The following is a 135,130-nucleotide window of genomic DNA, read 5'->3' as shown; positions in this document are numbered from 1 at the left end:
GGTCCAGAAGCACTGCTTCAGGATTGGTTCAAAGCAGAAAAGAATTTAGTCTTGTTTCCAATTGCATGTACCCCTCAGATTATGGTTTGCAAACTCAGGTTTGATGTACTGGTTTCCAAACATGCACAATGGACTCAGCAAACTGGTTTGAAAATACAAACAGCTTAAGATATCTGTTAGTGGACCTTACATTTTAAGACTTGTATGATGACACTGAATATACTGCAACAGTCACTACAGAGAGGCCGAGACAGAGTCCATCATGCCAGCTTCCGGCTTAAAATTACCATAAACAAAGAGCTAATAGCACAGATCTTTACCAGCAGTTCTGAGAGTGAAGTCTGGACCCTAAAATAGAGGGACTCTAACCCACTCTCATGACGACTGAAACCTGATCTTGGCCTCATCAACCTTTTACAATAACTCCTAGAAAAACAATCTCTTTAAAGAACCCTCAGTGAGGATCCATAGAACCCACCTGGCATTTCCTTCTGCTTGTAAAAATAGATAAGAGGTGAATGATGGGGGGTCAAATATTAAGGATGGTGGGACTTCCCTGGTGGCGCAGTGGTTAAGAATCCACCTGCCAGTGCAGGGGACACGGATTTGAGCCCTGGTCCGGGAAGATCCCACATGCTGCGGAGCAACTAAGCCCGTGTGCCACAACTACTGAGCCCACACGCCACAACTACTGAAGCCCACGCACCTAAGCCCGTGCTCTGCAAGGAGAGAAACCACTGCAATGAGAAGCCCATGCACCGCAACGAAGAGTAGCCCCCGCTTGCCACAAGTAGAGAAAACACAGCAACAAAGACCTAACACAGACAAAAATAAATAAATAAATATATATATATTTCTTTTAAAAATTAAGGATGGTAATATCAAACTTGTCCTATATATGGTAAGAGCAGCCAACAGTTGACTGCCACCAGAGCTGTAGGTTTGTTTTTTTAAAGTTTACATAAAATGACCACATTGCCTGATTTACCCTGTATAATCCAGCCTGTTGTCCCAGTGCAATTATTGACGGTGCCTTTTTTTTTTTTTAATTTTACTGTTTTCTTTTTTGTTGTTTTTTTTAAAAGAAGATGTTGGGGGCAGGAGTTTATTAATTAATTTATTTATTTTTGCTGTGTTGCGTCTTCATTTCTGTGCGAGGGCTTTCTCTAGTTGCGGCAAGCAGGGGCCACTCTTCATCGCGGTGCGCGGGCCTCTCACTGTCGCGGCCTCTCTTGCTGCGGAGCACAGGCTCCAGACGCGCAGGCTCAGTAGTTGTGGCTCACGGGCCTAGTTGCTCCGCGGTACGTGGGATCCTCCCGGACCGGGGTACGAACCCAGGTCCCCTGCATCGGCAGGTGGACCCTCAACCACTGCGCCACCAGGGAAGCCCCCGTTTTCACTCTTGAAAATGTTCTGGGTTTTACTCTATCTGGTCACCCTATCTGGCACCGTCCCATATTATTTTATGCCCCAGCTCCCTCTCTGAACACGTCTTCTCCCTCATCCCCAAGGAATCCCCTATCTTCATTTTTGTCCATTGGCTATCTTTCCCTGTTTTCCAATTGTTCATTGCCCCAAAGTTAGCCCTGTCTTCAACATTCACTCCCATGTAACCCCATTCATTCAGCTCAGATGATCTTGGTAAATGATTAGGAAGCAAAAGAGCAATCTGATTATTTCTTTTAAAGTAGTTTGTACTGGGACTTCCCTGGTGGTCCAGTGGGTGAGACTCCATGCTCCCAATGCAGGGGGCCTGGGTTCCATCCCTGGTGGGGAATTAGATCCCACATGTATGCTGCAACTAAGAGTCCGCATGCTTGCAACTATAGATCCTACGTGCTGCAACTAAGACCCAGAGCAGCCAAAATGGACAAATAAATAAACATTAAAAAAAAAAAGTAGTTTATACTTGAGATTCTACAAATGATTTAGAACCATAGAAGGGACAGTTCTTGCAAAATCTCTGCCCTTTATCAAGGCAGGGTGCAACTGTGTTAATTATGTAATCATTTCTGTCTGAGTTATTTTTGTGACTGCTGTTATATATACTTGTTCAATTATATAATAGGGATCTCTGATTTGGCACCCTTTATTCTGAAAGTTTGCCAACACAAAAAGAAGTACAAGGAAAGACACTGGAAGGAGACCCAGAGAAGCAGGACTGCAAATGGTTAGTATGGTCTTCATTACACATTTCCACCTTTTCCAAATGGCTGGTAATGAGTTTATATTACTTTCACCATCTGGGAAAGAAAATAAATACAATGGAAGAGAATAATATGCAAAAAAGAGTAAAGGTCACTTAGACTATTGCTTATTTTTATCAATAAGAAAATCTGAAAGCTAGATTTGAGATTGGATAATAGTCTGTTGAATATAAATATATTTATTTATTTACTTATTTATCTCACATATGTGTCAAATAATGATTCTTTCAATGGTCAAAAGATTGAAATGAATTATCCCACTAGCAATCCAGGTTTGCAAAAACTGTTTCTCTTTTACTAATTACACTTAATTAGCAAAATCAAGGCCCCTGCTTTCCAGTGTAAGGCCCCATAAGGTGTTAACCCAGCCAGACAGGAATAAGCTTTGTAAAAGCACATTTTCTGTAAGAGGTGCTGGTCTCTTCACCACCTACTCTGAGCACCAGAATTTTGATTGCAGTTGTCAGTTGAGAGTTCTTCAGTCCCCAAATCTAACTTATGATGGTGCCTATCATGTTCTCTTAATGCTATACAATATAGACAGTAGGATCCATTAAGAATAACTGACCAAATATTAATATACAATAAACCCCCTGTGTAGATTCTGTCGTTAACATCCACCCTACTCCCTCCGCAGGAAGGACTCATAAGAATTCTTAGCTAGATAGAGCTAGGGAAATAATTTACAACTTGATCCTATTAAATTGCTCTTCCTTTGTCATCCTAGGCCTGAATTATTTGCTGACGCTTTTTTTATTCCAATAAATGATTCATGTTCCATGACAGTGAATGGTCTTTCTTGTATGGAAGCTGTAGTGATCTCTTACAGAAAATTCTCGTCTCTCTCTCTATGATTGTCCAGGTTCATACTTTAATCCAGAGGCTTTACCAACTGTGTTTCTATTGCTACAGCTATTCCAGTCCCTTTTTGACCTCATAAATCCATGCAATGCTGAAATATTTTTAGTAAGTAAGGCATTTTTTTGAAGAGTAGTTGATTTACAATATTATATTCGTTTCAGGTGTACAACATAGTGATTTGACATTTTTATAGATTGTACTCAATTTAAAGTTATTACAAAATAATGGCTATATTTCCCTGTGCTGTACAATATATCCTTGTTGCTTATTTATTTTATACACAGTAGTTTGTGTCTCTTAATCCCTTACCTTTATCTTGCCCCTCCTCCCTTCCCTCTCTCCACGGTAACCACTAGTTTGTTCTCTATATCTGTGAGTACGTTTCTGTTTTGTTATATTCATTCATTAAAAAAAATTTTTTTAGATTCCACATATGAGTGATATCATACAGTATTTGTCTTACTCTGATTTATTTCATTAAGCATAATACCCTCTAGGTCCATCCACCTTGCTGCAAATGACAGATGTCTTTTTTTTATGGCTGAATAATATTCCATTGTGTGTATATCGCATCTTCTTTATCCATTCATCTATTTTTGGACACTTAGGTTGCTTCCATATGTTGGCTATTGTAAATAGTGCTGCCATGAACATTGGGGTGCATGGGTCTTTTCAAAATACTGTTTTAATTTTCTATGGCTATATACCCAGGAGTGGAATTGCTGGACCATATGGTAGTTCTATCTTTTAATTTTTGAAAAACCTCCATACTGTTCTCCATAGTGGCTGCACCAATTTACATTCCCACCAACAGTGCACAAAGGTTCCCTTTTCTCCACACCCTGGCCAACATTTGTTGTTTGTAGACTTTTTGATGATAGCAATTCTGACGTGTGTGAGGTGATATCTCACTGTGGTTTTGATTTGCATTTCTCTGATGATAAGCAATGCTGAAGTTTTAAGCAGTATGGTCTCTGTCAATGTATGATTTTTTTTTCTCATCAGTAACCTGCAGTCCAGGGTGGGGTGGGGCAGTCAGGGAGGGAGTTCTAGACAGTCCAGTTTTTTAACAGCAAAAAGAATAACTTTCATATTGAATACTAGATGAAAAATTCCTTTGCCGTGTTTGTACTGTGATACTTCCAATACCATATACTACAAAAAAACTCCAACCTGGGGTTTTGCTGTTTAACCACTTCACTAGGTCCACAATAGGTCAGTTACCACAGAGCCTAGAATTCTGATAAGCCATACAGGAATAAGAAATCTGAGTGGCCCAAGACTTAGGGTTCATAAAATGAAGATGACTGCTGCTGATGGAGACATGTGCGTTGCTCTCAAAGAAGCATATAAGAAAAGGAATATTCAGAGAGGGAGTAGTGATGGAATATGTGGCTCTAGGACACTGTGTCAGCAACGTGGTCACAGGGAAACAAGTAGAAATGTAAGCTAACCATTTTTTTAAATTAATTAATTAATTTTTTTGCCTGCGTCGGGGTCTTAGTTGTGGCACGTGGGATCTTCGTTGCGGCATGTGGGATCTTTTTGTTGTGGCGCAGGGGCTTCTCTCTAGTTGTGGCACATGGGATCCAGAGCGCATGGGCGTTGTAGTTTGTGGCACGTGGGCTCTCTAGTTGAGGTGCACGGGCTCAGCAGTTGTGGCATGTGGGCTTAGTTTCCCCAAAGCGTGTGGGATCTTACTTCCCCGACCAGGGATCGAACTCTCATCCCCTGTAATGGAAGGCGGATTCTTAACCACTGGACCACCAGGGAAATCCCAAGAGAACCATCTTTTTTTTTTTTTTTTGAGAACCATCTTTAAATGAGAGAAATGGGTACTTGTCTTAGGCACTTGGATCAAAGAGATTATTGAATATTTTTTAAAAGAATTGTATCTGTCCAGCTCTTTTACAGTGTCTATATTCAAATTATCAGATCCCACTGAGACAGGAGGGAAGGGGGTAGGGCACAACCCTTAAAGAATGACACAGCCATTGAGAAAAATTGGATACAACAAAAAGTGGTCTGAACAAATTAGGCCCAAGATGGCGGAAGTTTCGATTTCCTGCGGAACTTAAGCCTCATTATACGCTCATTGCAACACATCAGCACCTAAATGACACACCACAGGCACCATGATGGTTCCAAGGCTGATGATAAAAGGCCAAAAAGTGGGCAGTGGCCCAATTCCTGGAAATCCCCGCCCCTTCTCCAGAATAGTTGGAATACTCCTCCCACGCATTAGCCTGTGGAATTACAAAGCGCATAAAAACTAACGATCCCATATTTCAGGGCCGGTCTCACCTTCTGAGACAGGCTGCACTCTGTCTATGGAGTGTGTTTCTCTCTCAGTAAACCTGCTTTCACTTTGCTATGGCTCTCGCCCTTGAACTCTTTCCTGCACGAAGCGGAGGGCCCTCACTTGGCGGCCCACCCCAGGGGCTCACGTGAGACCTGGGACAGGACCATCCTCTCGTGCCCCATTATCCTGCAAACTCTTTGCAAATGATACTAATAAATCCACTTCTTACCTATCAATCACTTTGCCTCTTGCTGAATTCCTTCTTCACCAAGACATAAAGGACCTAAGCTTCAGTTAAGTCCTGACGCCAGGCGAGTGATTTTAATTAAAAGACGGTGGGTGGGTTCGAGTCCCAGCCCATGGGTTCAAGTCGGAAACAGTTTTGGCTGGTTTCAAATCCCATCTGAGGCGTTCGGTTTCAGTTTCACCTTCACTCTGTTACACATTAAAATGGCTTTCTTTAATTAAGGGAGAACATACAATAAAACACATTCAGTGCACACATCAACGTACAGCTCAATCATTTTTACATATATGATATACGTGTACATATATGACACATACATGGACATAGATAAATTCATATCTCATAACTATGTAATCACAACCCAGATTAAGACAGATTTCTTGCATTCCCTAAAGTCCCCTCATTCTCCTTCTCAGCCTGGTACTACAAAGCATTTAAAAAGTAGATGAATATAGGGACTTGCCTGGTGGTCCAGTGGTTAAGGCTCCACACTTCCACTGCAGGGGGTATGGGTTCGATCCCTGGTTGGGGAACTAAGATCCCACGTGCTGTGCAGCACGGCCAAAAAATGGAAAAAAAAAAAAGTAGATGAATTTAACAGAGAAGATACTTTGAAGATTACTCACACTAATTGTACTAGGAATAGCATTTAGTTATGAGGAAGATACCCCACAAAGCAGTGCTTTAAACAAATTGGTGGTTTTCTTTTTTTTTCTCTCTCATGTAAAAAAAGATGCAGATCGTAGGAAGGCTCCAGAGAGCCTAGCTTCCTTCTTTCTGTTCAGCTACCCTTGGCCTTGAGCTCTCCTCCCGGTTGTCAAATTAGAGCTCCTGACTTCACCCAGGTGTGGTGACCACACTCCCAGCAGGAAGAGGGCGAAGGTGATGAGCAAAAGGCACCTCCCGCTGAGTCAGCCCCCTTCACAGGCTTTCTCAGAAGCTCAACCAATGGACCTCTGATTAAACCCCGCTGTTTAAACCTGTGTGGGAAACACAGGTCTGGGTGGCAAATCCAATATAAAATCCAATTTTAGGGGCTTCCCTGGTGGCGCAGTGGTTGAGAGTCCACCTGCCGATGCAGGGAACACGGGTTCATGCCCCGGTCCGGGAAGATCCCACTATGCCGCGGAGCGGCTGGGCCCGTGAGCCATGGCCGCTGAGCCTGCGCGTCCGGAGCCTGTGCTCCACAACGGAAGAGGCCACAGCGGTGAGAGGCCTGCGTACCGCAAAAAAAAAACAAAACCCAATTTTATTAGGAAGAAAGAAAGGGAGGATGGATATTGGTTAGTCAGTGAGCAGTCTCGGCCATACTGATGGTCTACAAACTGCTCCCGGGAATGACCCTTCTAGAAAATGCCACTTGGCTTGCAGTGGATGAATGCGATCTAAAGTCATCCCACAATGGGCAAAGAGATTTAAAGTAAACACTCTTAGCCTCTCTGCCAGAGACATATTCAAACATTTGGGAAAGAAAAGGTCTGGTGAGGTGCTGCTTTAAAATACTTTGCCAAAAAGGCATAACTTTCACTATTCCTTTTTTTTTTTCTAAATTGAAGTATAGTTGATTTACAATATTGCGTTAGCTTCTTCTGTACAGCAAAGTGAATCTCACTATTCTTAAGGAAAATATGGGGAAAATCATAGGGGGTAAAATTTAGAGGATTTGTCCAAGACCGAACAAATAACTAAAGTAATTTGTTAGTACAGAGTACATTCATTTATTAGGGCCCACAAATGGAAATCTGACCATTTCCAAACTGTAATTTTGTTTATTTATTTCTTTTTATTGGATATGTTTCCCTGTGCTATACAGTACGACCTTGTTGTTTTGTAACTCTGTTTATAATCATTAGGATTATGAGCTTTGATTTAAGCTAAGAATATCTTTTTTTGTCATTCTATTTATTTATTTATATTTTTTCTTCCAGTTTTATTGAGATATAATTGACACACAGCACTGTATAAGTTTAAGGTGTATAGCAAAATGACTTGACTTACATGCATCATGAAATGAATACACAGTAATTTTAGTGAACGAACATCTATCTTCTATAAATACAAAATAAATAATAGAAAATATTTTTTCCCTTGTGATGAGAACTCAGGATTTACTCTCTTAATTTGCCTGCCACATGGGTCTGTATTAAGCAATCTGGCAGGTAGTATTCTCATGTTTAGCTTCCCCTTCCAGATATTTTTTCCCTTCTCTGAAATCATAGTCCTTTATAGCATTATTTCAGATAGACAGAATTACTTTTGAACTCTTTTTTTTTTTTTTTTTTTTTTTTTGCGGTACGCGGGCCTCTCACTGTTGTGGCCTCTCCCGTTGCGGAGCACAGGCTCCGGACGCGCAGGCTCAGCGGCCATGGCTCACGGGTCCAGCCGCTCCGCGGCATGTGGGATCTTCCCGGACCGGGGCACGAACCCGTGTCCCCTGCATCGGCAGGCGGACTCTCAACCACTGCGCCACCGGGGAGGCCCTGAACTCTTTTTCTTTTAACATAATTTTTTTCAAAGCTCTTACTGAGAGAGCCAACTTTTGGTTTGGCTCAACCCTCCTGAAAATAATAAAATTTAATATTCCACCTATAAATATCTACCACACATGAAAATATTCACTGTTCTAGGCCAGACTCAGGTAGGAAACATACAATTTGATTCTTAAAATATGGAAACCCTTGACAAAAGTTTTAAAGGGTCATAAGAATATTTTTTTAAGAAACAACTGGAATGGGATTAAAGTCCACGGTTGCACAATCCCTTATCCACAGTCAAAGATTCTCCAAATCTTTGAAAACTGCAAGCTTCCTCAAAAGTTGTAGTATCTGTTTGGTGACAGAAGCTGACCTGATCTAATATAGGGCTTCCTATGGTCTGCCTTTACCCCATTTAGTGTGACCGATCACATATTTCATTACAATCTATTATTTTATTTGATTATGGGGTGATTATGATAATGCATCTATTACTATTTTTTAATTATTTAAAAAATCTGAGTTCCAAAACAAATCTTGCTTCCCCACACAGTTCTGAGAGGTAGAGATCTTAAAAACTGCGTTACCTAATTGGTTCACAATTTGATTTGTTTAGAGATTCCTATTACTATCAAAGCTCATTCAAGGGATTACATATCATTGATTTGACCTACTTTTAAAGTCTAAGAACCTGCTGTTCTAAGTCTTGGAATCTGAGAAATTGAACACATTGTTTCTGCCCATGTGTGCATAGGATTCTGTTTGCTAACAACCAGTTAGTAAATTCAAAAACAATAACTGTTTTTATTCCAACTATATGAGTTAAATTCTAGCTTTAATAATGCTTTGCCTCATTTGTTTAAAAAGAAGTGTTAATTGAGCTTCGTTCAACTGATATGAAATGTGAGGTTTTTTGAATAAAAAATACCAGAATTGACACTATTAAAGAGAAGCACAAAACTGAGGCACACAGTTGCCTTAATTCCTCCTTTCGGTTTTACTAGTAATGTGTATGGTCTTAGATATTTGTTTCTTGCTCATGTTCCTTTATGAACATAGTCATAATCAATGTCTATAACAATGCAAATGAAGTGTGGGTTTTTAAAAATATAATACCAAAACACCGTGATACAGCTATGTAAATTCAAAATTAGCGTGGAGGTTTTTTTTGTCACTTCACCACAGCTTCGCTGGATCTTACCCACACTGAAGCCTTCAAACTCTCAAATTCCAACATTTTACTCTCTAAATAAGATTCACTTTCTTCAATGTGGAACTCCTCTCTGTAACTTAAAAACTTCGGCAGGATGTCACTCCATTTCTGACCTCCTCCGATGTCATTTTCCCTTTCTCTCAACATGCTGCAGGGCCATTGAGCTCATTTTACTTCCTGGAATACTCCAAGCTCCACTCTGCCTCAGAGCCTTTGCACACGCTGTAACCACTTCCGGGTCTGCTATTTCTCATGCATTTTTCTTCTCACCCTTTGGCTCCTTCTCTTCCTTCAAGTCTATCATCAATGCCATGTTCTTAGAAATAACTTTCCTTATCCTCTTATCTATGTCTTTCCCTCCCTGTTATTCTGGAAGATTGCACTCTGTTTATTTCTTAGTAGCAATTATAATTTGCAATTATGTATTTGTTTACTTGCTTGCTTCTCTGTGTTCCCATGAGACTGTGAGCTTCATGAAGGAGAGGAACTTTCTGCTTGTCCATTAATGTGTATGTAGCACCAAGCATCACACCTGGCACACCCTAAGCTCTCAAGAACTATTTGAATAAACAACATGAGAATAATTTATCCTATGTCTTTCAGCGATAATTTTTCCAAAACATCTCACTCTACAGTTGACTTTTACCAAAACAAAAGATGCTCAGATCACGTCTATAATGAATATTGTCTCAAAAACTCTGAAGAAAATTCTGCCTTTGGGAAGTGCATAACTTGAAATATGCGTATTGTGGAAAATGCATAGAATATTCTAATCTACAGGTAATAAAAGTATATATGGACATGCACATCCATATACTTATATATAGATGTACATACATACTTACATGTATAACTGTATATATATATATACATATATGAATCTCGTGCATATGTAAGGGTGGGGGAAGGGATGGGAGAGAAAAGGACAGAGCCGGGGAGGTGGATAGACAAAATAGTATATAGTGAAAATGGCCCCTAGCAATTTTTTTTTTCTGTTGGAAGGACAACTGCGTAAAAATTTCTCAAGAATTGTAATCTACTCTCTTCACTAGATGACTTCTTAACGATGTTTTCCTGACTGATCACATAAATGTCGTTGAAATCGACTCTAGTCAGGTAACTACTGATGAGATTACAGAATAAAACGTTCGAAAAATGTCCTGGTTTAGACAATAAATTGTATAGTCACCCTAGCTATTGCTCTCTAAGAATGTTACCTATTTTTTTTAACATCTTTATTGGAGTATAATTGCTTTACAATGGTGTGTTAGTTTCTGCTTTATAACAAAGTGAATCAGTTATACATATACGTATGTTCCCATATCTCTTCCCTCTTGCATCTCCCTCCCTCCCACCTTCCCTATCCCACCCCTCTAGTTGGTCACAAAGCACTGAGCTGATTTCCCTGTGCTATGCAGCTGCTTCCCACTAGCTATCTAATTTTACATTTGGTAGTGTATATATGTCCATGCCACTCTCTCACTTTGTCACAGCTTACCCTTCCCCCTCCCCATATCCTCAAGTGCATGCTATAGTAGGTCTGTGTCTTTATTCCCACCTTGCCCCTAGGTTCTTCATGACCTTTTTTTTTTTCCCTTAGATTCCATATATATGTGTTAGCATACAGTATTTTTCTCTTTCTGACTTACTTCACTCTGTATGACAGACTCTAGGTCCATCCATCTCACTACAAATAACTCAATTTCGTTTCTTTTTATGGCTGGGTAATATTCCACTGTATATATGTGCCACATCTTCTTTAGCCATTCATCTGTTGATGGACACTTAGGTTGCTTCCATGTCCTGGTTATTGTAAATAGAGCGGCAATGAACATTTTGGTACATGACTCTTTTTGAATTATGGTTTTCTCAGCGTATATGCCCAGTAGTGGGATTGCTGGGTCGTATGGTAGAAAAATGGAGCTGGAGGAATCAGGCTCCCTGACTTCAGACTATACTACAAAGCTACAGTAATCCAGACAGTATGGTACTGGCACAAAAGCAGAAATATAGCTCAATAAAACAGGATAGAAAGCCCAGAGATAAACCCATGCACGTATGGTCACCTTATCTTTGATAAAGGAGGCAAGAATATACAGTGGAGAAAAGACAGCCTCTTCAATAAGCGGTGCTGGGAAAACTGGACAGGTACATGTAAAAGTATGAAATTAGAACACTCCCTAATACCATACACAAAAATAAACTCAAAATGGATTAAAGACCTAAATGTAAGGCCAGACACTATCAAACTCTTAGAGGAAAACATAGGCAGAACACTCTATGACATAAATCACAGCAAGATCCTTTTTGACCCACCTCCTAGAGAAATGGAAATAAAAACAAAAATAAACAAATGGGACCTAATGAAACTTCAAAGCTTTTGCACGGCAAAGGAAACCATAAACAAGATGAAAAGACAACCCTCAGAATGGGAGAAAATATTTGCAAATGAAGCAACTGACAAAGGATTAATCTCCAAAATTTACAAGCCGCTCATGCAGCTCAATAACAAAAAAACAAACAGCCCAATCCGAAAATGGGCAGAAGACCTAAATAGACATTTCTCCAAAGAAGATATACAGATTGCCAACAGACACATGAAAGGATGCTCAACATCATTAATCATTAGAGAAATGCAAATCAAAACTACAATGAGATATCATGTCACACCAGTCAGAATGGGCATCATCAGAAAATCTACAAGCAACAAATGCTGGAGAGGGTGTGGAGAAAAGGGAACCCTCTTGCACTGTGGTGGGAATGTAAACTGATACAGCCACTATGGAGAACAGTATGGAGGTGCCTTAAAAAACTACAAATAGAAGAATGTTACCTATTAAATGCCAGGTGAGAATAGGGATACCAGACCGAGGGTGCGTGTGTGTGTGTGTGTGTGTGTGTGTATGGGGTTGGGGGAGGGATATGTAGAATGCAGGCACTTGCCCACTCCTTTCTTCAGCCGATTTCTTTAAACCCGGTTCTACCCTTGGCTCACTAGAAATTTAGTTGGCAAAGAATTTTATACCGAATGTGTTCAATTAACACATGTATGCAGTATTTGACATATTTCCATATTTGCTGACTTTTGTGGCTTTACATTTGCAATCAATCATAGCCTAACGTTCATTTAATGTTAATCCTTTTTTAAAGTTTTCAACTTCGTTTTTATTTAAAAGCCCAGTTGCAACCACCAAATACCTGACTCAGCTCACTGCTAGACACAGAGCGTCAAATTTCCCAGCCCACTTAATTTGAAAGCCTGCCAAGATAGGTGAAAGGCCTTATAAATATGTAAAACAGGAAGTTCAAATTACAGTCAAGTAAATCTCTAGTGATTGATGTTCTTTTCAAAACAGTTTTTTAAAGGAACTAATGAAAAGCAGCACATTTCTAAGACACCCCCCATCCCCCCGCCCCAGACCCCCAAGGCTTCACCGGAGTTCAGCCTGGACAATGTACTTTTAGTACTGTATTTATTTTGGATTTTTACCACTTCCTGGAGGCCTGGAGGAGCCACAGTGGGAGGATCCAAAAAAACTCAGTACCACAGCCATTTTGTTTGCAAGGCAGACTGGTAGAATTCTATCAGCCGGCAGACGTTTCTGAAACAATTTTTAAGAAGGAAAAAAAAAAAAAGTATGCCTATTGTTTGTAATGTAGCCGCTAAAAAACATTATTTTATTTTTATTTTCTTTACAAATGGAAGTTGTTGTGGCTAAGCAATTTTATTTTATTTTATTTTTTCCAAGGAGTTAAAGCTGCAGACGACATGAATTTTGTGCAAGACTTCTTTAGGTACCTTCAGGACGTCCAATGGAAAAAAAAAAAAATGTTTGACGGGAATCATTTTTCACTGGCTACATTGGTATCCAAATTAGACATCGATGTCGGTGAATGACCATCTGCTTAAGAAAAGCATGCTATTCCCTAAAAACCCACATGCAAGAAATAAGAGCGTTGCCGGATCGTCAAAGGGACATTTTCCTGAGCTCACGGGCGGTCGTGGGCGCTATTGTTTTGCAGTGTCACTTCGTAGCGAGCTCAGACTTTGTCATTTGGGGGGCTGTGTGTTTAAAAGCCCAGTGTAAAATGGCACTCACACTGCATTTTTTTCCGAGCTGCAGGAGGCGGGAGGAGAGGGGGACACTGGCCTCCCAGCCAATCAGGGCCTGCCTGCTTGCCATCGCAAAGTTGTTAACCCCAGAGTCTTCTAAGGCTGCCTCGGCCTCCTCTGCTTTTAATCTTCCGCGGATATTTCTCCGATTTCTCCCAAACGCCCACAGATCCTTGAGAAGCCACCGCGAGCAGCCACCGATCAGGGAAGAAAGTATGACTTTATATTTACCCAATATTGTGAAGATGTTGGAAGATCCGTGTGCCGCCTGGAGGCTGTTGTTTCTAGGGACACAAGTGTCCAGCCTATATTGTTACAATTCTTTTTCCAGAACTGGCTTCTTCTTCGCCTCCGCTGATGGTAAGTTTGTAATTTTAAACATTTATGTCATTACATCTTTGAACGAGCCGCCAGCTAAGAAGGATTTTCATTGTGTTTCTTCTAACAAAACCAATCTTTGTATTTTTCTTTAGCTTTGATCTCTGCACATTTCCAGCTAATCTTGTCTGGCTAATTTTTACCAGAAGAAAAGAAAAATTAGTGTTTTTTTTTTTTAACCCCATGACTAAAGCTAAATATTTATGATATAAATTATACTTTAATTACTGTGAGCTAAGGGAAACTCAGCTATTTCAAGATGGACTTGTTTTGTGCCAGCATGTTGGTAATGCCAAATATGTGCATATCCTCCTTATAAAAATGATGTATTACCTAATTAGTCCAGGACTAAATGATTAGCAGGCAAACTATGGATGTAGTTTGGTTTGAAATAGGCCTATTGTGGTTTGCTTGATGGATTACTTGGATACAAACTACAGAAAAGCTGCCCTTGGTATAATGAAGGTGGAGATTGACATAACCGGGTTTATATTAAGTTATGGCTGTTACTAAATAGTGGATCTTTTATTTGCTGATCAGATCTAAACTTGTGTTCCATGATAGTAATTCTCTGAGGCTCCTCATTAGATAATCTTTGCAGATCTATCTTGTTTTTTCTCCAAAAATGTATATTTGGGAGACATTTTGTAATTTGGGGCATTTTTCTAATTTTTTTTTTCTCTTTTTGCACACGGTGGGCGATCTTTTTTGTTTTGCATGGATCTGTGCTGGTGGCGCTGTATAGCTCTCAACAATTTACGTCAGTTTCACTAAAAGAAAAAAGGAGGAAAAAAAAAAGAGGTGGGGCAAGATTTGATCTATTATCCTCTCCCTTTATTTCCTAAAAGAAAGTTCAATTTGGTCAGAGGAAATTATTCAGTTGTATTAGTTTAATGTTTTCTGTGAACTGTGAAGGGTGAGAACAGACACGTCGTCACAGCCCGTCCGGGGAGCAGCAGGGCCGAGCATGCAGTTTGCAGTTGTGTTTTTTCTGATCTGATTATCTCTAGATCAGAAAATTTTCAATAGTAAGCTGTCAGCTTACCCTCTCTTTCCTCAGTAACATTTTGCATTTTCCTTCTATTACAATATCATCCATTGCTAATGTCTTCAATTGAACAAAACGTTTTGCGTTTTAGCTCACTGAACGTTGTAAAAGTTGAATTTCATTTTGAACCTAGGAATTTCTTAAATAACTATTCTAAGTTTCTCCTGGGAATTTTCTAGGAGTTTGACATATAAGAATGCCTACATTGTTGTTTGTTTTATTTTGAAGTGATACTTCAGTTGGATTTATGTACATCCTTGCTTTAAAAAGAGCAAATATTTTGGAATAGGATAATTTTTTTAAGAATGTGGATACAACTGCTTTTAACTTTAAAAATATTGGTATTTGTATATTTAAATGCAGGGTAAATCTTTTCCATCTTTGTTCTTATTGGGAGTTATCTGATTAGAGAATATGGGATTTAGGCCCAAAGCCTCCCAAGAACAAAAATGTATATTATGATATGACATAGTTTTTACTGGTCTCTGTGAACATTTTAGTTGTTTATGAAGACAGTAAGTATGTCCTTAATTGAAAAAGAAAGTGGGAGAAATCAGTCATTGTACCTAAAAACACATCATTTTGCCAAATAAAACAAACAAAAAAACTGAAATAGTATCCTAAACCACCTTTTCATGATTGTAGAGATGATTTCTTGAGTAAAAATTTCTGGAGTTATTATTAAGTGTTGTTATTCACTTTGAAATATGTAAATACTCATTTCACTAATCATTAAAATTTTGAAGTAAAAGAATGTGTGAAAATGACTAGGAATAGTATTTCCAATTTTTGTGTCCCTATAATTTACTTATCTGTGTAGGACCCTTTCCTTGAACTTCAAAAATAATTATATATTATGCCTATATTTTGTTTATACTCTGCTATAAAAATTTGAAAATGTTCACTGTAACATTTTATCTCTTCATAAAATTTAAATGCCGCCATCAAGACTGGTTTTGACATTATAGATTATTTATAGAATGAAATACTGCAGGTGTAAATATATTATCTAACCCCCTGATTGTGCTGGAGTTTAGTTCCCCGAAGTTAATCTACTGAATAAAATATACTGCCCAATATGTTTATTGCTAAAATATTCTGTTATTCATCTGGTGACGTTTTTCATTTTAATTTGTGAAAACTAAAAATGTTTATATAATGTAGCCCCTCTTTTAAAAACAGACTGATGCTGTGAAGTCCATATGTAGCTATGTATGCAATGTTCTTTGTTCTCCTATATCATTGACTATTACATCATTGATTATGAGTAACCATTATAGTTACATCTTCACTTTTTAAAATCACCCATAGATATTTATGTTAAAGATATTCTTCTATCTGTGACTCTTGCATCACTAAATAAGGAGGTTTAAACCTATGAGGCAAAAACAACTCATTGTTTTATATTATTCTCCATTTTTAAATCCACCTTGGGCTTCATTTTAGCTCTTGATTCTTTGGACGTTAATTTTTTTTTTTTAATTGACAACATTTTGTAGGCATTTAGTTTGAGTTTGGTGATATTATGATTAGAATGATTATAATAAACTATGTTTTATCAGAAAAAAATCTTTATTTATTAAATTTGGTGTACAGGGAACTAACTCAGTTTTTCATAGTAACAGTTGCTAGATCATGAACAATAAAGAATTATTTTTTTAATCTTGAAATGTCATTTCAGTCAACAATTACACACTTATTTTTTTCTTGCACACCTTTTTATCAGAGATAGTAGCAAGTAGCAAAATTGACTATGTTAAAATATCGTTATCATTTTTTTCACCCTGCCCATCCCTCTGAGGGAGGGGGAGGGGTCAATGAGTAGTGAAATGGCCAAAAAACAGTTTGCAGAAAGAAGAAATAAATAATGCCAAAGACACGGAAAATCTGTAAATCAAATTCCAAACAATAAACCTCAGAAATATGAACTTGAAATTATGAGCTTGGTCAATAATGGAAATAAACTGAAAATTTTATTAAGACTTCATTTAATGAACCAACATAATTTCCTAATTTATTAATTTGTATGCATTAGTATTGCTAAAGATTGGGGAAATTTTCAGGTTAGCAAACCTATTAGGAAAGATGAAGTAACAAAGGGAAGAAACATTTGCAGTGATATCAAGATGACATCATAAAATGCTGAAAATATCAATATTAGCCAGAACCAATCTAATACACCTTGGAATAAACTTTTTTAAAAGAAGGAAAGATAGCTAAAAATTTTGCCCTCTGAAAACCAAGTTCAATAGAGACCTGAAACTGTATATATTTCTAATTCCACCCTCTTTTTGTGCGTACTTACCTGTGCTATTTCTTGGACATATCATTACATGTTTTGCAAAGGAAGAGACGGGGAAAGAAAATAAGAGACCAAATGGGTGTTTGTGTTATGACTTTGTTTTTTTATCTTTCCCAAAAGATTCTCAAATGGAGACTCTGAAGGGAAAGTAAAGCAAAGATAATGATTTCTTGAAGAAAAAGATGAAAGGAGTATCCTTTATACTTGATTTATTCAGCATTTTTTTCTTTTGGGGGTTTGCTTGTTCTAGTTTTTCCTCCTATTATGTGCTATGATGCTAAAGGGCTGAGATACAATATTAAGACAAAGAGGCAAGGATCCCTGCTCTCAGGGAGTTTACAGTCCAATGTGGTTCAACATTTTAAAGATACTTAAATCTAAGGTCTTGGATGTGGGAGGTTCCCATCTGAGAATAAAGGCAAAATAAGATTTCTGGGGTAAAAACTTTAAAAAAAATTTTTGATCTATTTATATAGGATTTAACAAGTGTCCTTCTGTCCTTCTACTAAAGGACCATTATTTGGGACACAGTGAGGGGAAGATAGCCCTCAGATTTTAGATATAGACCAAACAGATGCTATATAAATAGCTGGTTAGCTAATGCAAATTCCTATTGCAAAGTGAGAAATAAAATATTAACTTATTCACTTGAGAAGAAAGGAGATGGGGATCACTCTCGTTGTAGGAATTTTGGATGTGTCCTTGTGAGGTCCATTTAATGAAAACTTTTTTTTAACGTGGTGAAGCCTCATTTTGTACATTTTGCTCTCCTTGTCATGAAATAAATGTCAGTGTCAATAAAAATTGTGAGATGAAGCAGGGAAATACAATTATAGTGTTGAAGGATTACATCAGAATTAAGATATTTATTTTTATTTTGAAACCTGAAAATTTTAATGATATTTATGTAACAGAAATTTTTATAATAACCTTTTGTATTTTAATTTATGAAGGTAATATAATTAGACATTTAGCTAATGGGTAATTAGTTAAGTATATCAGATATGGAGCAGGAAAGTAAGACTGCTGTTATATACAGATGAATTGGAAGGGAAGGAACTCTTCATTAAATCTCTACGTGTGGTTTAAGATCACCTCCAGAATAAAGTCACCAAATTAGTTTGTCATACAGCCAATTAAGATACTAAATGTATTATATCATATAGTTTGCTTTTGTACTAATGTAGGATCCTACTGATAATGGTGTGAAAAAATGAGGAGATTTATTATTTCAACTAAATTAATAATCAGGAGGCAAGCCAGTTCTAGGTTTGGTTCAATAGCTCAACAAAGTTATCAAGTTCCTTGGTAGGTTCTATTCTTTTACATTGCCGTAATGTCAGCAGTGTCTTTCCTCATAGTCACAATATGGCTGCTGCAGCTCCAAGCATCATATCCTGATATTACAATTTCCAGAGGGAGGAGAGTTTCTCTTATGTATCTTTTTAGAAGGGAAGAAATTCTTTCCCAGAGGCCCGCAGCACACTGCTTCTTACAGTTCTTTGGCCAGGTTTGTAGGAAATGCTCATACCTAAACCCTTCACTGACCGGGAGATTGAAGTTACCTTAATCGGTTTAGCTAGGGAGGATCTTTTGGAAAGGTGAACACCTGCTGAGTAGCCAGTGCTCAATGTGGCTAGCTCCCATTTGCTTTGTATAAACTTTAATGGCTTTGTAAAAACATTCTTCAACGATAAAACATGAATATCTGTTTTCATAGAGAGCAGACTGCTCATGGATGCAGCTAATTTAGAAAAAAATAAACATTTAATTAGAGCTTACTATGTCCCAGCCTCTAGGTTAAATGCTACCTTTATTAAATATCTCCTTAAATCCTCACACAAACTTTGGGGGTAGGATAATTATTACACCCATTTTACAAATGAGGAAACTGAGGCTTAGAGAGGTTTGGCCCAGGTTACACAGTAAGTGAAAAAGGTGGAGTCTGAACCTGGAAAGTCTGAAATCATAGCCTGTATAACTACCTATTCTTCTATACTGTCACACTGGATATTTGTGAATTTATGTTCTGTAAATTGGCATATTTTAAATGCACTGTATGATACCCCTGTTTAAATGAATCCTCTAGTGACTAATTTTATAAATCTAATAATCTTTTCTTAAGATGAGTAGTGCTTACCTAATTTATCAGTTGTACATATCTGAATTTTTGTATTGAATTTGCAGAAGGCACATGTACTGCATCTCATCTCTTCAGGAACATCTCATGAAATTCTTTTAGAAGTTGCATTTCTATAGGGAAAAAAAGATCAGAGAGTAGAGAGTCAGTGAGGCTTTGTTGAAGTGGGTAAATTCATGATTCATAACACTAGGTTGAAAGAGAATACTGGCTCCTATTTCACAACCTACAAGGTCAATTTTATGTACAAAATGTTTCCATCTTTGGGATGTATGGAAGTTTTCCCCTCTGGGATATTTTTGGGGGATTCAGTGTACTCTGGATCAGTGGATCTCAAACTTGAGTGTGCACCGGAATCACCTAAAACACAGGTGTCTGGGCCCACACCTGGGGTTCCTGGATCAGTGGGTCTGGGGTGGGGCCTGAGAAGTTGCCAGCCCCCAGGTGCTGCCTATGCTTTCAGTCCAGAGACCACCCGTCGAGACACTGCTCTAGAGGATCAGATGGTACCTGCCATGGTAAATATTCTGGCTTGAAATATGCCAAACTGTAAAGGATGTCATTTCATAAATGGCGAATATATGAATAAATACATATGCAGGATGAATAGGTGGTCAGGATAGCCTCCTTGAGAGCTGAGCGATGACTTGAAGGAGGATTCCTCTTATCCTCGCATGAACAACACATTTGAGACTTATTTTTCCATCAATTCATATATGTGTGTGTTTTTAACTTCAAAAAAAATTAGTCCATAATTTACCAATTATTTTTAAAACCAAGTAAAAATAACTTAGTTGTACTCGGTAGCAAGTTACATCTGAAAAAGACTTGTGTATCTGTGGCATTTTGATGGTTTTTCTCAAGATTTTATCCCACTAGCCACTAAAGCCCCACTTTCATTAAAAGGACACAGTTTCGATGAGACTGAGAAAGAGAGGCCGTCATGCCAATGACCTATATTTAGCTCTGAAACTCAGGCCGCTGCCCCAATGCACTGGAAACCCTCCATCCTCCCAAGACAGAGGTCACAACCTCCAGCTGAAAAACACTCTCACGTGCCAAGGAGCCAAGAGGGCCTCTCCAAGAGTTTAATTGCTTCACTGCTTAGAGACATAAGAAACAAGTTAGGGACTTCCCTGGTGGCCCAGTGTTTAAGAATCCACCTGCTAATGCAGGGGACATGGGTTCAATCCCTGGTCCAGGAAGATCCCACATGCTGCGGAGCAACTTGCGGAGCCCGTGCGCCACAACTACTGAGCCTGCGTGCTCTAACTACTGAAGCCCACATGCCTAGAACCCGTGCTCCGCAAGGAGAGAAGCCACCGCAATGAGAAGCCCGCGCACCACAACACAGCCAAAAATAAATAAATAATTTTAAAAAAAGAAATAATTTAGTTCTGAAGGCTTTTGCTCATTTTTCATTAAAGTATAAAGTCCAAGAAACAAACCTCCCACATAAATGAGTAAAAAACAGTCAGCCGATTCAATGTCCTTAACATTTCCAGAAGCCTGTGTAAGCGTTGAGTTATCCTTGTATCCACTGGAGGCCTTGTCAAGAAGCTGGGATGAAGTACCCCGAGGAGGCAGCTTTGTACTGGTTTTGTCCAGTATCAAAAAGCGTCACTTAGCACCTGTGTAATAACAGACACACATCATTTAAAATGGCCAGGACTGCCAGAACTGTGCTGTCCAGGACCGTGGCCACTAGCCACACGTGGCTATATGTAAATTTAAATTTGAAGTAATTAAAATTAAACATTCAGTAGCTACACCTGGCTGGTGGTTATTGGACAACAGATTTGTGGAATGTTTCTGTCTTAGTCGTTCAAGTTGCCGTGACAGAATATCATAAACTGGGTGGCTTATAAATGACCGAAATTTATTTCTCACAGTTCTGGAAGCTAGGAAGTCCAAGATCAAGATGCCAGCAGATTCTGTGTCTGGTGAGGGTCCACTTCCTGGTTCATAGATGTGTCCTCGCACGGCAGAAGGGGAGAAGGAGCTCTCTGGGGTCTCTTTTACAAGGACACCGATCCCATTCATGAAGGCTCCACCCTCGTGACCTAATCACCTCCCAAAGGCCCCACCTCCAAATGCCATCACATCGGGGGCTAGGATTTCAATATATGAATTGGAGGGTGGGGGAGGACATAAACATTCAGTCTGCAGCAATGTCCATAGTTGTGGAAAGTTCTCTTGGAACTTCAGACCACGGTAGGCTCACAATGTAGACCAGTGGTTCTCAACTCTGTTTGCACTTAGAATCAACCAGAAACTCAAAAATAAAATGCCTGCACCCCATCCTCAGAGGTTCTAGCTGATCTGGGTGGAATCTGGGCGTAAGTATTTTGCAAAAGCTGTCCACGTGATTCTATCGATAATACATAGCCAGGTTGAGAATTGCTGAGCGACACTATGGAAGAGAGCCACTAAACCAAAAATTGGGGTGGTCAGTAGATAGTGTTGCTACTTCTCATCTCAATCTTTCAAAAGCTACAATCCCTCTTCTAGGAAGTGAGGAAGGTTCAAACTGAAAGAATAATTGGACAGTCCAGCCAGTTCTGTCAACATATTCTGATTGCCTAATGAACAACTCTAGTTGGAAGAAAAATGGATCAACTGCTAGTCTTCAGTTACAAGTTACTTGATGCTCTCAAGAGTGAGTCTTGTATATTGAAAGACTATAGATAGTCTTGTATATTGAAGGACTTTTGGTCTCACTTATATAAACACCTCCCAACTTTTTATATACATTTATACATTTACTACATCTGATTGCCTACTTTGGTGCTTTAGCAGACATTTTTAAGTTAAGAAAGTCTTACCTAGCTCATAAATTGAACTTCTAAATATGTTGATTCTTAAGTTCTCTTTAATGTTTATACTTCATATAACTTAGTAGGAGTTCTACTTAAATGTGTAATAAGCTAACCTCTTACTCCATTAGGTCAAATGTTCTGAAACAGAAAAATTACATAGACTAAAAAAACATTTCTGTACTTATCCTAAATCTTTCTCAAGTTAAAAGATTCTTACCTACTAAGAAAAGAGTTATCCTACCAAACAATTTGTGGTATGGCCTTCTCAAGTTTATTTTTTGTCTGCCTTCTCAGCTAATTGAAGTTTCTTGATGAGCAGAGATTTTTATTAGAACACAATTAGATCCTTGTCTGAGACACTGATGTGACACAATGAGCCTTATTTATGTTCACTGTATCAAAAAAACCAAAAAACTATTCTCAAAGTCTACTTCCCTGAGATATTGAGTCATATCTTTACCTTTTTTTTCAAGTCATGTCAGAATCGTTGGTCCCCGTACAAGTGGCTCCATCAACTGACAAATATTTGGATTTCGCATTTCTTAATCTTTTAGAATATATAACTGTCCCTTAGAGACCTTTGAACTTGGCAGGCTTCTACATTCTTTGTTTTGTTTTGTTTTGTTTTTAGTTCTCTTAATAATTTTATCTTCTGTAGATACAAATAAACATGTTTCAGATTTAAGGATTTCAATTTCCCCCACCACATAAGAACACTCCCTATGGGGACAATCTTGTTTTACTTCCCATCTGCCAAAAATGGAATTTGATAATAGACGTAGCTCAGTAGAAAAGGCAGACGTTACTTATAACTATTCAATTACAATTATGAGAAAACTTAAGCGCTGGCTACTTATACCCATTCCTGTGAAAAATAACAATCATCACAATAATAGAAATAATAGCTACCATTTATTGAGCTTTACTGTGTTTCAGGCACTGTGCTAAGGGCTTAAAGTGAATTATGCTGTGTAACCCTCAAAGCCCTGTGAATACTACCATCCCCCCAATTTCCGGAGAAGAAGAAAATGGAGGCTTAGAGAAGTACTGTCTCAAGAGCCACAGAATTAGGGAACAGGCGAGCCAAGGTTGCAATGCAGGCAGTCTGCCTTGGAACCCCTGCTCTTAATCACTGCTACAAGCTACAAGCACTCAAAGAACTCAAATAGAAGTCCCTCCCATCCCAGGTTATCTTCATAAAGTAGTATTAAAAAGTGGAAGATGTAAATGAAAAAGAAAAAGGCCAAAAAAACCTCCGGTTATCCTATTATGGGGGGAAAACACCAAAACCCAAAAAACTCTATACTAGTTGATGTTACTTTTCTTTTTTTTTTTTTTTTCTTGCGGTACGTGGGCCTCTCACTGTTGTGGTCTCTCCCGTTGCGGAGCACAGGCTCCAGACACGCAGGCTCAGCGGCCATGGCTCACGGGCCCAGCTGCTCCGCGGCATGTGGGATCTTCCCGGATCGGGGCACGAACCCGTGTCCCCTGCATCGGCAGGCGGATTCTCAACCACTGCGCCACCAGGGAAGCCCCCTTGATGTTACTTTTCTTAATCAAGAAAACAAAATGCCATAGCATACAGCTCAGAGCAAGTCATATAATAAAAATACCAAGAAACAAAATAAATAACAATGTACATATAGCATCATTAGGCTCACTTTAGTCTAAACAAATATAGAATATTCAAGAAATCAATAATTCTTGCAGACTCCTGCATTCTTTCACATTCTGTCTTGTAGGGCAATCAACTCTTGCAGATGTTAACAGATTTAACTGACACTGAGTCTCTCTCATGGCTTTGGTCTGACTATGTGGTCACAATTTCCAAGGCGATTCTATTGACAAGGTTTTTTTTAACTTCCAGATAGCTGACTGGAAGTCTCTCCATACACATGTCTGTTGAAGACATTATGAGAACACTTTAAGTACACAGCTTTGACCAATCTGAGTTCCTCGGTCTGCCCTTTACAACGTGTGTAACCTTTGGCCAGTTACTCAACTGTGCAGAACCCCAGTTTTCTCTTCTATGAATCAAAGTGATATTACTTACTCACCTGGCTGCTGTGAGATTACAGTGGGGTTCATGCATCTAAAGCACCTAGAATAGTGCCTGACATGACATAAGCACTCAGTGTGCGCTTTAAGTTCATTTTTTCACAGTCACTCCTGATTTTAGGGATCAAAATCAGTCTTACTTGGTGTGATGGGAATTAAAAAGACCACTCTATTCAGGTGTAAGGTTGTTGCAATATTAGAGAGGCTCCCTTTGTCCTCCCCCAGGTCCTCTACAAAAAGTCAGTGAATCAGCTAGCCTCTCCAAGAATTAAGATTCCTTTGCTAACTGCTCTTCACTCATTAAATAAATCCTTATTGAGCTTCTACTACATTAAAACAACAACTATATTGTGAGGGCCTTAAAGGATTAAAGGGAGAACAGAAGAGAAAGATTTGGGAATTGGGGTAAACCTCGTGGAGCAGGTACTTTTGACCAGAACCTTGGAAGGTGGATAGGCTTTCAACATGTAGAAATTGAGAGAAGACATGCGAGTAAAGAAAGCAGTGTGAGCATAGGCAAGGAGGAGAGAAAACACTGTGGCACTTGGGAATACCAACTAGAAGTCCAGTGTGGGTAGACAGTAAGCTGTAATGCTTGGGGGCTAGAGACTGGGGGGAGATAGACCCATGATGGTAGCTGGGAAACAGCACAGGGAGGACTTGGGAACCTGGATGTTGGTCATTGCCCATCAAACATCAGTTCAAGTGCTTGTAACTGGCCAGAAAATGGTGATGGGTTAAATAGGGAGGAACTACTTCTTTGATATATAAACCTGTTTACGCATTAGGCTGGTAGAGGAAAACTCCAGGGGTCTGGATCTCCGGCCAGATAAGTTTTGGTGGGAAGAGTAAAGAGAAGTAAAATAGGTTGAAAGTTTGGGACAATTTTCAGTTAAGTGTGAACACTGGGCAGCAGGGGGCAGCAGGGGGCAGCACTGAAGAATTGAAAGAATGCATAAGGGATTTATTTGCTTTTGTTTACTATTTCTTGGCAATTATGAGTTTGTATCTCTAAGGCTACTTGTATTGATAATAACTGAGTATTCTTTTTCCCTAAATGAATAGAAATGTAAAGAGAAAAGAAGAAAAATAACAGGCTAGCTAATGGCAGAATGACATTACTCTTCATTTGAGACCATAAAAATAGACGGTTGTCTATGTATTATTTCCTTTCAAATGTATGGGAACTCAAATTTCGTATAAAATTTAGAAGTATATATTTCAATTGGAAACACATCTTTATTTGACTCTTTAAGATTTTGCGCTTTTTTGGAAGCACACTTGTTCAGCCACACTATGTTAAAGGAACTAGTGAAACAGTGGGGGAAATCTTGAAAATAAAACTTGAGTTAAACAATGAATAGAAATTTTAAGTACACATTCTATTTGACATACCAAATATATGGAATTTCAAATTTCGGTTTTTTATGATTTTGAAATTTTATTTTAAAACTGTTTATTCTTTAGATCTAAAATTCAAGATTAGCTACAATAAATTTCATAAGATTTTTCTGGCGTAACTCACCTCTTACTAAACTTTTTAAAAGTTTGGATGGTTAGTGATGTTAAGAGTGGAAAATTGGAAATTTCCAGGTAGTTTCTTTTTAGCTCTGGAATTTACCATTGCAAATGCTACATTACACCCAACAGAGAAACTCTCTCTCTCTCTCTCTCTCTCTCTCTCAAGTGTGTGAGGAAGGTGGTATCACACTGCTTCACACACTTGGGGAGGAACTTTCTTCTCTCTGTTCCTTCGTGATTCTCTCATTGTCTATCATAGATGTTTAGGAGGTCGTGATCCCTGTGTGGGTTCCTCATGTACTGCTCTTTGCTCCCTCGTTTCGCCTTTGCTGTAGGTGCTTCTTTCCATGTACTGCCATAACACCATTGTCACTTTAATAGATACATAAATTACTTACTTTACAAGGTTGTGTTAATTTCTGCTGTACAGCAATGATTCAGATATATATATATAAATTCTTTTAAAAATATTCTTTCCATTATGGTTTATCATAGGATATTGGATATAGTTCTCCGTGCTATATAGTATGTGTTGTTGTTTATCCATTCTGTATATAATAGCTTACATCTGCTCACCCCAACCTCACTCCATCCCTCTCCCGACCCGCTCTCCTTCGGCAATCACAAGTCTGTTCTCTCTGTCTGTGAGTCTGTTTGTTTCGAAGATAGGTTCATTGGTGTCATATTTCAGATTCCACATATAAGTGATATCATATGGTATTTGTCTTTCTCTTTCTGATTTACTTCACTTAGTATGATAATCTCTAGTTGCATCCATGTTGCTGCAAATGGCATTATTTTGTTCTTTTTAATGGCTGAGTAGTATTCCATTGTATATAGGTACCACATCTTCTTTATCCATTCATCTGTCCGTGGACATTTAGGTTGTTTCCATGTCTTGGCTATTGTAAATAGTGCTGCTATGAACATAGGGGTGCATGTATCTTTTTGAATTAGAGTTTTGTCTGGGTATATGCCCAGGAGTGGGATTGCTGGGTCATATGGTAGTTCTATTTGTAGTTTTTAAAGGAACCTCCATACTGTTCTCCATAGTGGCTGTATCAATTTACATTCCCACCAACAGCATAAAAGGCTTCCCTCTTCTCCACACCCTCTCCAGCATTTGTTGCTTGTAGAGTTTTTCATGATGAATAGCCACATGAATTGATGGCTGACTATTCCCTGATGGTTGAATATTGATTTCCAACTTCATTATGGAAAATCTGAAATGATGAATAAACTGTTGGTTTAAGATAGTTAACCTGAACATTAATTCTTAAATATCATGAAAAGAGATGAAAATAAACCACTTTGTAAAGTAAATTTATGAAACATTTCCAGTATATTTTATTTCAATGATTTGTAAATCTGAAAACATAAAGATATAAAATTATTTTAAATGTTCCTTTCAAACCAGGGTATTCCAGAATATTCACACAGGACATACCCTGTTTGTTTTTACACAAATTAAGTTCATTAAGGACAATGCCATCTTTTTCTTTGTATCTCCCATGGTTCATAATACAATGCTTGCACAGAGAAGGAGCCCCATAAATGAAACAATGTTAGGAAAACTTATTAAAGTATATAAAACGTAACCTAGTTTTTTGATGTAAGATTTAAACGTACTCTTCATACTTCCATCATACTTTTCAAATTGTTATTGGTTAAATTGTTACTATTATTGTTGTTATTGTTGCTGTTTGGTATTTTTTTCTCAGTGCTTGAACAATAATATTGTGTTAATTACTTTCTTTATTACATAGAAATTCCCTGCACTTTTCCAGTGATAATATCAGACTAACTGCTGACGTTTTATTACCAGACTTAATTATTTTGACCATTTCTGCTTCAGCTTTTGTTTTGAAGTTTCTGTCTTTCTTTCCATATTAATTCTGAATATTTATTTTCCAGTTTTAATGATATATTTGTAAGCTACATGGATTTCTCAGATCACATTTGACCACACTTATGGCAAGACTACGTCTACTAAGCATTCTTTAAGAACTTTTTGTTTAATCATCAAGTGTTACTAATTACCAACTAACACAGTATAACATCTTGACTCACTCATTGAAATTACTCTCCCTAAGGCATATCTTCTAGGACTTTATTTGCTCTCATAACCTTCATAAGGGCCTTCTATACTATGTAAACATAGAGTCAGGAAATGCTGAAGGCATAGTTTCCATGGAAATCGCATATCTCAAATTTAATTTTCTTTTCCTAGCATTTTACATTTAGAAAATTTCATGTATCCCCATTTTTTTTCGACCAACTACAGCAATGGGGAGATAATCATAAAATTTGAGTTGGAAGCATTGGAAGGGATCAGTAAGTTTTAGGCCTTTTTTTCAAAGTCGAAGATACTGAGGTCCAGGGAAATTAAGATCAAGATCACACAGCTAGTTGGTGGAAAAGCCAGGATTGGAACCTACATCTTTTAAAGTAAAATGCTAATAAATATTTAATACAGATGAGATAGCCTAGTGTGAATTATTTTTTAATTCATTGATGACTCAATTATAAAAATGTAACGTGGCTTAAAAAGCTCTTTGCTTTTAAAAACTAGTCCTAAAAACTCACATAATGGAGACAATATTATTATAAAATTAGACTATTTCCTGTATACTTAAAATTGTTTTTTTTATTCCCATGGGGAATTAAGAAAGACCATTATATAGAATATTGTTAAAAATTAATGCTGAAGAATCATTGTTTTTCAAGGAGAGCATGAAAGTTTAGTTATTCAAAAAAGGCACAGGTTATGGAACAACCCAAGAAAATAAAGGCAAAGAGAATTCTCGTAAGGTGGAAGGAGGGTAGGGGCTTCCCTGGTGGCGCAGTGGTTGAGAGTCCGCCTGACAATGCAGGGGACGCGGGTTCGTGCCCCGGTTGGGGGAGATCCCACATGCCGCGGAGCGGCTGGGCCCGTGAGCCATGGCCGCTGAGCCTGCGCGTCCGGAGCCTGTGCTCCACAACAGGAGAGGCCACAACAGTGAGAGGCCTGCGTACCGCAAAAAAAAAAAAAAAAAACACACATGTAAGGAGGGTAACGAGATGCTGGAGAAACACGCAATAGTGTCCCCTACAAGCCTGATGTGAAAAAGTGTGTGTGTGCATGCATGTGCACACAGGCACTGGTATTTTTGTGAAGGGAATGAGAAAGGATGGGGTTTGGAAAATTATTCAAGAGGGAACACTTTTTTATTTAGATAGCATTTCTTTTTTTTAAGGTTTGGGTTTTGAATGTTTTTGTTCAAGAGAAAGGAGGACTAAACAGCTAGTGTAAACCCAGTGTAGCGTTTATGTTAAAACGAAGGTAATTTGGACCTGGGTCACCCTACCTGAGCAACCAATTTTCCACCCTCCACTGGAAACTATTTCTTAGTCTATAAGAAAAATACTCAGGTTTTTTTGTGAAATAATATCCAACACTTATTGAAATCTTACTATCATGACAGGAACTGAAGCCATTGTAAGATTTTGTAAGGATTAAATGAGATCATGCAAATGAAGCACACAGGCCAAAGTAAGAACTCAGTAAATTTGTTTATGTGGCTTATTTATCTATTCCAAATACTTGGAAGTATGCGTTATCTCAGTGTAGTGTAGAAGTTAAGAATTTTATACAGGTTCACAGAGCTAGAAAAGAGCAGAGTTGAGATTCAAACCCAAATCGTGTCTGACTCTAGAGCCAGCACTTTTAACCACTATATTACACTCTTTTAACAATTGTTCTTAAATCTCCTCCGTATCGTCATCTGCCAGAAACCTTGAATGCTGCTTTAAAGGTAAATTAGTGAACAAAGTCAAGAAAACATTTTTATTTTCTGCTCTAAATGTGGGTTTAGATAAGGAAAAATTTGAGAAAACTATAAAAATTTATAACCATAAAAAATATAATACAGGTACATTTTTTATCTCAAAATAATTCAAACTTATCATAGATTTCCTAAATTTTTATCTTGCGCTAGACACTCTCTCTAGAATAACTGAAAAAACATGGCAAGATAATTAAAAGTGGTGAAAGAAAGACTATTGAAAAATAAATAAAGTGGGTGAATTTTGGTGTTGTCTTGAAGATTTCCTATTTAAGAAAATGTCTAAAGGGCCCTAGACTAGCGATAAAATCTTCTGTGATCAACTGCACGATTTGAACAGCTGACAGATGTTCTGTTTCAATGTGTTATTTGGGGGCAAATATACCTATGCCCTTCCTAACCAACTATGGTGAAATGGAAATTAAATAACGTATTCTTCCTTATTATATGGCACTTTGCAATTGTCAAAGATTTTTCACAATACTATCTCTTTTTTTTTTTAACATCTTTATTGGAGTATAATTGCTTTACAATGGTGTGTTAGTTTCTGCTTTATAACAAAGTGAATCAGCTATACATATACATATATCCCCATATCTCTTCCCTCTTGCGTCTCCCTCCCTCCCACCCTCCCTATCCCACCCCTCTAGGTGGTCACAAAGCACTGAGCTGATCTCCCTGTGCAGCTGCTTCCCACTAGCTCTCGGTTTTACATTTGGTAGTGTATATATATGTCCATGCCACTCTCTCACTTTGTCACAACTTACCCTTCCCCCTCCCCATGTCCTCAAGTCCATTCTCTAGTAGGTCTGTGTCTTTATTACCGTCTTGCCCCTAGGTTCTTCATGACCTTTTTTTTTTTCTTAGATTCCATTTATATGTGTTAGCATACGGTATTTGTCTTACTCTTTTTGACTTACTTCACTCTGTATGACAGACTCTAGGTCCATCCTCCTCACTACAAATAACTCAATTTCGTTTCTTTTTATGGCTGAGTAATATTCCACTGTATATATGTGCCACATCTTCTTTATCCATTCATCTGTTGATGGACACTTAGGTTGCTTCCATGTCCTGGCTATTGTAAATAGAGCTGCAATGAACACACAATACTATCTTATTTGTTCTTCATAATGGTCTAAGAGGGAGGAGAAAAAGTGTTCTCTTAGATCAGGCATACAAGAAGCTCAAGGTCCAGTAACGAAATCATTTCTATAGGCTCATGCTGCCGGTAAATGGTAGGCCTTACGTGAGCACCTGGATCTTCCAACATGGAAGCCAGCGTTCCCTCCAGTACATAATGCTGTGCCTCACTACACTATGTTGCTACTTGGAATGCAGAACGTTACATAGCATTGGACTCTTTCTTCACGCAGCACTCACCCTGAGAGAAACTGTAGCAACCTGTGCAGAGGCCCTGACCCCCTGGGGAGGTGGCTTGACCAGATGTGGAGTTTAAGCAGTCACTGGGCAACCGACTAGTAAATCAATTGGCAATGGGGGGACGGGGTACAGCAGAGGTCCTTGTAGATTTCAACATAGGAAACAAAACTCCGAAAGGGAAACAAAACAAAAAGATGAGTGTAAGAGTTTACATAGATTAGTTTATATAGGTATCTTGGTCTCTGGTTTCGAGGATTTCTTAGTTTTGTTTCCTTAGCTAAGAGTTTTGAAGCCTTTACAATGAATGTTATGTTTTAGACTGTATGTACAAAAATAAAGCTCAGAAAAGTAGAATGACCTATTCAAAGGAATAGAATAAAAAAATATCCTTAAAAAAATAGCTCGGGCTTCCCTGGTGGCGCAGTGGTTGAGAGTCCGCCTGCCGATGCAGGGGACACGGGTTCGTGCCCCCGTCCGGGAAGATTCCACGTGCCGCGGAGCGGCTGGGCGCGTGAGCTATGGCCGCTGAGCCTGCGTGTCCGGAGCCTGTTCTCTGCAACAGGTGAGGCCACAACAGTGAGAGGCCCGCGTACCGCCAAAAAAAATAGCTCGTGGGGGTTGATTGTGACTTTTGTGTCACGTCCCTGCTAAACTCTTCGCATTAATGATTTCATTGAATCAATGTAACAACATAGGTGATAGATTGTATCATGATTCCTATCTTATGGACGGAGAAACTGCAGCTCCAAGAGCATAAGTAAGAGTAAAACATTAAATTAAATTAAAAAACCTCTCTGAATCAAAGTTCAACATGCCCTTTTTAGTGGAGACACTTTTGGAAAGAAATGTAGCTAAACATTTTAGTTAATTTAGTATTAAACACCAAATATATTGCCAAAGTATAGCAGCCTGCTCAGTTCTAGTGCCTGTCTTATTTGCACTGTTTTTACCAGGATAAAAATCTTAAGAAGTGTTAATAAAAATACATTTTTACATTTATAAGAACTTTATGTTTTTTCAAAGTTCACATGTGAGACTTCTTAAGGAATTAGATAACTTGATCAGATAAAACTTCTATTTCCTTGAATTGCCTAGGTTAGAATTTTCCAAGGTGTGCTTTTATAAAACTAAAGGTAATAATTGATAGTATATGCATGGTAAGGGGTTGCAAGGTGAGATAACTTTGGAAAATACTGTTCTAAGTAAATAAATTTCTGCAAGACTTCTTTAAGCCTATACATTGTGAGCCTGTATGTGTTTTAAAGAGAAAGATATAATAGGCAGTATTTCCCTCACTTATTGGTTTTATATGGAACTCTTTATGAAACTCTCATCTTAGAACATAACTTCTGGGATTAGTGTTTTATGAAACACACTTCTGAAAAAAACGCTAAGCTAACATTTGGGAAGAATATTTAATGAGGTGGTACTATCTCAACTTACACTGAGAAGTGAGGACCACAAAATAATATACAGTATTATTCCAATGTTATAAAATAAGAAAGTGAAAAACAGAAACAAAGCCAGAAAGACTGGAGGGAATAAAAACATCAGAAAGTTAACTGGCTAATGAATAAATCTATTAACACCAAAATATATATCCAAATATATGTGTTACCACAGTGTCCTTGTGCTGCTTGTAGCTAATGAGCCTAGTGTTTGGGAAACCTAATTCAGAAGAAATTTTAAGATCTGGGTGTGGCGTATGCTCTTGTCAGTAACTCACTTCAACAAGTCAGGTTGGTCGTTTGTTTACTATTTCTGCAACTTTAAAGATGGAAGATGTGGTTCACTTCCTCCTGTCACCAGGATTTTGTGAGGACTCAAGAAATAACGCAATATATTCTCTTCTAACGGGTCACGTGGTGGCGCGGTGCTGATGATCTGTCCCTAGCTGTGTCCTGAGGCTAAGCTGATTTCCTTGCCTTCAGGGTGCTCTCACTCCTGTGAGCGAGTACCTAGAAAAGTCTCATAAGGAGGCACTTCGTTACTTGACCTCGCTTGACTTGCCTGGGAAATGACTGATGAACACGTTTCAGGCACCACTCAGCCCGTGACACCTTCAGTTTTCCGCCCACGTTGTCCTGTGGCAATCGGGATTGCTGCGTCTCCAGGGACCTCCTCATCGATCGCCGCCTTGAATAGTCATCTGGCTTCTCCCAGCCTCCTCTGCTCTTCTCCTGGCCCTTCCGCCTCTGCTGTCTTCTAGATGTTGGTGTTCCCCACGGTTCCATCCCCAGCCCCTTCTCCTCATTCCATGAATCATTCTTCACACCCATAACCACACTCTTCAGGTTTGAAACCATTCACCTGCCCTTCGCATCTCTGGAAGAGAGGAGGAACCGGACCCGGAGTGCTTATCTCGGCAATCGGCACAACGTTACTCAAACTGTCATAAAGAAGAATACATGTAGTGAAAGTAAAAGTTTTATTTCGCTAATATTACGTTTCAGATGAGTATAGAAGTAAGTTCCTTCCTTGGGTCATAGGAGTAAAGGCAGTTCACACAGTCTCTCTCTTGAATGCCTTCCTCCCTGTCAACGTTTCTTTGTCCATCACCCACTGGTAACTTTGACTTCAACCTTTCAACATAAATTTCGACTTCATTAAACAGCTTTTTTTCTTGTTCCTCTAAGTTTCATCCCTTCACCCCTCACGTACCATTTATACCATACTGATCTGTGTAACACTCAAGTAGTATGTTTCATATGCTCAAGACTGTAGGGCACCTAAAGGTTCCTACATTTCCCTCTCTCCTCCCTCTCGTTTATGTCCTTCTGCGCCTTACATTGGACCCACACGTAGGCTACAGTGTCTATCAGTAAGTGCCAGTCACTGGATTAAATAAGGCAACAGTAATTTAAGGGGCTTCCCTGGCGGCGCAGTGGTTAAGAATCCACCTGCCAATGCAGGGGGCACGGGTTCGAGCCCTGGTCCGGGAGGATGCCGCGGAGCAACTAAGCCCGTGCGCCACAACTACTGAGCCTGTGCTCTAGAGCCCCCCAAGCCACAACTACTGAGCCCATGAACCACAACTACTGAAGCCCGTGCACCTAGAGCCGGTGCTCAGTGACGAGAAGCCACCGCAATGAGAAGCCCACGCACAGCAACAAAGAGTAGCCCCCGCTCGCCGCAACTAGAGAAAGCCCACACGCAGCAACAAAGACCCAACACAGCCAAAGATAAATAAATAAGTATATTAAAAAAACAGTAATTTAACAAAATCCAGTTTAGATAAATACTACCAAATACATATATATATTTATTTTTTATATTTATTTATATAAGTACATATATATATATTTATATTTATTATGAGCCTCCGGACGCGCAGGCTCAGCGGCCATGGCCCACGGGCCCAGCCGCTCCGCGGCATGTGGGATCTTCCCGGACCGGGGCACGAACCCGTGTCCCCTGCATCGGCAGGTGGACTCTCAACCACTGCGCCACCAGGGAAGCCCCGCAAATACATATTTTTAATATACGTGGTTTACTTTTTTTCACTTTTTCTTACTTTCTAATATGTACCTTTATTCTTCTGGAAAATTAATTGTTGGAATATATGACATTCCTCTCAAGTACTAAATTGTTATTGTTCAAGTTCCAAATTATTTCCTATTTATGAGTCCCACCACTTCCCGAACTGCATCTAGTCGTGTCCTCATTAAAATGCTGCCACAGAGGTCTCGTCAGCTGCCCACCAGGACGGTAAGGAAAAGATCGGATGATTTAGGGGACCTGGGAATTAAGAAAGTCCAGGGCTAAAAATGGTCAGATTTTAACCGATCACCACCTGCGTCCCACCCCGAGCAGGATGGTGGTCTAAATTTTGGCAAAATCCTTGCTGTGCTAGGAGTAGATTTTCTATAAATTTAGGATTTTACATTACACGATAAGATGTATCATATTTCATTATCTTTTTTTTTTTCTTCTAACCCCAATACTGCTGGAACTATTCTGTGGATTTTTTTAAAGTCTAACTCATTCTCAGACAGGCCTGTTTGGTTTCAGTCATGAATATTGGAGACACAGTTAAATTGAAATAATTTTGAGTCTGTCCTGCTGTAGTTTGCTAGGATTAATAATTTGCCTTTTATTCTTTCTTTTAAAGTTTATTTATTTTATTTATTTATGTTTGGCTGTGTTGGGTCTTCGTTGCTGCGCGTGGGTTTTCTCTAGTTGCATCGAGCGGGGGCTATTTTTTGTTGCGGTGCGTGGGAGCACGGGCTCTTGGCGCATGGGCTTCAGTAGTTGTGGCACGTGGGCTCGGTAGTTGTGGCTCGCGGGCTCTAGAGCGCAGGCTCAGTAGTTGTGGTGCACGGGCTTAGTTGCTCCGCGGCATGTGGGATCTTCCCGGACCAGGGCTCGAACCCGTGTCCCCTGCATTGGCAGGCGGATTCTTAACCACTGCGCCACCAGGGAAGCCCTCGCCTTTTATTCTTTTAAGGTAGAGGCAGACTGTTTCTGGATATATTCTGAACTGTTTTTATTTTATACAAAACATAGTTCTTAAATAGTATGTACAGAATTCCATGCATAAATCAACTCTGTAGAGAAATCAGCAGTTCAGATATCGCTTCTGTGACCCCTATTAAATATGCTGCAATGGGGCCTTCCCTGGTGGCGCAGTGGTTGAGAGTCCGCCTGCCGATGCAGGGGACACGGGTTCGTGCCCCGGTCCGGGAAGATCCCACATGCCGCGGAGCGGCTGGGCCTGTGAGCCACGGCCGCTGAGCCTGCGCGTCCGGAGCCTGTGCTCCGCAACGGGAGAGGCCACAGCAGTGAGAGGCCCGCGTACCGCAAAAAAAAAAAAAAAAAAAGCTGCAACGTAATTTCAACATTTACTTTCTAACATACAACACATCATAAAGGGCTCCCAGTTTTTATTTTCCTAAATGTTATTTTGGAAGAATTATTTGATGCCATTTCTTTATAGCTTATTATGAAAATAAAAAGAAAGTGAAGGAAAATGATTACTGCAGGTGAAGATGTATTTAGTACTTTTGCACAATGCTCTCAATTAGAGCACTGTATCATTTTTTTAAATGTTGAGATCATTGTGCATCACACGTCTTGAAGAGATTAACTGCACATTTCCCAAGTAAATACAAGCGCGGTATCTTACTTTATTCTTAGCTCTGTGAGGCTACAGGGATCATGTCTTGTTTATTATTGTTCTTCTGCACAAACGGCTTTGCCTAGCTGTCTGTAACCATCCAGGAAATATTTGTTGAATACCTGAAGGAGGGAAGAATCTGGACTCCTGCTACCCAAACTGGTATCAGGATTTATTATTATTATTATTTTTAATCTTTTGGCCCATCAATGAGAGTTTATCTTCTTTGGAATTCTTCTCTGAGAGTTTAACCTCAGAGGAAGTCGGTCCTAAAGTTAATCCATTTACATGATTCTTTGCTGTCAGCAAACAAATATGCCCACGTCTCTCCCACCCTCAGAAACAATGCAATCGGTGGCCCGACACGTCCCGCTTTCTTTCTCTCTGCCTCCTGCCCTGATTGCCAAGCCTCTCTCTCGGCTCACTCCCAGTTCATGCCTCACTTCACTTTATCATCTGGTTTCTGGGGCTCCACTCTGGAGTCAGATCCCAGGGATTCTGGTCTCAGCGTTGCCTCTCACCAGCTTTGAGAGGCAGAACTTGCAACCTCCCTTAACAGGAGGCACCTCATAGATATTGAAAATTAAGTGAGATGATGCATTTAAAATGTCCTTCAGGGCTTCCCTGGTGGCGCGGTGGTTGAGAGTCCGCCTGCTGATGCAGGGGACACGGGTTCGTGCCCCGGTCCGGGAAGATCCCACGTGCCGCGGAGCGGCTGGGCCCGTGAGCCATGGCCGCTGAGCCTGCGCGTCTGGAGCCTGTGCTCCGCAATGGGAAAGGCCACAGCAGTGGGAGGCCCGCGAACCACAAAAAAAAAAAAAAAAAAAGTACTTCTGCGCTGCCTGGCACATAGTAAATGTTCGATAAGTGGTAGTTACCGTTCTTGCTGATTGAACACTCTAATAGGAGTTCAGAGATGAGAAAGATTGGCGAAGCCTTAAAAATTAGTTTGAATTCACCTAACTACTTACTCATTCTTCAGATTAGGAAATTAGAACCCAGAGAAGTGACGCCGTCAAAATTTCATGAAGGAAGATCACTGAGTTGCATTTTGAAGGATAACTGCTGTCAGTAGCTTACATCTATTGAATGTTTACTGTGGACCGGAGACCGTATGAATGCTTGACATGGATTGTTTCATTTGATCTTCAAAACATGCCTGTGAAGTAGCATTTCAGTAGCTAGAAGTAGATGGTCTGAAGCTGGACAGGGAGAATAGACAGAAAAGAATAAAGAAAAAACCTGGAGACAGGAAAGACTTGGCCGATTTCTAAAGCTGGTGATGAGATGTAAAATCCAGAGTGAAGAGCTTTTTTGTCTTAAGCAGTAAGGAGAAATGATGTTGGAGAGAGTGAGGCAAAGTTATAAGGCCTCGACAACCATGCCAAAAAAAAACCAAAAAAACTGGCTCTATCTAATGAGCAAGATGAATCAGTGAGTTGGGGAAGGGAGGATACAGATGGAAGTGGGGCTTCAGGTTCACTGATTTGGGGGCCTGCACTGCACCGTGAATGCCTGAAGGGCAGTCTGTTCTGTATCTTCATATCCCCAGGGATCCACAGCCTCAACAAGCCACCGTTGGTTCCCAGCAGCCACCGTTAGGAGAGCATTAGCCCCGTTGCCTATAAAGTAGGAGTTTCATCGAGGCTTATTGAAGGAAGGAGCGAAATCAAGGAGACTTGGACTTGGAGGTTGTTTCTAGGTGGGACGTGATGAAAGCTGAGGTGATGGTGAAGACAGTGGGAAAGGAAATAAGGAGGCAAATCCTAGAAACAATTTCAAAGAGCATTTAATGGGACTTGGGCACATACTGGGCATAAACTAATATCTAGAGCTGCATTTCAGGTTTATCATCTATAGCAAAGTGCAGCGTCAGCGCTCTAGCATTTGACATATTCTCGTTGTTGTTAAAGCAGACGTTTTGTATGTGAGATCAGTCGCAATGAATCACGTTGCAAGGTGATGATCTTATGAGCGATTATTATTACCGTTAAAACGTATGTCTCTTTCCTTTCTAATCCTTCTCCCTCCACCCAGGTTCTTGCCAGTTTTATCTTATACCTGTGTTGTTATCATCTCCTACTGAACCCTGGCCAAGTCCACCTTCTCATCTCCACACACACCTGGCAGTAGCCTCCGCCCCGCTTTCTGTCCATAGAGTTGCCCTCTCCCATGAAGACCTTTTCCTCTGCCATTTCACTCCCGTTACCAGTTGGAATATTAGCCATCCTTCAGAACCAAATCACACGCTATCTTCCCCATAATGTCTGATCAACCCACCTGGAACTGACTGCCTTCTTTCTGAACTCCCAGAGCACTGCAGGCCACCATCCTGCCTGGTCATGGTCATTTTGTTAACGGGGTGACCCCTTAGCAGGATCTTATTTGTATCCCCGCCATGATGGTACTGTGTGTTGCCTACTTATTCAATAAAGATTTGTGGCGTGAATCAAAACTATTTTAAATACCGCAAGTCCCTTCCCAACCCAAAGCCTCCCTTTGGGGAAAGGCTAGTACATACAGCTTTACATTAGTATGCATCTTTTGCAACATGGCGAATGTCATCTCATTCTTGTTGTGGGTACTTAGAAAAAAAGGGAAGTTTGAGTTGGGAATAGAAAAAGTGAAAGGCAGTGCAGGATTAGCCATTTTTGCAAGGGACCTTTGGGTTGGATAAAGGATGCTGAGGAAAATTAAACCAGAGCCTTTATTGCTGCACTCCTGCCCCATAGGAGGGAGGGAAGTGAACTGAATGTAAGAGGCTTGGGACTCCAGCCTGTGGGTCTTTGGGAACCAACTAAGACCTACAAGTCAGAAATCCAGGGCATTGAGCTGGATGGGGACCGGTGGCAGGAAGAAAATGTCTCTCGGCAGGCAGATCACCTGCAAAAGGCAAGCTGAATTGGAAAGCATGTCTCTGAACCTGCCATGGAGGGTGAGTCTAGAATTTCTAGAGAACAGGAACTTAGTCGTACAGTGCCCATTATTACTTGTGTAGGATATGGAGAATGTTATCAATAGGCTCTTATTTTAATGAAAGTTTTATATATATATATATATATATTCACTTTCTTGGTGGTTCACTCTATTTTAGTTCTTAGGTTCCTCAGTCAACCGAATTCTACTACGAGGATTTTCAGAAATCTAATATAGTAGGCTGGCGAGGACCACCGCACTAATATCCAGCCAGTATTTTCGGAACTGTTCAACCTGGCTAATTAAGTGTCATGGTCCACGGTGCGGCGAGGATCCCAGAATGTGACACACCCACTCAGGGCTCTGGGCTTTCCCACGTGCTGCTCCCCTGGCCCAAGATACCTTTCTCCTCTTCATTTTTGCAACCTTGGCCCATACTTACCCTACACAGTTTTTACCCCGATATCATCTCCTCCAAAAAGCCTTTCCTGAATGCTTTCATTAGAGCCACTCACTCCCCACGGATTGGGTGCCACTTCTGCCTGGTTCCAAATAGCCTGAGCTCTTGCCCTCACACTTACCCCAGGTGTGGCATCCACCGGTCCTGCTCCCACCATGTAATCTCCTCCGGGAGTCCTGTGGGTGCTGAGTAATTAGCAGCATACTTAGAGGGCCGTGAAGTCTCAAAAAATGTTTGCTCACTGAATGAATAAATGCATCGTCTTAGTATAGGACATGTAGATGAATGTCCATCTGCTGCATGGGAGGTGAGCTGTCAGTATTAGAGTTTGAGGATAATTTTGGCGACCTGCAATCCGTTTTCTCCCCACCCCAGAGGGTGGTAGCGAAGCCAGCCTGAAAGATAGCACTTTGTTTCTGTGCCTTAAGCCAATAACAGTTCCCATCCAATTCAGTATTTAAGAATAGTGATCATTTTTACTAGGTATCCCCCGGGGAGAAAAGTGGAGATGCAGGACATTTTTGTATCTTGGCAAGTATTTGAAAATTTGCTGTCAAACCTATTAAACCCACCGCAACAGTCTTCCGGATTTTTAAAATATTCTACTGCAAAGAGCTCTCTAGATACTCATTTTCGTGTGTAATATAAGCCACATGGTAGCCATCACATCTATCTAAATCTCTTCTAACAATACATCTTTTCCTCTTTTTTTTTTTAAGTTTTCTTTTTTTGGTTTGACAGGAGCACTATAGGTCTTCATATAATTCAATTGTATAAAGTTTTTCAGAGGACAAATGATAAGTGTCAACCCATGGCTATGTTGAAGCAGCATTTTCTTCCAGTGTAGAAAAATCATCCGGCTCTCAAATTTTGAAGTGTCTTGCTTTAAAAAAATTTTCCCTGAAGGTTACGGTGTCCAATAACATTCCCTTTGCTTCGATGACAATAAAAGAGTGCGGGTCGATAAAATGCAGGATGAAAAAAAAAAACCCACCAAAGCCCTACTTTGGAGCAACGTAGGACGCCTCCTGTTTACACGGAGCGCAATGATGGGAACTGACACAGGATCCACGCGGAGCCCATCAAATACTATCCAGAGTTTCGTTAGACGTAAAGATAATGGCTGGTAAAAGTTCCGGCAAAGTAGCATCCTGCCCCGAATGCCGTCTGCATTTTCGTCATAAGACCCGAAGCGCCGCGCCGGCCCGGGCTGGGGGCGCCCGCCCTCCCAACGCCGGGCCGGGCCGCCGGGCAGTGACAGGTGCCCGGGCCGCTGCCGCCGCCACCGCCGCCACGGCCGCCGCGCCGCGCCGAAAGCCGGCGCGCGAGGGGCGGTCGCTTCCCTGCACCCTCGCCTGTCAGCCAACGGCGCCGGGCGGGAGCGAGCGCGGGCGGCGGGTAGCGGGCGCGCAGGGCGGGGAGGTCGGCCGTGGCCCCCGGCGTCCGAGCGCCCCGCGCGTCCCGGCCCGGCCTCTTGGCGGCCGTGGGGGCGGGGGCCGGGCGGCCCGGCGCGGGGAGCGGGGCCGGGCGCCGGGGGTTGGCGGGACGCGCGCTCCGTGCCGGCGCCCGGCCTCGAGCCCGCGCCCCCCCCCCCCGCGTGCCCGCGCCGCTGCGCGATGCAGTGTGGGGAATGGCTGGGGTTGGCTGAAGAGCGCACAGTGGAGTTTTAATGTCCGCCATGTTGGCCATGGCGTATTGAGGAGAGCGAGCGAGAGAGGAGCGGAGCGGTTCGGCCTCCCACCTCCCGGCGGCTCTGAGTGCCCGGACGGCGGGCTCCGCGCTCCGCCCCTCCAGTCCCCGGCAGCGGCGGGCGAGTGGGGACCGATCCCCCGGTTCTCCATGATCCCGCTGGCCGGGGCCGTTTCCCCAGAGCGGAGAGGTATCTGCTGCGCCTGAGATGAGTAAACTGTCGTTTCGGGCGCGGGCGCTAGACGCCTCGAAGCCGCTGCCGGTTTTCCGCTGTGAGGATCTGCCCGACCTGCACGAATACGCCTCGATAAACCGGGCCGTGCCGCAGATGCCCACCGGAATGGAGAAGGAAGAGGAGTCGGTACGTGTTAACTCCCCTGTCAGACCCACCGCCGGGCCCCGCTCCCTCCGCTGCCTGCGGCGGCGGCGGCGGAGCGCAGACCCACACAAAATGGCCGCCATCTTCTCTCCGCCGCCGACTCCCGTCGCCGGCGGGGCCTTTACCTCGCCGCCCCCGGCCTCTCCCCCCGGCCGCGGCGGCCCGGCGGGGCCTCCTGTTGGGCCACCCGCTGACCCCGGCCCCTCGGACCCGGGCCCCGCGGAGTTCAGGCGCCCGCAAGGCACAAAGGGGTCACGTGACGAGGCTGCCGGCAGCCATTTTGTGGTCGGAGCGCTTGGGCTGGGCCTTGTGCATCCGGAGAGGGAGCGAGCGAGCGGGCGGGCGGCGGGGGGTGCGGCGGCCGGGCCGCGGAGGCCCCGCCTGCAGGCCTCTCCGCGGGCCGCTGGGTGGCGCTCTGGGGCCGGCTCGGCCTTCGCTCTCCGCCGGCTCCGGCAGCGGAGGTTCCGGGCGCTTGGGGGCCGTGCTCTCCCGGCGGCCGGGGAGGCTGGCGGGGCCGGCGCGGCCCACGTGGAGCCGCCAAGGGGCCGGGCGGGGGCGGCGGGAGCCCTGCCGCGGAAGGTCGCGGCTCCGAGCCGCCCGGAGCCGACTTAGGTGCTGCGTCCTCTTTGTGGGACTTGTGCCTCCATCCCTCCCCAGTCCTACCTGGTCGGACTCCTCCTCCTGACTTTTCCTTTGATCCTTGAGAATATGTTGCGGGTTTTGGGGGGGGGGTACTACGTGGCTCTTCTGGAGCCTGTAACGTTATTAGTTGCTTCCCTAATAAAACCTGAGTCCGCCCGATGGCTGGGTTTCTCGAGCTAGGGGAAAAAGGACCCCATGTAAGCAGGTGTTAACAGATCTACCTGTTGGAAGAGGGCTTTCTTACCCGCCACCGAACTCAGGTTAAGTGAACCCCTTCCTAGACATCTTAACCTGGAGGTGTTTCGGTTGGGTGGGCTTCGGCATGTAAGTGTCGACGGCTCCCGGACGCCGTACCGCAGCGGCAGCTCTCCCTGGCCGTGGAAGTTGGGCTCAGACCCACGGATAATAGGCTCTTCCCCTCGTTCCCCCAGGTCCTTGGCAGGGTCACTTGATGGCTTCTCACCCTAAGGAATTGCATACCTTGGTTTTCAGGTACAGCCACTTAAACAGGGGGCAGTGTGTTGACAGTTCCAGGAAGTCGAGGAGTCGCTGGATTGGTGCTACAGTTTTGTGGTGGAAAATCGTTCTGTCATACCTCTGTTTGGTGCTGTAAGAATTTTCTAAATGCAGAAATCCTGCTCTGTAATGTCGATTTCGAAAAATAAAGCTGTTTAAACTCTTTGGGTTGTTTGACCTTTCAAAGTCAAGTAGTGGTGACCGTCGCGTGTTCCTTCCGAGAGTAGCGTCTTAGCGTGTGGAGTAGTTGAGATTGTCCAGCGCGGTCCTGACCTTTAGCACGTTGCCTGTGAGACACCACCTCTCAACGTGTTTTACTTGGATCAGCGGCAGAGTAGAATGGTGCCGCTTGTTTATTTTTAAATAAGTGATTTGTTTTTAAAAATTAAAGTACTTGTGACTGCAGAATCTCGTCTTTTGGTTTTATTTTTGTTTCCAAGTTTTGCAGGTAATACTTTCAAGTGGGGGTGTGTCGTCGTTACCACTGCCCTGGAAATTAATTGGTAGTTCCTGTTTTGCAGCCGAGGAAGGGGAGAGCTTTGATAAGAACAGATAACCCTGCAAGTACACTTTGAAATTCAGTGAAGTCTTGCTCCTCGGAGCATATTGGACTGTCCCAAGGGCCCCAACCTGAAATCAGAGCTGAGCTCAACTGAAGTATCAAGGCTTATTAGGTTTTTACGGATCATTTCTGTTCACTGAAATGATTTTGACATTTTGTAGTTAATTGTTTTCTAACATGAGGAGTCCCTATTTTTGAGGGATTGGTTTTTTTTTCCCCCTTCAGACTGACTTTTCCCATCCTCCGTGTAGAATTTGTTTCACTTCACATCCAACCAGAACTATGACCAGTGAAACATAGACTTCAGGAATAGACACTGAACTGAACAGAAGAATGTAAACAGTCCCAGGCAAACAGCTGCTCTCCAGTCCTGGGGCTCGTGCTGGCCGGGGGTGGGGGTGGGGGGAGGCTCTGTAGATCACAGGATTGAAAGTAGCATGTTAGCGCTGAAATGTATTCCAAGCACAATTAAAGGTAATTGAATTCCGGGTTAGCCTGAGGAGAAGAAACTTTTTGATAATTTGCTGAAGAATGATGTGCTTCTTATAAAGGCGAACTCATGCCTCCGATTGACATGTCAGGGTCAGGAGCGATCTAGAACCTGAATTGAGTGTCCAGTTTAGAAAATGTGTAATCCTATGTTGATCATGAAAGATAGGGCAGAATTAGATGAGGACAGTATTGTATATATGTCACCTCACTAAGAAGGCATTTTATGATCAAATATATCTGGAAAATTGTCATGTGAACTGTACCTGCTAACTGTTACCATATTTTGTTTCTGTGGTAAACGTGGCAGAAATGCTAGGTCTAAACACAGGGAAAATAACACGTATTAAAGTATTCCCATTTAATTTTAATATAAGCTGAACGCACTGCCTTAATTAGGCATGCCTCTTAATTTTTAAGAAACAACTTTAAGTAGAAGTCCCCTCCTCCCCTCCAAACATGAATTATACTCAACTTTAGAACTTAGTTGTTAGTTCTTTTTTGGTGAGGATTGAGAAATAACTCCAGATTGTAATAAACTGAAGGACTTGACTGCCACATAGATGTTAGAGATTCAGTGTCTCAATTGGTATAATGTGATACGTTGTAACTTGCTATATCAAAAAGTAACAGTTGATAAAGGCTTTGATTTAATGAATAACAAGTAATTTTCAGATCATGGGAAATCAATAGGCTGTCAGCTCTAAATATGAAATAAGTCCCTTAATTTAAACACATGGGGGTGCAGAGGTTGCACCATTATAATTTTTTAACATTTTAATTTTAAGATTATAATCTTAACTTTAAGGTTAGAAATGTTGAAATACTACTTAGTGCCATGGCTTCACCTTTAAATGAAAGGGTAGTTTTTCCAAGATATCAGTACAATCGAATGTTTTCGTTACAATTGGAGCTTTACGTTTTCCTTTACGGTTACTTCTCACTTCAGCAAAGACACTCTGAAAAAGTTGGTTTTAAAGTGATACTCAACAAAGTGGAGCTGCTTGGTTCCTCTAGTAGTTTAACTTTTTTCATTGGGATGCCAGAGTGTGTGACTCCATATACTCTAAGGGGTGGGGGCTTAACCTCTTCTCCAGCCAAGGAGAAGAGAAGGAAGTGTGACGGTAATTAAAACGTTAATGATGATACCGCCTTTAATGATGATACCGCCTTGTTACTGCCCTACGCAGCCACCTTTGGGACTGTTGGGTGTAGGGCCCAGCCATCGCAGTCCAGCACCTGGTTTTAATAGGGTTCTAATCAGACGTATAGTCCCATACCCCTGTCTTTCCTCTGTTCAAACTGTATCCTTCATTAGTGGCCAGTACACAACGTTATGAAAACCAAGTTTATAAAGTAGACAGGTAGGTGTTTTTTGTTTTTAATTAGGGGTTAAAGCGGAAATACGTACATATTTCTGTTAAGAGGAAAAGTAGTTAAGTACTACATTTTCAAAACGATAAAAATCTAGTTTGTTTTATAAAAACAAGCTTAAATCACTTTAAGTGATAAGTTTAAAAGTCCGATTTTTCTGACAGAAACTAAGAATCCTTTTTTGCCTTTAAAATTTTGTAAACCAAGATTTCTTAGTCCTTAATCTAGATTCCTCCATTCTGTCCACCACATTGGAAGTGAAAAGAAATATGTGAAGTCGCACCTGTACTAGAAGCAAAGCTTAATTTTTACAGCTAGTTTGAATTAGAAAGGAATTGAGGATATTTGGGGCTTTCCATTAAGTAGCAAATAATTTAAGTCAAAGATAATTGAGAAGCAATAATGAAGTCTAGTTCCAACTTTCTGTCCTGCCCAAGATATTTTTGAGTGTATCAGCTGGGTTCTGAGGGTTATGTGGAAATGATGCTAGAAGTAGTGAATTCCCATGGTACGCATATACAGTTTTGTGACAGTATATTTTTCTCGGGAGAAAATTCATGTTTGTCATGAGTTTCTCAAGGTATTGATAAAGGCAGAAAACCCAAGGTTAAGATTTGCTGTTCTAGAAATTTCAGCAGTCATTTTGGTTTCATCAGTATGGAAGTTATTACATAGACTTAATCAGAGAAGAAAAATTAAAGGCAAAAATTAATCGGCAACTCGGGAAGACTGAGGGCTCTTACCTACAAAAGGAGCCTCTTGAAAACTGTAGGGCCTGATGCCTAAAGTGTTAATATTAGCTCTTGTTTCGGTGTGCTGTTTGATATTTAAGATTTTGGATTAGTACCATTTGTACTTAGACTTCATTTTCTTATAAAACAATAATTAAAACTAATGGGCTTATGTGTCTAATGGTGTTTTGTGGGTGCTTGTGATCTGTAATGGAATTTATGCAGAACTACCTTTTCTTTCTGTTAATCAACAGGACTTAATTAAAAGTGCCATCTAAATACAGGAGAGCTTAAATCTTGTAAATAAAGGCTAATAACCTGTGCTTACAGGTTCATGAATTTGTGGATAGGATTAAATATTAAACTAGCCATTCCTAACAGTATCTAAGACTATGTTTGGATAAACTGGAGGTATAGGTTTTAGTTTAGTCTATATATTGCATTCGACCATATTGTGGTCTGTAGTAGTAGTAATGGGAAAGAAACAGATGGAAGATGTATGTGTATCTATGTACATACATAATGGCAAGAGATGAAGGTGTGGATTCTGACTATGTGATTCCATTTTTCTGAAAAGTTAAGGGTAGTTGTTATCAGCAATTGGTTAAAACGTAATTTTAAAGTAGAGGGTAGCATTTTATATAATGGAATGATGGTATGGTTTGTGATTCTATTTCTTAGAAGAAGACAACCCACAAGGAAATGAGAATTTTATATTGTAATTTGGGAGTAAAATGATTTCTGAGTCTCCAAGTGCAAAAGTAGTATGAAAGTATGAAATAAATACATAGGCAGAACTAGATAGTGTCTTTTACTTTTAAAGTAAACTTTTGAACCCTTGAAGTGTGACTTATATTAATATGTTACAATAACTCCTCTGTAAGAATAAATCAATTTACAGGGAAATCACCGAGAAAAGAAGTGATTCAGATGTTTTAAACAACTTGCTAGAACTACTTTCAGTGAATTACTTGAAGCTTAACTGTTGACTTCTGCCCATTATCTTGGTCAAGTTTACTAAAGCCTCTGATAATAGTTAATGATTTTGAGCAATTTCGGTATTTTAAACAGAGTGGATACTTAACTTTTCACCTTTAAATATATGAATTGAATTTCATCCACCAGCCCCACTGTAGGTAGATGAAAATCAAAAACAAACGTGCTGTTAATAAATCTACTGTGACCCATGATCTGAGTTGTCTCTTTGATGAGTAGGGATATAATCAGTTCTTTAAAAGATAAAGCCCTTCTTCGATTATTTGTTGTCATGGAGGTTATCCTTAAGAAGTTGGTTCAGCTTCAGATACGCCTGGTGACAGTTTGCTGAGTTTTGCAACACATTATTAAAGCAAATCATTTTGGTTGAATTTCCTTCTGTATAGCAAGTGCTGGCTGAAGAAGTATGACGCAGCCTTAGGGTAAATCCAGGGGCAAAGGTAAACTGAGGTTTGAAATATCCTGTGGGTGATTTACTAAAGGTTCAAATCTTCTTTCTATATTGGGATGAATTATTTTGTTTATCTTAGAATCACAAGTACCAGTTGTATATCCTCTGAGAAGAATGTACTTTGGCATTTGTGGCCTTTGACGAGTCAGTTAAGCTTACGGGATGAACTTTAGTTTCTTCATGTGCCAACGCCCTCCTGACCTACCTTATGAGGGAGGTATAGCTCTAGGGAGTGAATCAGACGGTATCCGTGAAAATGCTGTACACATGCATTTCATTATTACTAAATACTAAGTGAATGTTCACGATGGCCTTGCTTTTTGTTGCTGTTCAAAACTACTTACATTTGTACAATCCCTTGTATTTAGGATTGTCTGGTACAAATATGTTAGATGTGTTGTGTATCCTCAGAGGATTGTATGATGTAGTTGTGAAAAGTTGTGTCTTTAAATTTAGGTAATTATTAATTGGGAAGAGCATCAAGCTGGGAGTTACTAGACCTGAGACCTCATCCAGCTTCTGACTGTGTGTGCACACGCGTGCTTGCGTGCTCTCACACACCCGGATTTTCTTAACTGCAAGATGAAGTAGGGCCGTGATAGTTTCCTGTAGTAGTGAGCATATTATGTTACCAGTGCATTTAGGTCTGTTAACTTACGTATTTTATGTGTTTTTAGAGTAATCATTACGTCTTTAATTAGTTGATGGCTTCATTTGCACTCTACGTAAACACAGTTTACACAGAGGTAAAGGTAACCTGGGTGCATGGATAATTGGTTCCAGTTTAGTCTAGAAGGCTTGTGTTTTTTAAAACACTTAAAGAATATAAGTCGGCTGCAGTAGTCACAGAATGCTTTTACTGTTATGAGAGTTTGAAATTAGAATCAGGATATTGTATTGAAGGTTGCAAATTTGTGCTTTACCTATAAGATAATAAGAGTCTGAAGGGGAAACAAAATATAAATATGGCTGTTTTGAAGTCTAAAGCAAGAATTTGATCATTGTTCTAATGGCTAAGGGAAGATTTTTGAGATATATTGTACAAAGACTAAGAAAATATAGATAAATCCAATTTCATTCACTTTTGTAGCAAATATTTATTGTGCACTTACAGTGAACTAAGGACTGCTGTGGGCTCTGTGGATCCGACAGTCAGCAAACAGCTCCCTTTTTCATGGAGCTCACATTCTAGCACCTAGGCTCTATGAGGGCAGGACTTTTTGTTTGCTTTGTTCACTGGTGTTTTTTCAGCACCTGAAATAGTGCCTGGCACATAGTAAGTGTTCAGTATTTGTTTAGTTGAATGACTGAATTCTAATGGGAAAACAGAGACAAAAAGCGAATGAATGAAAGTGGCGGTGGATCAAGACAGTATAGAATATCAGGTGGCAGGAGGAGGATAGAGATTTCTTTGTGCAGAGGGTCAAGGAACGCTGGCTCTGAAACTTGAAGTGGGAGGAGCCAGCCCTGCGAAGGCCTGCATGGAGAACGTGCCAGGCAGAGAGACTGCAGATGCAGGGAGCCCAGGTGAGGGACAGAGGCCAGTGTGGCCAGAGGGCAGCGAAGAGGGTTGAGCAGTACGAGGACCCAGAGGACCCAGTCGGGGGCCTGTATCTGGTGAGGTATTGCAGGCTACTGCACGGAGCTGGGGTAGTTTTGAGGTGAAGTGACAAGCCTTTAGAGAGTTTCAGGCAAGGCAGTGACATGATCCGATTTATGTCTTTTCAAGGTTATTCTCACTACCATGTGCAGAATGAGTCGCACGGGGCAAGAGTGGCTGTAGCTATAGGGTGGTGGTAGGGAAGAAGAGAAATGGATAAACCGGAGGTATAGTTTGAGGGTAGGACCAACAGAACTTGGCTGACAGATTAGAATGTACTAGACGGAGAGAAAGAATCAAGGATTAATCCCTGAACTTTACCTTGAGCAGCTGGGTGGATGGGTGATTAGGCCCCTGCTTCCTGATGTAGAGAAATTTGGAGGAGGGAGGGTTTATAAAGGATGGATTTATTACTCAGTTTGAAGTGCCTCTTACTCATTTGTGTTTAGCTGGGTACGCAAGAATGTGAGCATTAGAGCAATCTGCACTAGAGGTGCACAATTCAGAAGTCATGGGCTCTACGATAAATTTGAAGGTCTTTGGGTTACAGGTGTTTCTAAAGCTGTGCATTGAGGCTCAAGAAGAGGAGGAGCTGTTAGAGAATTAGGAAGAAAGTGAGGGTAAAGGTGTCTCAAGAAGGAAGGACATTGGTTAAGTCCGTCCACGGAGAAGATGAGTGAGGGGAAAGGGACCGTTTGATTTGATTAGATATGTGCCATTGGCCTATTTTGACAGCATGGTGGGAAGGAAAGCCTGAGTGGAATAGAAGAAATACTGAAAGATAAATAAAAGGGTCAGAGCAAGTATAGACGACTCCTTGGAATAGTTGTGCTGGGAAGAGGCACTGAAAAAATAGCTGGGGGGGATTGGGGGCATCAACAAATCATTTCTTTTAAAAATTAGTTACAAAGTTTAGGCAGACGCAAAGTAGGGAAGCAAAGCTGAGTCCTCCATTGCCCAGGCCACTACCTAGAGAGTTTCCAGGCTACAGGCACAGGTAGGGGAGGCCCCAGATAGAGCCTGCCAGCCTCCTGGAGTTGAAGAGGCAGAGAATTCAGTTTGGGGAGGCTACAGTGGCTTCAGGGCTAGGTACCAGAGATGCACCGAGGTCTGCAGAGAGGTCCCCTGGAGTCTCTGGCCGAAAACTGGTCTGAGCCCGTCTGGGGGGGGAAAGCACCTGGAAAGAAGTAGGAGGGACATTTCTGGGAGCTCACACAGGGCTGGGAATATGTTATGTCCTCAGTGACCAGAGTGGAAAGACCTCCTAATGCAGAGGGCATCAGATAAGAGTTCTCAGAGGGTCATTGCCTTAGTGGTAGGGCCAAATTAGCTCTAGACTAAACTGTTCTGGACTTAGCCTAATAAAGACTAAACACTAGCCTCAAAAGGAGCAAACTAATTTCGGATAACTGTGTCCCAGAGTAAAGCCCCACAATGTTTAGAGGAATATTAAAAGATCCTACAATATAAAACTTAGTGTTTGGCATCCAGTTAAAAAAAAATAACCAGGTATGCAAAGATGCTGGAAAATCTAACCAATAACTAAGGGAAAAGTTAACAGAAAGAGATGTAGAAATAACCCAGGTAATAGAGTTAGTAGACAAAAATGTTGAAATGGCTATTATAAATAAATAAGTTACTAGAACTAGTGTAACCGTTGGAATGATGTCATTAAAAAGGATGAAATAATCCTATTTCCTCTCCTACTCGAGGACTTTGTTCCTAAAAACTGTTTCCTACCTTTTCCTGGATTGCTTTCATGGAGGGCTTGGTCACTGATTTAAGCAGAAGTACTTTTTCCTTTTTAGAAGTAAGGAAGGATATGATATGACCAGTGGTAGAGTTGGCAATGGGAGGGTGGGGTATTTATTCTATGATTCTATTGCCTCTATGCAGTATGAGGTGACGTCATCACCTGAGAGCAAGGGGGGGCCTTGAGACGAAGGTATGTATGGGAAGCTCACCTACTAGAGAAGTGTAACAGGACTGATGGGCTAGCTGGGGGCTCAGGGTTTGTGATCATTTTAAGTGAGACCAGTCTGCTCACTTGGGCGGTTGAATGCAAGCATTCAACTTGAGTTCAAGAATAAAGCAGGTATATGATAAGGTCTTTCTAGGGTTGAGGTTTGCCCAGCAAGTACAAAGGGGGGAAAGAGGGATGAGGGCATTAAAAGTATGTGTGAGGTAGATGATCATGATAGACCTGGATCCAAACTGGTTAAGCAGGGAAAGGAAGGCCTCAGGGAGCTGGTGTGGACCGGGGACGTGGTCGGACACACCGGGATGGCTCTGCGGGGGAGGGGTGCCGTGCTGGAACAGGGGAGCCTGAGCCAGGAGGGTGCCAGTTAAAGAGTGAGATGCTTGGGTTTAGATTTCAGCGGTGTATTGTCCACGTAGACTTCGTTACTCAGGGTGATGCCGAAGGTGTGGGAATAGTTGAGAAGACGACCGTGAACTCTGCCTGAGCAACAGAGTGGATACGGCAGCTCCGGGGAGAGGGAGCGAGGGTGTGAACAGCTGAGGGGTTAGGGTTTCTGAAAGGACAGTGGAGAGGAATGGTGTGGCCTGGCAGTGGCGGGCAAGGAGGACACTTAGCCCGTCTGTAAGTGTGTGGGACGTGGGAAGATAAACAGCTTCTCCTTGGAAGGGCTCCGGGAGTGCTGCTTCTGGAAGACACTGCCAGGCTTAAAATAGAGCAAGGGGATGAGGGAACGTTGAAAGAGGCTGAGACTGTGGAGAGGAGTTTACTGATACGTCTTATTCTAGAGAACAGAGTGGAAGTGTGGGGGAGGGGGGGAAGACCAGAAGATTGGGTCAGATTAGGGGACGTTGGGTCAGAGTGGTAGTAAGAGCTAGAGTGATGCTGTCAAGTCGTGAACTCCGGTAATGGGTGTGAAGAACGATGGGATTTATCCGGCCAACCTCAGATGCACAGATGGTTCAGAATCCCCTCCTGCCGCTGGGGACGGGGGGGGGGGGGGGGAGCCCAAAGGAGGGGCGGCCCCACCAGACAGACACTGGCCCGATGAATTCCGAGGCCTGTCACTCCTGCCGCTCAGGTGTGTAATAATCTGTACAGAGAAGAGCTTTTGTACAGCGTGCCTGTTTCAGGACCCAGGAAATGGGCCTTTACGGTTGTTACTGAGCGCCTGAGAACTCTCCCTCCTCTGCAGTGCTTCTCAACACTGCACCAGTCGCTCACCCTCAGAACATTCCAGAAAATGGGGGGGGTTTGATTGTCACAGGTTTGGGGGAGGTGCTTTGGGGGACAGAAACAATGCAAGTGCCACCACGCAGAGGACAGCCCGGCAAAACAAAGAATTGCCTGTTTGACTTTTTGACTGTCCCGCAGAACATCGCAGTTGGTGAGATTTCCATTTACAGATTATCTGAGTCAAGAACCTAATTCCATTTTACTTGTAAAGTGTTTTTTGTGTAGTTTTGGTATACGCTAAAATTTCCAGGGCTGCAACTGTATATAAAGTAAGGGAATGTTGTACTTTATGTTGTTGAGAACTTTTGCAGTCACTGTTACCGTTTTGGAAATAGTAATAACTTTATCAACATTGTTAGTGGTATTTGAGTCAACAGTAGTACAGGCCTGCAAAAAGTCTGGTTTTTTAGCTCTCTGTAGACATCTAAGCTTCTGTAGTTACTTCGTTTTGCCTTCCTGGGTACATATCCCAATTATTTACATGTTGAAACACATAGTATTTTATTATAACTTACTTTCCTTTAATTTCCACTTGGTTTTGCAGTTAGATCCTTGGATTGATTATATTAAAACGTGCATAAGTAGAAGAGTGGAGTAATTTGAAAAAAGGGAGCATTGGGTCTGACAGGGTTGAAAACAGCTGTTCTGATGGGTTCAAAGCACGAGCTAAGTTGTGGTCTGTGTTACTTACATTTACCCCAGGTCTCTCTAAGTGTGGTATGAGAATGAAATGAGCCTGTGTAAAGTGTATAGCATGGTGCTTTACTTATAGTAAGTGCTTGGATCTTTTTTACTTATTATTTTAGTTTAATTTTTGTCCTTGAAGGATGGAAATGTGTTTTTTAGGTAGGATTTTAAAATTTCAACAGATTTCCATCATAGCAAATGATTTTTGATATGGAGTGTTTTGATAGTGAGTGGGTATGGTTTTTATACGTATCTAGTTGTGTTTATGACAGAATGTGAGATAATAAGCAAGGTATCAAAAAACAAGGTCTTAAGTCGTGTCAAGGAAGTCAACTCAAATGGATTATTTTCTCAACTTAAATACATGCTTGGTTTCCCAGCCTCAAATGTATGAAATGTGTTTCAAAGAATTTGCTGGAAAAAAACGTTTTCTGTACTTTTTAACAGGTTCTGTACATTTTAGTGATTTTTGGTTCTGTTTTTAAAAAATGTTTAAACGTTTTTAATCAATTTTTTTTATTGAAGTATAGTCGATTTACAACGTTGTGTTAATTTCTGCTGTACAACAAAGCAATTCAGTTATATATATGTGTGTGTGCCTATGTGTATATACATAAATATATATATACACACACGTACACACACACATTATTTTTTAAAATATATTCTTTCCCATTATGGTTTATCATAGGATATTGCATATAGTTCTCTGTGCTGTACAGATTTTTAGTTCTGGAGGCTGCTCTTTCACGTACATCCGTGCGTTTGGGTCTAAGGATTTCTGTTAAAAGATTAGGATGTGCTCTAATTCTGAAAGGTTTATAATTGCTTTTTAACCGGTCTCTGTACTCTAGTTTTCAATTTTACACCCCCCTCAAAGTTGTCAGGATGATATTTTTTAGTCTGGTTGTTATTTTGCTACCTAAATTCTTAAATTGCTCCTTTTTCTGATAGAGTAAAATGCAAAAACCTTTCAGTGGGGTTCCCTGGGCCCTGCAGGGTCTGACCGCTGCCTCCATCCCCAGTCTTCCCCTTCCCCCTCCCTCAGCCCTGTATTCGTTGTTTGTTGCTGCATAACAGATTACTCCCAAACTTAGTAGCTTGAAACAACGAACACTTAACTTTCTCACACGGTTTCTGAGGGCTAGGAACCTTAGGAGCAGCTTATGTGGGTGATACTGGCCCCGGATCTTTCACAGAGTCCCCGTAAAGCTGTTGGGACAGCAGCCCAGTAGGGCTGCAGCAGGCTTCCCCCAGAGGAATGGGTCCAAAAGAGAGAGAGCACACACAGTCTTCTGTGACCTAGTTTTGGAAGTTACACGTCGTCACTTTTATCTCTTGCTGTTGGTCACACAAACCAACCCTGGTAAGTGTAGGGGGCGCCTCACACGGCTGTGCATGCCAGGAGACAGGGATCATTGGAGGCTGGCTACCACAGTTGACCACATGCAGAATACTCTCCCTCCCTCCCAAAGCCCCCAAAAGTCTCGTCCCGTTACAGCGTAAGGATCTCATCCAGATTGGTTTCAGGTACAGCTGAGGCGTCTCAAATGTAGTTCATTACGTATAGCTTCTCAGGTACAAATTCCTCTCAACCTGTGAAGCTAAAGAGACATCTGCTCCCACACTCTGCCCCCACCAGTATACAGTACTGGGTCAGGCTTGGGATAACTGCTATAAAACGTTCCTATTCAAGGGGAGTTCTTGGTCCATAGCATTTCTGAAATCCAGCCAGGCAAATGATGGTAATTCCTTGGTTGAGTGTCAACTCCTGGGTATAATTCACGCAAGCTGTCAGTTTTGCCCTTTGGGCATTTGGTTCACCCTTCCTTTTTCACGAAGGTAGAACCTAACCTGTTTGCTACTGGGTTTTCTTAACTTGCTTCCTGCCAGCAAAGCCCTTAACTTGTAGGACTTTGAAGGCCTCTTCTCATTTTGTATTGTCTCTTATCTCCATTAGTTCAAGCTGGTAATGTTTCTGTCTATATAATCCTTTTAAAAACTTTGTGGGTCTTCCATGCGTTGTATTGGTCTTCTATTTAATTTTATTCCATTAGCCAAAAGCCACGCCCATGAACCTCTGAGGTAAGCCTTTTACTACCTCGAGCTCCTGCTGAGACAACGCCCTTAAGCTTCCTCACAGCCTTATTGTTTGATTGAGAGAATCTTTGAAGCACATAGTTCTGTGTAGCAGCCTTTGGTCTGACGGAAGAGTACTCTGAGACACCATCTTGGATCTTTCTGAGGTCTTACAGAGGACTTCCTAGTCACTCCCTCAGCGTAGTTTTTAGACCGTGTTTGTCTGTCAGAGCCCTGGATTCGATCTTGGGTCAGAATCCATTCCTGAATTTGAGCACCGTCTTCAGTCTGGTGAGACTGCAAATCGTCCAAACCTTCGCGTCCTGGCTCCTCTATAACGGTTCTCCATTTCATCTTCGCATTTTTTACCATATATGGCAGAAGAACAGGGCGGCACTTGCAGCTCTCTGGTGGAAAGCCTCCTTAGCTAAGTCACCCAGTTCATTAGGCAGATTGCCCACTTTTCACACACCTGACGGGGTCGGTGTCAGTAAACCTTCTGCTCCCTCCTGACGGGGATATCCCTTCCTCTGGTTTCCAGTAACGTTCGCCTCACCTTGTGAAACACCACAGGGCTTTTACTAACAGCTTCTTCGCTGACACTGTCCTCAGAGACCGGGGCCCAGTGCCAGACCATTCCAACAGCTTAGGGTTGTGTTATTCAGTGAGGACTCTCCGTACTCACGTATGTGCGCGTTGTCCGTTGCTGCGTGACAGCTTATCCAGAGTTGCGCCGCTCACGACAGCAAACACTGATCCCGGCTTCTGAGGATCCGGAATCTGGGAGCGACTTTACCGGGTGGCTCTTGTCGGCAGAAGCTGTTGGCGTTGCAGCCATCACCGGGCCTCTCTGTGACTCCCTCCCGTGTGTCCACACAGCCTGACACCTGCACCCCGCCCCCCCCCCCCAGCAGGCCAGCCAGGAGCAGGTGCGCGCCCGCCCAGCCCGCCCGACACGGGAGTGCCCTGGGCGTGGCCGCCATCACCTGTGCCACAGCCCTGGGTCACACAGGCCAGCCCTGGTACGTGCGGGAGGGCCGCCCCAGGCTGTGAGCACCAGGGGAAGGTGCCTGTGTCGCTTGGAGCCTGGCCGCCCGCCGCGAGCCCGCTGCTCGGTAAGGCGGGCTCCACGCCCTCTCAGCCCTCGTAGCTCCCCTGTCAGCGCGTGCTCGCTCCACCCCCCTGACCCCACGTGCCTTTCCGGACCCCATGTTTAGTCAGCTTTTCTGAAGCCCTTCTTGACTTAGCCTCCCCTAGTGACATCACCAGGAGTTTTAGAGAACAAATTCAGTTATATGATTGTTGCTTTCACTGCGCTTGAAGCCCTCTGAAAGCAGAAGCAGTGTTGTATCTCAGAAACTTAACACTGTTCTGGCACAGATGTTTCTTTAATCAGTGTTTATATAGTTCTGGAAAAATCTAGGTACTTTATGATTATCTGCACTCTAAAATGGTGGTCAGTTACCTGCTTTACCTGCCTTTGAGCTTTTGGAGCAGGCTAGTAAAAGTAGGATTTAAGCTATGGCTTTGCATGTTTTTCTCTGTGATCGCGAGGGACATGAGACATTCTAATAATCCAAAATTTTAAGCCAGAGAAAATGTCTTGGCCTTTCTAGTGGTAAGTTTTGTGAAATGCTCTGCTAAAAGCACTTATTTTATATGGTGTTGATGTATCAAATATTTGTAAACTTACACTTACAAAGTATAATGCTAAGTATTATGGGGTCCACAGACATGTCTTTTCCTTTAAGGAGCTTAGACTTCATATGGTAAACAAACCATAATCTGAGGCAGTCGTTTTAAGTCCTGGTTGTAAAGATCAGAAATCTCTATTTTTACTTTGGGTAAATTTGTACGTTATCACTCAGAGTCTAACAAAACTGTGTAAGCCAACCTCTGACGTTGAGTTCCTGAAAAGTCATCTCTTTTTTTCGCCCCCCCATTTGAAGTAAATATAGGTAGAATCATGCAAAAATCAAAATCAATTATTTTACTGAAAGTTTTTACATTAACATTTTTACATTAAAGATTTTTACATTAAAAGTAAGTTTTTACATTAAAATTCTTTCTCTCTGATCTGAAAGTGGCTTGAAAACCAAAATTTTGGTTGCAGTTATGTTCTTATCACTGTCTTTGAATTTTCCTTTTCATCTATCATAGTGGTATCTTGACACTATTTGTGAAAATTCTGTATGAACGTTTTTTGCCTTAGTGAATTTTTCCTTTGTAATACAATTCCAATGAAATAAAAGTCATCTTTTTTTTTTCTGTCTACCAGGAAATATCATAGAATCAATTCCATAAAAATATGTTCCTTGATTCCTTTGTCTTGAGTTTTCTATGCACCACTTTAAAACATCTGTTGAGTTCTACTTTATGTATTGTCTGAACTTTTATGCTGTGATTTTGTGGAATATACCTCAGAAATTCTTCCTATCTTTTTGTAGTGATGAAACATTTTTGTTCTGTTTTTTTGAAGATGGACAGAAGAAAGAAATGCTTGTGGCAGGATTAACTTTTTTTTTTTTCCTCATCTTTCTATTTTTAGGGCTGGGTTTTTTCCATATAAAATTTCTCAGTTGAACCTTAACTCTTATTCATATCTAAAACTGTTTCTAAGGGGTGCCTTATACATTGTATCACTAGCCAGAGGCCAATTTTAAAACTATAATGTCCCTTAATTTCTGGGCCCAGCCCTTTTAAGTCCTTCCTGGAATAAATCTTACATTTGAACTTTAAAAATCTGTGATTTCTAAGATCCTGGTCTAGAAAGTTTTCAGTAAGTAGCCTGCCTTACCATGTGGGAAGCAATGGAATATACTATGTGTATCTTTTTAAAGTGTTTCTGGGGTCTGTTGGAGAGGTATCTTGTGATATAAATGGGTTATGCCAGCCATATCATGTTGGTGTCATGCTGTCCTTTCACTCAGTTTAATGTATTTGGGTTTACTGTGAATCAGAGTGGAGAAATTAGAGAACTACGATAAAAGTTCAGAGAGGCTAGCAAGAGTTTAAAATATCTTGAATAAAAATTCCAGTGTAGTGGTATTTAATTTCCTAAATAGTTCACATGTTATCATCTTCAGTGGCGCTTCCCTAATTCAGGGTACTAACATCTCTTGCCAAGATTTCAGTACCTTCCTAACAGGTCTTCCCAAGAGTACAGTTGCTGCTTCCCTGATATTCTTAGCACAACCAGGGGTCCTTTGAAAACTGAAATCTCATTGTGTCACTTCCTGCGAAAGACCTGTAAAGTGTTTCCACTGCTCTTCAAGTGGCTTATCTGTGAGGCCTTACGTAATCTGGCCCCTGCCTCCGTTTTGTTCCTCCAACGCCTTCAGGTTCCCTCCAGCAACAGGGTCATTCCTCATTTATCCCATGTACCAAAACGTTACTCCCCTGCGGGTTGGCTTAGTGCTCTCCCGGTGATCCCTCACATCTCCTCTCAGGGTCACTTGCTGAGATATCTACCCATTAAGATAGGTCGGTTACATGCTCCCATAGTATCATTCTTAGCAATTTACTTTTGTGAGCTTCCGGTCCATTTATGGAGATGTTTGATTAGTCTTTACCGCATGACTCGGAGCTCCCAGTACCTTTCAGCATTGGAGCTTAATGCCACCATTACTTGTTGAGTGAATGACTGGATTGGCCTATTGCTAATTTATTCATATGTTTCTAGTTCAGTCTATCCCAGAACTGTGTTTAGAGATTAGAACATAACTCACTCTGTAATTTAGAATTCCATGAGGATAATGATGGTTCCATCAAATTCTTGTACCATGTGATCTCTCTGTGATCAGACAAGTCACTTAACGGTAGACCTCATGTTTATCAGTTGTAGAAGGAACCTGACATAGTTGATCTGTAAGTTTGCCTCTGACTCACGTGTTCAGTGGCGTTAAGGGTTTCCCTCCATTTATCAGACAGGGTAGGCAGGGTTGTACTGTGAACACACAGCCGTGAAACCTTAGTGGCATTATAACAAAGATTGGCTTCTAACTGCACTGTCGCCTGGGTTGATTTGGGGGTTCTGTTTTATGCGCCCCCATTCCAGGACCCAGCTGACAGGATAGCCTCCATTCTGAACCTTGCTGGGCACTATGCTAGAGGGAAGAGCTCCGGGAGGTCTCCTGTCTTGTATCAGTTACTCACATGCTCTGGCCAGAAGCCAGACACGAGGGTTTCATCACCTCAGCTCACAACTCATTGGCCAGAGCAAGTTGCATGGCTCCACCTAACCGTATCTTTGACCAGGAGATACAATTCTGCCATAATGACCAGATGGCAAAGAACAAAAACATTTGGCAAACAGCAGTTAATGACAGACCTGCCCTTCTGGTCAACCAGAGATTTGCATCACTGTCGTTCCCACAGACGAAGTGTACCCATCTCCCCCGCAGTGAACCCAGCCTGAGAGAGGCCAGCTAGACAGCCTCGAGCTTGGAATATTAGGATTCCCAGGTGACACACATATTTCCCTAGATCAGGTTTGGATGTGCTTCCCCTTGACCTGGAGATCTGTGAGTGAAAATATTATCTGCTCCCCGCCCCCCATCCAGTTTACTTTGGAAAAACAGAGGCCTGATCAACGCAGTAATGCTCCCCTTTGGACAATGGAAACAGCAGTTCCTGATGCATAGCAACTCAAGACTCCCACCAGGCTGGCTTTATAAGGGTCTCCTTTCCCTGGATGTGAGGAATATTCTTACGTAGGTACCAAGTGCAGGCTCCTGGAGGGGCTCCCAGTCCACTGGTTTGTGTGGCTCTTGGCACTGATACCCAGGAGATGCTTCCTTTCTTTCCATCATCTTCTTAGCCTCATCTGAAGTAGGTATTGGGGGCCAGAGCCCTTCACAGCCTGCTCCCTTCCTGTAGAAGCTAGGAGACCTGAGGGTACTTTTAAATCAATCTGGGCTGTTGATTTTCGCTTGTTTGTTGGCAGCACAACATTGTAGGCTTGTAACGTGGTTCCGTTTAGCTCAGTGTGCAAGATGGCCTGTCCTCTCAGTTCTTCACAGCTGGCTGTCTGTCTCCTAAATGCTAATCCCAGAAGCCTGTTAGCTTTTGCTGGAAGAGCTGCATCCTTAGTGTCTGTCTCTGTCTCTCTTTTTTCTCTGAGCATTTTGTTCAACTGAAAGCACTTAACTGTGTGTCCAGTTTTATCTGGGTCTCTGCTCTGAGACTCTAATCCATTCGTGTGTTTTAACCGTGGGTATCCGGGCCATACCTTGGTTTGAACCTTACCGTCTTTGTTAGTCAAAGGCCTTCTTGATTTGTTAATTTACGGGTTGAGTTGAGAAGCACTCTTCAAGCACTGCAAATCCTCAAATATTTGGCCTCTTCTCTTTTATTCCTGCTTACAAACTAGTCAGTTTTTAAAATTTGTTTCTTTCTTGTAATATCAAACAAAGCAACCAACACACCATTTTAATGCCCAGGTTTTTTAACCTCTTCTAGAGCTACAAGTTTATTAATTACATGATCTTTCCAAGATCATGGTAACTGACTTTTACCAAATATTTTGTACTGCCTACAATGGAATGCCACCCTTTCAGCCTCTTGAGAAGTTTCCTTGCCGCCTGACCCCCAAGCTAATGGCATGTATTTTAGTCTTTGTGTTATAATAGTACCCCACTTCTGGGACCAGTTTATGTCAGTCAGGATAGCCAGGTTATGATGAGTGATTACAGACAGTCTCAAAAGTTTAGTTCTTGTTTGTGTCCCATTTTATCATGGATCAGCTGGGCAACCAAGCTAATGCAGCAGAGGTCTCAAACATGGTGACAGGTGGGAGGAGCGCTTTGAAAACTTTGCATCTTCCACCAGCAGTTAAATACTCTGGTCCAGAAGTAACGTGAGTCACTTTGACTCACAGCTCAATGGCCAGCATTAGTCACCTAGCCCTAGCACCTACAGGAGGCCAGAAACGATTTGAGGACCAAAACTAAAGGCTGTCTATTACATGTTCAGTGTTCACCTTTGAAGATGAAGAAAAGAGGGTATTTATTGTAAATTACATCCTATAACTCCCTGCATTTTTGGCGGTGTGCTGGCTTCTCATGTTTAGAAGACATTTGTGAAGACAGAGGTGTAACTTCAGCAGTTAATTTGCCTTTATAGCGTTTAAAACACACACACACACACACACACACACACACGGTAAATTTGGAATTCGTCTTATTAATTGATTCATGTATATAGCTACAGTAAAATAATTTCTATTAATAATTTGTTATTATAATTTGCCTGTTAACAATAATAATACCCCAGGGCTTTATGGATATAACTTCATTTAATCCTCAGTGCAACCTGATCAGGTAGGTAGCTTTTTCTGCCCTTTACTAGTAGGAAAAAAGGTTAAATTGGTTTCATTATTTATAGTACAAAGAGCTAATAAGTGGGTGCTGGGTTCTGTGTTAAGAGGTTTCTCTCCATGTCTTATCTCATTTTATCCTTATAATGGCAGTTACCTCATTTCACTAATAAGGAAATTAGAATTTAGAGATGTTAAGTCACAATTAGTAAAGGGCAGGATTGGGATTCTAATCCAGGTTTCTGACATAGAAAAATGTGTGCTCTTAAATAGTATGACTTCTTATATGTCTTTTTTTTTTTTGATAGAGTATTCTTTCCTTTTTTTTTTTCTTTTTTGGGCTGTGCCGTGTGCCTTGCAGGATCCCAGTTCCCTGACCAGGGACTGAACCAGGGCCCCCTCCAGCAGTGAAAGCACTGAGTCCGAACCACTGGACTGCCAGGGAATCCCGAGAGCGTATTCTAATAAAGTCAATTTTTTTTTCTGTACAGTATGTTTTATATAAGAAAATAATTTATGGTACCAAATAACATTAATCAAAATCACTTGAAATTATGAAATATTTATTTTCGTCTATCAATGTGTTTGTTCCTTTAAATAAAGGAGGAGTGAGTTTAAGTGAGGGAAACAAACATTATTAAACAAAAAAGTTTTGAGATTATCAGAGCCCCTTCTATTTTTTAGCCACTCTAGAAGACACAACTTCAGAAATTACACAGGAGTTTTATGGTTTTGGTAAAACCAGGGGACTTGATTTCAGTTAAGAAAAGGAAGGAAATTTTGTAAGATTATTTTTAGCTTTGGTCCTAAGTGAATAATAAGTACAACATATGAACTATCACTTCTTCCCGTACTAACCATGTTATAGTATTTTCCACAATTACCTTAAACTTGGACAAATCTTAGCATTCCTACAAGCCCTAAAGTAGTTCTACATATGTTTTTTTTTAACCATTTTTTAAGTTGAAGTATAGTTGATTTACAGTGTTGTCTTAGTTTCAGGTATACAGTAAAGTGATTCCGTTTTATATATATATATATATATATATATAAAATGCATATACTTTTTCAGATTCATTTTTATTACAGGTTATTACAAGATACTAAATATAATTCCCTGTGCTATACAGTAGGACCTTGTTGTTTATGTATAGTAGTGTGTATATGTTAATCCCAAACTCCTAATTTATCTCTCTCCCCTCTCCGCTATCCCCTTTGGTAACCATAAGTTTGTTTTCTATGTCTGTGAGTCTATTTAAAGTTTTACATTTTTGATGGGTAAAACAGAGTATTAATAAAAGCAGTGTATCAACAGCCGAGTCTTGATCGCTACATTGACTGGTAGGAAACTACAATAGGTAAATCTGTTATTTTTGATAGAATAACAGGGGATGGTGCAGTGTAGTCTAAATTTGTGACTTTATTTCAGCCTTCTTAGTTCATCACAGAATCCTTCGCTCTCTGGAGTGGTAAATCATTTGGTATCCTCTGACTATTTTTATAGTAGATTATATAATAGTACCTAAATAAAGTACTTCTAAAGCCAAGTGAGTCCTTCATAATGTCCTTTTAACTAAAAGCTGATTCCCTTCTTTGAGGGAAACTCATATTACTATTTATTTCTATAAAAAGATTATTTTGGCTCCGCATTTGGTATATGTGGTGTCGAAGATACAGTAAGCAAAAGTGTTGGAAGTCCAGGGGAAGAAATAACAAATTTTAATGCTTTTTCTATTGCCCATACAGCAAGATAAAACAATACTTACTAGAGAAGACTATACTTTACCCTTTACTATGAACCTCCGTCTTTGTGGGCGATTAAGAGTAGTTAGTTACACAGGGGAGCATATGTACCTGGCCTAGGCTCTCCTGTGACGTAATCTTCCTCCGCTCCATCCTGCATATCCAGGTGCCTGGGTGTTGTCAGCAGTTAAGCTTTATGAGCTGTCATCTAGTAAAGTACTCGGAAGAGAATCCTGCAAGAGAAGTGAGGAAATCTGCCCTTACTTCCTTAACTTACCTGGTTGTAGCTTCCCCACGCTCCTTGTGCCCACGATGCTGTCAGTCATTTCTTCAGCTGTTTAAAGTCCTTTCTGCTTCTCTCTTAGTATTCTGAGTCCTCCCCTGAGTACCAACCAGAGCTCAGCCATTCATGGGAAAGGCAAAAGAAGGCAAGAAGGAGGAATTAAACTACAGTAGAAAGACCATGGGGTTCTGGAGTCAGACCTCAAGCCAAATCCTACTTTCACCACTTGGACAAGTTGACTTACCTTACTGAGCTTCACTTTCCCTGCAAAATAGGTATTATAATAATACACCTTCAGAATGAAGATTAAGTGTCTAATGTAGGGTCTAATATAGTGATTTTTTTTTACTTAATGAGCTTCCCTCTTTTGTCATGTTCATCGTGTAAATAGCAGAGTGTGCTCTGTGTGTGCCAGTGATCCGCCAGACTGCTGAATCTCAAGCATTAAACAGAGCGTAAATAACTGTATCTGCATGAAGAGTCTGCAGACTTTCTGTGGACAGTCAGATAGTAAATATTTTAGGCTTTGCAGGCCTTACAGCCTCTGTCACAGCTCTTCTGCTGTTATGGAGCAAAGCAGCCGCGGGCAATATGTAAATGAGCACGTGTGGCTGTGTTCTAATAAAGTATTTACAGAAACAGGTGGTGGGCCAGATTTGCCCCGCCGGCGACAGCTTGCCAAACCCTAGTCCGTATTATTGTCCGTACAAGGGAGACCTATTGCCAGAGATTTCATAGTCTTACATCGTAATACAGCCCTCGTTTTTAAAAATAAATTTAGTAAACTTACCTCACTATGAGTTGAACAGTGGAGTCAGGAGGTTATATTTCTCCAAACGGATAAAGTCTGTTATTGTAGAAGAGAGTGTTTCCTGTACCACTGTTTAACTGCAACTTTATTTTAATGTTTACCTTACTCTTTCTGTTTTTTGAATTTTATTTTATTTATTTTTCTACAGCAGGTTCTTATTAGTTAGCTGTTTTTTTTGTTTGTTTGTTTGTTTTGCGGTACGCAGGCCTCTCACTGTTGTGGCCTCTCCCATTGCGGAACACAGGCTCCGGACGCGCAGGCTCAGCGGCCATGGCTCACGGGCCCAGCCGCTCCGCGGCATGTGGGATCTTCCCGGACCGGGGCACGAACCCGTGTCCCCTGCATCGGCAGGCGGACTCTCAACCACCGCGCCACCAGGGAAGCCCCTAGTTAGCTGTTTTATACATATTAGTGTATACATGTCAATCCCAATCTCCCAGTTCATCCCACCACCACCCCACCCCCAACCTTACTTTTTAATACTGAAAATTAAAGGCTTGGTCCCACCAAACATTTATATAGATCACACTAACAGTGGTCAGTACATAATTAGGAAATGTTGACTTCTGTATTACTCATTTGGAAAATCATGGTGCATTTCGGCAAATGCAAAACCACTGAGGATGCTTCTGTAAAGAAACTGTTCAACGTTGTCTGTTACTGTCTGTGCGTTTTCCAGAATTATTTAATCACAGAACTCCTCATAGAACAGCTAATTATGTCCCTAGAACTATATTCAGAAGACGGTATTCTGAGGCTCTCTGGTCTCACTGACTTAGGAGGTCATGCAGTTACTTAGCAATTCTGGAAGAAGAATTTACATCTCTTGCTCTTGAGTATACAGTCTACTATTTCCCCCCTCACCATTTCGTTCTGCTCTTAGCTTAAAGAAAACAACTATTACAGTTGACCCTTGAACAACATAGGTTTGCACTGTGCAGATCCACTTATACATGGATTTTTTTCTATAAAAACTACACCACTACAGGCCTTCCCTGGTGGTCCAGTTGTTACGACTCTGCGCTCCCATTGCAGGGGGCACGGGTTCGATCCCTGGTCAGAGAACTATGATCCCACATGCCGTGCCGAGTGGCCAAAAGAAAACTACACCACTACAGATCCGTGGTTGGTTGGATCCATGGATGCAGAACTGCAGATGCAGGGAGCCCACTGTAAAGTTTTGCTCAGATATTCGACTGATGGGGGGGCAGGGTCTATGCTCCTAGCCCCCGAGTTGTTCAAGGGTCGTCAGCTGTATTTGGAAATAATTTCAAACTTACAGAAAAGTTGCAAGAAAAAGGGGAGTACACCCATGTATACTGATTGTTACCATCGTGTCCCATTTGCTTTGTTTATGTTTTTCCATACGCCCATTCTGTCATACATACACATGCACACGCATGTATTTTTTTTCCAAACCATTTGAGATTAGTTGCCTATATCATGGCCCTTTACCCCTAAATATTTCAGCAAGTGTTTCATCTTTTATGATGTGGACATTTTTAAAGATTAGAGTCCCTTTGATTTTTTTTTGAATAGGGTGATCCCATTTTGGGTTTGTCTCATGTTTTCTCAGTTACATTCAGGTGTTGCATTACCAGCTAGCACATTATATAAATGATGTTATATTCTCATGGCATCACATTCAGAGGCACATATATCTCTCTGCCCCTCATTGGTAATGTTCTTTTTTTTTTTTTTTCCTGGTACGTGGGCCTCTCACTGTTGTGGCCTCTCCCGTTGCGGAGCACAGGCTCTGGACGCGCAGGCTCAGCAGCCATGGCTCACGGGCCCAGCCGCTCCACGGCATGTGGGATCTTCCCGGACCGGGGCACGAACCTGCGTCCCCTGCATCGGCAGGTGGACCCTCAACCACTGTGCCACCAAGGAAGCCCCGGTAATGTTCATTTTGATCACCCAGTCAAGGTGTGGCCCAGTGTCTCCACTGTATCGTTGCTAGTTTTCCCTTGAATTAATAAGTAATCTGTGGGGAATCTACATCCTTTTGAGAGTCGATGTAGTAAAGTTGTTAAGAGCTTATACTCAAGTCACAGCTGGGTTCGAGTCCAGCTAACTCTATGAACATAGGCAAGTTTATTATCTGTGAAATAGGGGAGGTAGTTGCCATCTCTTTATCTGTCTGTCTATTTATGAGCTTTAAATGAAATAATGAAATAAGAATGTGAAGCTCAGGCCTGGCATGTAATAAACGCTTAGCAAATGTCAGCTATTATTTTAGTTCTGGAAATATGAATTAGTAGGCATAGTAGTAAAGCCTAAGGCTTTATAACCCAAAGCTAAAAAAGACTTCCCGAAGTCATTTCTTCCACGAAGATTAACATTTTATCCAAGATGAATGTGTTTTTAAAGTATCTTCTTACTGAGTTTGTTCTTTGTCTTGGTGTTCTTTCCTACCTGCTGTACCCTGTCCCTTCTGGTATGTGTGAGACAGGTAGTTAAGGGGTGAAACCACTATCAGGAAATATTCTTTCTGGATTCAGAGTTGTTTGGTTTCCAGTTTCATAAAGATCTTAATTGAACAGACAATTTAAAAATCAGCCTTAACCTGTTTTCTGTTTTACTACCACTGTGATAGTCTCCTGTAACTGTTGTCAAAGACTTTCTAAAAGAGGGGTAGACATGCTAGTAGAATTAGAAAGAAATGAGAGAGGTTTAGATGGACTTAAAACACAGGGAGCAGCCTCACATGTAGATGTTATTAGAAGGTGCCACTAGGTGCTCCCTGTGGCTGGTGTGTGAAGTTCAGGGTAGAAAGTGGTATGGTGTTGGACTGGCAGAATTAGCTAGAGCTCGACCATCAAGGACCCCATTTTGCCACGCCAGGATCGTAAAGGCAATAGAGAGCCAAGGATTAGGTGTGAGAGTATCGTGATCAGACTTTTTTTTTTGGCCATACCATGTGGCTTGCAGGATCTTAGTTCCCTGACCAGGGATCAAACGCGTGCCCCCTGCAGTGGACTCTCAGAGTCTTAACCAGCTGGACCGCCAGGGAATCCCCCGTACTTTTTGAGGAAGACCACTGACGGTAGCTACAGAAGGGAAGTGGAGAATAGTGTGATGCTAGAGGTGAGAAGGCTAGCTGCAGCCTGGATGTGACAGTGGGATGAGAAAGCACTGAATAATTTCTAGACATGAAGGAGAAATTTATAAGATCTGGTGCCTGATTTGGAAATGGGGACGGAGGAAGCAAAAGGGAGCTGGAAAAATCAAGGCTTCTGACTGGGTGACTGGATGTATGATGGTGCGATTCACTGAAATTGATAAGACACAAGGAGGAACAGGTTTGGAGAGTCGGCAGATGGGGACGTTGATGTTAACACGAGATATGTCAGTGGAACATAGAGTAAGAGGTCTTTCTACATGTGCCTAATATTCAACAGAAATCTGTGCTAGAGAGTAAGACTTTGAATTGTGTCATCAGCGTGCAAATGGTAGTTAAAGCCATGACAGTGGATGAAATTGCAAGAGTGAGTATGTGCAGGGCTAAGGACTAAGACTTGGTATAGCATTTGTTTGTATTAGCCTATAGAAACATGTTTAGTTTTCGATAAGTTTAAATTAGATGTTCAGTTTATTCAGTGCTGTTGCTTTAGGGTCTAACCCCCCAAAATGAGAAACATGTTTGTATTTTATTTGACTGCATGGGTTAAAAGGTATTAAATAACGGCAGATGACTAGCTCTCTGGGGTACGTTGGAGGTGCAGGAATCCTCAGCATAAAGATTATAAACAGAAACAAGAGCTTTTTGAGCTGTTTTAACTTTAATTTTTAGGGAAACATTCTGATTAGATTGTAATTTTATGAGAGTAGAAAGAAACTAATTTCAGTCCCTTCCCTTTCACATTGCCAAACATCACACTGGGCAGGCAGACCCTTAATAAGCACAGCACTAACAGCCCACGTCCAAAGGGATGTCAGGGGTACAAATAAGGGACATGAGAAGGTGAGGATCAAAATTAAACTGAAGGGCTTCCCTGGTGGCGCAGTGGTTGAGAGTCCGCCTGCCGATGCAGGGGACACGGATTCGTGCCCCGGTCCGGGAAGATCCCACATGCCGCGGAGCGGCTGCACCCGTGAGCCATGGCCGCTGAGCCTGCGCGTCCGGAGCCTGTGCTCCGCAACGGGAGAGGCCACAGCAGTGAGAGGCCCGCGTACCGCAAAAAAAAAAAAAAAAAAAGTAAAAAAGTAAACTGAATTTTGCCTAGGGCTGCCTTTCCTGTGCTTCTTAGCAACTTTAAGTCCTGAATATGTTATAAGTACCAAATTGACAAATACTTCACACTGACGAGAAACAAGAAGACTGGACAGTTTTACCCAAACCTTAGCAAAGGTCTTCCTTTACTGTTTTATAGTCTAGAAGTAAAAGTAATTTCAGAGTACTGAGCTTTAAGTGAGAGGAGTAGAGAGTAATAGAATCTTTTACCATTTATTTCTTGTAGAAAATATAAGTATCGAACTGCTCTTTTTCTTGCCAAGTAGTCTAATCTGTCTTCAACTATTTTAAGTGTTTACCCCGAGTATTTTAAGCACAAAAGCAAAATGCGTTTGTCTTTTTTTATTTTTTGCTTTTATGAAATTTAATCTTATTTCATTTTAAGGAAGTCCATTCCAAACCAGAACAGTTTGTGGACCTTAAATAACTGTTGTAGGGCTTCCCTGGTGGCTCAGTGGCTGAGAGTCCGCCTGCCGAGGCAGGGGACACGGGTTCGTGACCCGGTCCGGGAAGATCCCACATGCCGCGGAGAGGCTGGGCCCGTGAGCCATGGCCGCTGAGCCTGCGCGTCCTGAGCCTGTGCTGCGCAGCGGGAGAGGCCACAACAGTGAGAGGCCCGTGTACCAAAAAAACAAAACAAAAAACAAAAAACTGTTGTAGTTTCACTGGCACATTTATTCAACAAACATTTATTGTATACTTGTATGTGTTAGGCACAATACTGGATCTGGGGTAGACAAAGCAAAAAAGAATTCCTATCCTTCGTGCATCTTACATTCTGGGGAGAAGAGACAGACAATGAACAAAACAATAAGTAAATTCAGTAGTCTGTGAGGATGTAAGTGCTCCCCAGGAAAATAAAGCAGGGTAGTGGGATAGAATAGGGTTGAGGGGGAGAGAGTCCATATTTTTTGCAACATTTTACTATGAAAAATTTCAAACGTACTGTGAGGTTGCAAGCATTTTATAGTGACCACCCATGTACCCCGTGGCTAGACTCCACCATTAACATTTCACTCTACTTTGCTTTATCACACATCTGTTCATCTCTGCATCTATCAATCCTTCTTGTTTTGATGCATTTCTAAGTAAATTACAGACATCAGTGCATGTTTCCCTAAATACTTCAGCATACATATCATTAATTAGAGTTCAGCATTTATTTACTGTTTTTTTTTCTTCTGAGGTAAAATTTACATGCAAAGAAATTCACAAATACTTGGTGTATATTAGCTGGATTTTGACAAATTCGCCTACTTGTCTAACCCATCCCCCAACAAGATATGGAACTTTACCATCATCCCAGAAAATTCTTTCATTCCCATTCCAGTCAATCCTTGCCCCCAGGCCTCAGAAGCAGCTACTGTTTTTCTTTTTTCTTTCTTTCTTTCTTTTTTTTTTTTTTTTACCATAGATTAATGTTGCTTGTTTTGAAACGTCACATAAATGGACTCAGAGTGTGGACTGTCTTGTTCAGAGCTATTTTCCCTCACCCCAGTGTTTTGGGGACTTGCCCGTGTCATGCCATGTGTAGGTGGTTTGTTCCGCTGTGTTGCTGGGTGGTCCTCCGTTGTGTCACCAAACCGCAGTTTGTGCACCAGTCCTGATGATGGACGTTTGGGCTGTTTCCACTTTGGGGCTATTACGAGTAATAAAACTGTATGAACATTCTCATTCAGGTCCTTTTGTGGGCTTGCATCCTCATTTCTCCTAGGTAAATACCTAGGAGTGGGATTGCTGGGCCGTGTGCAACGTGTATGTCTGGCTTCATGAGGTCCGCCGCCCCTTTTTCTCACTAACCGTGTCTGAGAGTTGGAGTTGTTCCTCATCCTCAGAGTTGTTCGGTGTGGTCAGCCTTCTCAGTTGTAGCCATTCTGGGGACCGTAGAGTGGAAGAGCTGGTGAAGAATGCTCTGTCCGCAGAGGGGACTTTTGAAGCAAGATTTGAAGAAAGTGAGGAAGCGCAAGCCATTCTGAGTTTGACAGAGAGCAAGAAATCTAGTATGACAAGAGCAGAATGGAAGTAAGGGTTGCCTGGGCACAACAAGGAAGGGGAATGTGCACAGCCTGTTGGACCTTGTAAGCAGTTTTAAGAACTTTGGCTTTTATTCTGAGTGAGGTGGGAAATAATTGGAATGTTCTAACGGAAGAATGGCATGGTCTGACTTGTATATTAACAGATTACTCTGATTATTGCATGAAGACAGACAGAAATGGAAGGAGGGAAACCAGTCAGAAGGCTGTCGTAATGAGCCAGGCAAGAGCTGGGCGTTCGGATGCAGAACCTGGGAGCCCTTGCTGGGGCACTGTTACTGAATAGGCATGGCTGTCTGGTTCTTAGGAAGCAGCCGGGAAAGTGATTCGGCTCAGCCCTTCTGTTGTGGTAGCAGTGGAGTCTAGCCCTCCATGCATAAATGAGCAGGGGTTCAGTAACTTCTTAAGTGGCTTTTTACAAATTAGTCATCACTTATTTACCCATAAGAAATCTTATACAATATTGTTGCTTTCAGTAACCTGTTTTTAATTCAGTAACCCAAAAGGTCTAAATGTGGTCTTAATTGTTGTTATGGCTGACCGTTAAGGCCATTATTTTCTTAAATAAATATACTTAATGAATAAGTTGATATAATTTAATCTTTGTTTAGGAATTTGCCCAGTATAACCTTGAATAACTCTTTCTGGTTTGGTAATATTTATTAGAACTTACTATAGAGCAGGTAGAAATACCTTTTTCATTTTTTTCATTCAATTTAGTCTTATCCTTATTTTTCTATAATGATATTTTTTAAAATACTGGGTACCTGCAATAAAGGAAAATATAGTTCTAACTGCTAAGTAGATTACAAAGATAATCTTGTTTATCCCTCATCCTTAAAAGAATTTAGAGTCCCCCATACTACAAGAGAATACATCTTTTAAAGGAAAAGATATAAAGGTTAGTTAGACATAGCATCTAATCTTAAGGAGCTTAACATTTTGGAGATCAGTATGTAGACAAATAAATGATTACAGCACGATTTCTTAAGTAGAGGATGTAGTGCTGTAAAAGCACAGATAGGGGAAGCAGAGGGAAGATCATTTTATTTTATTTTTTTAATAGATCTTTATTGGAGTATAATTACTTCACAATGCTATGTTAGTTTCTGTAGGCAAAGTTAGTTTCTGTTGGCAAAGTTTCTATGGCAAAGCGAATCAGCCATATGCATACATATATCCCCGTATCCCCTCCCTCCCACCCTCCCTATGCCACCCCTCTAGGTCGACACAAAGCACCAAGCTGATCTCCCTGTGCTATGCAGCTGCTTCCCACCAGCCGACTATTTTACGTTCAGTAGTGTATATAGGTACATGCCACTCTCACTTCGCCCCAGCTTCGCCCTCCAACCCCATGTCCTCAAGTCCATTTTCTGTGTCTGTCTCTTTATTCCTGTCCTGCCCCTAGGTTCTTCAGAACCATTTTTTTTTAGATTCCATATATACGTGTTAGCATAGTGTATTTGTTTTTCTCTTTCTGACTTACTTCACTCTGTATGACAGTCTCTGGGTCCATCCACCTCACTACAAATAACTCAATTTCGTTTCTTTTTATGGCTGAGTAATATTCCTTTGTATATATGTGCCACATCTTCTTTATTCATTCATCTGTCGATGGACACTTAGGTTGCTTCCATGTCCTGGCTATTGTAAAGAGAGCTGCAGTGAACATTGGGGTGCATGTGTCTTTTTTTTTTTTTTTTTTTACAAACCCACAATTTATTGTTATATTGTTGCTTTAAACATGCATTTTAAGAAAAGGGAAACAATCTTTTATATTTACCCATAATTTGGTTCTTTGTTCTCTCCTGATAAATCTGTTTCCATCTGCTATTGTTTCCCTTCCATCTGAAGAACTTCCTTTAGCATTTCTTTTTTTTTTTAAATTAATTTATTTATTTTTGGCTGCATTGGGTCTTCATTGCTGCTCACGGGCTTTCTCTAGTAGCGGCGAGCAGGGGCTACTCTTCGTTGTGGTTCGCGGGCTTCTCATTGCGGTGGCTTCTCGTGTGGAGCACGGGCTCTAGGCACGCGGGCTTCGGTAGTTGTGGCGTGTGCATGTGTCTTTTTGAATTATGGTTTCCTCAGGGTATATGCCCAGTAGTGGGATTGCTGGGTCGTATGGTAGTTCTATTTTTAGTTTTTTAAGGAACCTCCATACTGTTCTCCATAGTGGCTGTATCGGTTTACATTCCCACCTGCAGTGCAAGTGGGAATTGCACTGCAATTACATTCCCTCTTCTCCACACCCTCTCCAGCATTTATTGTTTGTAGATTATTGTTTGTAGATTTTCTGATAATGGCCTTATTGTGGTTTTGATGTGCATTCTTCTAACGATTAATGATGGTGATGGCAGAGGAGGCAAGAGCATACATGGGAGAAAAGACAGCCTCTTCCATAAGTGGGGCTGGGAAGCTGGACCGCTGCCTATAAAAGAATGAAACTAGAGCACTCCCTAACACCAGACACAAAAATAAACTCCAAATGGAGTAAAGACCTAAATGTAAGGCCAGACACTATCAAACTCTTAGAGGAAAACACAGGACAAACACTTTTTGACATAAACCACAGCAAGATCTTTTTTGACCCACCTCCTAGAGAAATGGGAATAAAAACAAAAATAAACAAATGGGACCTAATGAAACTTAAAAGCTTTTACACAGCAAAGGAAACTATAAACAAGACAAAAAGAAAGATCATTTTAAACCAGACTTTGAAGAACAAGTGGGAATTTCCTTGGGAGTGGGGCTGGCGTATGGTCCATCTGTGTGAGCAAAGGCACACAACAGATGTTTAAGACACAGTACTGTCCCTTCAGATGGGTCTTATCTACCAATACCTAATGTCACTCTTAATCAATAAAAATGATATTTTCTGACTTCTCAAATTTGTGATGTGCCCTGTTTATAACCAGTTAACCATTTTGCGTTAATTACCAATGTTTTTATCAAAGAGACCATTACCACCTGAAAAGGCAGAAATTTTCTAGGGGTAAGCAAAAATAACAAAGGGGAAAGTAAAAGAAAAAACATTAAGTGCTGGAAAGAAAAGAGGGAAGGACGGGTAAGAAAAAAAAAAGAGATATGTATATAAAACAAATAATAAAAATAAGTAGCAGAGTGACTTGCTGGACTTAGGGTCTGAGGAGGAAGCTAAGATTCCTGCCTGGGTCTCTGTCTCTAAAGCCCACGCTCTTCCAGTGCGCCAGGTGGGCTGAGGTAACAAAAGTGAATATTTGGAGCCTGCAATTGCAGGGTTCATGGGGACACGAAAGTGTGCCTCTGAACTTTCCGAAGATCATCGTTCAGTCTTTTCTGATCCTCTTCTTTATTGTTCACATTGCTATGTATAGAAAACATTATCATTACTTGCAGCGCAAGAGGCTTTTAAAGTAATTTACTTAATCGTAAGTTACGATTCATCTGATTCCATTTTATGTAAGGTTGAATATCTTAAAATTCTTTAGATTATTTAATAGTATTTACTTTGTTCCCTGTAAGATCAGATTTGAGAGGGTATACCTTTGTTATTTTATGAAAAATGGGAATTGATCCTGGTGTTTTGATGATTAACTCTTAAATTGCACCTGAGCCTAGTTATTATAAATATTCTATGATATAAAGAAACTTTACCCTCCCAGGGTGTCAAGCTAGTAAGTGGTCTTCACACACAGCTACTTCCTTTTCTTAAAATAATCTTTTAACTCCTGTTCTAGCTTAAATGTCACTTGGCACTAGTGAAAGTGATACTGTCCTTGAAATCCCTTTCCTATTTGTATTTCCCATTAACACATTGTTCTTTTCCTTCACAGCACTTATCACACTTTACAGTTTATTTTTAGGGCTGTTTTATTAGTGTCTGTCCTCCCTACTACAGTGTCAGGAACCGTGCTATTTTATTTACCATTGTGTTCCCGGGAGAGGCACATAGTGGGCAGTCAGTAAATATGGACTAAGTTAATTAATGAGACGCTTAAGCCCAGCTGTTCTGCCCTGTATCTCCAGTTGTTGTCCTATACCAGCATTTCCCAAACTGCATTACAAAAGTTCTGCATGAGCTATTAATGGATACTTTCTGAAAAAATGATTCTGTGGTCATAGATTTGGAATGACTGAACCCTCTGTCATGAGCAACCACAGTTTACATTGCCATGTTAAAAGCTTTCATTCCAAAAGTTTAAAAATCCAGCGTTCTCTCTTTTTTTTTTTAACTGTCAAACTCATTATTGGACTACCTATTGATAATTTGAAATTAAGTATTCCGGTGAACACAGTTTGGGAAGGCTGGCTTATTCAGTGCTGCAAGTAGATGTGTTTAGAAGTTCATTGACAGATATTATCTTCCAGGAACATCTGGCATTTTATATAATTGTAATTTAGGATCGGATCATCTTAGTTATTTAGTCAAGGCATTCAATAAGTAATTATTGAATTGAATTCATAGCTCATCTTATTCTAATTTATTTCATGTATTACTTGGCTTCACCATTTCACAGCTTCCTACTCAAACAAAAATTTCATTTTCACTTATAATTTAATGTTACTTTAATATAATTTAATGTTTTTTTCTTGGAAGTAGATGTATATAGTTTGGGGTTTTAAAAATACGTTCTTTACCTGGAAAGCTGCAAGTGTAATGTTTTACTCTGGAACTAAACTTGACTTAAATGGGAAGGGTTTTACTGAACTAAATAAATTGTGTCTTTCAGAAATTACCTTTGTTTTAGAAAATCATGTAGTGAGATGTACTCAAATATTTTTTGTCAAAAAGAGTTACAAAGAATTTTAGAAAATAAGGAAAATAAAATTATAGAAGAGTATTTCAAAATTACATCACCAGGAGGTGATCTGTTAACTGGTGTACATACTTTGAAACTTGACACATATGTGTGCCTGCTTGCATCTGTGTGGTGTGTGTGTGTGTGTGTGTGTACATACACAGATACCTACATACATATTCATTCATTCAACAGATATTTAAGCACCATGCTTTGTACTCGGCACTGTTTTCGGGTGGTTATTTAGCAGTGAACAAAATAGACAAAAATCCCTGCCCTCACGATGCTTAGATTGCGGTGGGGAGGAAGGGGTGACAACAGTAAACAAACCAAGGATATGACATGTCAGGGGACTGTAAGAGCTTTGGAAAAATATAGCAGTGAGAAGAATAAAGGAGCATAGAGAGAAGGATTGTTATGTGTTCAGCTACTTTTAGACTTTTTCCTGTATTTGTGTGTGTTCAATTATGTCTTTTGCTTTTAAAAAAGATTAAATACAAATACCCTGAACATACAATTTTCAGATCTGTCTTTTTACTTAATAAATTGATGGGTTTTTCCATTTCATTAAATATTATTCTGAACCATTTAAAGGCTATGCATGTTCCATTTTCTAGAATATGGTCCGTTTTCTAGACAGTAGCCAGGCTGATCTTTAAAATCCTTCAGCCACTGTTGCTCTTAGTACAAGGACAAATCCGTAACATGCCGCATGTCCCTGCATGATTTGACCCTGAACCCCTTTGCACTCTCACCCCCTGTGCTCCAGCCACACCGGCACCTGTGTGTGGTCTCCTTCCCATCCCCGAGTCTTTGTACATACACAGGGCTACAGTAAATAGGAAGGTTTAAGGTTATAGTTACACACCAGTTGTTGAGGAGTGATTTTTAAGGCTTAGAAGAACATATTTGTTGTATATTGTACATATCTTGGCTCCTTATGTTCCTTATGAGGAAATTTTGTCGAATATTTTATAAAACAAAAAAACACATGGAAGTTTTTTTAAAGCAGTATTTACTATAATATTGATAAAAAGTTTGATTTCATGATTCTAGGAAAATGGATATAAAGATAAGGAAGTCTTTCTACAGAATGCTGTTAACACTAGGAAGAATAGGAATGGTAACAAGCATATGGTAAATCTTCAGCTCCTCTAGTAATGAAAGGTACACATTTGCTACCATGTTTTAGGTAGGTAGTGTGTCTCAGCCATTTTATCTTAACCACAATCCCATATGGTAGGTACACAGTATACATTTATAGGTAATAAAACTTGCTGGTATGACTATCTTGTCCCAAGTCCCAAAGTCATGGAGCTAGTAAACCGTGGAGCCAACATTCAAATCCAGAGCGCTCCCGATTACAAATCATGTTCTTAACCACCACACTACAGTGCCTATAAGAAATCTAAAGCCCTTAGTGGTCCCATTTCACACCTAGAAAGTAATTTTCATTGTGGTTCATCTAGAGAAATGAATGAAATAGCCAGGAAATTTCTGAAAAAGAATCATGAGGAGTGAATTTAGTATCTAGTCAGCACTAGATAATAAAATGTAGTCTGCGGCTGCACTTTGAAAAACACGTTAAATACTAGCAGAGGAGGCAGTTGAGTAGAGGAGGGCAAAAGAACTTGGAAATACTCCCAAGTGCAAGTGGAATTCTGAGAAAGGCACATTTTTAGTCATTAAAATAGGGAATAGGTGATTTTATGCATGACGTTCATATACCCTTCGAGATGGCTTGCTGTCTCTCCGTATACAAAAAATTAAACCGTCTCTCACATGTTCACCTACACAGAGAAATGCTAATGGATTAAGGACAAAATGCAAATGAAGAATAGTGTGCCTCGCTCCCCCGCTCCCTCCTTGAGTTTGATGTAAGTAGGGGGCATAGGTCACAGAAAATTTCTCTTGCTCTTTGAGGGTATCTGAGAGGAGAAGAGTACACCTGTGATTGACTTCCCAGCTGGGGCTCAGAAGCACCCTGTGTCAGAGGCCACAAGGGCCAGTACACACGCCCATAGGCTGTTCGGAGTCACCCCTCCCCCCTCACACTTAGTTTCTACCAGCTCCCAGGAGCCACAAGGCAGCCTGAATCAAAGATAAGTTGAGTTGTAAAAATGAAAGGTTTTGTTTACACACCCTAGTTTGTGACTATGCGATTTATACCTGTTACTAAGGATGACAGAATCATAAAGGAAAAGGTTAATAAATTTGACTAATAGAACTTTCCTGCGTGGAAAAAATCCTCTAAACAAAGTCAGAAGTCAAACTTCAGGAAAACAGTTGTCAGTTTTATTACATGGGGGCTAATTTCCTTAATATTGAAAAGGAAAATAATCCACATATTTAAACATCAATGAGAAAAAGAAAAGCAGCACTTTTGAAAATGAGCAAACAGCAACACGTAAGGGAAGAAAAACTCATTGTAAAGAAATTAACCTAAAATAAAATGGGTCGTTTTAAAATTGAAAAGAGATGTTAAGGAGTTACTGCAAGGAGTGGTAGGAATATGTACTGTAACTTCATATACCCTTTGAGTGCTTCCGTCTCTTGTCCTACAGATACTTTCACAGGCTCACAAAGGTGTCTCATACATATAGTAGTACAGGATTGGTTTTTGCAGCGTTCAGGGAGAAGGATAGGCATTTAAGTTGCTTCCAGGGTTTTCTCCCTATCAGTTCGTGTCTGGTTAAATAAGTTACGGTACATCCACATAGTGGAATACAATGCAGCTGTTGCAAAAATGGTAGTGAAAGTATCAGTATGGAAAAATCTCCGAGGTATGTCAGGGGACCAAAGCCCTAGGGATAAAGCTCTGTATGTTGTGCAGCAGAATCCTAGGTGTGAATTGATATATATGTATATGTAACATTAACAGAGGCTACGTATGAAGACTGGAATTTTTTGTTTTCATACTGTTGGAATGTTTTTCATCCTTCAACTTGCATTTTATATACAGTATTTTAAAAACTAGCTTAAATTTAATGAAATGTTTTATCAAAATTCAATGATGATGGGGTGGGTGAGAACAGATATTTCTGTGGCAGCTGGTAAAAAATCTTTCTGTGTGGCATCTCAACCAAAGCTTATTTTGAGCACCTGTAACTGCCAAGCATTGTACTAAATGTTTAATGCACATTTAGCTTACTTAAATCTCCAACCATCCGTGGAAGATTCTATTTTTCTTTTCCTGGAGGAAACAGATTTAGAAGAGTGAAGTGTCTTGCCAGGATTCACAAACTCTGGAGCCTTTGCCTTCAATCCCTATACTTTACTACCGTTCAAAAAGGGCTCCGGAAATTTAGAAGAAAGGTTATTACTCGAAACACAGACCAGGTTTGAATCCGTGTCAGCTTCGTGAATGAAAAATGGAGACAATAATCTGTACCCTTCTTTGGAATGATCATATTAGTTGATTTGTATGACATTTATGAAACACTGTATGAATAAGCAATTAAAATCGATAAAATATTTTTTATACAAAGCCTGCTTTCGTCATACAGTACGTTCGAATGTTTTAACCCTCTTTTTAAAACAGTCTCATCTGTAGAATGCAAACTTCTTTTTTAAAAATAAATTTATTTATTTTTGGCTGCGGTGAGTCTTCGTTGCTGTGCACGGGCTTTCTCTAGTTGCGGCGAGCGGGGGCTACTCTTGGTTGCGGTGCGCGGGCTTCTCACTGCGGTGGCTTCTCTTGTTGCGGAGCATGGGCTCTAGGCACGCGGGCTTCGGTAGTTGTGGCACGTGGGCTCAGTAGTTGTGGCTCGCGGGTTCTAGAGCGCAGGCTCAGTAGTCGTGCTGCACGGGCTTAGTTGCTCCATGGCATGTGGGATCTTCCCGGACCAGGGCTCGAACCCGTGTCCCCTGCATTGGCGGGCGGATTCTTAACCACTGCGCCACCAGGGAAGTCCCTATAAAATGCAAACTTTAATAACAGTTTTAGTCAGTTTTTGGAATTTTTTGTATAATTTAACTCAATTTCGGTGTAGTACCTTTTCTTAAATTGAGGAAATATACAGTGTATCTAACAAAATCTTGTTTCTATTCAAAATGTTTTTACCACAACTGTACTGTTAGCATCCTTGCAAGGCTACTAAAATTCCTCTATTTTAAAAACAAATGAAAACCTCTTCATGAGGCTACATGTTCTGTTTGCTAGTTTTTTAATACGCAACTTACCTCTTTTTCCCTCTTTTTAGGAACACCATCTTCAGCGGGCTATCTCGGCACAGCAGGTGTATGGCGAGAAGAGGGACAACATGGTCATTCCAGTCCCGGAGGCAGAAAGCAACATCGCTTACTATGAGTCCATTTACCCCGGGGAGTTCAGGATGCCAAAGCAGCTCATTCACATACAGCGTAAGTAATTCCTCTTCTGGTAACTGTACTGTGCATTCTCTTCTTCCGGAACTCTCGACGGGTTTTTATCAGTTCGGGGCCATTTTCAGTACCCACTTCACTGACCAGCATCAGCTTGAGAGTTATTAGAGCCCATTTTCACCTTTTATAATTGTGCTTGAGCTCTCTGCCTGACAGAAAAGATAGCATTTTCATCCCAGATTTTTAGCTTCATCTCAATATGGGACCTTATGCTACTGTAGATGAGTAGGATAAAGAATATACCTTAGATGTAGAGATCATTTTCTTACTCTACAGAAATAGTAATGTTAATTGCCTTAAAGAATTTCTTAATGGAAGTCAGAGGTCAGCAAACCTTTTCTGTAAGTATTTCAGGCTTTGCGGGGTCATTCAGTCTCTGTCACAGCTATTTTACTCTGTGTTCCAATAAAACTGTATTGACTAAAACAGATGGCAACCCAGTATTGGCCTACGGGCTGTAGTCTGCCAACCCCGTCTGTGTTTCTACTAATATTTTTCGTTTTTTCTTTTTTGGCCGAGCTGCGCAGCTTGTGGGATCTTAGTTCCCTAACCAGGGATCGAACCCAGACCCTTGGCAGTGAAAGTGCTGAGTCCTTACCACCTGACTGCCAGAGAATTCCCCTAATTTTTATAAATATAGCATTTTTAATTGGTAACTTGTCTCACTTGGTACCGATAGGCTCTTCATTGGAAATGATCCTTTGATAGCTAATCACATTTGATGATGAACAGCTGAGAGCTTGTAGACTTAGGCAAATATATTTCATTCACTCAGTCCCCACGTAGTGGACAACTTAAACAGATAATTGAAAGGTTACTAAGGTAAAATTGCTACAGCTTTCATTGTGGTCTTGCTGACCTTTATGATCAACAGGTTTTTCCAGGGGCCTGTCTCAACTTTTTCTCAGGACAATATAAATCTGTTTTGTTTTTATTGTTCTTTCTACGGACATAGAGAAACTAGCTTTAACCAGTTTCCAACTTATTAACTACTTTTCTGACTCATTTAACCTCTCTCCAGATGATCTAGTTCCTGTCCTGGATTCTAAGCATTTTTTTTTAACTATTTCTTGAATATGAAGACTAAAAGTAGACATAATGCCTGTATTGACTCTTATCAGTTCTGTATTGGCATTTGATAGTTTTAACTTGTAATGTTTTTTCATCTTTACCTCTGACTTGTACCTAATCTTCCTGACTTCCTTTAGAAAAGAAAGAAATGTTTCCAATTTATTAAAGGCTACTTTGAAGTGAACCAAACAAGCAGCATGTGTTTTCTTGCCCACTCACATGTTTAATAACATGTCAGACACAGACATTCTAAACGATTTTGACCAATATTAGGACCTAAAAATTAGTTCTCTGGAAAATCATCTCAGTGTGAAAGTACCAGAACTGATCCTTCCTCTACACGTGAACTAGAGCCACACTGCATTCCACAGCCACAGGCTGTATTATCTCACGAATACAGGCTTTTAGGTTAAAGCAGCACTGAGCAAGATAAAATTACATTAATCAATTTACATTATCATTACTATCAGAAAAAAAAATTTGAATGCATGTTTTACAAATAGTTGCTTATTGATGACCAAAATTCACAAACCACATTTTATTCGTAGCTCATGGATTAAATTGTGGTCAGAAGAGTCAAAAGGGACTATATTTAAAAAGGAATTGACTTTGCTGACATTGTAATCAAATAATAGTAATAAAATGGGAGCAGAATTGTAAATTATTTTGGGAAAAATTTTTTTGCATCGGCACAAATTTGGAAAGATGTATTACATTGGAATGTTAATAAAGACAGCTAAATTAGTGTTAGCTGCCTTTGGATTTCTTTTAACATTTTGTCTTGGATGATTATAGATTCACAGAACATGTGAAGCCTTGTATAATCACCACCACAATTAAGATAATTGTACCATCACCCCAAGACTCCATCTTGTTGCTCCTTTAAATGCACCCCTAGCCCCTGGCAACCACTAGTCTGTTCTCCATCTCTGTAATTATGTTTGTTGATGAAGGTAACATAGATGGAATCATGCAGTATATATCCTTTTGAGATTGACGTTTTCCTCTTAGCATAGCCTCCTTGACGTTCATCCAAGTTGTTGCATGTATCAGTAGTCCTCCTTTCCTCTTGCTGAGCAGTCTTCTGTGATCCATGTGCACTGCATGTTTCACTGCTCACCCACTGAAAGACATTTGGGTAGTTTCCAGATTTTAACTATTGGTATTTCAAATAAAGCTGCTATGAGTGTTCATGTACAGATTTTTGAGTGAACATAAATTTTTATTTCTCTGGCTTAAATACCTTAAGAGTAGTTGCTGGGTCATACATTTTTAGTTTGACAAGAACGTCTACACTGTATCCCAGAGTGGAGGTACTGTTTTACATTATCAGCAGCAGTGTATGTGTGATCCAGTTTCTCCTGTATCCTTGCCAGCATTTGAGGTTATCACTTTTTAATTTTAGCCATTCTAATAGGTGTGCAGTGATATCTCATTGTACTTTTTTTTTTTTTTTTTTGTGGTATGCGGGCCTCTCACTGTTGTGGCCTCTCCCGTTGTGGAGCACAGGCTCCGGACGCGCAGGCTCAGCAGCCATGGCTCACGGGCCCAGCCGCTCCGCGGCATGTGGGATCTTCCCGGACCAGGGCACGAACCCGTGTCCCCTGCATCGGCAGGCGAACTCTCAACCACTGCGCCACCAGGGAAGCCCTCTCATTGTACTTTAAATTTGTGTTTCTTTAAATGGCTAACATGTTAAACGTCTTCTCATGTGTGTGCCATCTATATATCCTATTTGGTGAAATCATCGCACAGGTCTTTTGCCCATTTTCTAATTAGATTGTTTATTTTAATGTTGAGTTTTGAGGATTTTGTTTTGTTTATATATTCTAGACACACGCCTTTGTCATATGTGATCTGGAAATATTTTCTCCCAGTATATAATTTGTCTTTTCATTCTCTTAACAGATTTTCACAGAGCAGAAGTTTTTAACTTTGATGAGATCCATTTACCAATTTTCCTCTTACAGTTCATGATTTTGGTATCAACTCTAAGAATACTCTTTGTTTTGCCTGGGGTCCAAAGATTTTGTCCTATGACCTGTTCTAGAAGTTTCACAGTTTTACATTTTACATTTTTTTAAAATTTAGTTGTTTTTGGCTGCGTTGGATCTTCGTTTAGTTGCAGTGAGCGGGGGCTACTCTTTGTCTAGTTGCAGCGAGCGGGGGCTACTCTTCGTTGTGGTGCGCAGGCTTCTCACTGGGTGGTTTCTCTTGTTGCGGAGCATGGGCTCTAGGTGCGCGGGCTTCCGTAGTTGCGGCACGTGGGCTCAGTAGTTGTGGCTCGTGGGCTCTAGAGCACAGGCTCAGTAGTTGTGGCTCACGGGCTTAGTTGCTCCTCGGCATGTGGGATCTTCCCGGACCAGGGCTCGAACCCGTGTCCCCTGCATTGGCAGGCGGATTCTTAACCACTGTGCCACCAGGGAAGTCCCTTCCTTTTACGTTTAAGTATGTGATCAATTTGAGTGTGAGGTTTAGGTCACGGTGTTCCCCCTGCCTCCATTCTGGATATCTAATTGTTCCAGCGCCATTTATTGAAAAAGTGATCCCTCCTCCATTGATTGCTTTTGCTTCTTGGCAAGAAATTAATTATGCATGTTGATGAGTCTCTATTTATGGCTTCTGTTCATCCACTATTCCACTGATTTCTGTGTTTATCCCGAGACAGTACCACTGTCCTGATTACTGCAGCTCTATGATAATCCTTAACATCAGGGAGAGTACTTCCTCCTTTATTTTTCTCCTTCAAGATTGTTCTGGGTATTCTAGGGCTTTTCCCTGTAAATATTACAATAAGTTTGTATCTGCAAAGAAACCTGCTGAGGTTTTGATAGAAATTGCACTTAACCCTATAGATCGTTGTAGGGAGAGCTGACATCTTTCCTGTGTTGAGTCTTCCATCCCACGACCACCGTGTGACCCTCCAAGTATTTAGGTCTTCTTTGATTTCTTTTATAAAGTTGACACTTTTTAATTTTCATCATAGAGAGCCATGGTTTTTTAGTACTCTTTTTTAGATTTATACCTGTTTTCTTTGGAACAATTGAAAATGGTATTGCACTTTTGATTTTGGTTTCCACTTTTTCATTGTATACAGAAATGCAGCTTAATTGTATGTTGAGCTTATGTCCTGTGGCCTTAACTGAAATTACATATTAGTTCTTGGAGATGTTTGCAGATTCTTTGGGATTTTCTGAATGGAAAATCATGTCGTAGTCTGCAAATAGAAATGGTTTTGTTTTTCCTTTCCAACCTGTATGTCTTTAATTGCTCTTTCTTGCCTTAGTATAGTGGTTAGAACTTGAATATGATTTTAAAATAAGAATGGTGAGAGCAGACATCCTTGCCTTGTTCCTGATCTTAGAGGGAAGGAATTTAGTCTTTCACCATTAAGTATTATGTCACCTGTAGGGTGGTTTCTTTTTGTAGTTGCTTCTATGAGATTGAGGAAGTTCCCCTGTATTCCTAGGGTACTGGGAGTTTGTATCATGACTGTTGAATTTGTCAAATGCTTTTTCTGCATCAATTGATAAGGCCATGTGATTTTTTTTTTCCTTCTTTAGCCTTTGATATGATAGGTTGATTGGTAGGTTTTCAAATATTGAACCAGCCTTGCATACCTGGAATAAATCCCACTTGGCTGTGGTGTATTATTTTTTTCATACATTGTTGGGTGGGATTTTATCAAGGAGTTTTGCATCTAAATTCATGAAAGATATTGGCCGGTAGTCTTTCGTGTTTGTGTGTGTGCGTTCTGCCTTGTCAGGTTTTGGTATCAGGGTAATACTGGCCTCATAAAACAAGTTGGGAAGTGTTCCCTCTTATTTTCTGGAAGAAATTGTGTAAAATTGATGTTAATTCTTTAAAAATTGGTATTGGCTTTTAGTATACTACAATACACAAGAAAAGACTGTAAATTTCTGCAAAGTTAACATTGAGTCTTGAACGCCAGGTGGTCTGAGAAGTTGCTTATGAAGGGTCCATTGCCTTGAGTTATGTATGTAGACCGGCTCGTTTCAATTCTCATAATTTCTATTTTGTAAAACTCTTAAACTAATTTACACAAACTGCTCCTTGGAGTTTTAAAGATGATAATTAGTATTGCCTAAAAAAGTGATGATAAACACGTTTGAGAATTATTGCCTGTTATATTCTCCTTCCACCCCCAGAGTTACAATGCATATTACTTATAGGCTCTGGGAATCTCACAGTTAAAAAAGAAAGTTTCTTTTAACCCAGCATTTTCAAAATATATTCATTACATGTTATCTGTTAACATTTCATTGAACATTTTTTGGAAAATCTCAACGTTTTTCTTGTCTTTTAACAGGCTTAGGAAAGAGCATAATTTTCTCCTGTCAGAGCTGTAAAGGTTGAAACCTGTATTAAAACCATCATCCCCTTCTTATAGTTCCAAACTGTGGTTACTTTTCTAAACTATTTCAGAGTGCTATTCAACATCTCCTGCTCCACAGGGTCTTAATGCTGTTTCTCTTTTGATTGGTGATCTGGAAGCCTTCTAGATTGTACAGCTAGGACTTCTCCTTTCCTATTCATACTGGCAGAAAGGACAAAAACAGTTCTGACCAGGATAGGCAGGAACAATTCTCTCTCCCCCTTCCCCTTTGCACTCGGGTCTCAAGGTTCTCTCCTGTTAATCCTCAAAGGAAATGTTTTCTTATCAGGCAGTCTTGGTGTATATTTGAATATGTATATATGTGTGTGTATAGATACAGATCTGTGCATTTCCGGTTCTGTCCACTGGTAGAGCCAAGAAGCAAAAAATACTCAGTAGCAATAAGCACACCTAGCACCTATTCCCTGATCTGTTCCCTGCTAAATAGGGCCAAGAATATGCAGAGAAATGGCTGATCCCAGGGCTGGGGCAGGGTAAGTACAAGATAAACCTGGGACATCTTGTTATACCAGAAATTAAGAACTCACAAAATGGCAGAGGCATATCCACTGGCTAATTTGGGGACATTGTAAGCAGTGAACGACTTACAAACATGGAAAAAGTAGGAATTCATTATCACCACACTGGTAATAAGCCGTGCTAAATGGGGGCTTATTACTATTACCAGAAGTGTAGTCTCGCGGTTTTACAGTACAGAATGTCAAGAGCTGAACGGTGCTGTGCGAGAAGACTGCCAGAGAATCATCTTCGCACTAAGTGCGACCGAGATTGAGCCACACAAGAATCGCCAGTGTGTGCTCGCTGTAAGGGGAGGTTCTCATGAGGGTCAGGACATTTCCATGGCCTTAAACTCTCCCCACAAACTGCTCATCAGTTACGGCGGCAGGTGGGGGCGGCAGTTATACGGTGGGGTAATGGGGCAATATCTTGACTGGTGGTCACAGTTATCGCCACTTATGAGAAACAGATGAGCATCATGTGCCTCTAGGTGTGAGACCCTGGGAAGGACTAAGAATAAAGTCGAGTGGTGTGGCAGCTAAGAGAGTATAACCTAATCACAGTGGGGAAAATCCCACAGACACGGTGAGCAACCTGCTAGTAGCAGGAATGGTAATACTCCTGAAACAGACATCATCAGTGTCCTAAAAGACAGCGAAAGGCTGTGGAAATGTTCCAAAGTAAAGGAGGCTAAAGAGACGTCAGGAAAAATAATACCTGATCCCAGAGTGGTCGTGTACTGTAGTGGGAAATGTTATGAATTATTGGATCAGCTGGCAAAAGTGGAATATAGAGTTGATGACTGTAATGTGATTATGTGGAAACACACTCTGAAGTATTTAGCAGGAAAGAGCCATTATGAAGGTAATTTAGCCTCTGGTGGCTCGAAATAGTGTGTGGGGGGTGTGCGGTGTGTGTGTGTGTGTACACATGGAGGGGGAGAGGACACACACATGCAAGTGACAAAGCAAATGGAGTACAATTTTAACAGCAGGTGAATCTGGGTAAAGGATATGCAGGTGTCCCTTGTGCTGTTTTTATTTGGAGGCTTTTATAAGTTTGAATTTATTTATAAATAAAAAGATTTTTAAAAAACAGATCTTTATAGAGCCTCCTTTTGTTTATTACCTCTCAGAACAGATGTATCCTTTCTTTAATAGCCCTGAATCTGAAAGATTACATTTTCTCCTTCCCTTTCCCCATTCTTCTGGTTTTACTTTCTCACAGATAAAATCTATAGCATCAACCAACCGTGCAGATATAGCAGAACTTTATCTACAAAGGACTTCATATGTAGGATTTCAAATCTTTCAGATCTGGGATTCTCTGTTTACTGTCCCCAAGTACATTCTAGAAGTGACTCAGTAGTTTATAAATATAAAGAAGTTGAAGAATTTCATGATCTAGCTAGCCAGTGATCGCTTTTGTCTTCTTTGGTCCAAGCAAGGATGTCAAATACCTACCACCGCACAGTAAATACCACTATTACGATGGTCTTTTCTGCTGCCCAGAATTTATTCCAGGGTCTTTGCAAGTAGCTGTTACCAGTCACGGGGAGCTAGTGCTTGAGCGGAAACCTGTGTGCCCTCCCTGCTGTGGGAGGTTTCTCCTCAGCCTCGAATACTGTGCCTTCTTTTCCATCAGGAGTTCTATTCTGTTCCCAGTCTACGTTTTGTGCCATTTTGGGGACCCAAATCCCCTTTCACTATTTGCTTCCTGTAATTTAAAAATGCTGCTTGGAGTTATGGACATACCTACCTGTGCACACTTAGTATGAGCTGTAATATGGCATTTGTTACATAGACTTTTATATGCATTTCACCTTTACTACTGAACTCTAAGCACAGTGGTTTGTACCACTTTGTATCTCCTTTAAAATAATCTAATCAATTTACGTGTACTGTTGTGTTCTTTTATTAGGTTTATTTTCTATAGAATTTTCTCCTCCATCTCTATAGAATACTGTATTTTGTTTACCCGTATACATATCTGGGTTTATCTCTAGCAGAATGTTTTAAACAGAGTCAGCTTCTGCTGTATATCTCCCATAGTTAACAATTATTGGCTAACTAGGGCTCACTGTAATTGGTAGAACTCAATTAGAAGAGGCAACTCATTTGCCTGTTTCTCTTTAGACCTTGTTTTTTGCACTCAGTAACATGGCCCAGGAAATTTGAAGATATTCCTGTTTCTAGAACCATGATACATATGTTACATCTTTTTTTTTTTTTTTTTTTTTTTTTTTTTTTTTTGCGGTACGCGGGCCTCTCACTGCTGTGGCCTCTCCCGTTGCGGAGCACAGGCTCCGGACGCGCAGGCTCAGCGGCCATGGCTCACGGGCCCAGCCGCTCCGCGGCATGTGGGATCTTCCCGGACCGGGGCACGAACCCGTGTCCCCTGCATCGGCAGGCGGACTCTCAACCACCGCGCCACCAGGGAAGCCCCATATGTTACATCTTTATCAGCTGCAGCCGAGCTGTCAGTTGGACGTTTGGCTGAAGCCAAATTACACTTCAATCATTGGCTGTGGTTTTTTGGTCAAATGAAATCCTAAAGTGAGTTTTTACATGTTAGCTTTTCTCTAGGGTTTTAATATTTTATATCTGAACAAGATTTGGTTCTCCTCATATTTGAAGGTCTTAGATGTGTTTGCATTAACTAAAGAAAAGCTTCTGGCACAGGCAAGAGCAGCCTCTCAGGCACTTGGTAACTTCAGTGGCGAAGACATAGAGCTCCCTAGGGTGGGAATCTTCCTTTCCCATCTCCTTAATTTGTTGGATGTGACTTGTCATTGATGATATAAGGTATGCCAGAAGTATGTGAAGTGTATTTTGATAATGCATAAGTAAGGTGATACTAGGTAGGCTTGTTTAGTTTTTATGAATAATTAAGCTTTGTAAATGTGATTTGCTCTAAAAGAAAAATAAATTTTATAGTGGAGGGTGCCAAAGCAATGTATGAACGAGACCCTAAACACGTATAAAATACACCCTTAAGTAGGCAGAACATTGATAGTTGGGCCCTATCAGTTTGGCTTTCTGGATTATCTGGATCACCACTCTTTAATAGAACTTTCAGTGATGATGGAAATGTTTTTATAATCTGTAGCATCTGGTAACAGCAGTAACCACTAGCCACATGTAATACTTAGCACTTGAAATGTGGCTACTGAATTTTGCATTAAGTTAATTTAAATCTAATTGGTCATACGTGGCTAGTGGTTACTCCACAGATGTGGATTTTTTTGGTTAGGGAGAAAACAACGAGTGTGTTTAATCCAACAGTTGGGTTTTTTTTTTTTTTTTTTTTTTTGCGGTATGCGGGCCTCTCACTGTTGTGGCCTCTCCCGTTGCGGAGCACAGGCTCCGGACGCGCAGGCTCAGCGGCCATGGCTCACGGGCCCAGCTGCTCTGCGGCATGTGGGATCTTCCCGGACCGGGGCACAAACCCGCGTCCCCTGCATCGGCAGGCGGACTCTCAACCACTGCGCCACAGGGAAGCCCATTAATCCAACAGTTTTAAACCACTTGGGAATCTCCAAAATCTCTGTTTACATTGCAACAGCAAACAGAATTAGATGGTGGAAAATCATTGAAGGGCTGATGGTGCAGGAAACATGGGTGCAGAGAGGGTAACTTATAGAGATTTTTATGAAGGATCTGAATATTCATTTATTTTAATTAGGAATGTTACAGAAGTGTGATACAGGTCAAAATGAAGCATAACGTTATAGTTGCACAAATATTCGTTGGGTTCCTATGGGCCAGATACTGTGTCAGTCTTGAAGCAGAGATAGCACATGTGGGGCAGGCAGAGTCCCCCCCCCCCCGTTCCTGTCACAGATGTCACCACGCTGACTGCAGATGTTTTCAGGGTTTTTTCCCACTTGAATAGAGCCAATATCCAAATGCTTTTCAGTAGAGTACTGCGTGCAGAGTTGGTGTACAAGATGAACATGTTTACTGCCTCTGCACTGACGTACAGAGATGGATAAGACACAGTGCTTCCTCTCTGGGAGATCAAGCACATTCGAGTGCTTAACAAATAAGATTGTAAAGTAAAAAGGGGAGTGATCTAGAACAGGCTTTTTTTTAAAAAATTATTTATTTATTTAAATTTGGCTGTGTTGGGTCTTTGTTGCTGTGCGCTGGCTTTCTCTAGTTGTGGCGAGCGGGGCTACTCTCCGTTGCGGTGCACGGGCTTCTCATTGCGGTGGCTTCTCTTGCTGCGGAGCACGGGCTCCAGGCGCGTGGGCTTCAGTAGTTGTGGCATGTGGGCTCAGTAGTTGTGGCGCACGGGCTTAGCTGCTCCGCGGCACGTGGGATCTTCCGCGACCAGGGCTCGAACCCGTGTCCCCTGCATTGGCAGGCGGATTCTTAACCGCTGCGCCACGAGCGAAGTCCCTTCTTTCTTAAACTTAAGTGTGGGAAGCTTAGATTGTTTGTGAGTCTGAAAACACAGTCTTCCAAAACTCTTTCCTGTTTCTTTAGAGATTGTCCAGACACCCGCAAGAGGCTTTGCCCGTGTGTTCACACAGTAAACGGTTGCTTGTGGTTTCTTCTGTCAGCTTTTAGTTTGGATGCTGAGCAGCCCGATTACGATTTGGATTCGGAAGATGAAGTCTTTGTGAATAAACTGAAGAAGAAAATGGACATCTGCCCACTGCAGTTTGAGGAGATGATTGACCGTCTAGAAAAAGGCAGTGGTCAGCAGGTACAGCTTCATTGTATATATATTAAGTGTGTGTATATGTCTATATAAATCTCTCTTCCATATGGAAACAGTGTAATGCTGGGGAGAGGGTAAGCAAGCAGGCTCCGGACAAGCATGAGTTCATGTCTTATCTCTGCCCGTTACTGGCCTGTGTAATATTCAGCATGTTTAAATTTCTCTGTGCCTCTCTTTCCCCATCTGTAAAATAGATGGATAAACATTGCAGGATTGTTGCAAAAATTAAATAATTTATATACAGCATCTAGCTCATGGTCTGACATGTACAAGGTGCTCAGCATGTCTGTTGTTACTGCTGTTGTTTTGATTGTCATTTAAATTTGCAGGTACTTTTGAGCCTTTTATTTGTATTATGTGAAAATGACGTAATGATTTTACATTTAGCCAGTCAGCCTGCAGGAAGCCAAACTACTGCTGAAAGAAGACGATGAGTTAATTAGGGACGTTCACGAGCACTGGGTCAGACGGAGAAGAGACTGCCGAGGGACGGCCCTCATCCCAGCAGTGAAACAAGAGAAGCGGGATGGCTCCAGCACAAATGACCCTTACGTGGCCTTTAGAAGACGCACCGAAAAAATGCAGACTCGAAAAGTAAGAGAACCTGGGGAAATTCTGTAGTAATGTTTTTGATGTAAGAAAATTTATTTATAATTATCAGTATCTCAGTATCTGAAAGCTGTGCTTTAATTTGTGTTTAGACAGACTTTCTATATATTGTAATGAAAAATATTAATTTAAAATGTCAGCCTTAATATTCGTTAGAGTTATTAATGATATATTTTAATGTTAATCCATTAAAAACCATATTCAACATTGATTTCCTGGTAATCCGTGTTCCATTTCAGTGTCTTTAAATTCTAATCTCACCCTTCAAATATATATATTCTTATATATCACTAGCTATACTCAGAATGCCAGTAGTCAGAAATGCTTATTGACATTAAACAAAGCGAATTCACATTTACAGAATCGTAAAAATGATGAAGCCTCTTATGAAAAAATGCTTAAGCTGCGTCGAGATCTGAGTCGGGCTGTTACTATTCTAGAGATGATAAAAAGAAGAGAAAAGAGTAAAAGGGAGCTATTGCACTTAACACTGGAAATTATGGAAAAGAGGTAAAGTATATTTTAATAGCATTAGCAGCGTGGTACCATTAGAATTTTGTGTAGAGTTAATTTATGTCCTAAGCAATTATCTGTAACTCCAGAAATATATTCTTTTAATAATAGAGACTACCGAAATGTGTGCTGTGGTATGCTTTGTATATTTTTACATACGTTCCTCTCTTTATTTTCACTTTTAAAGTGACTGGGTTCAGTAAAATTAAGTTATTAAGTTATGCCAGGTATTTACAGTTTGGAATCATATTCTTTTGCCCTTACTTGAGTTGTGTGCAGGGCTGTGAGGGAGAGAACATTTGTCACTTCTAAAGCTTTTATTTTATTTACTAGATGGCACTGAATTTTTTCTTAACACTTAACTGAGCTTTTTAACAGGGAAGTATAAAAAGGGGAGAGGGCAAGGCCCATAATCTTAACACTCAGGTAATCCTTTAGCAGGGAGCACAGTGCAAACTTCACGCCTCACTGCCCTATTTCGTAGTCCCTATTCCCAAAGAAAACCACTAATCAGTTTGTTGTGATTCATTTCAGAAAAGTTAGCTTTATAGCACAGGCAACTCAAATTAGCAGAAAGTCCCTCCACACCATTTTAGGCATGAATTTCAACATCTCCACCAAATCTTTCACCAAAATTGCTATGTTAAAATTTAAACCTTTGTTTTCTTTCCCACAGTTACCTATTAATGGTGCCAAGATAAAGCTATAAGCCAAAAAGCAAAAGAAAGAAACAGTAGGAATTATGTAATCTTCAGTTTTAATAAGCATTCAGCAAATAGTTTACCTGTAATGTTACCTTAGGTCTAATCAGGATTTATAGTTATAGCTCAGTTAGTTATTAGTCGTCACGAGGATGAGTACTTCCTGAACTAACTTTTTCAACTTCCTTTCTTTGCCATTTCAGGTATAGTCTGGGTGACTACAGTGGCGAGATCGTGTCTGAGGTCATGGCGCAGAGACAGCCCATGAAACCTGCTTACTCCATCCCCGTTGTCCCCCTCACCAACAGCGGCCAGTTCAAACACCAGGAAGCCATGGACGTGAAGGAGTTTAAAGCTAATAAGGTAATAAAAATTTCTGTGGGTGGTAGTAGCTGATAATGTTGAGTGGTATTTTATCACTAGATTCAGAGTGAAAAAGAAAAAATACGTATATAAACTCTACTGTGAAAGCCAGCTTTTGATTTAAGACTGGCCTTTAGATATAGCAGTAGAACTTGTAAAGAGAGATACCTTATAGTTTAATAATTAACTTTTCTTTAAAAACCGTAATGCCATAAACTGCATGAATCTTGGTATAAATGTTTATGTCAGCCGTGATACCTGCCATAATCTTTTTCTTCCTAACAAATATCATTTCAGCCTCTGATCTTTCTTGCCTGTTGCCTGTACCTCAAATTCATACCTCTCCTAGCCTCTGCCCTCACCTGCCATACATATTTCTAACATGCACTGTGTTCGTTGCTCTGTCACTCTTGCCTCTGTGTTTTATTCCCGTGTTGTTTCCCTATATAATGATTTCATATCTTTATCCTCTAAAACTGCTCGCAATTCTCTCTCATTGTTTAGCTAGCAAGTCCTTACTACTCTTTATTTTTTTAATATCTCAGCATTATGGATTTATTTTTCACTGTGTTAACAGTTATCTGAAGTTTGCTTTGTGTATATGTTTCATTATTACTTTCCCAATATTGATTTGTTAATTCTTTAGAATAAAGACTAGACATCCCTTTTTAAAAATGCTCCCCTAGAATTTTCATAGAAAACTAAGAAGCAGATACAGGAGCCAGCAGTAAATACTAATTGTTGTTCAAGGATTTCAGCAGCTGGAGAACTTCTGTTCTCTTCTTTTACTTGATTATGATTATGTTTAGGTTGTAGAAACATATTCCTGTGTTTTCACAGAGACCAACCTCTAAGACTTTACAATAGAAGATGACAAAATGTTAAGGGTCTTGTATCTCTTATGAGTGGGAATGCCTTAATTTTAGCAGTAAACTTATTTTTAAAACTCCCCCCAAACTTTCAGTTTGTTGAACATGGTTTCTAGTGTGTAATTCATGACTGTATTGCAGCAAGATAAGGCCGAGCTTATCCGACCTAAGCGTAAATATGAAAAGAAGCCCAAAGTCTTACCTTCGTCTGCTGCCGCCACTCCTCAGCAGGCCGGCCCCGCCGCGCTGCCTGGCTTCAGCGCTAAAGACCTGAACCAGTATGACTTTCCCAGCTCGGACGAAGAGCCTCTCTCCCAGGTCAGTGTAAGCATTTCGGATTTCTCATGAACACACACGAGGAATGTGGGAAGGCACACGTTCTGACGCACTTCCTTTTATTTAAAGGTTCTGTCTGGCTCTTCGGAAGCTGAGGAAGAGAATGACCCCGATGGTCCTTTTGCTTTCCGTAGGAAGGCAGGCTGTCAGTACTATGCTGTAAGTTTCGGGTTCTCTTTTTAAGTAACAAACTGTTTACCTGGAGCTGACAAAAAAAAAATAATTCAGATTTTTCTTTTTAAGCCTCACTTAGACCAAACTGGCAACTGGCCTTGGACTAGTCCTAGCGACGGAGGATTAGGGGATGTGCGATACCGCTACTGCTTGACCACCCTGACCGTGCCCCAGAGGTGTATCGGATTTGCACGAAGACGGGTTGGCCGCGGTGGAAGGTAAGGCCCTTCTGTGTTCCTAGCAGAGGGATGTTTTAGATGGTGGGCGATGGGATCTAAAGCTTAAAGTGAGGTGGTCCTTCTAAAGAGCTCGTTTTGTTCCTGTCTCCTATTCTTAACTGATTTTTTTGACTGAGATACTTCACCACTTTGTTACCTGTTTCTTATACAACCGTAGCTTTTAATGCATAACTAATGGTTCCCTAATGGATCTGCTTTTCTTCCCAAGATCGAAAGCCTCCGAGATAGATGAAGGCAAGTGTAAATCAGGATTACAAAAAACTGTTTTAGGAGTTCTGAGAGATATTGAGAAAAAGGATTAAATAAGCTAAGAAGTGTCATATAACTGGTACACTGAGTTAACTCGTCAGTGGAAAGGCTCCAGGGCCCATGCAGGACCTGATCTTGACATCAGCTTGCCAGGACGCCTGCCTTTGTTTAGACCTGATAGAGCCCTTCATACTCTGGGTGCCTTTATGTGTGAAGTTGTGTGTGGGAGGGGGGAGGAGTTGCAGAACACATGAAAGCCAAGGAAAAGAAAGGCACTCGTATAATATTAGTGAAAAAAAATTAAAAGGCAAAACAGGTAAATCATCAAGGTGCTTTGAGGAAGAAAGCTAAGGGTATAATTTACAGTCAGTTAATGACTTATACACATTTCTTTCATTTTTGAATCTTTTTTGTTTGTTTGTTTTTTGGGGTTTTTTTTGCGGTATGCGGGCCTCTCACGGTTGTGGCCTCTCCTGTTGCGGAGCACAGGCTCCGGATGCACAGGCTCAGCGGCCATGGCTCATGGGCCCAGCTGCTCCGCGGCATGTGGGATCTTCCCGGACCGGGACACGAACCCGTGTCCCCTGCATCGGCAGGCGGACTCTCAACCACTGCGCCACCAGGGAAGCCCTCATTTTTGAATCTTGATTGCAGTTATTATCACTTCACCGTTAGTTTAGAATTATCCAGTCACTAAAATACATTTTATTAAGCGCTTTTTCAACCCCATCATTATGTTGACATCATAGTAGTGAAAATTCTCTACATTGGCTATATTTTATTCGATACTAGCATGAGTCAGTGTTAACATCCTAAGATGGAATCATTTATAAAATTCATATAAATAAAATGAAAGTATATCCTCTCGAGTGGTAGCTTCAAATATTTTGTCTATAAAAAATTTTAATAGTGTAAAATATCCAAAGATCACATACCTTTTACTGCTTTTCTCCTACCCACCCCCTCCAAAAAAAAAAAAAATGAAGTTTTTGCTTAAATAAAGAACAGATATGTTAGCAATATTTCATGAATGTTTTGGTGCTTTATAATGGAAGTGAAAAATCAAATTCGCTTGTATGCAGTAAAGCCAAATGTAGAACTGTTAGAAGACTCTAGCTGTTGTAAGATGGATGATATACCTTATTCTTGAAGGCGGATTCCTTTCTTCTTTAATCGAATCATTATAAAGTGAAAGAACCTTAACAGAAATTGAGATTTTAGCCCATAGAGCCAAATAACGAAATAATCAAATTTATAGCTCTTAAATATTCAGTATGAGGTGGCTTTGGGGGACTTGGGGGAGTAGCTGTTTTACATGTCTGTTTGTGCCTTATTTTTAACAGGGTCTTACTGGACAGAGCTCACTCGGACTATGACAGCATGTTTCGCCATCTGGATTTGGAAATGCTTTCCTCACCACAACATTCTCCAGTCAATCAGATTGCCAATACCTCAGAAACAAATACCTCGGACAAATCTTTCTCTAAAGACCTCAGTCAGATACTAGTCAATATCAAATCATGTAGATGGCGGCATTTTAGGCCTCGGACACCATCCCTACGTGACAGTGACAGTGATGGAGTCTCCTGTAGAAAATGGTATCGGAGTGTAAGTCGAACAGGAGCAGCACAGCCCGGGACCCAGACATGCAGCGCCTCTGCGCAGAGTAAAAGCGGCAGTGGCTCAGCGCACTTTGGTATGTTCATTTGTTACGACGTGCGTTTCTGTGGAAGCACCGGGTTCATCAGTTTTTGGAATATGTGGTCTATTATACTTACAGCTGAAAGTCCTTTTCTCTTAAAATAGAACTTTTTAAAAATCAAGGTTTAAGTATTTATTTGAGTCCTGATTGTATGTGTGTCTTCATTTAAACATTTCCACATACGTAAGATGTTTACTGCTATTTAATATATGACATTTGTTTCCTGGATATACTTTGTGAACTGCCAACCAAGATCCAACTATTATGTTTCAAATAATAAAAAAAAGAAAATGGATCATAAGCTGATAGTGTTTTATATTTGGACACTTTTCTGGTCTTTTACTTAGACTGCTTTAAAGTAAGCCAGTAAGTCGATAGATATACAAGCTTTCTGTGCTTACACATTCATTCAGAATAATTTGTAAGAGGGAAGCTAATTTTTCAAAGAACAACGTTTGTGTAAGGATTATTTTAATAATTTTGGAAACATTTTCAGGTAATACCTACTTTAGCATTAGGCCTACATTGTGAAATGTGTCTAAAATAAATGCCATCTACTTAAAATATTCTTCAAATTTTAGTTTTCTATTTTAAAGCAAATATCTGTTGTTTGAGGCATGTAGATTATAGAAATTCACTGTTAAAATTGTCATACAGATTTTTATAAAGATGTTTATTCTGTCCCCCTAATTATCTGGTAAGGCTACAGTTAAACCTAATAAATATGAAAATGTGCTTCTTATTCTTGAAGACCTTCAGAAAAGGTTCCATAAACTAATTTACTTTGTGGTTAGAAATAAAGTACTTCTGCGAAGCGGAAGTCATTCAGCTCATAAGAAAAATAATAACATTTCAGAAATCAAGTAGAAGATAATCTAACTTAGTCTGAGGCCTACCTAATAGATTATTTATAATCCCATTAATTTCAGAGTCTATATCATGAAGAGTCAGTTTCTCTCTGCTTTTATCGTCTTAAAAATCAAAATGAAGAATTTTTCAGTATGAAGGAGGACATATATTGGTGTGAGTGTAGAGATTTTAATAGTATAAACTTGTAATATGTTTCCCTGATAAAGATTTTTCAGTTGTTTAAAATTCTTTTGAGACTAGACGTAGAAAATTGGCTTGTTCTGTCAATTCCTCGTCTTCTCCACCTCTTAAAATAAAGTCATATAGCTATCCTAAGCTCTTACAGTGATTTTTTAATGTAAATTGTTTTGCCATATACTACTTAAGTAAGCACTGATACTGTAAAACTCACTTGATTTGTGTTTGCCAAAGAATATTAAAAGGTGAACAGGGAACAGTAGTATTACCAAAAGTATAGCTGAAAAAAATCTTTAATAACCGTATAATTTTCTTTTTAATCATTTCCTTCCCCTGTATATGTGATAAAATTAAATGGGTTTATCAATTTTTTCCTGTTGCATCTAATTGTTTTCAATTTTCCCTTAAATTTTACTAGATCTTCCTGTATACTTAGAGAATAGATACCTGCAGGTTGCTTTAGGGTAGTGCTTCATTCTTTCATGTTTGTGGATATTCCAGAAACCTAAAGCTTTTCTCTTTGTGCTCTATAAAGTATGTAACAGTGGATTCATATCATGTGTAACTTTATCTTAAGGGAATTCAGCTGTAGGCCCCTGGAGAAAAAATTAAAATTTTAGCAGTTCAGATATTATACAGGATTCTAAATAGAGTTGAACTAAAAGAGTGAGCCACGCTGGGAGCGGGAGAAGTGAGTCTATTACTGTTCCTCTTGCAGCGTCAGTGCCTGCATTGCTGCCTCGCTCTGTTAAGCATCTCATCTTGTCGATGTAATTGTAGTTTTAAAGATTTTTTTTTTTCGTTTGGTGTAGCCCCCAGATACAAACCAAACTGCTCCGTCTGGTATTCAGCCACAGAAACTCTGATCTAGCGTGATGCCAAAGGAAACGCGGCTGTGTCGGGCTTGTTGAAAGGAGGAGATGGACCCGTCGTGGTACACGCTAAAGGAATTTTTAAGGCTTAATTTTTACCACACTGACTTTAGAACTTAACCAGTCATTACATGACCTACGAGTCACCTGATATACTTGCCTGCCGCCTAAGCCAAATATGTGGGTTTTGATTTAGCCATTTTTTATTATTCTATCATTGTTTTAAATATTAATATTTATGTGTATGCTGTGACATAGTGATGCCCTCTGGACTGATTGTCCCTTTTCTAAATAAGCCTCTATAAGGGCCTGTTCTCACTTTGAAATAGGAAATTCTAATGAGGCTGTCAGGAGCCATGTTTTTGGTAAAGGCCTGAGTTCTAACACGCCAGCTTTCGTAGCCTCTGTGTCAGCTGCTGCTTGGAATCTTTTTTGCTTGCTTCCCTGTCTTGACCATTTTGCAGAGTTGTGCAGTCAGACCAGTAGCCTGGTTAGTCAGTGCTAGGGTGCTTGGGCCTCTGGGTACTGTACAGCAGAATGACACAGTGTTAGAATTTTTAGGACTGGATTTTAGTACGTAAGGATAAATTGTGTATTTTAAATAATCTTTAGTTAATATGTGATTTGGACAGTTTCCAAATACATTTTTCTATTTTTTTTTATCTACAAAAATATCTTTGGGGAATTCCCAGGCGGTTCAGTGGTTAGGACTTCGCACTCTCTCCCTGCCGAGGGCCCGGGTTCAATCCCTGCTCGGGGAAGTAAAATCCCACAAGCTGGGCGGTGCAGCCAAAAGACAAAAGAAAGAAAAAAAACTTTATTAAAAAAATCTTTGAAAGCTTAGTGTTTGTTCAGTGACTATTCATTTGCATGTGTTTGAGGGGATATCAGATTCAGAATTAATACCTTTTTTCATAATTAGGAAGGACTCTGTAATTCAGAAAGACTGAAAACAGAAAAGTGATTTTTTTTTTTCCAGAAAAGTGATTTTTAAAACCATTATATGTTCAGGATTTGAATTCCTAGTTCCCGGTGAAATTTCATCAGCATTTTAAGTCATTTTTCCAAACTCCCATATCTACAGTATAGATTTGGTTTATTTTCATAAGTCAATAAGAAATTGTAGCAAGAATGATAGGTTCTAATAAGTCTCAATATCTGTAGCTTACTCAGCAGTGCGGTTTACTTCTATTTGTAGCATAAATTTTTTAAAACATTTTTATTGCAGTGTATAGTTGATTAACAATGTTGTGTTAGTTTCTGCTGTACAGCAGAGTGACTCAGTTATACATATCTACTCTTTTTTTTTTTTTTTTTTTTTTTTGCGCTACGCGGGCCTCTCACTGCTGTGGCCTCTCCCGTTGCGGAGCACAGGCTCCGGACACGCAGGCTCAGTGGCCATGGCTCACGGGCCCAGCCGCTCCGCGGCATGTGGGATCTTCCCGGACCAGGGCACGAACCCGCGTCCCCTGCATCAGCAGGTGGACTCTCAACCACTGCGCCACCAGGGAAGCCCCTATCTATTCTTTTTTAGATTCTTTTCCCATATAGGTCATTACAGAGTATTGAGAAGAGTTCCCTGTGCTCTACAGTAGGTCCTTATTAGTTAGCATAAAATTTTAATATTACGGTAAAAAAGGAACTCTAGATTTGAACACTGAATATTTTCATTGTTAGATTTTGTAGATTTGTGGGACCTTACCCTTACCCGGATGTGTTTCAAAACTCAGAACTACTTCCTCAGCAGATTCTGGAGTAACACCCATAGTGAAATACATTAATAGTTCTACAGTCGTGTAGTGAAGTGCGAGAATAGTCACACTCAGTGGCAAGTTTGACCACAAATAACCTCATGTTCAAGATGTTTGCAGCCAAATGAATTCAGGTTTGGTCGTGTTTTGCCGTCATATGAATTACAACAAACTTTTGTTTTCAGATTGGATGTTTTAGGTAACTGATACGTGCTCACGAACCTCCAGTCTGTCAGTTCAGGCTTACTGATGAGACGGTCGTACTGTAATACTGTCTGGAGTCATTTCAGCTTATGTTTATTTCTTTATAGTTACCCTTCTCTCCTGTATTAAAATAATTTTCTACCTCTGTACTGCTCAGAGAAATTTCTAATTGAGGAGTATCTTTTAAAACAGGTGTTTGGGTTTGTTGGTTTTGTTTTTTGTTTTTTTAACAAAATATACATTTTGGTAATCTAGAATCCATCTTCTCAAACTGAATTTTCAAATTGTTTACTTCTTCCTAAGTACCTGTCACCTCCCTCCCCCCACAGCCCTGCCGCCCCCAGTCATTCCATTGATCTGCTCCAGCTACAGGAATGTGACTTAAAGGCCAGCAGGCTGAGCACTAGGCCATTCCTGGCGCTGGTGTACGTACTACATGATAGGTCCTTGCATAAGACATGGACTCGTAAAGTTTTAGATTATTTCATCTAAATTCCTACCCCAGAGGATTGTTAGAAGCTACCCACAGAGCGGTGGTTTCTGGCCTCTGCCTTGGCACCTGTAGGGACAGATTAAAATTCAGCAACTTTCTAGATCAGGTTATTCTGCAGTTGGGAGTCTTGTTTAGAAAGTTTGTCCATATATCGAGCAAAAGCTGCCTCCTTAAATTTAAATCCGCAGGTCCTGTTTGCCCTTGGAAGCACACTGAGAACGTTTTCTTGCTCTCCCACATCATAGTGTCCTCCAGATATTTGAAGTCCTGTCGTGCTCCTTCCCTGTTCTCAGCTTTTAATCTTGTCCCTCCCGTGACTCTGCTCCCCTCCCTAGACCCCTGTCTGTCAGATGCTCTATAGATGAGATTTCTTTTAAAGCATGATGCACACTGTTGGTACATAAAAAGTTTGATTATTTTTTGTAAATCATATTAAATCTAAAACAAACTTCTATTTCTTTTTATATTTAAAATCTCATTGGCTTGGGGGTAGTTTTGTTTCCCCTTCCACTACTAAATATCTTTGTGACTTTGGATGAAAGTTTCTTCATCTCTAGTGTGAGATTATAGAAGGAAATCACCAAGAATCCCTCCTGATCTAAAATTTTTTGGTCCTTTGAAATGATTCTGATTCTAGGTCTGCTGATCTGTCCACAAAACCACCTTGTCCATCTTTATGTGAATTGCAAACTTGACTACCACACAATATCTGGAGGTAGACATACAACCTAAAAACTTTACCTTGATAGAGATACAGGGAAATATGCTCATTTTTGTTTATTTCCACTTAGCATTTGGTTAGACTTTGCTCAGTTTCCTGTGTAAGTAATAGTGCAAAACCCAGCTCAGATTTTATTTGCCCAAATTTACTCCCTTACCTTTGTCCAAGCTTTCCTACTCATTCATACAGCCTTTTGGATTGGAGTTTTATTTCTCAGAAGAAGTATAAAATCTTAGCATCTCATGGCTTGAAAAGGACTTTAATGATGACTTAATTTAATCTCGTGTATTTCAGATGAACATACTGAGCCCCAAACGATTAAATAACTTGCTCAGGTGAACTCAGCCAGTTATGACAGAGCTGAGAATGAAAGAAAAATCAAGATCTCTTGGCCCCAGACCCATGGTTTTTATTACCATCACTTCTAGCTTATGTTACTCTGTGCATTTCTTCTAGAACATTTATCAAAAATGTCCAGGGGAAATTTTTATAACTAGACTCTGGAGTATAGAGATATGTAAGAAATAGGCTAACATAGGGATCTAAAATCTCAATGAGCGTTAGTGATCTGAAATGTCAGTTGCATTTTTATTTCTAAATCTGTATTTGGAGGAAGTTAACAGTGGTTAAAAAGAAGTGGAATTCACAAAACCCTCAGAGACTGAGGACTGAAATGTTGATTTAAATAGGGAAAAAATATTTGGAACCTTTATTAAAATCGATTTCCAATTTAATATTGCCAATGTTTAAATTAAAACAAATACCAGCAGAATTCTGCAAAAAAATATTTTCATTCATATAAATGGAGTTTTGTATATAGATCTTTACAGTGAATGCTAAATTATTGTTTTCTAGATGTGTAATGACGTGACCTTCCAGAAATGGTCCTTTTTTTTTTTTCTTCTTTTTTTAAGTTTATTAATTATCTCCTACCAGGAAATTCAAGATTTAGGCAACACACTCAAGCTTAGGAAATTAAAGTAGAAATCACAAAAACATATTAGCGAACCTATCTAATAAATTAAGGATCTTTAGTTTTAAACAGTTGCTTTTATGGATTTTTTTTCAACATAGAGATATTAGTTTAATTATAATCACTCTTTTAGGGCAGCATTTTTTTTTTTTTTCAAGTTCTGGTTTAACACGTTTCTGTTATATGGAAATGGTCACGTTGACAGAAAGTTTATGTCAATATTTAGGGATTATCCTATTATCAATAAAAGCTTTTTCCGGTAGAATTCAGATCTGAGAATTACAAACATAGTAGGAAGAGAAACTCATCAAAGGACATATATCAACTAAACAGATTTGTAACACCCAAAATAAGAAAATGAAAAGTAGAATTTTTCCAACAAGAAATTATTTTTTGCCTTTGTAACCCAAGAAATTAGTTCAGCGCAAGTATAAAAGCCTGTGTAAATACTAATAACTTCTGAGGTTTTCTTAAACATTATTTCACAGTTTTCTGATTCGTTCAAAATGTGGTAGAATTTCTACTTAACGTCTATCTAAGCATTTTGTAGGTGTCCTAGGCAGAAGCTGTATCCTGGGGGATAAAGATTCTTATGAGTTATAAGTGAAAATTGCAAAACTTGATGAAGTAATATTCTAAAGAAATTATCAAAATGTCTTTAACTAAAGACAACAAATTAGCTGACAGTATTTTGAAAACATTAAACTTCAGATTGAGGAAATATGCATGATTTATAGATTCCCTAGTACCCAGGGATGCATGATAACCCTTTTTTTTTCTGTTTTAAATAGTTCTTACGCAACCATCACAGGCTTCTTAAAAGAAGCCTTAAAGTCAGATGTTGTGATTGTATGTGCTTTTTTTTTTTCTTTTTTTTAAATTGGCAAAAAAAAAAGGAAAAAGAAAAAGAAAAAGGTTTCCTTTTTAAAAACTGCACACACTTTTTGGGGGAGTAATAAATGAACATTTTTTTGTTTGTTTTTTTTAGAACTGAGCTCTCCATAGACAAACATAAGTAGCATAACACAGTGTCTTTCCTCAGACATCATTCTGTACAGTAAACCAACATAAACATCTCCGTTCTTATTGACTGGATTTTTTCCAGGTGGGTTAATTGGGTGGGGAAAATTAATTAACCTTTGGAGCCTCTTTTCTTCCTGTTAAGCTTAAAGGATGGGTTCTTTAAAAAAAAAAAAAAAAGTAATAAACCAACAACCTTATATTTCATATGAAGGAAATTTTTGTAATGACTAAAATTAGAAAATATGTAGAACAATTAGTATTTCTACACAGAACTGCTAGGGATCATCTGAATGCATTGGGACAGTAGTATGAATAAACTAGAAACTAAATGGTGATTATCAGATTTCTTCTCAAGCTCAGTGCAAAGTCGAATTTCAAATAATGCGGATGAAAAAAGCTGGTGTTACCTTTTACACTGTCTAGCACAAGTGTCACAGCTTACAAAAAGTAATGGTTTTGAAACTTGGGAAGTGAGCACTTCTCTTTCCTATGTGCAGCTTGGAAAGTTTCATTTTGTTTTTCTTTAAACTCAAGCCACTCTCGTTAAGTGTGGTTATAAAAATGCTGAAATTTTCATTCGGAAGTGATCTTTAACAGGATGCTAAAATGCTTTAATTCTGCGCAAATTTTTTCTTAAATGCTAAAATTTGTTTTAGTGTACTATACGATGTGTGTGATAGCTGTGCCTTTTTATAAAGTGTTTTCTCATTTTATGTTCAGCATTTACAGCCGAACAATACCAGCAACATCAGCAGCAGCTGGCACTCATGCAGAAACAGCAGCTTGCACAAATTCAGCAACAGCAAGCAAGTAGTAATTCCTCCACCACCACGTCACAGGTGAGGGATTTGTCTGTCTTATGATTATCCCTCATGGTTTCCCACCAGAGTTCATCTCTAATTACCAACTGTTGTCATAGAGCCTTGCATCTAACCAGCAGAAAAGTGGCTTTCACCTGAATCTACATCATAGCCATTCTGTACAGGGTTTAGAAAGAACGTTACAGGTGAGTATAGAAGCTGTTGCCCTCTGCTACCTATTTTAAAAAGTAAAACTAAAAAGCATAGTCAGATGAGATGGAGACCCTGTCTTCAAGTCTGACCTGTAGTCTGTGAATGTACCTCTTTAATATACAACCCCACCCAGCTCTCTATGTGGAGAGTTTTAATTATTACTAAAATTTATGCTAAAATAACGTCTTTTACTATTCAATCACTTTTGAACTTAAAGCATGATAAATGTTTGCCACTTAAACATATTTAAGGCTGAGATTCGTGTCTCTAAGCATCTTAGAGGAAAAATTCATTAAAAAGAATTCAAGGCGCTTCTTAATTTCTAGGCTGAGTTAGAATGTGATGTTTTGTTCCTTCTGTTCTAAAGGGATAGTTATCTTACTGTCCCAAACGTGCCTTTGGTCACGTGTGTATATGTATGTGTAAGGTAGATGAAGGACGTTTTACATACTTACTTATTCAGATTATATGAATTGATTCATTCATTGACTCATTCATTGCAAATCACTGAAGTGTTTTACTAGCATATTTCGTGTCCAGCACTTTGTGTTGGAGGTTTACTGTTTCCACCTTATAAAAGGTTTATTTTGGTAATTCCATATTATATATTGTCACATAAGAAGATCAAAATTCATAATCCTTGAGTTATAAGATGATTTGAACATTAATCAAATTTATGCCTGTCAGAGAGATGAAGCTATTTCAGTGGTTTGCAACTTTCATTTATATTCAGACTGATTTTGGTAACCTGTGTGGCTTTAATAATAATTTGAGACTAAGTGATGCTGATTAGATTCGTTTTGTATTTTCTTTTTAGGGTTTTGTTTCCAAGACTTTGGATTCTGCCAGTGCTCAGTTTGCTGCTTCTGCTTTGGTGACATCAGAACAACTGATGGGATTCAAGATGAAGGAGGATGTGGTGCTTGGAATCGGGGTGAATGGCGTCCTTCCAGCCTCAGGTAAAAGGATAAAGACGTTTAAGGTGTTTTGATAGTGTTTGTAACGTATGTCTGTAATAAACAAGGAGCAGAGTTGCGGTTGTTCAGCTGCTTCTTTCCTTTTCCCTAGGAGTATACAAGGGCTTACACCTCAGTAGTACTGCACCCCCGGCACTTGTCCACACGAGTCCGTCGACGGCAGGGCCAGCTTTGCTACAGCCTGCGAACGCGACGCAGACAGCGGGTTCCCACAGTGCACCGAGTCACCCAGTGACTGCTGCCAGTTCTGCAACAACTCAGGTTCTGATTGGGAACAACATCCGATTAACTGTACCTTCATCAGTCACCACTGTAAACTCTCTTGCCCCCATAAACGCACGACACATACCTAGGACTTTAAGTGCTGTCCCATCGTCTGCCTTAAAGCTGGCTGCCGCAGCAAACTGTCAAGTTTCCAAGGTCCCGTCTTCATCCTCCGTAGATGCAGTTCCACGGTGAGTAGTTACTTAAACCCAAAGTGTTTGAAAAATATGAAATCTGACTTAACTTCCCTGGCATTGCTCTCTACTTATTTCTTTGTGTTTTTTGCTCTTTTCCTTATACACATTAAAAATGTATAGATGAGAATTCCTTATTTATGTAAGAACTAAACAGGTAAATGTTGTAATTCAATATTGCTGAGAATTTGAACTTTCAAGGGAGTATAGTGAATATTGCATGTATGATTGGGACATGACTTAGTATAATAAGAGCTTATAATATTCTCACTCTTTATTTCACCTTTGGATCGAAGGAGTTCTCTTTAGAATGTTTCTTTTGCTTATGATTTCTTCCACAGCTTCTCACATAGACAGAATTGATAAAACCCGCCATGGCTAGTACACTAATTAAGCCTCTCTTAATAATGTAAATAATGTGAAGGGTTACAGTATTCATGCCGGGTCAGCTTTTAATCAAACCATTATTTTCTATGCTAACTTGTTTTCTTAAGTTTCAGTAGACAGTTTAGAATGTTTGCTCAGGCTCTATTCTGTTTTAAATATTAACGGGAATTAAAATCTTGCTGTCTACTTGAGGGGAAACAAAAAGAGAAAGACAGGAGTTTTCAGTTGAGTTAGAAGATGAGCATAAAAGTGTGAAAAGTTAAATAATATTAATTGTAAGTAATAGGTAAAAATTGTTCTAGAGATATCACAAAATATAATATGCTTGTCAAATTAGCATGTATAGAGTGTGGCTGTAATTTCCATATAAGAGATATTTTTTACACCAGGGATATTCTGGGAATGTTCTACCAAAAAAAAAAAATCAGATTTCATCTTGGCTGGGCAGAAGGGAGGAAGAAAAGCGTTGGGGAAATACGTATGTGTTTCAGAGGTTACCAAGTAACCTAGTTTGTCTAGAGATTTGGGAAGATTAGTGGTAGAGGTTGGAGTGGTTGGCGGTCGGACTGTGAGGCGTCTTGGCTGCCGCTCTGACGCGTAGACTTCCTCAGCTGGCAGTGGCCCAGGGCAGGAGCAGGCTTCGTAGCAACAGACTGCAGCTATTGGTTTCTGGACCCGTGCATCCCTTCTGCTTCTGAACTTACGTGGTAGTCACATCTGCTCAGTGCTTATCCATTCTTAATATTCTGGGTCTAGTCATAGCTAGCCAAACAACTATAGCTCTTACTTAAATATATAATACGTGGTTTTCATCACGACAGAATTATATAACCACGGGAGACTCAAAGTGTAAGGGAAACGTTCGCCTCACTTACTTTAGCCCCTCTGTTCAAAGATGAGGGAACTGAGTTTGCAGGGCAGAAATTGAGACACATGTAGAGAACAAACGTATGGACACCAAGGGGGGAAAGCCGCGGGGGGGTGGGGATGGTGGTGTGATGAATTGGGCGATTGGGACTGATGTGTATAAAATGGATGACTAATAAGAACCTGCTGTAAAAAAAATAAGTAAGTAAGTAAGTAAGAACTGAGACCCAGAGGAGGAACTGAGCTCCCAGAGCACGTCGGCAGTCGAGGGGCAGGGGCAGCGGGGACCCTGGTCTTCTGATTGCTCAGCTCCACGTAGAGAAAAAACTTGGACTTACAAAGTCCTGACATAAATGACCTTCACTCACATTGTTCCTTTTTAAAACTCTTAGGAAAGGTTTAATAGAGGAAGAGATTGAAATTATAAACCAAAGCTTGGTTATTCTTTATGTGTTGTAACATCTAGGTTGCTTGGGTGCTACTACAGGTTTATTGGTAATGTAGCTGACCATGGAACGTGCAGCGGACACAAGCCTGACTTCCGGTTGTGTGTTCCTAATAATAAATCGTAAAAGTTCATATTCCTCTACTTGCTATCCTGTCCCAAAAAAGTCAGATCTCTTTCTATTATTAAAAACATTCAAACTTTTTATTGGGAAGATCATCTTGATTTGTTAAATTGATTGCAGTTAAGTAATTTATTGAACTTTTTTCAACAGGGAAAATCATGAATCAGAAAAGCCAGCACTAAACAACATAGCAGACAATACAGTAGCGATGGAGGTGACGTAGCTTCCTCAGGAGTGGATCCGCAGCCTGGGGACTTGATTAGGTGCTATGCATCAGTAGCATTTTGAACGCAAGGGATGATGGAATGCAGCACATGCGTTTCTGTGGCAGCTGTGGGGACTTGACAGCAGTGCTCATCTCTCATGCTTCAATTTTTCTTTTCTTACTGTTAATAGGGAAAAAAATCAACATCTGTAAATTAAGAATACAGCAATTATCTGTACAGTACTGCATATTTGTAATACCCTTGTATATATGTTACTTGAATACAGAGATGTTCATTTGTGATGCTTTGCACTTGGGGGTGGGGGGGGAGGGAAATAAATTGCAACAAAGAGTGTGAGATGTGAGAGTGTGTAGAGATGAGGTGTCATCACATCATGTGCATGGTGCAGAACCTGCTGTTTTATCTATTTATTGTGCCGTGTTTACAGTTTTGTACACTGTACCTTCATTGGTTCCTGTGCTGTAGTAAATGTGTTAGGTAGCTGTGGACTCCTTGGTATTTTGTAAATGGTATAACATAACTTGGTTCCCCTCTGGGTCCCTGAGTTTTCTGTGTATCATGTGAAAAAAAATGGTGACATACATACAGAATTTTACAAAAAAAAAAAAGGCATCAGTTTTTTTAAAAAATGGGGAATGTACTGTTAAATGGGGATCTTCCTGGTCTACTATCATTAGGACAAGTAACGAGCTAAAAATGAAGTCTCTTGAATCTTCCCATCCCCACCTGCCCACAGAGCTGTGGGCAGTTTCTGGTACTTAAAGCACTAATGTTATGTTGCTGCTCTGCAAACAGCCCAGTAGTCCCATTTCCTTCCACACCAGAAAGTGTTAAATCAAGTATGCAAATGGAGTCCTTACAACTGGAGTTTATGTTGTCTTGCCCTTTTTTTAGCACAAGAAAAAAATTGTACTTTTTTATTGTCGAATTGTTTCAAAGACTTCATTCTTTACTTGTTCTTACAAAAAGGATATAAGGGAGAAGAATGCAGTAATTGCTGTACGTGTATCATCATTCCAGTTTCTAAAAACAGCCAGCCAGCTTTTTTCCTTCTAAGATTCTCCAGAAGGCTGCGAGGCCAGAACCACAAATATCGGGTGCCTTCCTTTGGAAATATTTGACCTCTCTTCTGTGAAGAGAATGGTACTTAACAGACTACTACCAGTGCTTTGTCAGTACCGAAGTCTGAATGCCCAGTCCAATGGCATACATTATCCTTAAGGTTTTTAATCCCACCTGGAAAAATTGTGATAGAATTCTCACAAAATAAACCCAGGGCATTACATGTTGACAAACTAATGTGTAGTGGTCGTTTGCTTTTCTTTTCAACCCAAGAACTTTTGTGTGACTTTAATTAAAATCATTCAGCAAAGGTGGGGGCAGGGCTGGTCATGGGAACGTGAGCAATTACTTTCCAGTTCATGTTTTTCAACAATTATTTATTGAATGATTACCTAGTATGCTTGGGACTGTTTTAGGTCCTACTACAGTGAAAAAATTTCCTGCCCTCATGGAATTTATAATTTCATTGAGTGATAAAAACAAGATGAATATGTAAAATTTAAATTGTATTATGGTAAGTATTTGGGGGGAAAGTAAAGCAAGGAGAGGGGAGAAGCAGTGCCAGGATGGGGTGGAGGCTGCCGTTTCCGGTAGGGTGGGCAGAGAAGCGCCCACAGAGATGATGGGGCAAGGGGGGTGGAGAGGATACATACAAGGGTCGGGGTGTGCCTGGTTTGCTGAAGGAACAGCAGTGTGGCTCTGGCGCACAGGCAAAGAGGAGAGGACTAGGTAAGGTAGGTCAGAGGGCATTGGGGAGGCTGCTCGTGGTGGACCCGACAGGTGACTTTAAGGACTTAGGATTCTGGAGCAGAGGAGTGATGTGGTCAGGACAGGCTCACTCTGGCTTAGGTGTTGAGAATACAGTAAAGGACCAAATTTCCTCCAAATGTGATGAAGACGATCCACAGACCTCAGGAAATCAACGAACCACAAGCACACACACAAAGACGAAGAAAATTTGTTAAAGCATATAATCAAATTGCTAAATGTCAATGATAAAGAGAAAAATCTTAAAAATAACTAATTTTTAAAAAGACGTATTACAGAGAAAAATAAGAGTGACGGCAGATGTTCACTGGAAGACATGCAAGCTGAAAGGCAGTGGAGCAATATCCTTACTGAACAAAAAAAACTCTCAACCTAGAATTCTAAACCTAGCAACATTGTTTTTCAAAAACGAAGGTGAAATATTTCTTCATACATACAAAATCTGACAATTCATCGCAAGCAGACGTCTGATACCAGAAATGTTAAAGGATGTCCTTGAAGCAGATGAAAATGGTATCAGAGATCTGGGTGCACACAAAGACCATCAGAAATGGTAAATATATGTGTACGCATTAAAACTCTTTTCGTGATCTTTTAAGTCTTTAAAAGATAATCACCTTTTTGAAGCAAAAATAATAAGAGTGTATTATGGCATTATAACACAAGGAGGAGGAACATATATGAGAACAGTAGCACAAAAGTCAGGGAAGGAAGAGGGCCTAGGGGCCTGATCCTACACTCAGAATGGTATAATATCCCTTGAAGGTAGACTGTGCTAAGTTAAGGATGTATACTTAAGTCCTAAAGCAACCACTAAAATCACAAAAAAGAGGTACGGCTAATAAGCAGGAAAGAAAATAAAGTAAAATCGTAAAAAATATTCTATTGACCCAAAAGAAAACAGAAAAAGAAGAAAAAGGAAACGGAGGACAGTTAATAGAAAACAAATATGAACATGGTAGATTTAAACCCAGCCACATCAATAATAATATTAAATGCTAATGATCTAAACAACCCAAGTGAAAGGCAAAGATTGTCAGATGGTATAAAAAAAGAAAAACCCGTCTGTATACTGCCTTCAAGAAACCCACTGCAAATCTAAAGGCACAAATAGGACAAAAGTAAAAGGATGGAGAAGGATATACCATATTAGCACTCATCAGAATCTAGAGTGGCTATATTAATATCAGACAGTACATTTCGGAGCAAAGAATATTACCAGGAATTTTAAAAGGTCATTTCATAATGATAGAAGGATCACTTTATCAAGAAGACATAACATTCTTAAACATTCATCTAATTACAGAAATTCAAATATACATAAAACAAAAGTGATGGAATTAAAAGGAGAAATAGGCAAATATACAATTAAAATTATAGAGGTTTCAGTATCCCCTTTCCAATACTCGATAGAACAAGTAGACAGAAAATCAGTGAGGGCTTGAACCACGTTATCAACTAAGTTGCCCTAATTGACATTTTTAGAACATTCTATGCAACAAATGCAGAATACACATTTGCTTCAAATGCACATGAAATGTTTAGCAAGGTACACCATACTGTGAGCCATAAAGCGAATCTCAATAAATTTAAAAGGATTTAAATCATACAGTGTATTTGCTCTGACTAGAATAGAATTAAGTTAGTATTAACAGAAAGATCTAGAAAGCCCTTAAATATTTGGAACCTAATAACAAACTTCTAAATATCATGGGTCAAAGCAGAAATCAAAAGGGGCATTAGAACATATTTTGAACTATGGACACTGGAAAACTATGGAAAATGGAAGTAAGTATACATATCAACAGTTGTGAGATGTAGCTAAATCAGCACTTGAAGGAAATTTATACCAAAAATTAAGAAATAATAACCTAAACTTCTACCTCCTTACAAAACTAGAATAAGAAGTGCAAACTAAACCTAAAGCCGAAGAAAGGAAATGATGAAGATCAGAATGGAAGGAAAATTTTAAAAGTGAAACAATAGAGAAAACCAATGAAACCAAAAGCTGGTTCTCCGAGTAGATCAATAAGATTGATAAACCTCTAGCCAGACAAATTAGAATAAAAAGAAGATACAACTTACCAATATCAGGAGTATAAGAGGAAACATTACTACAGATTCTACTGAAATTCAAATACAAGGGAATATTAAAAACTAGATGCCAATAAATTTGACAACTTAGGTGAAATGGAAAAATCCCTTAAAAGACACAAATTACCAAAGCTCTCTCCAGAAGAAAGATTTAAAAACAAAAAAAACTACAACAAAAGAAAACTACGGGTTAACGTGCCTCATGAACATTGACACAAAAAATGCTTAACATTTTTTAGCAAGTCAGTTGCAACAATATGTACAAACGATACGACGTTATGACCAGTAAGAATCAAAAATGACTGTGTGGCATATCTAGGTGACTAATGCCTGAGATAACTACATAGTTTCTCATGGTCCAGGAGTGGCATTGTAAAGCAGCTGAAATTTACCCCATGCTTCTAAGGAGGTGTGGATAGAGCTTGCTTAGATGGAACCAGAGCTGTAGAGAGTCAGCACCGGAGGACAAGGGACACAGTTCTGTATCAGCAACCAAGGATCAGATGGAGCACCATATATCCTAGCATGTGCCAATGTGTGTTCAGGTGACAAATGAAGCCCAGGCAGCTCTGGTTCAAATTCTGGCTGTATGCCTAACTGTGTGACGTTGTGTAAGTTACTTAACCTCTCCCAGTGTCTTAATCTCTAAAACGAGGAAAATAATAGCACCTACATTGTTGGGAGATTTAAATGAGACCATGCAAGTACAGTACTCAGGCCAATGTTTAAAAAAAAAAAAAAAGATAAAGAATGTAGTGCCTTTCCCTAAAAAGACTTAAATTTCATTTTGTCAAGATGATGCAGTCAGGTGGGAACTGGGAAAATAACCCACAGCTTAATACTTGTTCTGGGGTTTTGTTTTTTGTTTTTATTTTTTGCCAAATAAGTTGACACACAGAGGTACCCTTCGTTTCTTGCCCTTCCTATTATTATGAGAAATTAAGTAAGTCTCTCAATTTATTGTGGCCTAAATTGCAAAAGGAAAAGACACATGAAAAGTCGGGACAGTAATATGCTGGAGTCAGCTCACATTGACTCATGAGAGTCAACTGTTAAATTTTGGGGAATTTTATGAACTGGTTGTTAAACAGCCATTATTAGAAAGTCAATTATATAAACTTACAAGTAAATAAATTATACAAAGATAATGATACAAAAAAGGAAAACTACAGAACAATATCCCTGATGAATATTAATGCAAAATCTTCAACAAAAGATGAGCAAACAGAATTCAATAGCACATTAAAAGAATTATACACTATGACCAAGTGACCTGAAATGCAATGAGGGTTTAACATACAAAAGTCAATCAATATAATGCACCACGTTAACAGAATGATGGAAGAAACACACATGATCATCTCAACTGATGCAGAAAAAGCATTTGACAAAATGTGACACTTTTTCATGATACAAACACTCAACAAACTACGAATAGAAGAAAAGTATCTCAACATAATAAAGGCCTATAGGACAACCTCAGAGCAAACATCGTACTCAGTGGTGAAAGACTGAAAGCTTTTCCTCTAAGATCAGAAACAAAACAAGGATGCCTGCTTTCACCACTCCTATTCAACATAGTACTGGAAGTCCTGGCCAGAGCAATTAAGCAAGAAAAAGAAATAAAAGGCATGCAAATTGGAAAAGAAATAGTAAAACTATCTCTGTAACAGATGACATGGCCTTATATAGAGAAACCCCTAAAGATTTCTCAAAAACACCTGTTGGAACTAATACACAAAAGTAGCAAAGTTGCATGATACAAGATCAAAACACAAAAATAAGTAGTGTTTTTGTACACCGACAATGAACAATCTGAAAAGGAAATTGAAAAAAAATTCCATTTACAATAGCATCAAAAAGAATACAATACTTGGGAATAAACGTAAACAAGGAAATGAAAGACGTACACTGAAAACTACAAAACGTTGCTGAAATAAAGACATCAATAAATGGAAAGAGAGCCTGTGTTCATGGATTGGAAGACTTAATATTGTTAAGATGTCAGTTCAACCCCAAACAACCTACAGATTCAAAGCAATCCCTATCAAAATCCCAATGGCAGTTTTTGCAGAAAGAAAAAATCCATCCTAAAATTCATATAGAATCTCAAGGAACCCTGAAGAGCCAAAACTATCTTGAACAAAGTTAGAGGTCTCACATTTCCTGATTTTAAAACTTACCACAAAGCTCTGTGATCCAGCAGTCCCACTCCTGGGCATATATCTGGAGAAAACCATAATGCAAAAAGATACATGCACCCCAATGTCCATTGCAACACTATTTACAATCGCCAAGGCATGGAAACAACCTATATGTCCATCAACAGATGAATGAATAAAGAAGATGTGGTATATGTACAATGGGATACTACTCAGCCATAAAAAAGAATGAAATAATGCCATTTGCAGCAACATAGGTGGACCTGGAGATTATCATACTAAGTGAAATAAGCCAGACAGAGAAAGACAAATATCATATGAGATCAGTTATATGTGGAATCTAAAAAACTGATACAAACGAACTTATTTACAAAACAGACTCACAGGCATAGGAAACAAACTTGTGGTTACCAAAGAGAAAAGGTGCGGGGGGAGGGATAAGTTAGGAATTTGGAAGTAACATATACACACTACTATATATAAAATACATAAACAACAAGGACCTAGTGTGTAGCACAGGGAACTCTACTCAATATTTTGTAATAACCTATATGGGAAAAGAATCTGAAAAAGAATGGATATATGTATAACTGAATCACCTGGCTGTACACCTGAAACTAACACAACATTGTAAATCAACTATACTTCAATTAAAAAGTATTTTTTAAATAAAATAATATATAGAGAACTCCTATAACTTAACAACAAAACAATCCAATAAAAAAATGGGTAAATGATTTGAATAGACATTTCTCCAAAGAAGCTTACAAATAGCCACAAGCATATGAAAAGATGCTCAACATGCCTATTAACCATCAGAGAAATGCAAACCGAAACCAGAATGAGATGCTACCATCTCCTACCCATTAGGATAATGACTATTAAAAAGAAAGAAAGAAAGAAAGAAAAAAACAGAAAATAACAAGTGTTGGTGAGGACACAGAGGAATTTGAACCCTTGTGTACTGTTGGTGGGGATGTAAAGTGGTTCAAATGCTAAAGAACAGTGTGATAGTCCCGCCAAAGACTAAAAACAGAATTACCATATGACCCAGCAATTCTACCTCTGGGCACATATGTATAAGAAATTGAAAGCAGAGTCTAGAAGAGCTCTTTGTACACCCACATTTACAGCAGCATTATTCACAATAACCAAGAGGTGGAAACTACCCAGTGTTCATTAACAGAAGAATGGATAAAGAAGACGTGCTATAGACATACAGTGAAATACTATTCAGCCTTTAGAAAGTAGGAAATCCTGTCATATGCTACAACATGGATGAATCTTGAGGACATTATGCTAAGTGAAATAAACCCGCCACAGAAAGACAAATACGGTATGATTCCACTTACATAAAGTATCCGAAGTAGTCAAGCTCATAGAAACAAAGTAGAATGGTGGTTGTCAGGGGCTGGGGGAAGGGAGACATGGGGAGATATTCTTCAATGGGTACAGAGACTGGGTTTTACAAGATGAGGACAGTTCTGGGGCTTGCACAGCAATGTAAATATACTTAACGCTACTGAAATAAATGGTTAAGATGGTAAATTTTGTATCGTGTTTTATCACAAAAATTTTTTAAAATCAAAGATAATAAACAGACCTCATCATTTCCTAGTTACTTTGCTCTATCCAGTTTACACTCTTCAGCTTACTTCTACTGTGTTTATGAGGTAGACATACTATGTACAGCTGGGCCTCTGCACATCACTTCCCAACTTGGCGTTCAATGATATCTCGTTGATAGCTTGAAATCGGCCATGATGGGAGAATTTACCCCCGCAGAAACTGGGAAACACTAAAAATTGTTTGTTTGGAGTGCTGGTTGCTGAACATGTACCAGCCACCACTAGGATCAGCATAGATGTTGGCCTCAGTCCTGTCTGCCACTGAACGATAAACTCACCACTGGCACAGTTCTCGGGATAATGAGGGTGAGCGTTGAGACGTGTGAAGAGCTTTGCTTCTGCCACTGGCCCCAGGGGAAAGGGATGTAAGAAGAAAAAGATCACAAGGACCTGATGCGGAGAGTGTGTCGAGCCTGCAGTTCTGTGTCTCAGCCTCTACACAACTGCTGCATTGCTCACAGCGGCCTTGCTGCGCAGGACAGCCCAGATCAAACCCCTGCAAACGGAACCAAGCCTGCACACCCAATTCTATGCGAATAGATCTCTCTATTATCAGCAGAGAGACAGCCCGAAGCAAGTGGTTCTGGATTCATCCTAATGCCACCAAAGGCAAAAAGATCCAGATCGTTGAGGACACAGGTGGTAAAGTCCGGCTGATAAGGTGTCCTATGACTCTTTCTTCAAAGACTTGCTACTTGTTTGCTAATTTGGCAACTTTGACGAGCACTATTATTATATTAGCACTAGGAGGAAGTCACTGGTGCCCCCTTGTGGCAAACTTTGCTAAAGAGCAAACCCCCAACTACCCAGAAGACGCGGAAAAGGAAAGGTGACAACACCAAGCGCAGAACAGGGCGACCTGCTGCTCTGACATTTGTGTTATGAATGGGGGCAGTGGTGGGACACAGGTCTACACTGGCTCTAGAAATGTGCTGAGTCAATGTAACGCTTCAGAAAATGTTTTTAAGAAATAGAGGCAGCTTGTCCTTGTAGAAGGAGGATTGCACTGCAAGTGTTAACTGAAGCTGTGCCAGCCTCACCTGGGCATGTTTCTCAGAGTCTGGTCCTCCATCCGACTGCCTGCATCATAGTTCCCAGTACGCTGATAAAAAAATCACATTCCCGGGACTTCCCTGGTGGTCCAGTGGGTAAGATTCTCGCTCCCAATGCAGGGGTCCGGGTTCGATCTCTGGTCAGGGAACTACATCCCACATGCATGCTGCAACTAAGAGTTTGCATGCTGCAACTAAAGACCCCACACAGCCTAAATAAATAAATAATTTTTTTTTAAAAAGTGCACATTCCCAAACGTCACCCAAGCCCTACAGATTCAGTTTCTCTTGGAGTGAACGTGTTAAACAAGCTCCCCAGGTGTTTCTTATGAACACTGATGTTTGAGAACCACGTGAATTCAAAGATGAGCAAGAAATTCAAGTGGGTTGTTGATGTTGTCATAGCCGTCTGTCACTGCAAGGCTCTCATTGACTCTGTCCCTGGTCAAAGGAAACTGAAGGGGCAGGACAATTAACTATGAAATGTGCTCCTGGATGGATCCTGGTCCAGGAAAAGGATATTCGTGAGGCAACTGATGACGTTTGAAAAATGCCTGGGGCTTCCCTGGTGGCGCAGTGGTTGAGAGTCGGCCTGCCGACGCAGGGGACACGGGTTCGTGCCCCGGTCCGGGAGGATCCCACATGCCGTGGAGCGGCCGGGCCCGTGAGCCATGGCCGCTGAGCCTGCGCGTCCAGAGCCTGTGCTCCGCAACGGGAGAGGCCGCAGCGGTGAGAGGCCGGCGTACCGCAAAAAACAAACAAACAAACAAACAAACAAAATATCCAAACGGGGTGTGTAGAGTCAGCGCCACCTAGAATCCCGCCGGCACAGTTTCACTTCTCCCTACCCCCTCCCCCCCTAAGGAGACCTCACATTCTAGAACCCCGTTCCCAAAGGGGAGGGCTGGGCTGCTTTTGGGGGAGAACTACAGCAACAGTTCTCACACTGCTTTGCCTAAGAATCATAAGAGGTAATCCTCCTAGTTCTTGGGCAGGATCCAAAAAGGAGCATTTAAAAAAAAAATTTTTTTATTAGAGTCTAGTTGATTTACAATGTTATGTTAATTTCTGCTGTACGGCAAAGTGACTTGGTTATACTTATATATACACACTCTTTTTCATATTCTTTTCCATGATGGTTTATCACAGGATACTGAATATATTTCCCCTTGCTCTACAGTAGGACCTTGTTGTTTATCCATCCTGTATATACTAGTTTGCATCTGCTCATCCCAAACTCCCAGTCCATCCCTCCCCCACCCCACTCCTCCTTGGGAACCACAAGGCTGTTCTCTATGTCTGTGAGTCTGTTTCTGTTTTGTAGATAGGTTCACTTGCGTTGTATTTTAGGTTCCACATATAAGTGATATCACATGATATTTGTCTCTGTCTGACTTACTTCACTTAGTATGATCATCTCTAGGTCCACCCATGTTGCTGCAAATGGCATTATTTCATTCTTTTTTATGGCTTTTTAATTTTTTTTATATTTTTATATATTAAATATATATTTATATATATATTTTTTTATATATTAAATATATATTTTTTTATATATATTAATATATATTTATATATATATTCTGTTTTATACGTATTCCATTGTATATATGCGCCACATCTTCTTGATCCATTCCTCTGTCAGTGGACACTTAGGTTTTGCTTCCATGTCTTGGCTGCTGTGAACATTGGGGTGCATGGATCTTTTCGAATTAGAGTTTTGTCCAGGTATATGGAAGATGCATTTTGAATAAATATTCCCAGGCAGTTTGGCTGAGGGGCGTCTGAAGAGCACCCTCTGAGGAGCAGTGCTTCTCAAACTTTAACATGCATTCCTAGGGAATTGTTAAAATGCACATTCTGATTCAGTGGGTCTGGGTGGAAGGTCCTGCATTTCCAGCAAGCTCTGAGAACATGCAAATATTGCCTGACACAGAACCTGCTCAGAGAAGCAGGTTTCCCTGGTTTTCAGTGTTGGTCTGTTGTACCCCTGACTGCTGTGTTCTCTGATGCCCTGATACCATGGGCTTTGCTCTGTTCTAAGCTTCCTGAGTTCTCAAAACTACAACTCAATCTAGGAAAGCTATGACAGTAATTCTGTGTAGCCTTCTCGCCGCTAAAAAATAAATAAAGTGTTGTGTGATGGCTTGAACTCAGATAAAATTGCGTTAGACAACCAAACAGAATGAAATCTTGCCAGTCAGCTCAGAATGAGCCTATTTTTGAAAGCCATATAAAATTCAATAGAAAGTCTGCTGGGACCAGGTGCCTTCCGGTCTTTGGAGACAAAACTGCTAATTCAGGCTCCAGCTGCGAACATATTTTTCTTCTTAATTTTTCTTTCCCTCTTGGGAAAAAGACTTTTCAGTTCAGTGTCAGCGGAGCTCCAGAGCCCATTCAGAAAGAACTTAAACGGTTCTCCAGTTTGTTATCTGCTGAACTGTGTGCCTTCCAAAGGCCCTAGTAGGGGGGCACCTTCACTGTGTCCATGGCCGTGGGAGAGATGGCACCTTGGCCTCGGATGATCACGCAGAATCAGGGTTTCAGAAAGGCCACAAGAGGCCCCTGAGATTCTTTAGTTGTTAAGGTTGTTGGAGATTTTCCTCTTATTTTAAAAAATTTTTACTTTTTTAATTGTGGCAAAATATACATAATGAAATTTACCATTTTAATTATTTTTTTAAGCATATAGTTCAGTGGCATGAAGTACATTCACATTGTTATGCAACCATCACCACTACACAGCTCCAGAACTTTTTCATCTTCCTAAACTGAAACTCTGTACCAATCAAATGAGAACTCCCACTTCCCCTCCCCCCCGCTCCTGGTAACCACTGTTCTACTCTCTATCTCTATGAATTTGACTATCTAGATACCCCATATGTCTTTGTCAGCTCAGGCCACCATAACAAATGACCACAGACTGGATGGTTTATACAACAGACATTGATTTTCTCATGGCTCTGGAGGCTGGAAGTCTGAGATCAGGGTGCCAGGATGGTTCTAGTGAGGGCTCTCTTCCTGACGTGCAGATGGCCACCTTCTCACTATGTCCACACCTGGTAAGGAGTGGGAGAGGGAAGGAGAGAGAGAAGGAGAGAGAGAGAGAGAACTAGTTGGTGTCTTATAAGAACACTAATCTTATTGGATTAGGGCCCCACCCTTATTGCCTCATTTAACTTTTTTTTTTTTTTTTAAGGCCACGCCATGCAGCATGCGGGATCTTAGTTCCCTGACCAGGGATTGAACCCATGCCCTCTGCATTGGGAGCGTGGAGTCTTAACCACTGGACCACCAAGGAAGTCCCATTTTTTCTTTTTTTCCCCCTCATTTAACCTTAATTACTTTCATCAAGGCCTCATCTCCAAATATAGTCAGATTGGGGGTTGGAGCTTCAACATGAGAACCGTGGGAGGACTCAGTTCAGTCCATAACATCATGAAAGAGGGATCAGACAGTATTTGTCCTTTTGTGTCTGGCTTATTTTGCTTAGTATAATGTCCTCAAGGTTCACCCGTGTTATAGCATGTATCAGAATTTCATTCCTTTTTAAGCTCGAATAACATTCCACTCTATGTATATACCACATTTAGTTTATTTATTCATCTTTTAAAAACTATTTATTTATTTTTGGCTGCTTTGGGTCTTTGTTGCTGTGCGCAGGCTTTCTCTAGTTGCGGCGAGCGGGGGCTACTCTTTGTTGCAGTGCGCGGGCTTCTCATTGTGGTGGCTTCTTTTGTTGAGGAGCACGGGCTCTAGGTGCATGGGCTTCAATAGTTGTGGCATGCAGGCTTCTGTAGCTGTGGCATATGGGCTCACTAGTTGTGGCACACAGGCTTAGCTGCTCCACGGCATGCGGATCTTCCCAGACCAGGGCTTGAACCCGTGTCCCCTGCATTGGCACGTGGATTCTTAACCACTGCGCCACCAGGGAAGTCCTATTTATTCATCTGTTGAGGGACATTTGGGTTTTCCCCATCTTTCGGCTATTGTGAATAATGAACACTGTATACAGGAATCTGTTTGAGTCTCTGCTTTCAGTTTTTTCTGTGTATACCCAGAAGTGGAACTGCTGGATCAAATGGTAATTCTGTGGTTATTCTACTGAGAAACTGCTATATGTCCTTAGACTCCTGAGATTGCGCACATGTTGACATGTGGTTCCAAGGCCCCATCATATCACCTCAACCCAGGGCTGACCCTGGCAGAATCATAATGGGAGAATTTTATCCTTCTCTCTCTGAAATGTGTTCAGCATCTCTAGTGCTTCGTGGTTGTCTGGGGTCTAACCTCTGGTGCCCGACCTTCCTTCAAGGCCCTCAAGAAGACAGCTAGTTATTTGATGTTGTTGTTGTTCATTTTTTTAAAGTCTTTATTGAATTTCTTACAATATTGCTTCTGGTTTTTTTTTTTTTTTTGCGGTATGCGGGCCTCTCACCGCTGTGGCCTCTTCCGTTGCAGAGCACAGGCTCCAGACGCACAGGCTCAGTGGCCATGGCTCACGGGCCCAGCTGCCCCGCGGCATGTGGGATCTTCCCGGACCGGGGCACGAACCCATGTCCCCTGCATCGGCAGGCAGACTCTCAACCACTGCGCCCAGGGAAGCCCTTCTTCTGTTTTATGTCTTGGTTTTTTGACCGTGAGCCATGCGGGATCTTAGTGCCCCGACCAGGGATCGAACCTGCACCTCCTGCATTGGAAGGCAGAGTCATAACCACTGGACCATCAGAGAAGTCCCTTTGTTCATTTTAAAATGGAAACACGCACTTCTTATTTAGAAGACAACGTGACAATGTCTCTCAAAATTGGAAACTCAGTAGGAGTGCAACCCAGTGATGCCACTTCTTTCACTGACAGGAATATTGTGCAGGACGTTTCACCCTCAGACCTGTCAGCCTTTGCTTTATGTCTTATGGGTTTCATCTTTCTGAAAAAGTGCTTTCCGTCCCCAAGATTCTACATTTTTTCTCCAACAATTTTTCTAATATTTTTATACTCATTTAACCAACTCTTCTGGAACTTGCTTTACGTAGGGATTTGTTTGTTTTCAAATTGATACCCAAATGTCCCCCAAACAATGTATGGAATGAACCATATTTTCCTCACTGATTGAGGTGCTATCTTTGTCACAGACTAAACTCCCTCATGTACCTGGATATGAAATGGCAAAAGTGAAGGAGAACCCTGTCTGTCAGGTTTGAATGGCATATCAGTATAAATGCATGATTGTGGGTGTGTCATTTCCCAGCTCTGTCCACAGAAAGGGTCTAAAAACAACAAAATTTCAGAACATTGAACATATCTAATGTCTAGCTCTTGGTTTCTATACCATTGCCCATTGGAAATAATTCGGGATCTTTGGAATCCTCCAGCTGATTCCAAAACCCAAGTCAGGGAAAGTCCAAGGTAACATAAACAAGGTAACATAAAACATCAAATGAGATAATGTCAAAGGGACATAGAAGTCAGTTTGAAGGAGATCCCACAAACCAAATCTGAGACAATCTGAGAAAAAGAAAAGATAAAGAAAGAAAGAAAAGAGAAAAAAAAATTAAAGTTATGGATTATAATCTATTGAACTTTAAAGGTCCATGAGTCCATAGTGATAGTCACAAAAGAGATACAGAAAAGAGAGGGAAAGGAAGAATTTTTCTTTTTTCTTTACTGAAATACAGCTAATAAAGGTAGAAGAGGGCTTCCCTGGTGGCGCAGTGGTTGAGAGTCTGCCTGCCGATGCAGGGGACACGGGTTCATGCCCCGGTCTGGGAAGATCGCACATGCCGCGGAGCAGCTAGGCCCGTGAGCCGTGGCCGCTGAGCCTGCGCGTCCGGAGCCTGTGCTCCACAACGGGAGAGGCCACAACAGTGAGAGGCCCGCATACCACAAAAAAAAAAAAAAAAAAAAGGTAGAAGAAATGATAAAATAGAAAATCACCACTTTGTAACTCCCAGTGTGATATCAGTGGATGCTAAAACCATCAAGTAAAAAGTTGAGAAACAGGATTCACATGACTTCAAAGACTCATCCCCCACATTATGTATTAGTACAAAGGAAAAAGATGTGTCTTATGGTAGATTGTTTCGACATGACCATTATAATCCCCCTCCCTGTATTCAACTTACATTGCCGCTCCCCTTCCACGCAGGTCCTGAGCAGAGGCCCCACCCCATGCTCAAACGTCACCTCCCCACCAACCTAGGTCCTGCCCTACCTTAAACCCCACCCCTGCCTAAGTTCCACCCCTGCCTAAACTCCACCCCCATAGCCAGGGCTTTTTTTTTTTCCTTTCTTTTTTCCTCTTTTAGATTGGGGTTCTATTTTACCTTGTTGATTCATTGTTGTTGATTCTTTTATATTTTTATTTTTCCTAATAAATCTTTATTTTTCTAACTTTATTTTATTTTTTATGCTTTGTTAGTGATCTCTCCTTTTGGCTTGTTCCTGGACTCCCTCCTGGCTCGCAGTGGCGCACTAGCCCCTTCAGGCTGTGTTCATGCAGCCAGTCCTCTCCCTGCGCTCCGACCGAGCCTCAGCTCCCAGCCCCGCCCACCCCGGCGGGTGAGCAGACAAGCCTCTCGGGCTGGTGAGCGCCGGTCGGCACCGATCCTCTGTGCGGGAATCTCCCCGCTTTGCCCTCCGCACCCCTGTTGCTGCGCTCTCCTCCGCGGCCTCAAAGCTTCTTCCCCCCTCCGCCACCCGCAGTCTCCGCCCGCGAAGGGGCTCCTAGTGTGTGGAAACCTTTCCTCCTTCACAGCTCCCTCCCAGAGGGGCAGATACAGTCCCTATTCTTTTGTCTCTGTTTATTCATTTTTCTTTTGCCCTACCCAGGTACGTGGGGGGGGGGTTCTTGCCTTTTGGGAGGTCTGAGGTCTACTCCTGTGCCATCTTTTTTTTTTTTTTTTTTTTTTTGCGGTACACAGGCCTCTCACTGCTGTGGTCTCGCCCGTTGCGGAGCACAGGTTCCGGACGCGCAGGCTCAGCGGCCATGGCTCACGGGCCCAGCCACTCCGTGGCACGTGGGATCTTCCCGTACCGGGGCACGAACCCGTGTCCCCTGCATCGGCAGGCTGACTCTCAACCACTGCGCTACCAGGGAAGCCCTCCTGTGCCATCTTGAAGGTCTCCCCAGGGTCTCAACTTTTAAGAGCTCATGGAATTAGATTACCTTCATTCAGATAATCCAGTTTAATCTCCCATTTTAAGGTCTTTAACCTTAATCACATCTGCAAAATCTCTTTATCCATATAAGATAACATATTCACAGGTTCTGGAGGTTAGCATTAGGACATCTTTGGAGGGTCATGATTCTGCCTGTCACACAGAATATATTTCAAATGTTCAATAACTGTCTTTTTTTGCCATAATTCTTTACAAGTGTGAGAGTGTACCACAGTGGGTCCAGTTCACTAGGAGAACTGTTATGTCAGTGACCACATGTTAAACCCAGATAGAGCTAAAGCCAAGAGGACTTGTTCCATCTATTCAAGCTATCATTCCAGAATTACAATCTAGAATCTATGCACTAAGAGAAACACAGAGAAGCCCTCAAATGCCTGGAGGTAAAGAGAAGTACTTAGATATTTAATCAAGATGTTTAAATGGTTAAATTTGTCCATTTTAACTGAATTGTCAACTTTTATTTTTAGCTTTGTGTAGAGATGGGCAGTGACTCCAAACAGGTTCTGGCTCACATTGAAGCTTTTGGTTTTTCCCAGTGTCCATCCAAATCAAAAAGAGAAAGTCATTCTGAAAGATACCTTTTTTTCCTCTGAGTTAATATACATGATTGGATGACTTTGCAGATCACCATAACCTGCAGATACATCTGCTCATCTGAACAACTTGAATTGATTCCTACGAAGCAGTAGTCCACAGGTGAGGCAAGGTGTACACAACGGCCCGAAAACTGGACCCAGGGAGGGGCACTCTGACTACGGTGTGCTTGATTCCTCTTGTTAGTTGACCACATTGGTTTTGAACTCAGCCCAAGTTCAAATCTCAGATCTTGCTGAGAAAATTTTGAACTAAAAAGAGACTCTAACAACTTAATAAAAAGAGATTCTCACAAGTGTTTTTCCAGTCCCCTTGGCAGCCTCAGGTGAATAAGGAATGTGTTTTCCATGACTTTGGGCGTCATTACCAAATAACTCTACACAAGTACAAATTTTGGCAATCTCTTCATGTGGCTTCTTTTAACTAAAATTTGTTGAAAAAAAATCGCTTTCATCACTTTTGTTAGGAACTGTCAAAAGAGTAATTATATGTAATCACCTCTCAAACTATGAATGCACGTGAATTAGAATTCTTGGTACAAGTTTACATCAAAACTGAAACATTACTGTAGATCTTCATACTTTTTTCTTAAGCTATGAGAAACTGAGCTGAATATTTATTTCCTGACTGATCTTAACCACTTTTCTTCTTCTCATTGGAGAACATTTTGACAAATTGATTAAATACACTTCTGCTTATATTACGTGGCTTATTTCTTTGTTTGTTTACGGCAAGCGATGCTATTTTTTCACATGTGGTAGTCATACACATTTTTATTTTAAAATACATTTATATTAGTAAACATGAGTCAAATTTAAAAAATGTATACATTGAAATTTGGGAAACACTGACAAAACAAAATAAAAAGTATTGGGACTCCCCTGGTGGCGCAGTGGTGAAGAATCCACCTGCCAATGCAGGGGACACGGGTTCGAGCCCTGGTCCAGGAAGATCCCACATGCCGCGGAGCAACGAGACCGTGCGCCACAACTACTGAGCCTGCGCTCTAAGGCCCTTGAGCCACAAGTACTGAGCCTAAGTGCCACAGCTACTGAAGCCCGCGCGCCTAGAGCCCGTGCTCCGCAACAAGAGAAGCCGCCGCAATGAGAAGCCTGCGCACCGCAACAAAGAGTAGCCCCCGCTCGCCACAACTAGAGAAAGCCCGCGTGCAGCAATGAAGAACCAATGCAGCCAAAAATAATAATTTCTTTTTAATATGAAAAAAAAAATAAAGAAATAAAAAGTATTTACACAAGTGCCTGCAAATAGTAAACACACAATGAAAGGTAGCTACTATTTTTTCAACATTTTGGCTTATTTTTCCAGTTAAATTATGGTGAAATTATACATTTATACTATTTATTTACAATTTAAAGTTGACCCAACAAATAGATATTGCCTGCCCGTAGCATGCCAGGCCATGGGAATTCAAAGATGAAAATGAAGGAGATAGCCCCTGCTTTCAAGAGGCTTTCATTTTAGTGGAGAGAGAGATACTAAACAACTAGTGACGTCACAATGCTTTATTTCTTATTATGGACTATGTACTCTGAAAGGAAAGTACAAATGGAGTGAGTATTGGCAAGAGAGCTCTCTAAGGCGGAGCCAGGAGGCCATCGGGAAAACGTGACCTATGCGTGTCTCAGGATGGATGGAATCTGACCTTTTGACCTGCTGAGATCATCCAGAACATCTGCCAGAAACCCGACAACCTATCAACTTATCAGACACTTACCCTAAAATAATAACTCATGACAGTCTTCCTATTTATCAGACACCTACCCTAAAACAACTTGTGATTCCTTAAGGACAATGTATTTTCTGACTTACGTCACAGTCCATCACAATTATTGTCAGGCAACTTTTAACAACTTTGCGGCTTTTTGCCTTTATAAGCTCCTGACTCTTTCGCTTCCCCAGAACACTCTTTTGGGGTTACCCGGATCTGTCTTCCAAACTGCAGTTCTTAAGATCCCCAGGAAACTCTTCTGATTTGCAGCCTCCCGCGTTATTTTTTTGGTTGACATTACAAAGTGCTATAGGAGCACAGGGGAAGTGGGTCTGCCGGGGGGTCTGGAACTCTTTCAGGAGGAAAGCAATTGAGCAGAAAGGTGACTAGAAGAAATGAAGTTTCTGGACGGGGACAGAGGGGGAAGAGGCTTCGCAGGAAGGAACCGTGAGGGCCTAGCGTGCCAAGCGCCACATTTTCGGTTGCCTCATTGTGGCTAGCGGAGAGCCGCTGAATGATTTTGTTCTGGGAGGTAAAACAATGTGCATGTTAGAAAGCTCACTCAGGTAGGAGCCATGTGGAGAAACCACTGGAGGGAACGAGGCTAGAAGCAGGAGTGGCAGGCAGCTGTGTAACAGCCCACGTGGGAACTGATGGCGGCCACACCAGGGCAGAACGAGGAGAGGGTGGGCAGATGGCACGCTGGGCCAACGGAAAAGCTGGCTCCGTGGCGGCTGGGAGATGCAGGGCAAGGGAAGGCCCTCTCCAGCCCTTCCCACAAACCTACCAGATTTCTAGAGACTCCTGCAGTCAGTGCCGCTTTCTCTTAGTCAAAGCAGAACAGCATTCTTCGCAGCCACAGGATGACACTGTCATGCAAAATAACGGCAACTGTTTGGTTTCCAAATCAGGCAACCGGTGATTGCCTTGTCTTTGGAAATCAGTATTCCATTCACAATACTGCAAATGCCTGCTAATGAATGTGACTTGAACAGATGTTAAAATAATGTTTTGGGCAATAAGGGTGCTCTGTGAACAAGGTTAGAATCTTCCCATTACAATTTTCCAACACCACACACCTGGCATCTTTGCTAATTGAAACTGCTGGATATCATTCGCCATGAATCTTCCTCGTAGGGCTAATGTAGCATGAAATTATGCCAATCGAAGCAAAACAGAACGCATAATAAACACTGGCAAAACCGGTGACTGTGACAGCAGCTTTGCATATGGAGAATAAAATCAAGTTTTCTTCTTGGAACACGTGGCCAATTCTTTTTTTTTTTTTTTTGCGGTACGCTGGCCTCTCACTGCTGTGGCCTCTCCCGTTGCGGAGCACAGGCTCCGGACGCGCAGGCTCAGCGGCCATGGCCCACGGGCCCAGCCGCTCCGCGGCATGTGGGATCTTCCCGGACCGGGGCACGAACACGCGTCCCCTGCATCGGCAGGCAGACTCTCAACCTCTGAGCCACCAGGGAAGCTCTTTTGCTTTTTAATAAGTAAAAGGCACAAAGCAAAATAAGGAATGTTTACTAAATTGCATTGTAAGGTAAAAATTCACTGGTTATGGAAACAGCAATAGGATCACAAAAAGGATTCTACTCAAGATTTTCTCTGGTTTCTGGAAGGTGTTTGTGACAACCTGGTGCAGATCTTGCACGTTAAATACTCAAGGCGAATCTGGCTGTTCAGGGCCCAGTCACCAAAGACATACAACTTTCCCATCAGCCGCGGTGCTTCTCTGTTTCTCTGCCCTCACCTAAGGGTCAGGTAAACCTTAGTAATAATAAGAGTAGTAGTAACATATTTACTGAGTGTGTGCTATGAGCCAGATATGGCCTCAGAGCTATGCATATATTATCTCAATCCTCTAGACAATCGTATGAGGCAAGTACTATTATTATTCATACTTTTTAGCTGAGGACACCAAGGCACAGAGAAGTTTACTAATTTACTGATTTGCTGAAAGTCAGAGAGGGCAGAGTCAGGACTCAGATCTGGGGACTCCTGACTGCCTTCTGTACTGCCTCTAACTGAGAGGAGAGCTTGGTGTCATATCTTGGGTTTATACCTTAAGCAGAGTGTCCTGCCTGTGAAACTAGAAAACCTATCACACAGTCTTCGTGTCAATGAAATACAGCTAAAAGACATAATTATAAGGTAAGATTTCATTCGCAGTGATGACCTTACTGCCACCAAAATAAGACTCAAAATACTTGGGCATTCATGTAACTTAGGAACCAAGAGAGCTAATCAATGAAAACTGCAAAATCAAAGTGGAGACTTCTTAACCTGAGTCCATCCTCATTAGAGTATTTAAAAATATTTAATATTCTTTCTTGTTTTTTTCTGGATAAACCTCATCACAAATTTATAAAGTTCTAGAAAATATTCTTTGAGAATTTTAATTAAAATGAATACTACAAAGAGAAAAATCACGTCTTCTCTCGGTATCTGGAGGGATTGGTTCCAGGACCCCTCGGAGATACCAAAATCCATGGATGCTCAAGTCTCTGATATAAAATGGTGTATATTTGCATACAATCGACATACATGCTCCCTGATACTTTACATCGCCTCTAGATTCCTTGTAATATCTTATACAATGTCAATGCTATGTAAATAGTTGTCAGTGCACAGAAAATTCAAGTACTGATTTTTGTCATTTTCTGGATTTTTTTTCTGAATACTTTCAGTCCACAGTTGGTTGAATCTGTGGATTTGGAACCTGAAGATACGAAGGGCTGACTGTACTTTAAAATCACAATTAAAACTAAACAAGGCTCTCCAGAAATTAACTTCAACCATTACTTGGATGTAGGGCATTATAAACCCAGGAGTACCACAGCAGAGGGGAAAAGGAAACTAATAAATACTGTTGGAACAAGTCTGCAGCTGGGTAGCAGATGGACAAATCTGTCTGAGTCCCCAAACTGCAAACTATTACAAGTGGATTTAAAAAATAATAAAATATATAAAATCTATAAAGCACTAGCACAACCTGCTGGAAAAGATAAATAAACTTAGGAATGAATAAGTCAAAGTTATTATCAGTTCTAAGATGTTTGGATATTTTAAAAATTTACAATCGCATAACGGAACATATTTTGTACATGTCAAAAAGAAAACAACAGTCAAGAAATTACATATGTGAGAATACAAGTGACAAAAGTGTCTGTTAAGTACATGCAAATAACAGAAACAAAAGTATTTATTAAATGCCCATATTTCATTCCAGGAGTGATTCAAAGTAGATGAATTCAGAGTGTACAAGGAGGTAAATCAACTATACTCCAATAAAAATTAAAAAAAATAAAAGTGTACAGGGAGGGAAACAGAAAGATAAAATCAGTACTAAGTAAACTATAAGCATACATTTTACTTTTTTATAAGATTTAGGTTTTTTTAATTTTTATTTTATTTATTAATTTTTGGCTTCGTTGGGTCTTTGTTGCTGCGTGAGGGCTTTCTCTGGTGAGCGGGGGCTACTCTTCTTTGCGGTGTGCGTGCTTCTCACTGTGGTGGCTTCTCTTGTTGTGGAGCACGGGCTCTAGGCGCGCAGGCTTCAGTAGTTGTGGCACGCAGGCTTCAGTAGTTGTGGCTCGCAGACTCAGTAGTTGTGGCGCACGGGCTCAGTTGCTCTGCGGCATGTGGGATCTTCCTGGACCAGGGCTCGTACCCGTGTCCCCTGCATTGGCAAGTGGATTCTTAACCACTGCTTCACCAGGGAAGTCCCTCCAGGACTCTTTTTAATCCATGCAGACGTACCTATGAAAGCAGATTGCCGACCCAAGACCCAGCCACATAAGAATCAATTCCATAGGACTGAACTGAGGGAAATTTCACTCTGGTATTTTGTTTAGAATATTGCTGGCATTAGTTTTAATGCTCTAATTTCCATGCAAAGACTAGGAAGTCCTGTCTCTGTCTTTTTAAGTTATAGCTCTCAATTTAGTATCCCATGCTTTGGTAAACTGAAACATTTGTACATTTTTATTTTATTTTAGTTTATTTTTTTAAATATATTTTCATAGATCCAGGGAGATTTTTTTAAATTTATTTATTTATTTTATTTAGTTATTTTTGGCCGTGTTGGGTCTTCGTTTCGATGTGTGGGCTTTCTCTAGTTGCGGTGAGCGGGGGCCACGCCTCATCGCGGTGCGCGGGACTCTCACTGTCGCGGCCTCTCTTGTTACAGAGCACAAGCTCCAGACGCGCAAGCTCAGTAATTGTGGCTCACGGGCCTAGTTGCTCCGTGGCATGTGGGATCTTCCCAGACCAAGGCTCGAACCCGTGTCCCCTGCATTGGCAGGCAGATTCTCAAACACTGCGCCACCAGGGAAGCCCCCTTTGTACATTTTTAATGTGCAAACTTTTTCAAACTTTTGTACATTTTTAATGGTATCTGATTCTCACTCACCGCTCAGAATTCAGAAAACACTTTTACTGAATCACCTCTCTTTTTACACTATCATTATTTATATAGGTTTAATAATAATTTGTCCTCCTTTTCACCAGAAAATAATGAAAAGCTCACTTGTGCGATCAGGATCATATCCAGAGTGCTCTATTTGAGAACGATTCTGATTCAGTCAGGTCTAAACAGGTTCTGCTGGTGAAATCTGGTAAGTAGAGTGTCTTAGGAGTGGTAGTTGCCCAGTAGTGTATGGTTCTGGGTTGCAGAGTAAACTCAAGTTGGCCTGACAGGTAATTAATTTTCTCGCTACACGCACGTAAATAATTAAGCCAAGCAAATCTAATGAGACCAGCTTTCTCGGATCGAAAACAATCTTGGGCGATTATTTCTGATTGCAAGTGAGGGAAACTGTCAGAATATTTATGCAAAATTTGGAAACAGACAAGAGATTTCCGGGTGTTCTTTCAGTGCAGTGCTAGGTTTGCCCTTTGATTTTCTTTCTATTGATTGGGTTGTTTTGCAACTCTTTAAAGGTTAACCTAAAGAGGTCTGGTAGTGATGCAAATAATCTGGTGGAAGAGATAACCACGAGTTCCAGTCTATTGCCCTGTAGCATATTAAACAGTTTTTAATCTAACCCAGCAATTTCATCCTAAAAATCCTTTATTAAATTGCCTATAAGTGCCCCACTCTGCAAATGCTCCTGGAGCCATTATTAACATCTTCCCGGATTCTCCATTAATTAATGAATTGGAAAAAATCTTTGAAATGTGTTTTTATATATTTGCATTAAGGTCATGATTTTACCTATTTTAGCAGAGATTCAAAATGTTTGTTAAATAAACGCACAGCCCTACAGATGAAGAGTCAAGCTGTGCATTTTGAAGATGGGAGAAACGAGCTGAAGTCTAGCCCAGGCTCCCACCACTAATCCTGTTCCCTGTCACGAGGCTGCATCCATCCACAGGAAACGCATCTTTTTCTTACACAAAGGTGTGCCTCTGGGGATGAACATATACACACTACTATATATAAAATAGATAAACAGCAAGGACCTACTGTACAGCACAGGGAATTATATTCAATACATTATAGTAACCTATAATGGAAAAGAATCTGAAAAAGAATACATATATAATTGAATATATATATACATACATATATATAAAGCTGAATCACTTTGCTGTACATCTGAAACTAACAAATAAACTGTAAATTAACCATACTTCAATTTTTTTAAGAAAAGATATGCCTATAAGGCTGTTTTCTCCTAATTTGCACAAAGGCACCGATAGGCCAGTGGTAGCCCTAAATGTATCCATCAGGGTAACAAAAATATTTTAGAACCCAGTGAAGTAGGTACTGCATGAAAACTAGTATAAATAATTTGCGGGTAACCTGGAAATATTTTCATTCTCTGAAAGGAAATCGGTCAATACGTAATAAGCTATGAAACTCACTATAACTTAACTCAATGATTCTATTTTAGGGTATATAGACTAAAAAGATAGATTCTCCCCTACCCTTCTCCTCCTCAAATAGATATGTGTAACAATGAGGTACCACCTCACACGGGTCAGAATGGCCATCATTAAAAAGTCTACAAATAATAAATGCTGGAGAGGTTGTGAAGAAAAGAAATTCCCTCCTACACTGTGGGTGGGAATGTAAATTGGTGCAGCCACTATGGAGAACAGTATGGAGGTTCCTTAAAAACTAAAAATAGAGTTACCATATGATCCAGTAATCCCACTCCTGGGCATATACCTGGACAAAACTATACTTCAAAAAGACACATGCACCCCTATGTTCATAGCAGCACTATTCACAAGAGCCAGGTCATGGAAGCAACCTAAATGTCCATCGACAGATGAATGGGTAAAGAAGATGTGGTACATATATACAGTGGAATATTACTCAGCCATTAAAAAAAAGAATGAAATAACGCCATTTGCAGCAACATGGATAGACCTGGAGATTATCATACTAAGTGAAGTAAGTCAGACAAAGACAAATATCATGTGATATCACTTACATGTGGAATCTTAAAAAAATGATACAGGGCTTCCCTGGTGGCGCAGTGGTTGAGAGTCCGCCTGCCGATGCAGGGGACACGGGTTCGTGCCCCGGTCCGGGAACATCCCACATGCCGCGGAGCGGCTGGGCCCGTGAGCCATGGCCGCTGAGCCTGCGCGTCCAGAGCCTGTGCTCCGCAACGGGAGAGGCCACAGCAGTGAGAGGCCCGCGTACCGCAAAAAAAAAAAAGATACAAATGAACTTATTCACAGAGCAGAAATAGACTCACAGACATAGAAAACAAACTTATGGTTATCAAAGGGGATAACGGGAAGAGGAGAGATACAAATTAGCAGTTTGGGATTAACATATACACACTACTATATATAAAATAGACAAACAACAAGGACCTACTGTATAGCACAGGGGACTATATTCAGTATCTTGAAATAACCTATAATGGAAAAGCATCTGAAAAAGAATATAAATATATATGTATAACTGAACTTTGCTGTACACTTGAAACTAACACAACATTGTAAATTAACTATACTTCAATTTAAAAAACTAAAAGATATGTGTACATAACAGCACATTAATAACATCAGAACATTCCAAACACTATATGTAGTTACACAATGGACTGTGTCAATGCCTAGGAGTGTTTCTATAAACCAATAGTACATGAAAAAGAGTAGAATAAAAAAGATGCAGGGACTTCCCTGGTGGTCCAGTGGTTAAGACTCTGCGCTTCCACTACAGGGGACGCGGGTTCTATCACTGGTCCGGGGAACTGAGATCCCACATGCCGCAGGGCGTGACCAAAAAAAAAAAAAAAAAGTAAATTACCTGATGGCAAGATCCTGTGGCCCCAGCCCTACAGCCCCTGGCACCTGGCAGGCATGGTGCTCCGTGATAATAGAATAAATTTGTACGGGATATACACACTAAAGAGAGCATTGTAAAATTACGATGTGTGTTTAACAATCCAACTCCAACGAGGCTGGAGAGGATTAGAGCTGTGTTGTCAAGGCTCTGATACCAGACTGTGGCGTTTGAACTTCACGCTGTGTCTAAGGAGAGCTGCAGAATGTTTTTCAAGAAACAGTTTGATGACAACAGTATTACTGAAAGTCGTAGTGACCATTTAGACAAAGATGAATGTGGGATAGAGTTGGCTCTAGCATTCCCAGTCTTGAAAAGTGGCAGAAGATTGAGAGTGAATGATTCTCCATTTATACAGTAAAGGGGAGTTTGAAGTAATGTAAATAGCAACAAGATTGACGTTGATCTTTTTCTGTAAAGTTGAGTAAATTTCTAATTAATTTGGTGGTAACAATCTTTTATATATATATATTTATTGAAGTATAGTTGATTTACAGCGTTGTGTTAATTACTGCTGTCCAGCAAAGTGATTCAGTTATATATATTGATTGATAGATTAGATAGATAGATAGATAGACACATTCTTTGTTTAAAAAATAAATTTATTTATTTATTTGGCTGTGCCGGGTCTTAGTTGTGGCACATGGGATCTTTAGTTGCAGCATGCATACGGGATCTAGTTCCCGGGCCCCCTGCATTAGGAGTGCAGAGTCTTAACCACTGGACTACCAGGGAAGTCCCCCTTTTTTATACTCTCTTCCATTATGGTTTATCATAGGATATTGAATATAGTTCTCTGTGCTATCCAGTAGGACCTTGTTGTTTTAACAATCTTAATTTTTAAAAAAAGCAACACCTTGGTTGACCTGGTTCTCTGTTCAAGTGGCCTTGCACGGGATTATCGCTAGAGGGCAACCTCGTCACATGCACTTGACATCTTTAGAGCGTGCCTGGTCTAGTGCAGCCCCCGGACCAGCAGCATTAACCCCATCAAGGTGCTTATTAGAAGTGCAGGCTCTGGGGCTCCCCCGAGACCCACAGAATCAGAATCTGTACCTTGACAGTCTCCCCGGTGGCTGGGGTGCACGTCAGAGCTCGAGAAGCCCCGCCCAGGGCACACAGGTCTCTCCCACCTTTTTGTTAATGATGTGCCAGCCTCAGTCACTCGTTTGCTTTATCTTTCTCATCCCTGCCCTGTTCCTCCATGCTTTCCTGTGGCCTTCATCCACGTTCACTTTTATCCAACAAACGGTGGCATATGTCCACGGAAAAGCAGGACAGGAGCAGGTTTAAGAGCTGAGCCAGCAAACCCCACAGCTGTGCGGCCCTTTACGAGGACCAGCGCTTTTTTAAGGCCAACACAGAACAGCTGTTTCCACCCTCTTGCATTTCTGCGGGATAAGAAGATCAATTCTGTTTTTGATTTACCAAAACAGAAATAGACAACAGCTGCCTTTTAAAGCGTGTTTACCACGGAGGTCACATTTTAAAGTCAGATTTAGCTCTTGAAATCCGGAAAACCAAACAGCAGAATCAGCCAACTCCCCACTCTAAGGGCAGGGCAGGAAGGGGTCTATCTCTGGATGGGGCGCGACTGGGTCTCGGTGCACGGGAGCCTCACGTGGGACTGGCTCGAGGTGTCTCTGTCCTCGTTCCTCTCCACCAGAAGCTGCCAGGTTTAGGGCAATAAGGTAACTCTTGGCTCCATTTCTGCCTTTTATGCTAGTGGAATCCTACCAACCCACATCCGTGTTTCCCCGCATCTTAGCTCTCAAAGAGGCAGCCTTGCCCTCAACGCAGGAAGGTGGCCTTGCAGAGAGGGGTGGAAACAGCACGCTCCCAGGGCAGCGGCTAGAGCCTTGGCCTGTTCCCTCCGCTACAGTTCAACTCCATTCTCAAAATTGAACACAGCAGTTCTCAAACTTTCCAGGGCATCAGAATTCCCTAGAGGACTTGTAAAAACACGGGTTGCTGTACCCTACCTGCAAAGTATCTGATTCAGTGGGACCTGGTGCATTTCTACCACGTTTCCAGACTGGCGATCACACATTGAACACCTAAAGAATCTTTTTTTTTTTTTTTTTTGGACCCATCTCTTGGCTTGTGGGATCTTAGTTTCC

The 135,130-nt window shown here is 40.7% G+C and overlaps 1 protein-coding gene across 5 annotated transcripts; it reads left to right on the top strand.

Annotated features, from left to right (window-relative positions):
• The first annotated feature begins 13,469 nt into the window (after positions 1 to 13,469).
• Positions 13,470 to 108,723, top strand: EPC1 (enhancer of polycomb 1). 5 transcript variants are annotated; one of them, XM_089906365.1, is made up of 16 exons: positions 41,013 to 41,433; positions 79,193 to 79,352; positions 89,927 to 90,072; positions 90,475 to 90,681; positions 91,058 to 91,206; positions 92,114 to 92,273; positions 93,284 to 93,460; positions 93,548 to 93,637; positions 93,722 to 93,870; positions 95,484 to 95,836; positions 103,647 to 103,765; positions 103,846 to 103,932; positions 104,757 to 104,898; positions 105,008 to 105,371; positions 107,348 to 107,411; positions 108,482 to 108,723. In XM_089906365.1, the coding sequence occupies exons 1-16, from the start codon at positions 41,281 to 41,283 to the stop codon at positions 108,557 to 108,559; spliced, it is 2,598 nt and encodes an 865-aa protein (XP_089762491.1). In that variant the 5' UTR covers positions 41,013 to 41,280; the 3' UTR covers positions 108,560 to 108,723. The 5 variants fall into 5 exon arrangements, with proteins under 5 accessions (XP_022436336.1, XP_089762491.1, XP_022436334.1 ...); XM_089906363.1 differs by adding an exon at positions 63,217 to 63,409 and having other exon boundaries at positions 41,370 to 41,433; positions 107,348 to 108,723; XM_022580628.3 differs by lacking the exon at positions 41,013 to 41,433 and adding an exon at positions 13,470 to 13,778 and having other exon boundaries at positions 107,348 to 108,723.
• Positions 108,724 to 135,130: the final 26,407 nt, after the last annotated feature.

This window comes from Delphinapterus leucas, chromosome 2 (genome assembly GCF_059928025.1).
Source record: "Delphinapterus leucas isolate spDelLeu-1000000601 "Yukka" chromosome 2, BTC_Dleu_Yukka2, whole genome shotgun sequence".
Lineage (NCBI taxonomy): Eukaryota > Metazoa > Chordata > Mammalia > Artiodactyla > Monodontidae > Delphinapterus > Delphinapterus leucas.
The sequence above is the reverse complement of the archived record's forward strand: the minus strand, read 5'-3'. Positions and strand labels throughout refer to the sequence as shown.

Coding starts and splice junctions, on each gene's coding strand:
- EPC1 (XM_089906365.1), top strand. CDS start 41,281: ATGAGTAAACTGTCGTTTCGGGCGCGGGCGCTAGACGCCTCGAAGCCG. Junction 93,461..93,547: donor ACGAAGAGCCTCTCTCCCAG/GTCAGTGTAAGC, acceptor TTTTATTTAAAG/GTTCTGTCTGGCTCTTCGGA. Junction 104,899..105,007: donor TGGCGTCCTTCCAGCCTCAG/GTAAAAGGATAA, acceptor CCTTTTCCCTAG/GAGTATACAAGGGCTTACAC.